Genomic DNA, 144,179 nt, shown 5'->3' with positions numbered 1-144,179 from the left:
CCTGTGAGTAGAAACCTTCCTTTGTCATGTAATCTGTCCCTTTTAATCTTTGCCTTCAAAAATAGACCTCCAGGCCGACCCCGGCTGTACACACCTTTAATCCCAGCAATCCGGAGGCAGAGGCAGGTCCCTGTGTTCCTAGCTGTCATCTTTAAAGCTCATAGAGTCCAGAGAAGATTGGGTGTGGTATTGTGAACATTTTTATGGCTTAGGAAATATTTTCTCAAGCTGCCTTCCAGAAAGATCTGCATCTCTATCTAGTGCACAAGGCTGTTTCCTGGCTGTAGTCTACGTGGGGATAAACTCGTTCATCCCTTAACAGCAACCAGGCAGGAAAAAGCTGTTTCTTTTACAACCTGTGACCAGAAGTGACACTTAATATTTTGCAATGTGTTCTTGGGAAATTTATATTCCTTCCTTATGGCTCGTCTGAGTGCCTTTGCCCCTTGGGTGACAGTTATTGTGGGTGCGTGGACCTTGTTGAATAGTAAGTACCCGGGGTCTGACATTAGACAGACTCAAGTTCTCATTGATAAGACCATCATTGTATTGGTATTGGAAGGATTTTAGATTTTTGTACTTTATACAGAACTCTCTGTTCTGTGAAAAGGGGAGCATATTTAAGGACCTCATCAGTGTGTCCTGGCTAGTCATCGAACACTTGAAACACCACCATATGGAAGACCCAGGCAGTTCCCATCCTCCAGAAGCCCACAGTGTGGGATAGGGCACTGTGCCATCCAGTGTGGCAGCCACCTGAAGCTGGCGAACCCCTGAAATATGGCTCTTCTGAACCGAAGTGGTCTGGAAGTATAAAGCGCAGCTATGAAAGTTTTGCCTTAAAAGGTGCAGGCTACTAGGGAATCTGAAGCAAGGCGATTGTGAGTTCAAGGCCTAGACTACAGCAAGAGGTCACGGCCAACACGGATGACTTAGTGAAGCCCTGTCTCATAACAAAAGTGACAACGGGGCTGGAGAGATGGCTCAGTGGTTAAGAGCACTGCCTGCTCTTCTAAAGGTCCTGAGTTCAATTCCCAGATAACCATCTGTAATGAGATCTGGTGCCCTCTTCTGGCCTGCAGGCATACAGACAGAATACTGAGAATACTGTATACATAATAAATAAATCTAAAAAAAAAAATACAATCACTGGGGAGACATCTCAGCGCTAGAGTGCATGCCTCATATGCATGTGTCATTTTTGAAAGCAATTTGTGATGTATAGTCAAAGCAATAAAACTGCAATGTTAGAGAGTAAAGTTCTCGAGTTCACGGAAGACTTTGAAGCTGGTCTGGCGAACAGGAAGCTCCTGCGACTGAGATGCAAGCTGAATGCTCACGGGGGCTTCAGAGTGGGACAGAGCTGGATGGGGATCCTTCGGAGTGACCTCAGCCTCGTTAGTAAACTCAGAGCTTGCGTGGTATGTCTGCAAGGAGGAAAACAGAAATTAATCTCATGGCATATGATAAAAACCCAATCAGTGGCCTCTCCGTACTGGGCCGGCCAGCAGTAGGCTGCAAATTACTTCTCCCCCAGATCCAGAGCCCCTGAACTCCGCTTTCAAACGCCATAGACAGCCTGTCTTTCTTCCCACCTCCACTGTGGCCACACTGACCCAAGTCACCATCTTCCTAGTTAGTCATCACCCCCCCCCCCACATACACCCATTCTTCCCCTCATTACAGGATCCCCTTAAAGCTCTAGGTAACACGGCTATCCACTGCTCAGAACCTCTCAGCAACTCCCAGCCTCCCTCAGTGTCCTGCTGAGGTTCTCAGAGTGTGCTTGTGTGGTCAGTTACCTGCTGGCTCACCTACCCCATGCTCCCTCTGCTCCCCCCGCCCCCCAGGTCTAGGAACACTCCCTCAGATGCTGCCATGGCTGCAGGCATCTCCGTCTCAGAGAGTCCTTGTTTGTCTCTGTTTTCTGGAATCACACACTACACGCGAGCCTCGTTACTCTTTCCCTGCTGTCTCTCTCTCTCTCTCTCTCTCTCTCTCTCTCTCAATATGAAGTCAGTTTGTCTGTATTATGGGTCCTTGTCAGTCACTAAGTTCCATAGGGCGCAGGTGCTTTCTGTTTAGATTAGTGCCTTCCCTTCGTTGCCAGGAACAGCACCTAGAGCACAGAAACCGTTGGCTAAATACTAGCTGCTCATGTGTACAGAGACTTTAAAAGCGTACTGTGTACCCATTAAACATGGTTGTGTTTGTAGACATTGCCAGTGTTCTCTCCGCCCTCCGGTTTCTCTTTACAGAAGCCGTTTATGAAGAGCTACCTATTCACTAGCAAGCAGGTGGAATGGTTCAGGTTTTATTTTAGGAAAACAATTGTAATATTTAATTCCTAAGCCTAAACTTCTTAAAAGGCTCCAAATGAGAGCTGGGAGATACAGAACAGAAAACGAAGACCTTGCAAAAACTGTGGTTGGGGGGAAAAAAAAAACCACAGTGATCCACCCCTTCATCAGTGAACACATGAACATGAAGAGAGGCCAAATCATGCAGGCAGATGTCACCCCAACTTCTGTTTCTTAGTTCACCCCTTAAGTGGGTTCTTTAAAATATATACTTGTGGGGCTGGAGCAGTGGCACAGTGGTTAGAGCACTCGTTATTCTTCCAGAGGACCTGGGTTCAATTCCCAGTACCCACATGGTGGTTCACAACCACATGTAACTCCCGTTCCAGGGAATCTGACGCCTCTTCTGGCCTCCACGGGCACCAAGCACACACATGGTGTACAGACAAACAAGCAGGTGAAACATGCACATATAATGCAATAAAAATCTTTTTAAAATATTTATTTTTAAGCCAGGCATAGTGGTACATGCTTTTCATCCCAACACTTGGGCAGCAGAGGCAAGCAGACCTCAGTGAGGTCGAGACCAGCCTGGTCTACACAGTGAGTTCCAGGACAGCCAGGCCTGTGCAGAGAGACTCTGTCTCAAAATCATCACCATTATCATCTTAGATGCATGAGTATTCTGCCTACAATGTGTGCCACATGCATGCAGTGTCCCAGAAGGCAAGGCGTGAGATGCCCTGGAAGTGGAGTTACAGTTGGAAACCTGTAGCATGGATTCTAATTGGTCTTAATAATAAAAACTTAGAGTCAGCTATCAGGTGTGAAAGCTGAAGGATCAGAGAAGCAGAGTGGCCAGGCACTAGAAAGTTCTTTTTACCTCTACCGAATCCTCAGACAGAAAGGGTGAGCCTATCTCTATAAATCCTTAGACTGCTATTGTTTCTGCAGAACCTCAGACTGCACCTGAGCTCCTGTCTCCTCCCGCCTCATATTCCTCTTCACCCATATCACTCCTATCTCCACCTCCCTAGTGCTGGGATTAAAGTTGTGTGACCCCAAGTGTTGAGATCACCTTTGTGTGAGCTCTGTTTCTCTTTTAGACAGATTCAATCTTGTTAGCCTAGGTGGCCTTGAACTCACAGAGATCCATCTGTCTCTGTCTCCCAAGTGCTGGGATTAAAGGTGTGAGCCTTCACTGCCTGTCCTCTATGGCTAACAAGTGTGGTTAGCTCTACACTCTGATCTTCAGGCAAGCTTTATTTGTTAGATTACAAGCAAAACATCACTACAAAAACCACCATGCGAGCGATAGGAGTTGAATTTGGTCCTCTGTAGCAAGTGCTCTTAACTGTTGGGCCACTCTCTAACCCTAGGAATGTTCTTTCAATATTACTTTTCTACATTGATTTATTGGGGGAGAGGCCACACTACATTGTTGTGTGGAGATGAGGGGAGAACCTTCAGAGATGACGCTCTCCTTCCACCAGGTGGACCCAGGGACCACACTCAGGCCATCAGTCCAGCCGCAAGCTCCGTTGCCCACTGAACAATGCATGCTCTGGCCCAAGAACGTTCTCTTAAAGATTAAAGTCAGCAATTATCTCCACCACCACCCCTTTGGTACTACTATAACAAATGTAGATTATCACGACCAAACTTCCTTCACGCTGGAGCGATAGAGAGGCAGAGACTGTCTAGAGAGGACAGCCACAGAGGTCAGCACTGGGGCCGGGAGCATTCAGCAGCACAGCTTGCTTTCAGCTTTCCTTATGTCTTCAAAGACAGAGAACAGAAAATGCTACCAAACTTGAATCCAGAGTCGGGCTGACAAGATGGCGTGCAGCAGGTAAAGGTGTTTGCTGTGCAGACCTGGTGGGGTCCCCAGAACCTATTCTCCAAAGTGGTCTTCCACACATGCACCGGCACACACATGCACCGGCACACACATGCACTGACACACACATGCATCGGCACACATATGCATCGGCACACACATGCACCAGCACACACATGCATCGGCACACACATGCACACTCACTCACACTTAGGCAAGTATGCTTCCACACAACTACTGATAATTTAGAAAACGTGTTTACCTACTAAGTGTGGAGGTGTGTATGTCTGTGTGTGGGTGTGCGCATGCGAGGCACAGGGCCTGCAGAGGCCAGTGGCACTGGATCCTCTAAAACTGAGGTTGCAAATGGTGGGGGCCCCCCTGATGTGGGTGCCGGAAACTGAACTCCGGTCCTCTGGAAGAACATGCAGCATGTGCTCCTAACCACTGAACCATCTCTGCAGTCCCAACAATAATATATATTTTTAAAGAATCCATAGCAAGTCCGTATCTCTGAGTCTATATCTCAAGCAAATCAACTCACAGATATGGGCGTTCTGAGCACATATTGGTACTAATGGAAAATGAAGACCTATGCTACATGAAAGAACGTGGGAGAGCCATACCCAGTTTTCCATTTTCCCCATCCACACATCCATGTTTCTGTCTCCATTCTGGTTTGACCGGTCTTCATGTGTGTGTTGATAAATGCTCCTGCAGAATCAAATGCTAACAGAAGCCATCCTATCCCCCTAGCCGGTCCAGGAAGAAGGAAGTGCAGCGCAGAAGCCTTGGGAGGGATGAACAGATAGTGATCAAGAAACAAAAAGGTCGTTCCTGGTCTTCGTGCCATTGTCCTTCACAGCGTCTGGCTGTAACAGATGACCGGGTGGTACGGGGTGCGGGGCGGCTGGAACTCTCCGGTATCACTAGTGGAAACACTCGCAGGGGTTGTCACCTGGAAAAGAGCTAGGTAGTTTCCTACACAGTTAGCTGTGCGACTCTGTGACCCTTGGCATCACTCCCAGGTACTCATCAGGGAGGAGGATGTAACTGGATATCAATGGTAGCTTGATTCACAATCGCCCCAAACTGGATAAGACAAATCTCCCAAGCCGATGAAAGAATAGGTAAGCCACATGCGTATACATGCAGACAAAATGGAAAGCTTTGCGACATTAAAAGAGAACGAACCGATGATAGAAGCAGCAATGTGCGTGACTCTCAAGTGCGTTGTGCTACAGTAAAATCAAAACAGCAGCATCGGGGCTGGGGAGACGAGGAGAGATGGCGCAAGGGCTGAAATTCAGTCCCCAGGATCCACGTTTTAGAAAACTGGACGTGGTGAAGCGCACTTGTGCCATCACGGCCGGTATGTGGGGTGGGGAGAAGGAAGGACAGGACAAGACGGGATGAAGCACCCGTGTATTTATGGTATTTTGTGGCAGGCCAGCCTGGCCTAATTGATGAGCCCCAGGTCCCAGTGAGAGACATTGTGCTGATCATACTAGGTTTGTTTTGTTTTAAATAAATTCACAGTGTGGTAGCATATATCTATAATCTCAGGACTCGCGGGCTGAGGCAGGAGGATGTCAAGTTTGAAGCCAGTCTAAGCCACACAGTGAGACCTTGTCTCCCTCTCTCTCTCTCTCTCTCTCTCTCTCTCTCTCTCTCTCTCCATATGGAGAGAGTAGATAGAGGTCACTTTCACCAGTTAGGTGAAAGTTACCAAAATGGAATAAAGCTGTCACTGAACTCTAACTTTGAGACTAAAATCCTCTTGCTTCTTTGTGTGCACATGAACTTGTGTTCCAGAAGAATAGCCCTTCTGAACCACAGTCCCATGCCACTCTGTGTCCACAGCCCTCCTAACGTGACACCTGGCTGGCAGGCGGAATCCTGGCCCATCTATCACCCGAGTTCTTCCCGCATCCTGGAGCAGCTGGCCATCCTTGCCTGCATGTTTCCTCTCCTGTCCTGACTGTGACTACTAAGCCAGCCTCGGTTCATATGTTATAGACAAGCAGGCCCCAGCACCCAGCAAACTTGTCCAGTGGCCCTCAACTCCATCGTCTCCAGGGTGTGAGTCTCAGCCCGACGGACTCTCCCCCACTTTCTCTTTCTCTGTGCACTTTCATTGCCCTCAGTATCCTTGAGTTTTCCTATCTCCTCCGGTCATTCCCTGAAAATCGTTAATAGTTCTTAACGTTAAATATTCCCTAGTCAAATTATGCCTGGACTCTGCTCGAGGACCCAAGTCTGACAGACAGAGAACTGGTATCTCTGATAACCTGATAACCTCTGAGTTGCTTGGAATGGGTTGTTCATTCTCCTTAAACCCCACCACACACACACACACACACACACACACACACACACAGTCTCTGCACCCATCCCTAGTGTCGTATCTCAGCATGCTTCAGAAGGCGGTTACACACTATAAAAAAAGTCTGCAGTTTTTAAGGGGAACAGAGAGTGGCTATGCAGATAAATTTAAGTCCAGGGGTCAGGAACTTCTTCGAAGCTGAACAGCTGTCTATAGAGCTTCTGCTCTTTAAAAAAAAAAAAAAATGCCTTTGTTTTCTCTCCTCCCTCCCCTTCTCTCTCCCTCCCCCTCCCGTTCTCTTTACTCTCTCATGTAGAAAACAGATAATTAGCTAAGGGATTAGAAAGCGGACAAACAATAAAGGCAAGAGAAAAGGAATCTTATTCAATGCTGGCATCACTGCTTACTCACACCAAGTTTTCAGACAATCCCTGGGACAGGGCAGTCCACACAAGCCATTTCCTTATAAGAAAAGAGGCAAAGATTCAAAGTCCCACAGGTTACAGACCGGGCAGGAGGGCCAGTGATAAGGCCGGCACCAGAGGAGCGCACAGCGAGTGCCAGAAGCTCATCTAGGCACCTTGCTCCTGTGGATTGGTCTTCAGGTGTGAGAACCGAAAGTCTGAGGGCCACCATCATCACACTGTCCTCTCGCCTGCAGATAACCTGCATCGCAGGAGTTGAGAAAGACCCAATAACCGAGGCCTCTGTGTTGAGCCAGGGCCAAGTGAAAGAGAAACTTCATGTGCCCTAGATACCTGCTGTAGGCCGTGGACACCCCACAGAGTGTGAGCAAGAGCTTTCCAAGACCCAAGGAAGGAGCGTCTCCCTGGAGCAGCTGCTTGCTGACTTCAAGTGCTAAGTCTGTCCCTTTTCTGAGTTACAACTCAAAAAAGCACAACTTTTCCTCTCCCTCCTCTGTATCTCTTCCTAAAGTCCTAAAGCAGCTTGCCCTGCCACTCCGGGTTTCTCAGTCTTCTCGACATCTCTACAGCTTCCTGTAGACCTTCACGTTAACGTACAAGGCTTGACTTTCTTCCTCTTCCGCCCTCACCGCTCACTCCCACCCCTCAACACCCCCACCCCATCCTGCAGCGGTCACCAGGATTCACAACTGGCTTTCCCTGTGGGTTTTCTTTCCAACTCTAGTATGGCGATCCTCAAGCTTCCTTCTGAGTCCGTTAGAAAATTCTTTTAGCAACAGGGCATGGTGGCGCATGCGCAAACCTTTCATCCCAGCACTCTGGGTGGACCTCTGTGAGTTCGCGGCCAGCCTGGTCTACTGCAAAGAGAGACCCTGTCTAAAACAAACAAACAAACATAAATAAGCAAATAAATACAATTCTTTTATCGGTGAGACCGAGAACCTGCAAGAGGGAACCCCAATTCCCCAACAATAGGATGCCTAGATTTGCTCTTTGGGTTTTCTGCCTTCTTGCCATCTGAACCACAATAACACATGCTGTATAGGTAATAAAAGGTCTAAGGTGGGGGGTAAAGGGTTGATAGAAGAATCCTGAGTCCTTGAGAGATTGCTCAACACATAGCTACCTGTCAGCTTGGCTACTATTTAAAATCAGTATGTTCACCTTGGACTATTATTTAAAGGCAATATATTCTTTTGTGGGGGAGGGGTTGAGGCAGAATTTCTCTGTGTAACAGTCTTGACTGTCCCGGAACTCCTTCTGCTGAAGGAGCAGACTGACCTCAAACTAACATATCTGTCTGCTTCTGCCCCACCCCCACTCCACCACTGGTATTAAATGCATTACCACACCTGGTAAAAGCGTGTATTCCTTCTTGTTGGGTGTCTGCCCTACAGCTACTAAGCCTTACCCTGACTGACAGGTGCCTGGTGGGCTGAACAAGTTCGTAAGCATAGGTTGCCCTCGTCCTCATCATGACAGTTATGGCAGGTTTGGATCTGAGACTGGACTAGACCCCGGAGTGGCTTAAGAACTTGGACTGGGGTGACACTAACAAATCCCCTCCGGCCCCTGACAGCCATTCTTCACTTTTTGTTACCCAGGTGCAGTGAGACCAACATGGGGCGGCTGCTGCTGACAAGCTTGTCCCTTGGCGTGAGGGATGCCTGCCTCTCACTTCCTCCATTCTGAGCTGCGTGTGGAGGCTGCAGGCCATCCAGGAGGCAGAGGTAAGAGTGGCAAGCAGGACATGAGCTGCCCGTTGTGGTTTGTAAAGGCAGAACCAAGTGAGCGGATCAAACAGGTTATGATTTGGCCAATTTGAGTCGGGTGTGGTGGCTCGTAACTCTGGAGGCTGAGACAGAAGGAACATCATGAATTCTCATCAACCGGGGCTCTGCTAGGAGAGTCCATCTCAGGAAAATACAAATGGGCTATTTTGACTAATCTTACCCTGCTTTTGGCCATGGGAAATGCTGTGGCTGACTGGTGCTTGGGCCAGGGTAACTAAGGGGTTAGGAGCCTGGGCCTGGACTGTGAGAGCCCAGCGAGAAAGAGCAAAATGCCACCTGCAACTGGATAACCAAGGTTCCAGTGTGGAGAGCTCGGTGACCACGAGATAGGAATTATCTTCCTGTAGGAAGTGAGGGCAAGGTCCTGTGGTAAATTATAAATTAGTTTTGCTTTCCAAGAACCAGAACCACAGAGCGACTAGATCCACAGCTTATAAAGGAAGCAAACCACACTGAGAGAGAGTGGAAAAAGATAGCCACCAAGTGACCTTGCTCCTGGTTAGCTGCTGCCCCCACCCACTCCCACCGTGGGTGGGTGAGGAAGGAGAGAGTCTGTGGGCCCCTCACTTGTTTCTTGAGAGGTTCCCCCGCCTCCTAGTAGTACCCACTACTGGAGAACAAACTTTTCTGGGAGCCTCTGGAGTCATTCCAGATCCAAACTATAATAAAAGTCTGGAAATTCAAAGAGAGATGATCATTTGAAGGAACAAGGTTTAGAGACCATCTTCATTGAAAGGACAGCCAAAGACAGGCCGTGGAGTGGAACGGTCCGAGAGCAGATGTTGCTGGGTCAGAGGAAGAAGAGCCTGTCTAGGAACTGGGATTGTTCTGGTCTCGGAAAGTAAACAGTACCATGAGTTCCTGGAAGCCAGAGAGGACGCTTGTGAGCACCAGGTGCCATAGAGAGGAGACAAGGGTGGAGAAGGGTCCTCTTGTGAGCACCAGGTGCCATAGGAGACAAGGGTGGAGAAGGGTCCTCTTGTGAGCACCAGGTGCCATAGAGAGGAAACAAGGGTGGAGAAGGGTCCTCTTGTGAGCACCAGGTGCCATAGAGAGGAGACAAGGGTGGAGAAGGGTTCTCTTGTGACCACCAGGTGTCATAGAGAGGAGACGAGGGTGGAGAAGGGTCCTCTTGTGAGCACCAGGTGCCATAGAGAGGAGACAAGGGTGGAGAAGGGTCCTCTTGTGAGCACCAGGTGCCATAGAAGACAAGGGTGGGGAAGGGTCCTCTGAGCTTGGGTGGCAGTCAGTAAGGGCTGAATCTAGTATGGCAGGATATGAGAACATGGAGGTACATTTCCAAGAACTTGAACTTTGTCTGAGGAAACAGGGGAAGTTGACAGTACAGACCCAGGGTGGGGCTTCCGCAGTTGAGTTCATATGAGAGACAGGTGAGCTTGTGGTACTACAGAGAGAGGAGACATGGGAGAGAAAACAGCGAGCCAACCCAAGTCTCTTGGAGAAAAGGAAGGGAAGAACTGCTTATGTGAAGGACTTGATCTTTCCAAATCAATAACCAGAAACCGAGCAAAGGGAATGGCTGGGTCTGTGAAGTTCTTGCCATACAAGCATGAGGGTCTGAGTTCCGTTGGTCAGAACCACGAGTTTTTAAAAACTGCTTTAGGCTAGAGAAAAGGCTCAGTGGTTAAGAAAGCACAGTGCCCTCGCCGAGGAAGGAGCCAGGCTCCATTCCCAGCACACACAGTGAGCGCCTGACAACCGCGTGGAACTCCAGCTCCAGGGGATCTGACAGCCTCTTCTGGCCTCCGTGGGCACCTGCACCCAATCACCTGTGCATTCCAACACACACGCGCATGCACGCGCGCGCGCGCGCACACACACACACACACACACACACACACACCCATTAGAACCAAGTGCAACCTCTAGATCCTCCTGAGCCTCGTATACATGGAATGTCGCTTTTTCGTTTTGTGCCAGCAATGACTCGGAAGTCGCCCCTTCTCGGCTTTCTAGGGGAAATAATGGAAACGCTAGTAAGTCAGGATTCCCAGAGAGGATTCTGTTGTGTAACAGGCCGGCCAACTGTCCTCTGACCCGGGGAAGGAGGGTCCTCTCTGTATGTTTAAGGGGTTTCATTTCATCCGCCCACACTCTTCCTGCTGAGGCAAGGAACCTGCAGCTGAAAGTCATGGTCTCATGGGCTCAGCACCGTTTTCTTCTGGGCCATGCTCTGGGTGCCTGAGGTCCCACACGTTTCTGCCTGCACAGACCCGAGCCATTCATAGGACCCAGATTCCTCTCTCCTTGTTCAGTCCCTCAAAGGCTGCCTGCACAGCTGATGAGCATGACCCTAGTCTCGGGATTTCTCAGCGACACAGGTTTGGGGGGTGGAGATGAGAGGGCGTGGGTTACTTACACGGTGCGCCCAGGGGCAGCTGCAGCATGGGAAGGGACAGTCTGTATCAGGACAGGCCCCCTGGCACACGTGGTAAGGGGTCAGCTGTTTCCGTGACCTGTGGAGGAGCTTCATGCTGTCTGAGACTTCCCACCTTGGCCCTGTCCTTCAGAGAAGGAAATGGGGGGGGGGGGGTGTAAGCACGGAAACGTGGAACATGTATTATTTAATCTTTAATTTTTTAAGGATTTAGACTTTCATCTATGATCTTGCCCTAGAGGTGTTCTGGAAAGCAAGGTCTCTGAGAGCTGCTTTGTGCCATAGATCCACTGTTGTGAAACCCGCAGTCTCCATGATGGTTTAAAGCCGTGTATGTGTTACAAATGAGTGTGTAGTTGTCTCAGTTGGCACATTTGACCCCCTTGAGCCAGGATCAGAAAGGCCAAAGCTCGGATATTAGAGGCCAGACTGCCTGCCCATCATGCCTCTCGCTTCCCTTTGTTTTTCTTTGCCTACTTTCCCCCCCCTAGGAATGGTGAAACATCTATTGACAGTTGGCCAGTCTGTGGTCATCTCAAGGCTTGACCAAGAACCAAGACCTACTTTTTCATTTTCTGTTTTTTTTTTTTTTTTTTGAGACAAGGTCTTGCTATGTAGCCCAGGCTGACCACAAACCTGCACAATTCTCCTGCCTCAGCCTCCCAAGGGTTTGGATTATAGGCCTTTGACACCACACCTGGATTGGCTTGTGATATCTCTTCAGGTTGACTGCTGGCATCCAGGACTCACCCCTATGATGCCCGTGGAAAGCCTCCACCCCTGGTGGCTTGCAGGCTGCCAGATTGTCCTGCAGCAGGTGTAGCTCAATCACTCCGGAGTATGCAGTTAAGGGAATGAGAGGGAAGTGGCCATGACCTAGCCTGTCCACTCACTGTCCTCTATAGGAAGGTGAATCCGGCCCCTCTGTTTAGATGGAAGAGTGCAAAGTGTCTGTGAACATATCATAAAGCTACCATAAACCCCTGTAAGAAAGTGTCACATAAAGGGCACTGCTTATACTTATGGATGGAAGGTCTTCATTTCATAGTGAATTAGTGGGTACTCAGATCTGGTAATGTTTAATATCAGTGTGATAATGTGGTATATAAGTGTAGGTGTTGTTGCTGTTTTCTTTGGTTGGGTGGGTGTTTTTTTGTTTGTTTGTTTGTTTTGTTGAGACAGGTTTTCTCTGTGTAGCGCTGGCTGTCCTGGAACTCACTCTGTAGACCAGGCTGGCCTCAAACTCACAGAGATTTGCCTGCCTCTTTAGTCCTGAGTGCTGGGACTAATGATGTGCTCCACCATGCCCGGAACATGCGTGTATTTGCCTGTAGTTGTGGACTGGGTGTTTCTATCCCTCCACACTTGCTACATTGGAATCCCAAGCCCCAGTATGACAGTGGAGAACAGCACAGCCCAGATCTCACAGAAGCAACTTCACATGGTGGTTTCGTGTGTTACATCGATACAACTGTGGGGTAAAATAGAAAACTGTGTCTTTTAAAATGAAGCGTGGGACTTCAAGGAACTTTTGAGTTTAGACAGTTCCAGCTAGGTGGCTCTGAACCACTTCCTCCCTCCCAGAAGTACTTTCTGTTCCCTCTCGGAGTCCCAGACCTCTATCTGCCCCCCACTGTGAGGAGCTAGTGAGGACATCTCCTTTGGAGTACCTAAAGGGGTCCCCCATTCTCTCGGAAGCCATTCCAACCCGCTCCTCCTCCCCCTGACCCTGTGTTTGTGAGGCGATCGTGGTGACCTGATCAGACACCCTGGCCTGGGTGTGCAGACACTGTACTGTTTCCACGCTGTTCTTGGCTCTTCTTAACGCACTGTCTGATGCCTCAGTACCATGTATCTGTTTCTTTTTTTTTAATATTTATTTATTGTGTATACAGTGTTCTGCCTGCATATATGCCTGCAGGCCAGAAGACGGCATTACAGATGGTTGCTGGGAACTGCACTCAGGACCTCTGGAAGAGCAGTTGGTGCTCTTAACCACTGTGTATGCAGTGTTCTGTCTGCATGTATGCCTGGAGACAAGAAGAGGGTACCAGATCTCATTACAGATGGTTGTGAGCTACCATGTGGTTGCCGGGAGTTGAACTCAGTACCTCCGGAGGAGCAGCCAGTGTTCTTAACCTCTGAGCCATCTCTCCAGCCATGTATCTGTTTCTTTAAGTTTCTTCTTTCCATTAGCTACTAGATAGTGCATGGAGGTAACCTGCTGTTCTTGTTACATCACAAACTGGTCCTTATTGTGGTACACACTGGTTCTGGGTCTGCTTCCCCACCCGATCCAGGATGAGCACACATCCCTGCTAGGTACCATCCTGAGGACCTCCTGTGCCTTCCAGCGGGGAGCGTGGATAGCCTCCAAGAGGAACATACATTTCTTTCACCATTTTTTTAAGGTTGATTTGTATTTGTCGTGTACGCGTGTTTTGCTTGCATGTCTATCTGTGCACCACCTGTCTGGCACCCACGGAAGCCAGAAGATGGTGTTGTGTCCCTGGGAACTGAAGTTACTGATGGTTGTGAGCTGTTATGTGGTTGTTGGGCATTGAACCCACATTCTCCGGAAGAGCGGCTGGTGCTCTAACCACTCATGACAAAGTTATCCGAGAGCCAGGCTGAGGCTGCACTGCTGACCACTTGCAAAGGTCCCATAGACTCAATAAAAATGTAAAGAGCCTTTTTTAGAAAGTAGCAGCCATTTGTATACCAGGGAGACCTAAGATGGCTTGGGGAGCCCTCCTGAGAGAACAGAGAGGAAGGCCCCTAGGGGATGAAGCTGCACGGGAAGCAAAGGAAATATGTGCCTGAGAACAGTTAGTTCTATGACGCTTCATCTATGCTGTCCTGCGGGGAGTTTCGAGTCAGTTGGCTGCGTGTAACTGGTAGGCTTTAAGTTTTGGTTTACTTCAAAGCAGACGTTTAAAAGAACTAGCTCAAGTTAAGTTTCGGTTTCATTTCTGCACCAAGCAGGGCAGAGGCAGGAGTGTATGGCGGGGTAACAGGTTTGGGAGGCCGCTTTCAAAACACTCGGCATGCTTGCTGTTTCTCAAGCATTGCCCTTCCTTCCTTTTCTTTCTTTGTTTCTTTGCACCTCTTCCTTCTTTTCTGTTTTGTTTTTATTTGATTTTGGAGTAGTTTGCATTTAAAAATTTTGTTCTGCTTCTGAGGACCTACCTCAGTGGCAGAGTACACACTGACTGGCACAGGGCCTGAGTAGGATCCCAAATAAAAAACCAAACCAACAACCAGGCAGTGGTGGCACACGCCTTTAATTCCAGCACTCGGGAGGCAGAGGCAGGTGGATCTCTGAGTTAGAAGCCAGACTGTACAGAGTGAGTTCCAGGACAGGCTCCAAAGCTACAAAGAAACCCTGTCTCATAAAAACATAAAACAAAAAACAAAAACAAAAAAAACCCCCAAAATCCCAACACCTGAACTCACAAACATTATTCTTGGGAGTCCAAAGGCTTCCCTCACTATATATAGCACAAATAAATAAAGACTCCACTAAGGGCAGACAGATATGGGTCCAGACTTGCCTGGCCCACCAGCCAGATGGACCTTGGAGAAGAACCACACCTTTAAAAGCGTCTGTTGTCCCCTCAATAAAAGGGAGATAACAGCCTGGACTATGGGGCTGCAAGGATTAGACGGCATCATTCATGTGAAACATTAACTTTCTGTGCAGATAACATTAATAAATGGCAGACGGAATACTACATGCCTAAATCTCACATGTGCTCTTGCTTTCTGTGTCCCAGACTACGGAGCCCTGGCTCGTGTTTCTGAATGGTTGGGCTCTATTCTCTCCCCTTGTCATAAGCCCAAAGTATCTCAGATCACTTGTGTGATGAAGCCCAACATGCTCGTTCCTACTCTGTCACCAAAGGCACCACATAAAATACAAGCACTAATGTATTTAGACTTGACTAGAACTGACATCAGCATTAGAACTATAGGAAAGGAACACAGGACCTGCTGGGCTCACAGAGGGCACTCACCAGTCACAGGGCGTCACTTCAGTCAGTGGACTCCTATAGGTAAGGGACGGCAGCTGGGGCGAGGGAAGACTAAATCCCTTCTCCACACATTTCTGGCCAGGTGTCCCGACAGGTGTCCCTTTCCGGTCACCTATGTTGCCTCACTACTGTGAGATCTGGGTTTGTGTAGCCCTCTCAGCTGGGATGTGCACTGTTGAGAAATCCAGACACAAGTGGGGGATAACTGGGAACCCCAGAGAGGCAGGAACCACGCCCTGCCCCCAGTCCCTTGTTTCTGAGAGTGGAGACCAGGGATATGGCATCTGGCATCTGGCTAGCACCCTGGGTGCATCTGACCTGAAAGCTCAGCACAGGCAAAAACTGTCCAATGTCACTCCAAAGAGTCCCTCCCCAGATGCTGTAGCTGTCCCGGTCTCCAGAGCATCAAAGATGTCGCCAAGGAGGCAGAACCTGTTTCCGCAGCTGGGACTGTGCCACCACTAGGGAGTACTTCGGTTTTGATTTCCCAGCAATTACAAGAGAAAACCGAAAGTGTATTCTTGCCCTGAGCGGCTCCCTTTCCCTCGGCAGCAGGACCCGGGTAGAGTGTTTCAAAATAGTACTAGCAAAGGCAGGGTAGAGGGACTAGGAAAATGAGGAGGCCGTGGGAAGTAAGCCCCTCACTCCACCGTCTGGTTATGGTTCCTGTTGGCTCCGAGTCAGAGACTTTCAACACAGCAAACATGTCTGCCTAGAGACAATGTTTCTTTTCCAAGAGATCTCAAACAGGAATGTTAAAAACCACCAATGAACCGTGCTGGGGCCAGAATGTTCACACTGTTCAGCTGAATCAGCTCTCTCCTCCCTTAAGCCTGAACGATGACCCCCATAAAATCACTTAATCATTCATTTACAAACAGACATTCTTTCAAATAAGAGAAATAAGTAAGCTGATTCATCTGAACTTTTTTTTTTTTAAGACAGAGTTTCTCTATGTAACCTAATTGTCCTAAAACCAGCTCTGTAACCCAGGCTGGCCTCAAACTCACAGAGATCCCCCTGATTCTGCTTCCCTAGTGCTGGAATTAAAGGTGTGCACCATCACACCCAGCTTCAACCTGCTTTCTTATAGAACCCAAGACCACCAGCCCAGGGATGGAACCAGCCACAATGTGCTGGACTATCTGTCCCCCATCAATAACTAAGAAAATGCCGTACAGCCAAGATCTTCTGGAAGCATTTTCTCAGCTGAGGTTCCCTCCTTCCAGATAACTCTAGTTGGGGTATCAAGTTGCTACAGACCAGCCAGCACACTGGCCTTTATCAGGTCAGGAAGGGAAGACAAGGCCAGAAGTTTGCCATCTTTCTATCTGTGGCCCCTTTCACTGTCTGTCTGTCTGTCTGACCTGTTTAGCTTTTAGTCCCTCGTCCTTATATGAAGTCTGCTCTTTCTCTCCACGTTAGCTTCAGCTCTGGCGTCTTGCTAGCTCTTTCTTGTTAATTTTTCCCATTGTGTCAATTTAGGGAAAAAGAACAAAGCCAGTCATTTCTCAGGATTTGCAGCAAATCATACAGCACCACTCTTGTTCTAGTTCACAAAGATAACAGTGTGCGTCCTGCCACTTTTCTAAAATTAGCACTAATGGGGCCCAGCTTGTTGACACACACCTGTGGCCCCAGTGCTCAGGAGGTGGAGGCGGGAGGGTCACCAGGAGTTGCAGTCTCTTTGACAGGTCAGGCTTTACCTATCTGCCAAGGTGTTGATTTGTGTTTAAGCAGAAAATTCACAGACTGTTTCATCAGCTGTACAAACACCAGAAGCGGTTTCAGCTGGTCTGCACAGGACTCAGACTGTCTACCCTCAGTTCAACTGAACCCACCTGTGACATAACCCAACCCCTCCTAGAGAATGAGACCAACAGTGAGTCTGGTTGCGGCCAGCAGCAAGGAAGGGCAGGGTTCCGAAACTTTGTTTTCAGAAGCCAAGTTGTTCTCCACCATCCCCACCCGCACTGCCCACCCCCCCCCAGGTTCCTGCATTTTAATGTCACAAAGCCTCCCTTTGCAGCCACGCCTGGCTTGCTGGCAGTCAGGGATGGGGGTGCTAGGATTGCTGCATTAGGCAGGTTTCTCTTCCATCTGTACAGCTTCCCTAGTGCTGAGCTCAGCCACGTGTGGCCTGTGAACAGAGTGCCTCCTGGGCACCAACCACGCCCCGTGCTTTTGGCCGCTGGGTTCCCGGGTTTGGGTTACTTGCTGGGACAATTCCCAGCCTTTTTCTCTTTGGCTCATGAATGGTTCAGTGGCAATGGACACAAAAGATGGATTCTTTAAAGAGTGCAGGTGGGTTTTAAATGTTTACAGTTACCCTCTTTAGGTCTTTAGAACCCTAGAGAATATTTTTATCTAACAGCATTGCCACTTAATTTAAACCATGGCTTTGGGCAGTGACTGGTTACACACAGTTCCTCTGGGGTGTTTTATAAGGCCTTGGCATTGCTAGACTTTTGTGAAAGTTGTCTACAGCTCTGTCTTCAGATGTGGTTTGGTTTTGTTCTGTTTCCTCCTCTTCGACAGTGCCCTGCCCAGGCCGGCTGTTCCCACTTGCTTATGCCGGGTGCCAGCTACCGACTTTCAACAGGGAGCCAAAGGGTCCCTTCCTTAGGGTGCGTAGTGGATACTCAGTGCACGTCTACCAAATTCACTTAGACTGTCAACAGCACTGATGCTGTCGATAACAGAATGGTGGAGAATGCACAATGGTTCAATGTGTGGCCACCTTCAAATGCTATCCAAAGTCAATTGATTTGAGGAAGAAAGGATATTCAACAGGCCATTAGGAGACATTAAATATCATGACAAGTAGACACGAGTGTGCGTGAATTACCTCCACAACACGCGTGAACTTGTAATGGCAGCCGCCTGTGCGGGGGAGCATGGCATAAGCAGCGTCTGGGCGGCAGGGAAGTCACGGAAGGACTGAGCTACGAGACGTGTTGAAATGACTGTTGGTAAGGTGAAGAGGCCAGGCCCTAACCCCAGTGTTCGATTCTCAGGCAGCTCCTTCCTTCATGAAAGTCCCTCACTGCCTAGAGCCTGCTGGCCACACATTTCCTCATGCAGACACCGCATGTGGCAACGACAGGCGTGTCATTAAAAGTCTTACAGAAAGTCACGTGGTCGGTAAGGAATGCCACTGCTGGACCTGTGTCCTAAGCCTCGGGAGTCTGTCTTGAGTGACTCACTCGCTTTCCCAACCTTAATTCTCTCTCCAGCAGGAAGTCCTGGTGTCCACCTCCCTGGACTCTTGGTAGTCTCTTCCCATCTACCTGGCCTTCTCAGTACTGTTATGGAAATAAAATGTCAGAAGCTCTGTCTTCTGCTAAAGCCAGTCCAGCTGTAAGCACGCTTTAGTTAGTCTAATGGTGGTGTTCCGGCAGCCAGCTGGGAGCACAGCCTTGAATTCCTCTCATTCCACCCTGGCTTCTTCTGGGGAGACACGAAGTCCGCTGTGTGTCTGTTCACAAAAGCTGTACATGCGACTGTCGCATTTCAGCTCCATCTTCTGTCTTATGACTCATGTCAGTGTTTATCACCCAGGTCAGACAGCACGTGTCTGTCACCCCCAACCATGTCTAAGATACTAGCTTCTTTCCGAAGGAAAACATGGCGTCCGTGTTTACTGTTGAGAAAAGCAGGCAGCTGGGCGTGTAAACCGCTAAAGGTAGGGGCTGCAGGCAGCTCTGGGCCCCTGATCTGTTTCCAGCCTGCAGAACAGCACTGACCCCACAGATTGGGATCTCTGATTTAATAAGTAGATACTTTTCCTTTTCCAAAGGAAGCTCATGCATTTAATAAAAATGTGTGAAATTTTCAAGCATTTCATAAACTTTAACTTTGTTATTAATATTATATTCTTTACACAAAAGGCTGAAATACTTTACGTTCCTTTCAATGTTTTCTATGAAAACATTTTCTCATGGCTTAGCAAGAGACACTATAACTTATTTCATCATCATCTTTATCCTCATCACCACCATTATCATCATCATCACCACCACCATCATCACCACCACCATCATCATCATCACCACCATCATCACCACCACACCATCATCATCACCATCATCATCACCACCACCATCATCATCACCACCATCATCACCACCACCATCATCACCACCACCATCATCATCATCACCACCATCATCACCACCATCATCACCACCACACCATCATCATCACCATCATCATCACCACCACCATCATCACCACCACCATCATCATCACCACCACCATCATCATCATCACCATCACCATTATCATCACCACCATCATCATCATCACCACCACCATTATCATCACCACCATCATCACCATCATCATCATCACCACCATCATCACCACCACACCATCATCATCATCATCATCATCACCACCACACCATCATCATCACCATCATCATCACCACCACCATCATCATCACCACCATCATCATCATCATCACCACCACCATCATCATCATCACCATCATCATCATCACCACCATCATCACCACCACACTATCATCATCACCACCACCACCATCATCATCACCACCATCATCATCATCATCACCATCATCATCATCACCACCATCATCATCATCATCATCATCACCACCATCATCATCATCATCACCACCATCATCATCACCACCATCATCACCATCATCATAACCACCACCACCATCATCATCACCACCATCATCACCATCATCATAACCACCACCACCATCATCATCACCACCACCACCATCATCATCATCATCACCATCATCATCACCACCACCATCATCATCACCACCATCATCACCATCATCATCACCACCATCATCACCACCATCATCATCATCATCATCACCACCACCATCATCATCATCACCATCATCATCATCACCACCATCATCACCATCATCATCATCACCACCATCATCACCACCATCATCACCATCATCATCATCACCACCATCATCACCACCATCATCATCATCATCACCACCACCATCATCATCATCACCATCACCATCATCACCATCATCATCACCACCACACTATCATTATCACCACCACCACCATCATCACCATCATCATAACCACCACCACCATCATCATCACCATCATCACCATCATCACCACCACCACCATCATCATCACCATCATCACCACCACCACCATCATCATCACCACCACCACCATCATCATCATCACCACCATCATCATCACCACCATCATCACCATCATCATAACCACCACCACCATCATCATCACCACCATCATCACCATCATCATAACCACCACCACCATCATCATCACCACCACCACCATCATCATCATCATCACCATCATCATCACCACCACCATCATCATCACCACCATCATCACCATCATCATCACCACCATCATCACCACCATCATCATCATCATCATCACCACCACCATCATCATCATCACCATCATCATCATCACCACCATCATCACCATCATCATCATCACCACCATCATCACCACCATCATCACCATCATCATCATCACCACCATCATCACCACCATCATCATCATCATCACCACCACCATCATCATCATCACCATCACCATCATCACCATCATCATCACCACCACACTATCATTATCACCACCACCACCATCATCACCATCATCATAACCACCACCACCATCATCATCACCATCATCACCATCATCACCACCACCACCATCATCATCACCATCAACACCACCACCACCATCATCATCACCACCACCACCATCATCATCATCATCACCATCTTTATCACCATCATCATCATTATTGCCATCAGCATATCTTTATTATCATCATTATTATTTGGTTTTAGAGAGAATCCTTTCCTTGTGACTTCACACGACAATAGGGGGCAAACTTAGGCCACCAGGCTTGTGCAGCAAGTGCTTGGCCCAGTGAGCCCTCCCAGCAGCAAGGGTTTTGGTTCTTTGAGAAGGCTTTACACTGATTTTCATAGTAGCTGCACCAGTTTGCACTCAGCAGTGCTGAATAAAGTCTCTTTTCTATATCCTTACCCGCTTTTATTGGTGGCAACCATCCTGACTGGGATGAGACAATCTCAGCGTAGTTTTAATTTTCATGTTTCCGAGGGCCAAAGACGGTGAACACCTTTGAAAACATCTCATGGTCATCTGTACTTTTTTTTGAGAATCGTTTATTTCATTGGCCCTTTTACTGATTGGCAGTGTAGGTTCTGGTGTTTGATTTTTATATTCTTTTATACATTCCAGGTATCAATTCATTTTCTGAAGTCTATCTGGCAAAGTTTTTCTCCCTCTCTGTAGGCTATGGAATACGTTGGGCCATCCCTTTTCCTCTGAATGAAAGTTTCCCATCTCAACGGCCTTGCTACAGCCTGCTCTGTCCACAGTGCGTTGATCTGCTAGCTGGAGTCTTTGTTTCTGACTGCGTGGCAGAGAGAGATCACCCCCACCACTTGTCATAGTCACCTGAGCTGGTACTGAGCGTCCCTTCTCCTCCGTGAATTCTGGGATCATTCTCGTCATCTCAGTGTAGGAAAAAAAAAAAAAAAGCAGAACTTCCTTTCATTGTCTTAGGAATTGCATGGCCCCAATTTTGAGAGATTGGCCTTTTTTATATAATGTAGGATTTCTCACCCTCAAACATGGCTTTCCTTGACAGACGCTAAGCCCTGTCTCCTAACAAAGTAAGTGTTTTGTTACTTTCTTAGTCCAACACTTCCTGTTTTTAGCTGGCTCTTATTAAAGATGAAAAGACTGTTGTTTTTGTGTATTTTCCTGGTGTCTCTCCTCCTTACCACACTCTCAGATGTGCCTGTTTGGTTTTCCTTCTGAATCATCTTGTTTTCTTGAATACATATCCCTATCAAAAGATACATATTTTTTTCTCTCCTAATCTTTATGCTTATTACTTCAAGTGTTATCATATTTCATTTACAAAATATCCTAAATAATACTAGATTATAATGGTGGCCCAATCATCCGATTCTTGACTAAAACTGGCATGCATCTCTACCTGTTTCTCTAATATAACATTCGTTATTGTTTTGAGAAAGTAGAGCTTTTGCCTATTTGAATCATTTCCTCCTATACCTCGTTATGCTTTTTATTAAGACTGGCCATTGTTCATAGCTTGCCTGTAACTCCAGTACCAGGGATCCTATGCCTCTGGCTTTTGCAGGCACCTGAGCTCATGTGTGCATATTCACACATAGACACACATGTTTACACATAATTAAAAATTATAAAAAACACTTAAAAAACAAGGACCATTGAGGGCCATCAGGATGGCTCCATGGGCAGAGGCACTTACTGCCTAGCTTGACCATCTGAGCTCAATCCCCATAACCCACACAATGAAAGGAAAAAAATCAATTCCTGCAAATTGTCTTCTGCCTGACAGGGTACCATGGTATCTACACACACACAAATAAACAATTTTGTTTGTCTGAGATAGGATTTATCCACTATGCAGCTCTAACTGTCCTGGAACTCCATCTGTAGACCACGCTGGCCTTGAACTCTGCCTCCTGAGTGCTGGGACTAAAGGTGTATGCCACTACCTCTGACCTGATAAATTTTTAAAGAGTTTTAAAAGAATGGCTGCTGAATTTAGCAATTTTTCTTCCATCTTACCTTGTGTTTGTGTGTGTGTGTGTGCACATGCGCACACGCTGTATATACGTGTGTGTGTGTGTGTGTGTGTGTGTGTGTGTGCGCGCGCACGCGCGCAGGTGCACAAGCCCAGGCACGCACTCAGAAACCAGAGCAGGACCTTGGCTGACCTTCTCTAGCACACTCTCCACTTGACTCCTCTGAGGCCAGAGTGAGGCTAATGGACGGGAATCCTCAGTGATGCTCTTATCTCTACCCTCCCACAGCACTGCTGTTGCAGGTACTCATGAGGGCGCCCGGATCCTCATTTGAGATCTGAATTCAGCTCCCCATGCTTGTGGAGCAAGCATTATTACCCGACGAGCCATGCCTCCAGTCCCTATTTGCTGCTTATTATTATTATCATTATTAATTATTTTACATTTGCAGTGCTGATGAATCAAACCCAAGGCCTTACACACGCTAAGCGAGCACTCTACCACTGGGATTTATTCTGGGTCCAACTGGCATTTTCTCTTCTTTAGTTTAATGGGAAGATGGCCTCAGTAATACCAAACCACCCTAACAATCCTCATATAAACCTTGCCTGTCCATTACCTTATAGTCTTTCACTAGAATAAAGACACTCATAAGATGGCAACTTTCTATTTGTGATTTTGATCATGAAATCACATGTGTGCTGGGGCTGTAGCTCCGTAGTAGAGTGTTCATTTAACATAGTCAAGGCCTGGAGCCTGATTCTCAGCCCCTGTGAGAGAGCAAAGCAAAACCATAAGGTGAGTTAGTTTCTTACTGGAATAATCATTTTGCACACTGTAAAGATGTGTCTCTGCCTAAGGCAGCTTCCCTTCTGATTGGTCTAATAAAGAGAGGAATTACCAATAGCTAAGCATGAGAGGTTAGATGGGACTTCCGGGCAGAGAGAGGAACTCAGAGGGTTGGGAAGTAGACCAAGAGGAGAGGCCAGTGAGACTCGGAGGGAGTTGGATGTCCAGAATGAAGGAAACATTAAAAAACAACTCACATGGCAGAATATGGATGAACAGAAACAGGGAAATTTAAGTCATTAACGCTAGTTGGGAACAAGCCTAAGCTAAAAGCCAAGCTTTCACAACCGATAATAAGTCTCCATGTTATTACCGGGGAACTGGTAGTGGTCCCGAAGAAAGGTCGACGAAAGACCTGCTACAGTTGTAATGAATGACTAACTCCCAACTACCAGTCCAGAGTTAGGTGCACGGTGTTAATCCCAAAGACCCCTGATTTGGCTGACATTTGTTTAGGGGTGCCCTGATGAGTGTGTCCTGGCAGGTGGTTCTATCTACAGTGGTTGGAACGTTAGGCATTTTATTTGGATGGTGTTTTGGGGTGGTGCTCAGGTAATCTTAGTTTATGCTACTTCCTGCAACCAGGTATTGCTTCAGGGTAAACTACTGAGACTCAGGCCTCTATTAAACTTATCAATGGCTGAGTCCTACTCTGGCAGGTGATAATGGTTGGAAGTAAAGAACTTCCTTTGGGTGATCTGTTCACATTGAGCTTATCATGGCTGGCTCCTGTATTTCCCCCTTCACAAGCACCGATGACAGGACCCAGTGTTGGGTCCTGCTTGTCCCTGGTTTTAAGGAGGTATGGAACTACTTAAATTAATAAATCTATTAATTGAGAACTCTGAACCTATTTTTTAGTATATCGACAGGCACTATAGGTAGTTATTTTGTCCCCCATGCCAGGGAGCTCCCCCTTGTCTCAGCCTTTCAACCTATTCTGAGCAGGGAGCATGGGACAACATGTTCCTTTCTGCAAATACTTCCAGCTGACACTGGGGCGTTGTTATCCGGGCCCAAGCAGGTTGAAAGGCCAGCCAAAGGTAAGGAGGAAATTCAGGCAATGGGGCACTCATCAGACTTTGTTGAAGGACCAGGGAGTGTTCATACCTGGACTGGTTCACATCAGCTTTCAGGAAGTTCAGAGTTCACTACCATTCCAAGTAGGTTATAGTCAGCAACTGATGCTTAGATAGCGTCTGCCAACTAAGTGGAAGCCTATTGAGATAAGTTTAAAGTAGGAACAGAAGTTAAACTTTATTTACTTAAAGAAAAACTCATACCGTAGAAAAAGAGCCAATAATGGGTATCTGTAAACAGAAGGAATAAACTCATACCTTTGAGTCCTAGCAAAAACTCCAGATTTTGGTGTATATTTTTCATGGTAGCTTCAGAAGGAGCTAACAAGTTGACTATAATTTTGTGGAAGGATCTGGATACATTTTGCTGCTAAAACTGACATTATAACTGCCCTAGCCATCAATACTATCAGAGATCCTAGAAGGATAAATAAAGTGTATCTGGGTACAGACCAAATAGTTTCTGAATCTAGTAAAAATGACAGGGACCAGAGTCCATATACAGTTAGTCATACCCAGGTCTCCATAGCATTGGAGGCAGAAATATCCAGAACAGCGGTCTTACTGTCAAAGGCCCATAAGGTGAATTTTTTTTTTTCTGTGGATGAAGGACATAGAAAAGACTGACCTTATTTTGTCTAGGCAAAAGTGGTGCAATCAATTCTCCAAGGTCCTGCTGTTTGTCCACAGTCTGGACCGGGTCCTGGCGCAGGTGTTGCACTGGGGCATCTCGCCTAGTGATCAGCATCTTCGTAACCCAGGTGGAGACATCATGATGTCCCATAATCTTTTTTGGAGACCTTGGGTTACTGCTAGGATCTTGGAGTCTCTGTCTAATATAATATGCTTTTTAATCATTATTTTAAATGCCACATTCTGTAGATCTCTGAAGTATGAGGGCTGCCTAGGTATGTCTGATTAGACAAACTTTGTTTCTCATTATTTGTTTTAAGTTTGACTTTGAAAACATATACAGGGAACTATATAAGGCTTATTCCTATAACTAATTATATCAGTACTTTAAGGATGACTAACTTGTATATCCTAACAGTCTATAATGGCTTAGCAGCTTTCACAAGACTAGAACACCACACTCTAATGATTTTGAATTACAGCTAATAAAGAAACTGAATTAGTCATTCCGAGGGTAAACACAGAACAAGTTTATATCTAGCTGTTAATGCTGTCTCTCCCAGGGTGAAATGGGAACAGGAAGGAGTCTAAGGGCTAGCAGTGCCCTAGGGCAAACTGAGACTCAGGTCTATCTTACTGCTTTGGCAGGTATGTACCAAGTTGCCCTGGGAAAGCTGCCCTAGGCCCTACATTTTTCCCCCTTCATAAATGTCCAGGGGTTCAAGGGGGCGATACTGGAACCTCAGTACCATCAGTAGAACAGTATTGACCCGTTCTCGAACAAAAGCCATCAGTCTGTTGATAAGAAGAAGGAAGATCATTAGGGCCCTGTTAGAGCTGAAAGTAAGGTTGTTAACCAAGGAGACCAACTGAGCAAGTTTTCATCCAGCTTCCCTGTGAGTGTTCTGTTCTCTATCATTAACAAGGCCATTGAATCTCTACCCCGGAGTAACTGACATAGAAACAACATTCTTCCCCAGAAGAGGAGGTCCAAACCTCTTAGTATCAATACGAAATTTATAACTCAGTTTATCCAAATAGCTTAAACCCAGCAAAGTTAGCAAAGATAAGGAGGCTAAACATACATTTGTAAGTCTGAATATACCTTGAACAAGGAAATATATTTTTAAACCATTAGTTAATATTTTAATACTTTTATCTTTTAATATAGTTTCCCATGTTGTAGTGATCCTCCCACTATAGATTTTTTTTCCTGTTGTTATTTTACAACTGCAGTTTTGATTTGTCCATTCATGATTCTTCCCACTTCTAGGGTCAATTTTAATCATATTTTGCTATGAAATTATCCTGTATTTCCTCTCTGCTTTCATAGCCATTGCCATCTAACTGTCTCTGGTGAGTGTCCTGATTCTTTAAATCTCCCAAATGCCCATACTTGTTCTTTTTCTCACTCTCCTTTACTTCCCTCTTTAAACTTGGAGTCTGTTCAGCAAGTTTTTAAGTTGTTTCAAGTCCGTCCTACTTCTCCTATTTTCCTTAGCTCTTTCTATCATTTCTCTGTTTCATTTATTCCAAGTTTTACTGGCATTGACGCCGACATCCCATCTTTCGATGGTTTGAAGTGATGACTTAGTTCCTCTGTCAATGGTTTTAGTTTTGAATCGGAAAGACTTTTGATGTTCTCAGTGGCTTCCTCTGGACAGTGAGAGTCCTTTTGTCTCCATGTAACCTATGATTCATACGAGTTTAGTTCGTTCCTTTTAACTATGAAAGATTTTAGGTCATGAATTTATAATTTTCAGATTGTGACCTAAGCATTTGTTGTTATTTTTGTTAAAGCTCTTGGAAGAACCAGGCTATTAAATATGAACACTTAAAGACAAATACTTATTTATTTATTTAAGTTTGAGACAGGGTCTTAGCTTATAGCCTAGGCTAGTGTTGAACTAACTGCATAGCCGAAGCTGGTCTCCAGCCAGCAAGCCTCCTTCCAGGTCTCCAGCATACTGCACTATAGGCAGTATCATGGTGCCCAGGCAACTTTTTCATTTCTGTAGAAAAAAAAAATGCTTCTCTTTATTTGTGGAAACATAAGAAGTACTTGTATTTTGTATATTAAATCATTTAGTTATATTATTCTGTTCGCGTGAGTGATTATTTTGACCAGCAAAATATATTATTTTGTTAGCCTGAGGGCTTTTCTTTCTTTTTTTTCTAACTACTAATTCTGACTACTCATTGGAAAGATATTTGAAACTTTTCAGTATAATTGTATGCTTATGAATTTCTTCTTGCCTTAAGTTTGTTTTAAGGGCTGGGATTACAGAATGATCTGAGGTATGTGTGCCTGCAGAGATCAGAGGCACTAAATTCCTCAGAGCTGGGGTTCCAGCAGTCGTGAGTGACCCAAAGTGACTGCTAGGACCCAAACTCGGGTCCTCTGGAAGAGCAGCTAGTGCTCACAGCCACCCCACGCAGCCCTGCAGTCTTTGAGGTGGTCTGCTGTGTCAGTCCAAACTTTCCCCCTTGCTCTGAAGCTGTCTCGCACACTGCGTTTGCACCTGACCTCACAAACGCTGCTGCCCTTGCTCTTGTCTGTTGTTCACCTAATATTGTCTGCCTGGCTTTCTATTTTCAGCTTTTTAGTAAAAGTATCTTATTTCGAGTATGAAGACTCATTGCTTCTGGTGAGGCAAATCTCTGCGTTAATCTTTTTCTAGCATGGCAAACTTACACATTGAACACTGAGCTTGTCATTCACTTCCCAAATTTTTGTTTCTTCTCAGTTGTGTGGGAAGTGGTTTTGTGGCAAAGAGGCCATCACCAGGCTCCGAACAGGGTGCCCTCCCTTCCTTCTCTCAGGCCAGACCTTTCCCACAGCTTCTGGCATTTTCTCATGCCCACCCCAAAGTCAGAGAGGTGACTCTGCCTGTTCAATCAGATGGCGCCTTTCTCTAAGGCTCTTTTTGGTTATCAACTTGACTATATCGTCATTAACTTAAACCCAAACAGCTGGGTACACCAGTGAGGGATGTTTCTTCTAATTTACATCATTTAAAGTAGGAATCTTCTGAGGTGGGAAGACCCACCTTTAATCCGGGCCACTCCTGCTGGCAGCCCAGATCAAGAACAGAGAAGGAGAAAGCTTTCCTTGTTGCCAGCTTACTCTCTTGATGGCAAGTCCATTCCTTCACTGGCATTAGAGCCTCCTTCTTTGGGATTCTGGCATATGCTGCTGGCCAGCTGAGACACCCAGCATCCTTGACTGAACAACTCCTGGACTCTCTATGAACTCTCCATTGGTAGAGAGCCACTGTTGGACGAGCTGAGCCGCAGCCTATCATCCATTCGCATAAAGCTCAAATATAGTCGTCCTATAAGTGTGCGTGTACGTGTGTGTGTGCATGTGTGCGCACCTATGTGCATGTGCGTGTATATGTGTGTGCGTGTGTGACACCTGTGTGCACTTGTGCATGTATGTGTGTCTTCTATTGTAGCAGGCTTCCTTTGGGGCTACCAACCAGCTCCCAAATCATTGACATGCAGACTTATTAGTTATGCATGCTCAGCCTTAGCTTAGGTTCATGTTTTGCTAGCTCCTTAACTTAAATGAGCCTGTTTCCCTTCATCTTCGTTTTGACTCAGGGCTCTTTGTCTTTCTTTCTTTCTTTTTTTTTTTTCTTTTTAATTTTTTTTTATTGCGAAAAGAAGAAAAAAAAAACATAAACAAAAAAACAAGTTTCCACCTCTTCCCAGCCTCCCATTTCCCTTCCCCTCCTCCCACCCTTCTCCCCCTCCTCCCACCCTTCTCCCCCTCCTCTCACCCTTCTCCCCCTCCCCCCACTCCTCTCCCCCCCCTCCCTCTCCAGTCCACAGAGCAGTCCGGGTTCCCTGCCCTGTGGTAAGTCCTAGGTCCTCCCCTCTCCGTCCATATCTAGGAAGGTGAACATCCAAACTGGCTAGGCTCCCACAAAGCCAGCACATTAAGTAGGATCAAAACCCCCTGCCATTGTCCTTGGTGTCTCATCAGCTCTTTGTCTTTCTTTCATTCTGTATGCCCTACTCCGTGTCTTGCTGCCTGGCAGTTGCCTTGCTGGCCCCACGTGTCTCCCTCTCTTTCTCCCTTGCTCTCTCCTTGTTCTCCTGGGGCCTAGATTCCTCCTCCTACCCATTCTCTCTGCCTGCCAGCTCCACCTATCCCTCTACTGCCTAGCTATTGGCCATTAAGCTTTTTATTAGACCAATCAGGTGCCTTAGGCAACAAATGCAGCATAAACAAATATAACACATCTTAGTTATATTTGTATAGTAATATTTCACAACATAAACAGGTGTAACACATCTTTAATATTCTACAACACCTTATCCATTCTGTTCTCCTGGAAACTCTGGCTAATACAGCCTGACTGAACCAAACTAGTGCCTGCAGTGTGCTAGCTCCCCAAAGGGGTGGACTCTTTCTTCTTCTTCCAGAAGAAGCATTTCAGCACAGAAGTGGTGGAAAGGCAGACTCCCTGGACCTAAATCCCAGCTCTGACTCTGACTTAATAAACCACGGGCTGGTGGACTAATGTGCTCAGTTTTGCTGTCTCCAAGGTAACGTCTACCATCAAGGATCCTAGCGAGACGAGCACATCAAAATACACGAGACATGAGAATCGCGCCTTGGGCACAGGATCTACGGGACGAGTATTGAGCTGTTGGCACTCCCTGAGCACAAGGAGTTGAGGGGGATAAGGTTCACACGAAGGAGAATAGGGGCCCCATGGCAGGGCTCTGGACCCTTCGCAGGGAGGGCTTAGGTCCTAGAAAAGCTGGGTGTGCCTGAAACTGTCCAGTTGCCTAACATCCTGTGACTTGCATCAGAAAATGTCCTAAATGCAGTGTCCCGGGCTGGGAAGTCTGCTCATAGCCTGTGTGTCAAGTCTGTACTTTCTACTTCCTAGGTTTCCTTTGCTCTGATTGCTCTTCATCCCGCACTAAAGAAAAGGCTGGGGTTGGCGAGTATGTTTTCTGAAGAACTTTTGTTGTTGTTGTTGTTTTATGAGACAGGGTTCCTCTGTGTAGCCTTGGCTGTCCTGGAACTCCCTTTATAGACCAGGACCAGGCTGACCTCAAACTCACAGAGATCCACCTGCCTCTGCCTCCCAAATGCTGGGATTAAAGGTGTGCACCACCACCGCCCGGTTTGCTGGCTACTTTTTAAATGTCTAGAGACTGTGCTTGGGCGTTTGAACTGTTTAATTTATTACCAACTCTATGAGGACCCTGAAGTGCACAGTCAGTGAGCCGATGGTGATGCAACCACCTGAGGCCACCTTTGCAGCCACTCTGGACATGGTCAAATTCTAGACAAGTGTTTACAGTGTAGCTAAATCTAATAGCCACACCTGCAGAACTTGTTCTCGTCAGTGCCCACATGGCAGGGACCTTTAAAGGAGTCCTTTTTCCAAATGGCACTGAGCACAGAGCCCTCCAGTCAATGCCTGGGGTCGCACACACTGGTCTCGATAATTTTTCTCAGAGATTCAGTCTTCACTGCTTAGCCTACTGATCCTTATTCTCAAAGCTTGCTGAGCCTGTTTCCAAAAAAAGAAAAAGAAAAAGGACCACACAGCTCCAAGGTATCCATCATCCTTCTCCCCATCCTTCCCCCCACATTGTTCCCTCCTCACAGCAGGCCCGAGAGTGGAGGTCTCCACCACCAGTGTGTGACGGGTGGGTGTGCAGTAGCATGGGCTTCTGGGCTTCTGGGTCAGAAAGGCCTCGCTGTCCCTGACTACCCCGGTGGAGCACAGGGGTGTAAGTTTTCCCCGCATTCTCTCTCCTCACTAGTTCACCAAGCACAGCACTCTGACGCCCCACAGGCGTCACACCAAGCAACCGGTCAGTGTTGACACCAGATTCCGCAGCAATCACCAGCTGGATAACCTCTAATCTAGCCTAATTCTGACGCTACTGACCCAGAGATGATATCAGATGCTGGGGGTCTCAGGTTCGTTCTCAAGCCTGCTCTAACTTTGGGGATCAATTGTGAGCACAAGGTTTGATCTATGCTCCTGACCAATCCTTCATGAATTAGAGCTCCCATGACCCGTTCCTTGAGTTTTGCTAATCTGCTAGGATGGAGCAGAGGACTCGTTTACTTATGGCCCACAATATATTGGCCTGTTGCTTTGTCATATCCCAAGGGTGTTTCCAAAGCAGGTCTGTGGTTTGTCTCATTTCCCAGGTTTCCAGGATACCTTCTTCATTTAACAGCCTTGATATAAAGTGATTATTATTTATGCCCTGAAATAAGATAATGTTTGTTATGCTGTTAGTTATTTTATAATCACTGTGCCAAAATATCTGATAAAATCTGTTGCAGGAATGGACTTTTTCGGCTCATTGATTAGGTGAGAATATAATCCTCATGGTCGAAACGTGAGCATGTGGCAGCAAGACCAAGAAGCTGAGCCAGGCATGGTGGCCCACACCATTAGCCCCAGCACTCGGGAGACAGCGTCAGGGGGATCTCTATGAGTTCAAGGCCAGCCCGGTCTGCAGAGCGAGTTCCAGAACAGCCAAGGCTTCATAGCGAGCCCTCATCTCAAAAACAAACAAAAAGAATGATTGGCAAGAAGCAGAGAGGGGTGAACACTGGTGTTCGGATGGCTTCTCCTTTTCCCCTCTTGATTCAACCCCAGAACCCAGCCCATGTCATGCTCACATTCGGTTAGGTTTTCCTAGGCAGTCCTCTCTAACAATGTGCTCAGACACACTCAGAGGTATCTCCTAGGTGACTCTAAATCACAACGAGTTAACAACCATGATGCAAAGTCCCACGCTGACGCTGAATTTTCCATTTAGTGGTATGTGCAGATGCTGACTACAGAAGGCAAATTCCTCCCTGAAATTAGCAAGCAGCGAGGGAACCTTCCTGTTTATCCGTTGCCTCTCTGTGTCAGTTCTGACTGGAGAGAACGTAGCGAGGATGATTTGCACTGGGTCATTCATATTTTATATTCAATCATAATAAAAGAATATATGACTAGGCAGAGCCATACCTAAATGAGTAAAGGACATTTGATCTCTACTAAATTAACAGACTTTAGTCAGTGATCCTGGAATAATTGTGTCTATGTTCATTATAGCATGTCCATGTATCTACCAAATGATCCATTAGATGAGTCACTTCCTCTTTGGCCTCCACCTAAGAACTATGTTCCTAAGACCTGCCTTTTCCACCTGTGATTTTCTGTTCCATCTGTCCTCTTACCTTCCAAACCTGTTCAGGTCCTCAGGGACAGTGACCCTCTGATATCAATCTCACCTTCAGGACCAGTCCAGTGGGACAAAGCACCATTGACCGCATCCTTACTCACCCCCAATCTTTCAAGGTCTCCCCTTGGCTACACCTTAGAACTCTTCAGCCAAGAACGCAAGACCCAGTAACCTGGTGTCAGGCTTCACAGTGTGATATTCAAAAGTATGACAGGTTAGTGTCCTGAGTATTTCAGGGTGAAGGGGTTGGAAGGCCTCAGAAGTAAGGTCTCCTAGATCTCTCCTGTCTTCCTGTCCCATGTTCTCTGTGTCTCCTGAAGCAAGTCACAGAATTGCTAAGGTGGGAAGGCCCTCTTCATGTTCCTTGCCATTGTTATTTTTAAAGAAACACTTCCCTCAGTCACAACCAAGCAACGTTTTCAGTTGTTTAACTGACTGCTCACCGAAAAAGCAAAAACACCCAGGTCAAATCTCTTCAGATTTATCTGTCTGTCTGTCTGTCTGTCTGTTTATTTGAGATAGGGTTTCTCTGTGTAGCCTTGCCTTGGCTGTCCTGGAACTCACTTTGTAGACTAGGCTGCCCTTGAACTTAGAAATCCACCTAAGGCATGCGCCATCACCGCCCAGATCTTCAGATGTTTTATAACAAAATGGATAAACTATTTCTGATATCATGGACCAAATGAGTGAGCTCAATCCCATAGGGCCTGACAGACAAGTTGACAAACCATTTCAGTTCAAACGTGAGTCCTGACAAGATTCGGTGTGCATAAGATCTGGTTCCTCTAGCCCAGAAGATACACTGGAAACTCATAAAGGACTGACCTCCTGGAACCATAAATACAGAGGAGGCATGCTGAGTGTGATTTGGGCCTCTGTAAATGTAAGAAGGCGGGTACCCCTTTGTTTTAGGCATGCATCTCTGTCAAGCGCCTACAGGAGACAAATACCTCCAAAGAGACATGAAGAAAGAAATCGAATACGGGCCACATCTGTGTCTGGGGAAAATAGATTATTGCCTGAATAGGAATCTGTTTTGAGCAGAGAGCTTTGGGATGACTTGCAGACTAACCAAGACTCTGGAAAGGACTTGAACTCTGGTTCAATCAACCAATAGGGTTTCAACCCTTCAGTCTGTAGCCCAGAGCCAGCCACGGGAAGGTCTGTATGAACACAAACTAGACCATTGGCTTCTTGGATAGGCTCTGCCATCGAGAATGTTGGAAGCAGCATCTGGACCAGTAGGTGCTAATTTCAAACAAGAGCATAGTAACCAGTACTGCTTCCAAACAAGATGAGCACTCATTCCCCAGGCATAAAAACAAGAAAGGGAGCTGGTGTAGGAGTTCCTTCTGTTTGTGTGTTGCTTTCATTGGTTAATGAATAAAGAAACTGCCTTGGCCTAATTGACAGGGCAGAACTTAGGTAGGCGGAGAAGACAGAACTGAATTCGGGGAGAAAGAAAGTAGAGTGAGAGAACCGCCATGGAGCCGCCAGGTCAGACATGCTGAATCTTTCCCAGTAAGCCACGACCTCGTGGTGATACACAGACTAATTGAAATGGGTTAAATCAAGATGTGAGAGTTAGCCAATAAGAGGCTAGAACTAATGGGCCAGGCAGTGATTTAATTAATACAATTTCTGTGTGATTATTTCGGGTGTAAGCTAGCCGGGTGGCTGGAAGAAACAAAGGGCCACCCTCCTCGTGCAACAGGGAGTTGCATCACATCATGGGAGAAATTGGTTTCCTTCACAACTGGGGGTCTCCTCATTAAAAATTGACCCTAATTTAAAAAAATAATTTATTCTTTTTATTTTATGTGCATTGGTGTTTTTGCCTGCATATATGTCTGTGTGAGGGTGTCAGATCCCCTGGAACTGGACTTGCAGACAGCTGTGAGCCACCATGTAGGTGCTGGGAATCGAACCCAGGTAAGTAGGGAAGAACAGCCAGTGCTCTTCATGGCTGAACCATGACCGGCTTAGAGAAGTTTCTCTGAGTCAGGATTTTAGCCAGGTGTAGTGGTTGGTGCATACCTTTAATCCCAGCATTTCAAAGGCAGAGGTAGGCAGATCTCTGTGGGTTTGAGGCCAACCTGGTCTACATAGTGAGTTCTAGGATAGCTAGAGTTACATAGTAAGACCCAGTCTTGAAAAAAAGCAAAATAAAAAAAAAAAACAACAACAAAAGGCAGAATTTTGCTATGTTGCCTAAACTTGCCTTGGATTCCAGGGTTTCAGTCTTCCTCAGCTCCAGCCACTAGAGTAACTGGGCCCACAGGAGCACATTGCCCTCTCTGATCACATTCTAGTGACTTCATGCTCTTTACTCTTTTTTTTTCTTAATTTAATCCTCTTTTTAAATTAAATTATAATCTTTTCATATGCATTAGTGTTTTTGCCTGTGTGTATATCTGTGTCCCATGGAGGCCAGATATCGGATCCCCTAGAACTAGAGTTCCAAATGGATGGAAGACACGAGGCTGGGACTTGAGTTCAGATCGTCTGGAAGAGCATCCGGTACTCTATTGCTGAGCCATTTGTCCGGGCCCTCTTCACTCCTTTATTAATAAATGCCTGTTTGCTGGGCAGTGCACCTTTAGTCCCAGCACTCAGGAGACAGAAGCAGGTATATCTCCTTGAGTTCAAGGCCAGTCTGGTCTACAGAGTGAGTTCTAGGACAGCCAGGGCTACACAGAGAAACTCTTTCTCAAAAAAAAAAAAAAAAAAAGAAAGAAAGAAACAAAAAGAAAAAAGCAAGCAAGGAAAGAAGGAAAAAGAAAGGAAGAAAAGGAAGGAAGAAAAGGGAGGAAGGAAGGAAAGGAAGGAAGAAAAGGAAGGAAGGAAAGGAGGGAAGGAAGGAAAGGAGGGAAGGGAAGAAGGAAGAAAAGGAAGGAAGGAAGGAAGGAAGGAAGGAAAAGAAGGAATGTCTGCTCTAGCTAATGTAAATCCTTCCTTTTCCTGGCCAGTCTGTTACACATTGTCTGCCTTTAAACAAGAGATTTCCATAGGTAACAATTTGTATTCTGTGCACGTGATCAAATTTCTGACTTGCATTTCCTGGTGAAAAGCTTGGGTTCATTTTGTTGTTTTGTTTTTTTTGGGGGGTACTGTGTAGGCAGGCATGGTGCTGGAGAAGTAGCTGAGAGTCCTATATCTGGCAGGCAACAGGAAGTGGTCTCAGTGTCACCCTGAGGGGAGCTTGAGCAAAAGAGATCTCAAAAACCCACCCCCACAGTGACATACTTCCTCCAACAAGGCCACACCTCCTAATAGTGCATTCTGATAGGGTACCACACTATCTGGAAGGAGGGGACTTCATTTGAGAGATGACCTCCATAAGATCCAGCTGTTAGGCATTTTCTTAATTAAAGATTGATGGGAGAGGGTGGGTGGTGCCATCCCTAAACTGGTGGTGTTGGGTTCTATAAGAAAGCAGGCTGAGCAAACCATGTAGAGCAAGCCAGCAAACAGCACCCCTCCATGGCTTCTCCATCAGCTCCTGCCTGCAGGTTCTTACCCTGCTTGAGTGCCTGTCCTGACTTCCTTTGAATGCTTCATCACAGCCGTAGTGACCCTAACTAAGACAAGGTATAATTCTGAGTTTCTCTGCCTTGACACCACTGGGACAAATCACGCCTTGCTGGGAACTGGGGGTGCGGGGCTGCCCTCTGCACTGTGGGCTGTTCAGCTGCATCCCAGTCTCCACTCACTAGGTTCTATCTCACCAAACACCCCCCACTGCCGCAGGCTGTGAGGATGAGGGGTTACATGGATTGGGGGAGCTTGTGGGCTGCTGGATACCTCAGTTCGGCACTAGTCATGTCTGCAAGAAGAAGAAAATCCCGCCATCGTATGACTTCAGCGCTTTGTGTTTGTCCACTGTGCTTCAATTCAAAGTGTACTGAAAACTAACAGCAGTGAGCCGCTGGCCGCACAGAGGAGCAAAGACTGAACGAAGAGAGGGGAAGGCGGGGGGGGGGGGGGGGGGGGGGGGGGGGGGGGGGCATGGGCATGGTGGTGTAGCCTGTGGCTGTAAGAATTCCGGACAGGAAGTCCAAACAGGATGTGAACAAATCTACAGGAGGTCAGGGTCACCTAAGGAGTTCTGCGACCCAGGATCTGCGTGTTCGTCTCCAGGCTAAAAGGAAGAGCAAACCACTGAGGCAAAAGTTACCAAGGTGACTCATGAGTGAGTCGGGCCATGAGTGACGAAGTTGATGGGAAACTTCTGCTCCCAGCGAGACTTACTGGGGCCTTCTCATCCAGCTGTTTAGGCTCCATCTCGGATTGATATCAGAAGGCCCTGTTCTCAAAAGTTACGCATGTGGAGGTAGGTGAGCGAGATGGCTCAGTGGGAAAGCACTGGTTGCCAACTCGAGGGCCTGACTTAGCACCCTGGACCCACAGGCTGGGATGAGAGTCCCGATAGCAGAAGGTTGTCTCTTCCACACACGAATTGCAACATCCTCACCCCACAATGCACATAAATAAATAAATAGATAAACAAATAATAAAGAGCATTTTAAGCCGGGTGGTGGTGGCACACGTCTTTAATCCCAGCACTTGGGAGGCAGAGGCAGGCAGATCTCTGTGAGTTCGAGGCCAGCCTGGTCTACAGACTGAGTTTAAAAGATAATGCTTTCAAAGCACCTTGAGGCCGGAGGTCTATCCCTATGTTGGTTAATCTTGACTGGTACCTTGACTGGATTGAGAGACACCTAGGAGATTAATAGAATGCACCCCAGGTGTGTCTGTAAGGTGTTTCCAGAGAGGAACCACCAAGGAAGTGTCTTGGTTACTGTTCTTTTGCTGTGATGACCAAGGCAACTTATCAGAAGCATCTTGTTGGGTGTTTGCTAGCAGCTCAAAGGGAGAGTCCATAGCCATCATGATGGGGAGCGTGGGGGCAGACAGGCAGTCACGGTCCTGGAGCAGTAGCAGCGACAGAGAGAGAGAGAGAGAAAGAGAGAGAGAGAGAGAGAGAGAGAGAATGAATGAGAGAGAGGCAGACCTGGTGTTGGCTTTTAAAGACCCACCCCATGACACACCTCCTCCAGCAGGACAGCACCTCCTAATCCGTCCTAAACAATCTACCAACTGGGTACCAAGCATTCAAATATATGAACCTATGGGGGCCATTCTCATTCAAACCACCACTGGGCAAAAGCCCACCCTGAATGTGGGAGGCACCGGCCCATAGTCTAGGGACCTGGATGGAATAATGCAGGAGAACTAGGAGAAAGCACACCAATGCCAGCGTTTGCTCTAGCTACCAGCTCTGTCCCCACCGTGGGGTAAGCTGATTTGCTCTACCAGGTGCTTCCCGCCGTCATGGATGAAACTTCTGAAACCCAGAGCCGAAGTGAATCCTCCTTGCCTTCAATCGTTTCCTCGGGTATCTCCACAGCTCTGGAAACCGCTCCCTGGTGCCATCCAGACAGAACAGCACTCTCTCTACAATTTGGTCTTGCTCCTAAGTGTTTCTCATGCAGTAGATTAAGCTCATGTCATTTGCCAGCTGCAATCCAATGGTAATAGCATAGTGTACACTGTCTTCTGAACGATCCTTAGGCGTACACAGCAGGAACATTCTGGAATCAATTACCAAAGCTTGCTCTACGTGGCAAAGTATGTCGCCACCCTTGTATCTGACCCTGCTTCCCACTCCAAAAAGTTGCCATCTTGTTTGTTTTTGAGACAGGGTCTACTTATGTAGTACAGGATGGCCTGGAACTTGCTATGTAGCCTAGGTTGGACTTAAATTCACAGCAATTCCCCTTCCTCAGTATCTCACGTGTTGAGATCACAGGCCCGAGCTATCACATTCAGCAAAAAGCCGACATCTTTCTTGCTTCCCATGGCTCCAGTAAACTGTCCCCTTGACGTTATCTCAAACTCCTTTTACTGCCTAGACTGTTCTACTTCCAAGTCTGGACAGTGCCCTCCTGTCTTCTCCAGAACAGGAGTAAGTCTGTCTCTGCTGCTAAGAAAATAAATGCATAAAAACAGATTGTGCCCAGATTGGGGGTGCAGGCTTCTTCAGCTCTGAGCCCCAGGTGTGATGCTGATCTTCTGTTGCAGTCAGACCAACAATATTCCTGTCTGTGTTTGTTCTGATTGAAAGGAAAAACCATCACTTCTCTGCAGCCTATGTTTGTCATATGCAGGAACCTCTGGTTTACAGATCTTTAGTTTCACCCCTGAAGAGGCCCAGTAAGCAGGATTCCTCTTCTCTTCTTTCTTTTCCTCCTCCTCTTCCTCTTCTGCGAGTTCTGCTTTTAGCTGCTTTTTCCTCCTTATACAAATCCCAGGTCAACTCACTCCTGCTTCTTTATTATGTGCAATACCCAGGTGAAGCTTAGCTACTGGATGGAGGATGCTGAGTGGATTATACTTTTTTTGTCCTGCAGCACAATTAATTAAAACCCAGAGACAGAAACGGGGTTCAACCTGAAGGTTAGAAAAGCAAAGCAGCCAGCCACCGACTCTTACCTCTACCTCCTTCCGAAATGGCGATCCTGCCTCCAGGAATCTCAGAATGAGTCTGTGTGAGAGCTGTCTCTTCCCATTTTATAATTCTCTCTAGGAGCTGGGATTAAAGGCATGCACCACTACCACCCAGTTTCTATGGCAAACCAGTGTGGCTACTGGGATTAAAGGTGTGTGTTACCACTTTTAAAAGTGTGGTCTGTAAGTCAGGTCAGTGAGGCTGTTTTAGTCTCTGAACTTCAAGCAAGGTGTATTTATTAAAATACAAATGAAAATCACTACATTGTCCTTTTTCGGTTTGATTTTCAGAGGTCGCTGTTGGCAAGAGGAGCTGGATTTAGATTTAAAAGCAATTATGCCAGACGATAAGGCCGAGGGAGCCTTCTCTTCTTACCTTTTCACAGCACTAGTTAAGGGGTTTTCGGGGTACTCGTTAAGCATACATGTTCCTCGATCCATTCTCAGAAAAACTGAATCCAGATTTATAAACAAACCCTTCAGATCAGTGGTTCTCAACCTTCCTCTTGCTGCGACACTTTAATCCAGGTCCTCGTGTTGTGGTGGCCCCAGCCATAAAACTATCTCATCACCAGTTCATAACTGTCATTTTGCAACTATGATGAATTGTAATGTATGTGTTTTGGAGACAGAAGTTTGTTGGGTTGAGAACCCCAGGTCTACAAATTTAGTAAGGGGTTTAACAGCCTTAACTACCGGAGCTTTTCAGGAAGTAAGTGAAAGAGAAGATGCCACCTTCCTCTTTCTGTTCCCTTAAAGGAGACTGGTGCCTCAGGCGAGTGCCAGCTGTTAAAAAAGAGATCTTGTTAGAATCATATCCATAGCTCGTGGCTACGGTGGGGGGATGAGTGGATCGTGGGCCTGGATTAGTACACCTATCAGCAAGCTTGTTTAATATCTTCCAAGGGTAATTACTACATTATACCATCCCAGACCTAGAAGTGACCTCAGGGCTAGGAATGGTGGCAAATGCCTGTAATTGCGGCATTAAAGAGGCTGAAGTAGGAAGGTTGTGCATTCAATGCAAGCCTAGGCTACAGAGCAAGCCACTGATTCAAAAACCAAAAAGACAAAAAGTGACTGTAACTATCACTATCATTTGGCAGGACTTCTCACGGAAACTGTGAAAGCTTTAACCAGACCCCAACTCACCGCTCAGAAGGTTACAAAATCAGTATGCTCCTGGGTTGTTTCCCCAAACCTCATCACAGATCTAGATATTCACCGCTCTCTGCACCCCTTTGGGCTCCAGGAACCTCTCCATCACAAACATGCATATCCCTACACACACATGACATTTTCACGCAGTTTCAGGAGGTCAGTGGTCCAGGCACAGAATTGAGAAGCCCTGTGAGTTCTGTTGGGTGAGCAAACACACAGAAGGAATGAAGCTAGGAGTCCTAGATACAGTCCTACCTGGAAAAAAACGGGTGGGTTATGTTCTGGAGCTAAAAACAAAAACAGTAGCAGTCACTTACTACTTGCTAAACCCTTGTATAATGCTTACCTCAGCACCATGTGTATAACACATACCTCAACACCATGCGTGTAATGCTTACCTCACCTCAATACCATGTGTGTAACACATACCTCAACACCATGCGTGTAATGCTTACCTCACCTCAATACCATGTGTGTAACACTTACTTCAACACCATGCGTGTAACACCTCAATACCATGTGAATAATGCTTACCTCAGCACCATGCGTGTAATGATTACCTCAATGCCATGCAAATGATGCTTACCCCAACAGCATGCATGTAATATGACACCATGCGTGTGATACTTACCTCAATGCCATACAGGAGGCACCATTATTTCCAGTTCATCAGGAAGGGACCTGAAGCAGAGAAAGGTTAATAACTTGCCATCTATCACGTGGAAACAGAGTCAGGCAGAGGCTTGGGTTTCAGATGCAAGACTCCTTTCTTCAGACATTTACTGTTTTTAGATCACTCTGAGTATAGCTAAGACGTCCCCAGATGGCTGGCACCTCTGGCTTTCTGGAATGTTCCACACAACCTTAGCCCTAGCCCTTTGCTCTGCTGGTTTTTCCACAGACAAGACAGCAGCTGGTTCTCTTAGCTCTTCTTTCTCATTGAGGTCTTCCCTTTCAACTCCAGTTAAAACTAGAAGCCATCGACTCCCTGCTCCTCCCCCTGCCTTGTTTTCCTCTCCAGCACTTCTCCATCTCCATATCGTACTGTATGGTGTCCGCATTCTCTACGATGCAAACTCGACATTAATGTCACGTTATTAGCTGATTTATGCAGGAACCTTCAACAGATGCTAAGTTTGATGAAGATTATAATATTGACAAGTCTCCTCAAGAACTATGATCCTAGCCAGTGTGATGCCATCTGTCCGTAAAATCAGAACTATGGGCTTGAAGTGGGAGGATCATGAATTTGAGGTCAGCTTGGATTTCAAAAAGAGGCACCATCTAAAAAATCACTACCATCACCACCCCGGAGGACAATAAAATAACAAACAAAAGATGGACATGACAGCTCAGGCCTGCAATCACAACAAAACAATGTTCCTTTTGCACTTGAGGTATAGTTACACTGACTGGGGATTATAGTAAACTTTCCTGAGCAATTCTGTAGACATTGTAGCAATAGCTCCTCATTGCGGCTGAGATAGGGAGGACCACCCGGGTGAAGATGCTTGTTTCACAGTTAGTAAACACCCAGGAGAGGATGTGTGATTGGCAGCTAGTAAACACCACAGGTGAGGATGCTTGTTTGACAGAGAGTAAACCGAACCTTAAGAGTTTTCCATTCAATGTAAGAAAAGAAAGTCCCTTTTACTGTAAGGACTGAACTTCAAAGTTAGTAAGTGCAGAAGAGTCCTTTAGGGCTTGAGCTGAAATCAGCAGCCGGGTCCTCTGACACCAAACCCCACTCCTGCCCTCAATTCCAGAGAAGGATAAGCTTTTAAGGAAAATTCCAGCAGTAATGATGACCCTTCTTCTCCCTACACTGTCCGCATAACAAGGGCTTCTCCCTAATTGTCAGTGTCCCTGGCATTGTTAGTGACCTCCAAGCCGCTGACACTTTAAAGAGGACCTGGAACAGAATGACTGTCAAGTGCCAGGCCAGAATCTAAACAGAAGTGGAGGCTTCAAGGACTGGGTGGAAGCCAAGTCCTGGCCAACATCGGGCAAACACCATGTCTCCGAGGGACACCTGTAGAATTCCTGTGTTACCTATCAAGTCTTGTGAGTGGTCGCTCAGTTGTGTTTGGATCCAGATTAATGCTAAATGGGCTTCTTTGCTGTCTATACTCGAGCCACAGTGTTGGGCTCGTGATCTTGCTTCCTGCGCTCTTTATATTATTTGCTTTTCATTTTGTGTGTATGTGGGGTGTGCTCATCTGTGTGTGTGCACATGAAAGTCTGAAGCTGACACTGAGTGCAGTGTGCTCATCCGTGTACATGCATGTGAGGGTCCGCTAGCCTGGTTAACTCAACGCTGAGTGTCTTCCTTAGACCTTGCTGTGAGAACAGGATCTCTTCACCAAGCTTGGAGCGCATCAGTTCGTCTAGACTGGCTGGCCATCAAGCCTCAGTCTGCCTTAGTGATTGTAGACACACACAACTACACCTGGCTTTTACAGGGGTGCTGGGGATCTCAACTCTCATCCTCATGGTTGAGCAGCGAGCACTTTACATACTGATACATCTCCTATTTGTAACACTTCCCCTGACCGGTGACAGGAAGGGCCCTACCCTGTTTTACTGCCTGCTGTCTTTCTCCATGCCGTCGGGAACGAGCGGTACTCAGATTCTGTCTCGGTGTTTTCCACACCTGACTGTGGTGCTTGCTTAGCCTTCCTGATTCAGTAGCCTGGGGGAGTGGACTCTGGGCAGGTGCTCTTTCTCAGAGGCGATGCTGATGAGGCCAGTGCCAGCAATGACTATTTGATTTGCCAGTCACTCTTTCTCAGTCCGTCCCCAGGAGACTTCTGCAGCCTCACCTTGCCCTGCTCTTCTTGCTGAGGAAACTTGTCCTCCCAGCCATCTGTGCTGTGCGCGGTTGAGCCTCACCAACAACCTTAGACACTCTGTGGCAAACGGAAGCAGAAGTTCTGTGGGAAATTGAACTGCCTTCAAAAATACCTCCAATATTCATTATCAAGGACTTACTTCATGACACAAGGAGGAACAACCCAAGCTTCAAAGGTTATCTAATGGCATAGTTTTAGATAAAACAATAATTTTCGAAACTGCCCAGCACAGATAAATATTTATAATCTAGAGGACTTTCTCCTCTCTGATTATCTGAGAGGAGATCTTACTAGTATCACAGGTATATAAAGTGAGGAAATGGCCACGCCAAGATGGGGAGGTTCAAGAGAAGGATTTTATTGTAGATGTGAGGGAGAGTCCAGCCAGAGACATCTGGAAGAGTCCAGAGCAGGGAGAGAAAATAGTGGACTGAGTATGACCAGCAGAATGCAAGTCATGAGATGTCGGGGTCCTGTGCTAGCCTGGACCGCAAATTATCTCTCTAGACCAGACCCCAGCATAGACTATCTCTCTCTGGACCAGTGTGGAGGCACAGGAATAAATGCACAGCTCACGTGGCTTTAGCAGGAGGGAGATTCTCAGAGATCACATCCCGAGAAATTCCTCTCTCTTTGTTTTCCAAACAGCCTTACATATCAAAACACAAACTGAGGGGGAATTTATTAGCATTCTGTTTCCTAGGTAACCAGGTGAATCACTTTTAGTCACATCCACATCTACCTGTGTCTCCTCTCCACGTCTTCCTGGTCAGTATGCTAGCCCATGAGATGGAGAAGTTTAGGGTAGGAGTGGGGTGAGAAGAGCCACAGGTATCTGTTATACTGAGACAGCCTCTAGGCCAGCATGGCCTTTGGTGTGCTAATAGACACCAGGGATAGTAGGGAAACCTCTGACTACCTAGAGTGGTTACTAACTGATTGGCCAAGCTTGTGAACACCGCAGGTCCTCTGGTGTACTGTGGAATATTGTTGAAAGGGTGGATCAGCAGGGAAGCAATGGCTAGAAGTCATTCTACAAGGGGATTTCGATTTGTGGTTGTGCAAGGACACCTTTTTTGTTTCGTATGGTAAAATTAAGTTGTAATTCTAGCTACAAGGACTTAAATATTCGATAAAATAATGAATATTTTCTGTTTGTGTCTGTCTATAGAGATTGCTTTAGAGAATATATTGGCTTTTTGCCATTGTGACCAAGGCACCTGACCTAAACAATGTGAGAGAAGAAGGGCTTGCATTGGCTCACAGTTTCAGAAGGCTAAGTCCATGGTCACAGTTATGATACCATGCAAGTTGGGACGTTTGCGGCATCCCATAGCCGTTAGCTCCAAACCATGGCAGGTGACAGGTTACGCCATGCAGACAGTTTGGATGTGGAGTTTATTGAGATATGGGAGAGAGAAGGGAAGGGAGAGAGACAGACAGACGGAAAGCTGTCCCCTCAGAGAGAATAGCAGAAAGGAAGAGAGAAGGGTGTGGGTGGAGCTTGTCTCTTAAAGGGACCTTTGCACCTTCCTACAGTCAGGGAACAGCTTGCCATGCTTAAAGGTGAGGTGCCAGTTCCCAAGGGGCATGGCCAAGGTGTGCCTGGATACTAACAGTCACGAGTTCTTGATTCTGGGCCTGAGGTAAGGCAGAATAGCACAATGGCAGAAGGGTGGTGTGCACCTCACACCCGACAGGAAGCAGAAAGAGAGAAACACAAGATGATACCAGGCAAGAGATGGTCCCTAGGGAAAGACTCTGTGATCTGTCATCTCCTGAGGGTTCCAGAGTCTGTGGAAGACTCTCTGTTAGTACTCAGACATCTGTACTGGCCTGTCCTTGGGGTCCTGACAGGATGCGTCCTTAGTTGCAGCCGTTAATAACACCTCCTGTGCACGCTTGCTATGTTCCCTTTTAAAAGGCGGGCCTTGCCCACCTCCCATCTCCCTCTCCCTCTCCCTCTCTCTCTCTCTCTCTCTCTCTCTTTCTTGTTCTCTTTCTCTTCTGCTACTCGTACCCAGGAACCATTCTCTACCTACCTCTCTGCCCCTTCTCTCTCCTCTTCCAATAAATCTATGGGAGCCTTGTTGCATGGCATGACTTCTCTTTGCAGTGGTTTAAAATAAATTACAATACACACTCTTTCTACTCTCTCTCTCCCCTTCCTTCATTCTTTTCTTCCTTTCTCTCTCTCACTTTCTTCCTTCCTTCTTTTTCTTCCTTTCTGTCTTCCTCCCTTCCTTCTTTTTCTTCCTTTCTCTCTCTTTTCTTTCCTTCTTTCCCTTCCCCTTTCCTCCCCTCCCCTCTTCCTTCCTCTAAATCCTCATGCCCATGGAAGGCAATCCCACAGTCAAACCACAGCTTCCCACCTGGTCCTCAAAGGCACATGCTCATGTGAGAATGAAAGCTTCATCCAGCCCACCTCCGTAATCCTCAGAGTCTTAGTTTCAATGCTGCTAAAAAGCAAATATCAATTCTCCCCTGAGACACAGGCAATTTCTGACTGCATTCCTACAAAGCAGAAATGTTAAATTCTTCCAGCCTACAGTGGCACTGTATAAACAGTCCATTTTCACAGGGAGGAGCTTGAGAAGAGCTGGAAGGATCAGAATGGAACTCGGTGGAGAAAGAGAAGATCCTGGAGCCCTGCGGCTAGCATCCCACACTGACAATGACATAATAAGAGCTCCAAAGGGCTTGGAGATAAACCTAAAGAGGAGGGAAACTTCCGAAGTCCCAGCAAGGCTACATGGAAACACACACTTCCGCATAGTTGCTAACAGTTTCTTCCGGCACTTCATGCTTAGAGCCAATAAAACTGTAGGCATCTACGTGGTTGATATAGCTGTTCACACTTCCTACTTAGAGCGCCCCAGTGGGGAGGGGGGGCGGGTGCTGAGCCTGAGGGGCACAAATGTCAGCCCACAGAGGGGTTCCGTACACTGCAGCTTCTGGGTCTGACCTAGGTCTGCTGACATCTGTCAATGATTTAATGTCTACCTGATACATTAATTCCAATGAATCCGTTGTTTAAGTTAGAGTAGAACCAGTTTCTGTTGCTCGTAGTCAGAGGACGGTGATTAAGACTGACCTCCATGACAGCTCACACTGAAGGCCTTTTGAAAACCCGTATGGAAACCTACTACTCTAGAAGCTTCCTAAAATATATACATATATGAAATGAGTTTAAACAGAATAATATGAAACAAAATGTCCCAAATAGACATCTTATGCCACCGAGTAAAATCCCCAGTGCCCAGAATGGGTTATGTCTTGTGGAGTCGTTGGTCAAAAGGTTCCTATGGAAACCGCCAAACATCAGGCCATGGTCGTGCTCTACAACCTGATGCTAAGGCTCTCTTGTTTATCTCATCTAACATAAAAAAGTCAAACTGGTGCCCAACTAAACGATTCACTCCTACTGATTCATGGTACCGGAAGGTGCTCTGCAAGTTATCAAAAGAGAAAGGTAGTCAACATCACCCAGCCACAAACATGGAGACCTACAACAAAGACCTGCCTGCAGGATATACTTGCGCAATCATGGCACCAATGTTACAGGAGGAACTAACCACATTTTGATGTGATTTAAGGCCCATTCCTTAAGATGGAACCCACACCTGACACCGTTAAGTGGCAAAGCAGTGGAGACTAGGCAGGTCGTTGGCCTAGGGAAAAAAACAAATACTATTGCTTTACTAAATGCACATAGCAGTAAAATGACTCCTAATGGCACACTGCTATACACACAGATCATTGCCTCATCAGGGAAGACCACCACAATGAGAACAACAGAGACCCACAACCAGACAAAGTGCAGAGAGTGAGAGACCGTGGAGCACCCAGTCGTAAGTGGGGCATCTTCGTAAAATCTCTCTCCTCGAGGCTCACGGATCCACACGGAAGAGGAAGCAGAAAGATCCAAGAGCCAGAGGGAACGGATGACTCCAAGAAACAGCATCTTCCTGTTGCGAAATTTGTGCAACAGGACTGTTGCAGATATGAACTCACAGAGACTGTAACAGCACGCACAGGCCCATGGACCCAAGCCAGATTGAGTCCCAGCCCTGAGAGGGAGAAGTGGACACTGAGTCCCACCTAACCAAGAAGCTATCTGCAATGGATGCCCATTGGCAAAGGAAAATTCAGGTCCCTCTTTAGAGTATCACTGCCCCACGACCAGGAATAGCTAGTTAACACAAAATGAACTCAATTAAAAAAATAAAAAAAGATAAAATAAAAAGGACCTGAGGGAAGTAAAGAAAAATCATTGCTTGTGCAGCCCAGGGAGAAAAAAACCCAAGACTTCCTTTCCCACCTCCAAGGCAGCTGAGAGCTCTGCTCCCACAGTAACAGAGAAATTTCTGAACGCAAATGCCTGCTTTAAGACCCTGTGCTAGACGCCAGTGGAGCCGCGTTTCCAATGCCGTTCTCCAAGGTGGCTGTCATTAAAATTATCTTCCTGCTGGGTGGCCGTGGTGGCGCAAGCCTTTCATCCCAGCACTCAGGAAGCAGAGGCGGGTGGATCTCTGTGAGTTTGAGGCCAGCCTGGCCTCTATAGAGCAAGTCCCAGGACTTGCTACACAGCCAAGGCTACACAGAAATACTGTCTCGAAAGACAAAACAAAGTAAAAAATTATCTTCCTGGAGGCTGGGGAAGAGATAATAGTAGGATAGTTAAAAAGAAACCCATATGAAAACCCACTATTGTATAAACGTCATATATTTATACGAATATGTAATTATTCACGTGATGTTTAATTGGAGTTGTCCTAGACAGGACTGTGCTTGCCCCAGAGGCCACAGCTATGAAACCAAATCCTCCAGTGCTAGGTGTGGGATTCCTGCTCTCAGGGTGTTGGTCAGAGGTATCCTGGAGACTCCTAAACAATGCAGGCCGTTGCTGATGGTCTTGGTTTCCTGCCCGTACTTGATGGACAGCCCTCCTGCTGAAGTGACCACACACATTGGCACTGGGCATGTAGAAATCGAGTTAGTACTGACCAGGAAGTTTGATCCTCAATGGCCAGCTTTCGTAGCTCAAGAGTTCATGACCTAAAACTAAGGGCCTCAAAGAAACTGGAAAAACTCCTGGCTCAGCAAAACTATAAGAATTCCTGCTGACGAGAAAAAGCTGGTCCAATCTGCAGTCGGTCAAAAGCTGGGAACTCCCGACAGCATGGTCAATAGATGAAAAGCCATCTGGCATGTCTGTGCCCCGAAACTACAAACAAGTCTGCAGATAGAATTTTCCACTCCCAAAGTTCCCTTTTCTACCCTATAAAACCTTCAAGTCCCCTGTGCCTTCTCCTGGAGAGAAACCACGCCCTTCATTGGTCTAGCAGAGGACGATCTGCTTCTGTTGAAACCAGCCTCTTCTTTCTTTTATTGTTGGGTTGTTCTGTTGAAACCAGCCTCTTCTTTCTTTTATTGTTGGGTTGCCTCCATCAATCCTAATCTAACGATAATACTGGAAGGTTCTATACAGACTACAGGAAGAAAACAGTCATCAACAGTTTTACCTGGCTGTGAACCCTGTGAATCATAGTGATAACGTGGTAAGAGATGCCCATGGGTGTAATCGTGACACAGGTCACTGTAGGGTAACCAACGCTTTCTGACTGACCCTGACGACTGTTCTGAAACCCTCAGGCTTCTCTCCCACCCACCAGTTCCCAAATAACCACTGGCATCTTATTCCTCCAGCGGCTGCTGGCGTCTCTCTGATCCCGCCTTCTTTTTCCCTTTATCTTTTCTTGGATTTCCTACCTGTCTCTATTCTGCCTGGCTATTGGCCAAATCAGTGTCTTTATTAATCGATGGTAATACACCATAGTCACAGCATACAGAAGGGCATCCCACATCACTGTTCCACAGGAGGAAACATGTCTGGGACTGCTAATCTGGTATTGCCAAGAACTAGCTTGCTAAATAGGCATAGTATCAAACTATCCCCGAAATTGTTTTCTGGGAGAAGGAGAGTCAGTTTCTTTAAGGCTGTGAATTATTAAAACAAACAAAAAGAACACAAAGTTGGGGCATAGGGATGTGGGGGGAATCTTGGAAGAGTTGGGGATCTTGGAAGAATAGGGGTGAATTTAATCACATTGCAGAAATTTTCAAAAAAATTAAGAAAAATGTTATTTTAAAAAATTATACTCCTAGCCGGGCGGTGGTGGTGCACGCCTTTAATCCCAGCACTCGGGAGGCAGAGGCAGGCGGATCTCTGTGAGTTCGAGGCCAGCCTGGTCTACAAGAGCTAGTTCCAGGACAGGAACCAAAAAGCTACAGAGAAACCCTGTCTCGAAAAATCAAAAAAAAAAATTATACTCCTTAACAAATTTTATATTTTTAAATATTACTTCATAAAAGTTAAAAAAATGTCAAGAAGTAATAGCACACACCATTAATCCCAGAATTCGGGAGGCAGAGGCAGGTGGATCTCTGAGTTCGAGGCCAGCCTGGTCTACAGAGAGAGTTCCAGGACAACCAGGGATACAAAAGAAAACTCCATCTCAAACAAACAAACAAGCTATAAAATGCTTAAGAAAATGTATACAAGGGCCAGCAAGATGTCTCAGCAGGTGAAAGCTCTTGCTGAGAGGCCTGAGACCCTGAGTTCGACCCCTGTGACCGACATAGTGGGAAGAGGAGACCAACTCTGTAAATTGTCTCCTGATCCCCTTATGCACACTACGGCAGACACATACACACACAAGTTCACACACACAGACACACACGCACACACACACACAATTTTAAAAGGATACAATGAACTTGAGACTAACAAAATGCTGTCAAAGTAGAACCAAAAGGCAAGGAATCTCTTTCTTCTACTTTTCTAACGTAGGTGTTCTTGAAACGTCCCTAAAGAGTACTGCCCATCTCTATCCAGAGGTGGGCAGTCCTTGGGCTTCCCACAGGTCAGGGAACCCTGATTGCTCTTCGAGCAGATGAGGGAGGGGGACTTGATCGGGGGAGGGGGAGGGAAATGGGAAGCGGTTGCAGGGAGGAGGCAGAAATCCTTAATAAATAAATAAATTAAAAAAAAAGAGTACTGCCCATTTGTCAAACAAAAGACACTGTATTGTTGAGTTTATTTCTCAGGAAAGCCCTGCAGTGCCTGGTGACCTGAGAAGGCAGTGGATTAGCGTATAAACAGACAAACGGTCAACCCTGCACTCCTTCTTCATCCAGCAGACTTTTAGGGCAGGCAGCAAAACAACCATTCTGGAGCTTGGAGCTGCCCCTCTGGTCAGGTGAAATTTGCAACGCCTCGATCGCCCCCATGTTCACCTCCTACACTTTCCTCATTCCCTGGGTATCTGGGCTCAGGCCCATCTTGAAATGCTAAATCTGGTTAATGTCTCCCAGTACCGACCTTGTACTCCCCCAGGACCGTCTGGGCTGGGGGACAGGGGTTAATTCAGAACTGACAACCCATTAATACTATGTACGTGCTAAACTACTAAGGGCATGCATGTTTAGAATCTGTCCTAGGATATAAAGTGGTTTTATAACAGAATACAAAAGTCCTTCTCTCCATCCCCCTTGCCCCTATCATTTCCCACCGCCAGTAGCAACTGTCTGTGAAGGTCTGCTATCATTTCCCACCGCCAGTAGCAACTGTCTGTGAAGGTCTGCATCAATGGCGTCCTGCGGCCGTTTACCTGGTGGATTGCCAGCAAAGCTCCTGCCCAGCAGGAAAATTCTCTGGAATATCATTGCGCACATTGGAATATATTGATACATGTAATATAGTACGTAGTTATGACTTGCTTGAAAATGTTTGCTATATGTCTGTGTCTGCAACAGCTATCATAAGTAGTACCAGTAGAAGCCAAGGTTCAGAGATGCTTAGCTTGTATCACACATAAGAACCATTTTTCTGGAACCTCTTGTCTCGGTTACGTTTGGAACAGCTGGCACAGGGGACCTCCATTTTTGTGGTTGGTTTTGAGACAGATTCTTAGTGTAACTCAGGCAAGCATTAAGCTCATGATTCTCTTTATTTTCTTACTTCAGCTTCCCCAGTGCTGAGATCACAAATACGTAACTCCAGAGTTTCCCCCTTGTATTTAAACAGTTTTTTAAAAATACTCTTAATTATCAGGGAGCTGGAGAGGTGACTCAGCACTGGCTGCTTTTCCAGAGGACCCAGTTCAATTCCCAGCACCCGCATGGTGACTCAGAACTGTCTGTAACTCACTCAGGTGGTGCACAGACATATGCAGGTATAGCATAAATATGTGTAAATAAATATTTTTAAATTATTGCTAATTTACTTAATCATTGCTGATATTCTTTAAGTTATCTGGTATTTGTTTTTGAGTTCCTGTGTCTCTGGGATGAGACCTGTGTAGTGATCTAATCTGACCCTACCTTTGGAAGTAGGGCAAGTGGCAGATCTTAAGGAATTAGTGTCAGTGAAACTCTTCCATCGATCAAGCAGCAAAGGAGTATGAGAGGAGTGGCTGTCAGGCCAAGGGCACTGAAAGTCCATTTTGTTTTCAACTTAATTTTGTCTATAACCTGGGTAATGTCATAGCATTTTAAAGCAGTCGTTTAGGAGCTGTGCTTTTGTATAATGTCAACAAACAATAGTTACAAAATATCAAGGCTCAAGACCATAACTCTCCAGAGAAGGATGAAACCCGCACATGACAAAGGGCTAAGAAGACCGCGGTTAGGATTCTATAGAGAGCTATGTGGACATTAATATAAATAGACACATGAACCATGGCTTTATTTATAGAGGAAGCCTGACAAACTTTGCTGAAATAAACATATCTTCTAGGCCAGTTTTGTAAGCATCACTGAGCAGTGTCTTAAGAGAGTCCCATTGTTTCAAACAGAAGACTAGATTTGAGTTTTCAATCCACGTGCTGAATTTTTACCTTGGAAATTTTCAACTTTCAGTCTATATATCACCTTGAGAATAATGTGTGTGTGTGTGTATATACATACATATATATATATATATATATATATATATATATATATATCAAGGTGATACCCCCTCCCCCAACCCCAGCAAATGTGTGCAAGTTACTTGGGCCTCTTGAGCTCCATTTAGGAGACTAGTTTTACCCTTATCATTCCTTTTCCAATTTGGGAAAGTCCAGTCACTTTGTCATAGGATAAAATCTTATTTTATCATGCAAGTCTCTGATTTTATAGAAAAAAAAAAGGTTGTCTTTTTAAACTTCCCTTCCTATGGTGGTTTGAGTGGAAATGGCCCATGAGCTCATATGGTGGAATACTAGGTTGCAGGGGTGTGGGAAGGCTTAGGAGGTAAGACTTTGTTGGAGGAGGTGAGTCACTGGAGCCTGGTTTCCAAAGTTCAAAAGACTGAGGTCATTCCTAGGTCTCCGTCTACCTTCTGCTTGTGGTTTGACATGAGCTCTTATCTGTCCCTGCCATCATTGCCTCTACTCCACCATCATGGATTCTAACCCTCTGAAAAAGTAAATACAATTAATTTTTTTTTTTTGGTTTTCTGTAGTAACAGGCTGCTTATTTGTTTCCCAGCCACCATGACCTGAAATAACCACACAAAAACTATATTATTTGCAACATTGTTTGGCCAATAGCTTGAGCATATTACTAGTTAGCCCTTATATCTAGAATTAACCCATTTCCATTATTTCATATTTTACCACAAGGTTCTTGGCCTACCAGCAAGGTTCCACCTGGCAGCTTGATTCTTTCTTCTCTGGCAGCTCCATGGCTTCTCCTTGACTCCACCTTCTTTCTCCCAGCATTTACTTTAGTTGTCCCCACCTAGCTCTGTTTCCCTATAGCTCTGCTGTAGGCCCAAAGCAGTCCTTTATTTACCAATGATATTCACAGCATACAGAGGGGAATCCCACATCACCTCCCCTTTTTTGTCTAAATAAAAAGGAAGGTTTTAACTTTAACATAGTAAAATTACACATACAAAACATGTATCAAGCAAGAATTACAGTTACAATATTTATATCTATTTTCTCTTTTATCACTAAGGAAAGCAATAATTATAAGTATCTATTCTTCAACTCCATCAAAGACTCCAGAAGGATATAATATTACCTAAGGAAGTTCATTGTAAGCAACTTCCAAAACTCTAGAATTGACAGAGACATCTCGCTGCCTGAACAGTCACCCAAAGTTCTTCTGTATCAATGGGGCGTCCATCTTCAGTCCACAGGCCCATAATATCTAGCATACTTTTTCTTGAAGCAGGAAATTTGCAGATCAGTTCTGCCTTGTAATGGTAAAGTCCATCAGTTGCTTTCTCCTGTGTCTTGCAGAATGTCTGGCAGACTCTTTAATGATGCAGGAACCTCAAAGGACTCTCTCACCTTCTTTAAGTAACTTTAGCAGTCATTTCTTTCTGGGTCCTGCATGTCCAGTTTATCAAGCAGTCCAGGCAAAAGCAGTTTCTTGCCTAAGTGGCTAACAAACTCCATAAGAAGCCTCTTCAATGCTTATCTTCCTCTTGAAGTAATTGGTGCTGCCAGGAGCAGATGTGCCTCATTGTCATGAAAAGTCCTAAGTTCTTAAAACATTTTAAATGCCAAATTCTGAAGGTCTCTGAAAGTTTTGAGGAATACCTATCTAACTGAAATATATCTCTATATATCTAGAAAACCCAACTAACATAACTACAAGTTTGACTATTATAGATGATTATCTATTAACCTATATTTCTTAATTATACATTACATTTTTTTTTTTGGATTTTCAAGACAGGGTTTCTCTGTAGCTTTGGAACCTGTCCTGGAACTAGTTCTTGTAGACCAGGCTGATCTTGAACACACAGAGATGCCTGCCTCTTCCTCCCAACTGCTGGGATTAAAGGCGTGCGCTACCACCACCCGGCTTATACATTACATATTTAAATGAGCTGCACAAACACAATACCTTAATCAAGGGCAGAAATATATATCAAACAAAATTTATCTTAAATGTGTATCAATAAACTTAAATTCATACCAATGCAAAGTATTCATATCTATAGCATATCCCCCTTTAAATATAAACAAATATTTATAAATAATATTTGGGAATTTGGGTATAATTCAAAGCGAGTTCCAGGACAGCCAAGGCTACATAGAGAAACCTTGTCTTGAAAAACAAAACAGACAAAAAAAAGTTTATAAGGAACAGCTAAAGGACTCTGCCTGGCCTTCAAGCCATAGAATGACTGTATACATACCCACAGTGCTTCTCCAGGACTGTATATATGTACCCTGTCTCCATGGTGTTTCTACAGGACTGTGTATATACCCTGTCCATGGTGTTTCTCCAGGACTGTATATATACCCTGTCCATGGTGTTTCTCCAGAACTGTGTATATACCCTGTCCATGGTGTTTCTCCAGAACTGTGTATATACCCTGTCCATGGTGTTTCTCCAGAACTGTGTATGTACCCTGTCCATGGTGCTTCTCCAGGACTGTGTATGTACCCTGTCCATGGTGTTTCTCCAAGACTGTATATATACCCTGTCCATGGTGTTTCTCCAGGACTGTATATATACCCTGTCCATAGTGTTTCTCCAAGACTGTATATATACCCTGTCCATGGTGTTTCTCCAGAACTGTGTATATACCCTGACTCCATGGTGTTTCTCCAGGACTGTATATATACCCTGTCTCCACGGTGTTTCTCCAGGACTGTATATATACCCTGTCTCCACGGTGTTTCTCCAGGACTGTATATATACCCTGTCCATGGTGTTTCTCCAGAACTGTGTATATACCCTGTCTCCACGGTGCTTCTACAGGACTGTGTATATACCCTGTCTCCATGGTGTTTCTCCAGGACTGTGTATATACCCTGTCCATGGTGTTTCTCCAGGACTGTGTATATACCCTGTCCATGGTGTTTCTCCAGGACTGTTTATATACCCTGTCTCCACGGTGTTTCACTGTATATATTCCCTGTGTCCACCAGTACTTCTTGGCTTAAAGAATGGTAACCATCTTTTTTTAAAAGATACTTTATTGATTTATTTGTATGTATGTATTTATGTGTGTTGCATGAGTTTATGTGTATCATGTGTGTGTAAGTGGCCACAGATGGGAACTGGAGTTACAGTTGATTGTAAACTGCCGTTTACAATCTAACCCAGATCTCAGCAAGAGCAGGAGGTGCTCTACTGACTGAGCCATCTCTCCAGCCCTGGAATCATCCCTCCCCCCCTGTCCTTTCTCCCCTTCCCTCCCTGCCCTTCCCTCCCCCGCCCCCACAATACCCTGTGATGTACAGAACCTCTTGACTCTGCTCGAAGAATTAAATGTGGCTGGGGCTTCTAAGAACTGTTCATTCCTCCAGGCATACTGATTCCTGTCTATAGTAGGAGCCAGGAAGTCTAGCCCAATCACTACCACACAGATGACACCAACAATACTGTGGATAAGCCATGGAATCAATGAAAGGTCTTGAAATTCTGGAATACTCTGTTTTTCACGCCTTCATTCTTTCTCCTCTACCCCCACGCCCATTTTGCATCTGGAAACACCAGCTTTCCTCTATAGGAACATGGGCTGTAACAAATCCTCTCTCCTATAGCCGGCTCCTCAGAGCACTCTCCTTTCTTCACGACACACAAATGTCAATATTTCCATAGCTCATTTCTGCTACAGTAGCTGCTTTCTGCTCCAAAATTTCCAGCCTTCTCCTGAGAAGGTGTGGATGCAGTGTGCTCTGGCCTGGATAAACTGTTGCCATAATCTTAAAGTCGGGATAATCTTCCCCCAAATTGTGTCTCAATATCTATTCTGAGGTGTCATCAACATTCTCTCGGCCGTCGAGCTTCTACATAGCGGGGGGGGGGGGGGGGCTGTCCCCAGAAGTGGAAAACCATTGGGCTTCGCTGCCTTGGTGTTAATAAGAGATCATGGAATGGAGGAAAGGAGGGAAGGGGATGAGCTGGCAGCCTGGTTTTCATTCTAAGGCTTGGTCACATCCTCTGTCTGGTTTCTCAGGAAGGAGTAGTCCTTCAGGGGAAAGAGATAAACAAACCATATCGCTTGACACCCCCAGCCTCTGGCTACAGAAAACCAGACACGCTTTTGGGTTAGGCACTTCTGGTGTCTCTGGCCTCTAGCACAAGCAATGCTATCCGCATTTTAAAGGACATGTCCAACTTTTAGCCAAGAAAGAAACTAGTTACTTCTTCCTTTTTACCCTAGCCCACCTCACCTCCTGTTCACATCGCCGTTTTAATTGCCAAAGCGTGATGATCCTATACTCCTCCCTGCTCATTAACGGCATTTACCCACCACCGTGGGTTCCCTAGCCTTCGAGTTCCCAGAGCCTGTGATCATCATGAAATATAAATATAAAGAAGATGAGATCAAGGCTGATGAGATGACTTAGCAGGTACGAGCACCAAGTCAGGGGACCCAAGTCCGAACCCCAGAACGGACACTGTGAAAAGAGAAACCAACTCTTTGCGAGTTGTCCTGTGACTTCCACACACATACCATGGCGAGTGCATGTGTGTGCACATGTGCCCCGACACACAAACAAACAAACAATGTTACCCCAAAAAGGTGATGGTGACACCAATAAATCCCGAGTCGCAGACATGCCAAGCGGGACTCTGGGATTCTAGGACAGCTTTCTGTTTTCTCTCTAGGACAGCACTGTCGTTTTTTCCTCTGGGTCCCCATTCCCTGGCTCAACACTCTTAGTTCCTATAACTGTGGTGCTTCCTAGTCATACTGACCAGCTTGTGGCTTTGAGTCCCACCCTAACTAGACCCTGTTTCAGTGTAGCTCTCTCTCCCTGATCCAGACAGTACAGTCTTTAATCCCAGCACTCAGGAGGCAGAGGCAGGCAGATCTCTATGGGTTCGCGGCCAGCCTGGTCTACAGAATGAGTTCCAGGACAGCCAGGGCTACACAGAGAAACCCTGCCTCAGAAAACCAACAACAACAAAAGTAAATGTCAGGAAACATAAGACCCCAAGAACAAAAGGAGTTCTTGAGAAGAATGATGTGAAAAGCGAAGACGGATGAAATTCCCTCCAAACAAAGGAACATTCTCCCCGGAATCTCAGGATGAGAAGAGAGACCATGCCGCCGTGATGAAGCACCACGTGGTCACTTCCCCGTGTCTGAACATGACATTCTGTGTTCTACAGGCAGAATGTGATCTCCACAGCTGACTTACTTCCTGGTGTGCGTTTTCAGGCCTGTAACACAGTCTTTACAGTTTGGATTTTTTTTTTCAACCTGATGTTTCTACTTCCTACCACTTCAAAGGGAGAAAGTACATGGTCTCTGGTATATTAAAGTCCTGAAATAGACACCGAGAAAAGTAAAAGAACACGGAAATGGGAATTCTCAGAAAGGAAGTGTCACCCTAAAATAACTCCCAAGAAAGAGAGTCTCAGAAGGACCTGCACACCCTGGGGAATGGGCGTCGCCATAGAAACATGCATGCAGACAGGCTTAGCTTTTTTTGTTTGTTTTTTTTTTTGGTTTTATGGTTTTTGTTTCTCTGTGTAACAGCCCTGGCTGTCCTAGAAGGCACTTATCAATCAGGCTAGCTCAACCTCAGGTTTTTTGCTTGTTTGTTTGTTTTGTTTTTATGTCATGTTTGCGTGTGTATTTGGATAGGAAACACATGCTGTAGTGTGTGTGTAAGTCATAGGACAACTTACAGGAAGTTGTTTTTCTCCTTCCACCATATGGGTCCCTCCCTAAAATCAATTCGATGTGACAGCAGGCAGTGTCCCCCATCTTAGCGGCCTGGGAGACAAGACTTAAAGGTGAAATGAGGAGGGGTCCGGAACTCATTTGGCAGCAAGTGCCCTTGACCACAAAGAGCGGCAGCCAGGGTGGTGTCAGCCCAGATTTGGAGAAGAGCAGGTGTTCTCAGAGGGAACCCTCCGTGTGAGGGCTGGAGAGGGGCCTCCGTGGTTAAGAGCACTTGCTGTTCTGGTGGAGGTTCTGGGTTTGACTTCCAGCACCCATGTGGTGGTTCTCAACCGTCCATAACCCCAGGTCCAGAGGATCCAATATGGGTAGCCATGTGGTACACCTACATGCAAAAGGAAAAACATGCATAAAGAAAAATAAACAAACCTTTTTTCATAAAAGAAAATAGCCTGTGTAAGCTTGGGTTCTGGCTGTTTCTTGTAATGGCTGGTATCATGCCGGTCCCTCCTCTTGACCTCCTTGCTTTATTTATTATTTGGTTAGGGTTTAGCAAGGATGATTCCATTTCAATTCTAATAACTTTCACTAAAGAAAAGATAAGAGAGCGGGAGAGATGGCTCAGTGGTTATGAGCACTGGCTGCTCTTCCCCAGAGGACCTAGATTCAATTCCCAGCACCCACACAGCAGCTCACGCTTCTGTATCTCCAGTTCCAGGGGATCTGGCAACCTCACACAGGCACACATGCAGGTAAAGCACCAACGCACATAAAATAAAAAAAAAAAATCGTCTCTAAAACAAAAAGAGAAGTAAAGAGAAACTGAAGATTTTAGGAAGAGGGGGAGTGGCCTACAGCGGGACTGAGGTTGCAGGGCATATTCCAGTCAGGAAAGGAGAGGGACCTGGTGGCAGAAGACACTGTGTTAGCAGGAGGGCGGTGACAGACTGATGCGCGCTGCAGAGCTGGCAGGAGTACGACTGACCTGACCAAAGTGTGGGCAAGTTTTCTGGGGTTTGCCTGAAGCCGGGGGACCACTAGGAATTAACCGGCAGGAAGGGTGGGGAGGGTGGTACAGGTACGGAATGGAAATGTGTGCAAATGCGCAAAGAGGAAATGTACGCCCTGAAACTGCTCCCCCAGGAAGCAGCATGAGCAACGCTAGGCCCTCGAACACTTCATGGCATCGAGGTTTTTCGTATCAGCGTGCCCAGGCAAGTCCCAGAAAGGAATGGAGAAGTCCTTCCCCTGGAGGGAATACCTCACCCTCTCAAATCCCTACAATCAAGCTCCACCCTGGAGAACAAACTTTAGACAGACTGAGGAAATTCACCCCCTGCTTTGCCCCAACAAACGACCTCAGTGTTGTGTTGTTTGTTCAACCAAGCCCAAAACCAAACAGTAAAACTAATTTCTCTGCTGGGATCTCCAAGTACTGACTCACAGAAGACTCTAAGTGCACAGTGGCACCCTGCCTCTGCCAGGTCCAGGAACAGGACACTAGATGGAAGGAGTCTTGGGTGTTTTTTATCTTGTTCCTGGTTACCCAACATTATTGCCTCCATCGTACAGGAATCTGAAACACGATGGAAGTGTCAGCCTACGGAACTTTATGGTGTCTGGGATGACACAGAATCGGGAATAGTTTGGTATGTCACACACTCAGATGCACAGACCTGTGCTAAAGCCTCTGTCTGACTCTGGGTGCCTGGCCATGCTTCGTCCTCCCCACCCTCTTCCTTCTTGATGTGTCAGGAAAACAAGTGGAGATGGTTCCATCTGAAGAGCCAGGAGATGGGAAGTATGGATATTTGCATTTTGATACATTCTTAGAGGCTGTCTTAGTCATGGTTCTGTGGAAGTATGGATATTTGCATTTTGATACATTCTTAGAGGCTGTCTTAGTCATGGTTCTGTGGCTGTCGAGAGGCACCATGACCAAGGCAACTCTTATAAAAGAAAGCACTTAACTGGGGCTTGCTTACAGTTTCAGAGGATGAGTCCATCATCATCATGGCAGGGAGTCAGACAGGCATGGTGTTGGAGCGGTACCTAATAATCACATCCTTATCCATCCTCGGGCCAGGAGAGAGACACTGGCCTGGTGTGAGCTTTGGAAACCTCAGTGCTCACCCTCAAAGACACACGTCCTCCAACAAGGCCACACTTTCTCACACGGTGCCACATTAAAACACGTAAGCCTATGAGGAGGGCCTTTCTTACTCAAACCACCGCAGAGGCATCCGGTTCAACCCCCAAAACCAAGAGAGGAAAGTTGCCACCAAACAGAAAAGATCTTGCTTCATTTCAGGAGGACATAAAGTAATTGAAAGAATGGCAGCCAAAAGGAAAAACCAGAAAGCAAGGATGAGAAGTGGGCACACTCCGTCTCTCCCTGTTTCTTTTGTATTTCCCTGTGTGACCCTGGCTGTCCTGCCGCTCTCTCTTGTAGACCAGGTTGGCCTTAAACTCAGAGATCTTATCTCTGCCTCCCTAGTCCTGGGATTAAAGGTGGCAGCCACCACCTTCTGCTCTCCTACAGCCTGATCATACGAAGGTAGTTTCTTAATTGAGGTTCCCTCCTCTCAGATGACTTTAGCTTGTGTCAGACTGACATAAAACGATCCAGCACAAAAAAACAGAGGCAATAAGTAAAGACATAGATTTTCCCTTACGTTGAAGGTTGTGAGTCTGAGTGCAAAGGTCCGTAAGGGACCCAGCACAATGAAAGAGGGAGTGGTGGAATTAATTTACAAGTGGATATCTCAGAAACATCTAGGTCATATGTGAGGCCCTTGGGTTTGATCCCAGGACTGGAGCGAAAAAAAAAAATAGATCATCAGTCCCATCAGATGGTAGGGCGATGCCCTCAAAAGTCTAGAGAAAATTTACTGACAAGAACACGTAACAGAGAAGTTTTCTCTCTTCACATGGCTGATGCTCACTACGGCACCACGGAAAGATGTGAACCCCAAGAAGTTGGCCTGGAGGCTTTATTTGGAATTTACTCATCCAGTAGAAGATGAAATTCTTGATTCTGGAAATTTCCGACAGTTTCTTTGGGAGAAAATAAGTCAGTGGAGAAAGTGAAAAGCATGGGAATGAATGGTGGTCACACTGAACACTTGGAGAATAAAACCACAGCTGTTTCTAGAAACGGTTCTCTAAGAGGCACTTGAAATATCTTACCAAGAAATTCCTTAAGAAGAATAATCGATTGGCTTCAGGTGGTTGCATCCGGCAAGAATACTTACAAACTTCATTATTTCCAACATTAATTGAGATGAAGATGAGTCGAGTCTGGCCTTTGCATTTAATGAAATGGAAGTATACTGAAGACATTTAAAATTTGACTTTATCAGCAAATAAAAATTATTGTACTCACATTGCTGGGTAGTGGTGGCACCGTCTTTAATCCCATTACTCGGGAGGCAGAGGCAGGAGAATCTCTGTGAGTTGGAGGTCAGCCTGTTCTACAGAACGAGTTCCAGGACAGGACCCAAAGCCACAGAGAAGCTGTCTCAAAAAAAAAAAAGTATACATAACATACAAGCATAGGTTTACAATGATAATAAAGTGAACATCCACAAAACCAGCACTCTACTAAAGACATTTACCACCTCAGACACTCATGACATGCCAGAGGACCCTGTCTGTCCTGCCACTCACAAAACCAGCACGCTACTAAAGACATTTACCACCTCAGACACTCATGACATGCCAGAGGACCCTGTCTGTCCTGCCACCCACAAAACCAGCACTCTACTAAAGACATTTACCGTCTCAGACTCTCATGACACACAGAGGACCCTGTCCTGCATTCTTCCTTTGGCCCAGGCTACAGTAATCTGAATTTTGTGCTAGTAATTTCCTTTCAGCTTTGCTACCTATTTATGTATTGCTGGCCAATGTAATTCTGGTTTGAAAAAATACACAATATCACATAAAATGTATCTGCTATCCTTTTGATGACATGTTTTCCTTGGATACTATCACTAATGTATTCTTTAGTGCAACCATGTTGCTATAAGCACCTGGGTCCTTTGCGACAATCTTCTTCACCTCATGGTAATACAGCCATACCGGCTTTGCTCTGCCTAGACCCTAGCAAACTATGTCTCTCCGATGGCTTATACAGGCTCTGTGCACCACGCTGACAAACCCTGATACTAACATATAGCTCGCTTTGATCTGAGAGCTGTTATGCTTTCGCTGGCTTATTTAATGTGCTCCCTGACTACAAATCTGCGATCTTATCTCCCGCTTCATACTTCTCATAGCTCTGGTTTTCACCCTTTTTCCTTGCTTTCTTTAGAACCACTCGAGTGCCCCTTCCATGTCACCACTCCCGTACAGAAAACTGTTCAAACATGGAATTTCTAATCAAATTATAAAAGTATGAAGGAAGAATAAAAATCTTTTCAGACATAGAGGGACTCAAAATTGTCTTAATCTGGTCTTATAGAATCTCATCTGAACGTGGTAACAGTTACATGTGGGGATGAGCTGGGGAAACACATGAACTACAGAGAGAAATAAGGAAAGACTTCCTGAGCAGGGGGGAGGGGCACTCTGTTAATCCCAGAGGCAGAGGCAGGTGGACGTCTGTGGGTTCAAGGCCAGCCTGGTGTACAAGAGCTAGTTCCAGGACAGCTAGAGCTGCTACACAGAGAAACCCTGTCTCAAAAAACCAAAGAAAAAAAAGAGAGACAGAGAGACAGACAACAGACAGACAAACACTTCCTGGGAGCAAAAGGCTGGTAGCTCCAGACAACAATAGCCTGGCTACAGGTAAAACTCAGAGGTGGAGCACAGTAGCAACCCAAAGAGAAGTCAAGGGCAAAGATTTAAGGAAGGAGCCGTCCAGGGAAAACAGGATTCCAAAGATTGGAGGCGAACTTCCAACAACTGACCAAGGTCCACTCAAGAAGATGTTAAAGAGACAGCTCAGAAACTCTCAAGGGGAAAAAAATCCTGACCTCAGCAGTTAGAGTTACTATTAATTATCAACCTCATAACCTATTATGAAGATTAAGTTAGTTAATAATTGTAGCATGATTGGAAAGGGCAAAATAAACAGATAAAAGAAAATAAAACTTGGCTGAGCCCTTGGTGATAGCCCACGACCCCCGCACCCCAGGGGGGATCACTCCTTTACTTAGATGCAAACCCTAGTGCTGAGCGATGGCTAAAGACAAGTTTTATCAGTTTAGAAAACATACCAGCTTGGCAGTGGTGGCACACACCTTTAACCCCAGCACTCGGAAGGCAGAGGCAGGTGGATTTCAGTGAGTTTGAGGCCAGCCTGGTCTACAAAGCAAGTTCCAAGACAACAAGGACTGTTACACAGAGAAACCCTATCTCAAAAAAAAAAGAAAGAAAGAAAGAAAGAAAGAAAAGCATACAAAAGCTTTACCACTTTTGTACATAAAACATTAAAAATATAGATGGGGCATAGGAATAAAAAGAATATGAAAAACATACTGTCCTCATCTTCCACAAAGAACGGAGGGTTGGAGAGGTGACTCAGCAGTTAAGAGCACTGACTGTTCTTACAGAGAACCGGGTTTGGGTACCAGAACCCACATGTCAGCTCACAGTCATCTGTAACTCCAGTTCTAGACCTACACACAGGCAGAACACCCCTGCACATAAAATAATAACCAGGATGTGGTGGTTTGAATGACAGCAGCTCCCACAGGCTCGGAATGTTTGACCCAGCGGGTGGACTGTTTAGTAGGGGTTAGGAGGTGTGACCTTGTTGAGATGTGTCACTGGGTCTCTCTTGGCCTACAGTCCAAAGATCAGGATGTAAGCTCTCAGCTACTGCTCCTGTACCCGACCTGGTTGCCTGCCTCCATGCTCCCTGCCATGACAGCCATGGAACTGTAAGCAAGTCCCTAATTAAATGCTTTCTTTTATTGGTTGCCTTGGTCATGGTATTTTTTCACAGTGTTAGAAAGGAAAACATAAATGGGAAGAGAAAAACTGTTATTTCTTTTTAAAAATTTTACTTATTTATTATGTATACAGTGTTGACATCAGATCTCATTATAGATGGTTGTAAGCCACCACATGGTTGCTGGGAACTGAACTCAGGACCTCTGAAAGAACAGTCAGTGCTCTTAACCTCTGAGCCATCTCTCCAGCCCAACAGACTATTATTTCTAAGCTGTTCAGATCCTGGTTCTGGCTTCGATCAGAGGGATGATGGCTAAAGCAGACAGAACTGAAAGAGGACTAAGATTAGTATTTTCTTAAGAAGTCATTGGCTACGATGAGGCTCTCAGGAGTTACCATAGCTCCACTGAAAGGAGAGAGTCATATATCGGATGTAAATTCTCCTTGATCGTGGGGTAATGGTGCCTAAAATGACTAGGCAGTTATATAAGCAGCAGTGAACACATTATTCACAGATGAGAAGATAAAGCCCCGACAGAGCATGAACAGAAACACAGTCCATCCCAAGGGCTCACCCGGTTCTTTGGGGCAGGAATGTGACAGAAAGCACAACAGGAGGCTGAAGCTCTTCCTGGAAAACCTTCTGGAGTTTCTGAAAGTTTCAGTCATTTCCATGTATTACTCTGAAGAAAAATAAAAGCACTTGACTATACGTTTACAACTTTCATGAAGGAAATCTTGCAATTGCTATGTTTTAAATAAATTAGCGAAATTTTCCATTATTAACATATTGCACTATCTTCAAATCCCAATACGAAGATCAGATGTCTTCATGATACAAGCTTGCAATATTGAACAAATATTTAAAGTCCCCCATCCTATTCCCCTCCTCCACCCATCTGACCACACACACACACACACACACACACACACACACACACACACGGCTTCTCTGTTAGCCCTGGCTGACCTTACTATAGACCAGGCTGGACTTGAACTCAGAGAGATCACCTGCCTCTGCCTCCCCAGTGCTAGGATTAAAGGTGTGCGTCACCATACCCGGCTTCAAATATTTTAAAGTTTTGGGTATACCAAATTATTAATTTTCCTAGAAGGCCCTCAAGCCTTTATCTATTTTGAAATCAAGTCAAGAACTGGATGATTGGTGATTGTGATAGCCTTTAATCCTAGTGCTTGGGAGGCAAAGGTAAGCAGATCTCTGAGAGTTCAAGGCCAGCCTGGTCTGCACGGTGAGTTCCAGCACAGCCAGGGTTACATAGTGAGACCCTGTCTCAAGAAAAACAAAGGAGGAGGAAAGAAAGTTGTTTTCTAGAGCCCTGGTAAGCTCCCACCCTCACTGAGTGTCCTAGCACACGCCAGAATTTTGTTCTGCAGTTGGGGAAGAGTGGAAGCGAAGGAGTCCAGAGGCTTCCTTTACATTAAGGAGGAAATTCAAGCCTTTTGGGAGACACGTGGGTCTCCAATGGTCACCAATGCCAGAGGTGATTCCAACAGAACAGGGGCATGATGCCAGTGAAGTCAGAAGCACACGCCTTCCCACTGAGCCGATGAACAAGGAACTGTACGAGGGAAAATGGCCAAGCGCACGACTTCCTCATTCTGCCCAGTTCCAGTGCGCTGGCACCTTCACAGATGACGGCTTTGCAGTTTTGGTTCCAGCCTAAAAAAGGAGTGTCACTTCCTGTGACCCATGTCCATCCAGAATTTACTGGCTCCCCTTAATTTCAGAAGAGGCCTTCTTGCATTAAAAAGAACAGAAACGGGAAACAGAAAGTCCTAGTGCTCCAGTTTCCGGTTCTGGTTTCAAGAGCTTCTTAGATCCCTGCCCTCAGGGTCTTTTTTCTTCTGCCTGTTTTGTTCACTGAGAGGAAGGACCTAGCATAGGGTCGGGGTACTCGGGTTTCTGTTTGTCGGTCTCTGTAACGAGAGTTTTCAGATTGACAAAGGAAGCTCTGCCCACCTGTGACCTCATAGCTTCCGGGAATGGAGCCAGTACACCCCCAAGAAATGGGGTCTCCAATCTAGCTGCTAAAGGTTAAGAATAAATACAATAAGAAGAGTCCATAATAAAAATATTATCCAGGGAAATGCGTCATAAACCACTTCCATGGCCATATCCTTTATCACTATAACCTGGGAATGTATTTCCGCTAAGCACAACCCCATAATCTTTAAGGAGCCAAAGATCTAACAGAAAATTGGCACCCACTTTTGTCTGTTTCCTTTTCCTTGAGGGACAGCTTGATTAGGGAGCCAGCTGGGGTGAGACATCCTCCTCAAAATCGCCTGTTCTGTCCCTTTGAAGGATCCAGGCTCCTTGGTCTTTTGTTCCTATTAGGTTTAATGATCCATATTGACTTTATCTAATTAAGAAACAAAGAACAACCAAAGCAACCTTTGGCGTCATGGTTGTTTAAGAAAGGATATTACATCATCTGGGGAGGCCCTGGACCCAGCATGTTTCCAGATTGAGATAACAAGCAGAAAGAAATTAAATTATTTTACTCATGACCTGATATGAGCCTGGCAGGAACGTGAATGGTCCTCGCTCATATCAAGAAATACTGAACTTTTATCAGTTTTCTGGTTGGAAGAATATGGATGATAATTTCACAAGAACCGTCCCTTGGCTCAGAGAGAAAGTAGTTCTATTCAATTCATTTGCCGACTAGAGAATGTATTGGACATACAGAGTTTCGCTCAAGCTGCTATTTTTTACTGATGAAAAGGGTTTCTAACTCACTGCATCTTTAAAAAAACACTAAGATAGAATGCAAAAATGATAAAACTCATCCCTCTCGGGCATAACTGGGCTGTGCGTCCCCAGAGCTGTGCGCGGGGGTTGTGCAGTCAGCACCATGCACCTAATTCCAAACATTTCCTCTAGAGAAAGGCCATGATGATTGGCTTTGTTTCCCGTCTTCCCGCTCTCTGATCCTTTCTAACCACCAATCCGCTTCAGTCTACAGCTTTTTGTGTGTGAATTTTCTCTTGATCCATAAGCACCACCGAATTAAACATTTTATGCCTACATGTAGGAATAGAGACAGTAGAAAGGAAAGTGAAATGTGACAAAGTTGCTATTATTTTTGGCAAGTGTTTCTTTTGCAAATCTATCCACCATCACTTACTGAGCACATTTAATTAAGATAGAAAGGAAAAGGTGAATTCATAGCCATGTAGAAAAGGCTTTTTGTAAATATAGATTATAGATTAAGGATGATGGAAAGAAAAGATATCCCTATTTCTTCAGAAATGAACGGAAAGTACAAGGTGGCTTTACCGTCTGTTTTCACGTTAGTTCTTAAGACTGTCGATCATGAACCTAGTGCAGGACACTCACTCAGCATCAGGAGGTTGTTCTATGTGAGTTTGAGCTTAGCCAAGTCTACATAGAGAGTTCCAGGCCAGACAAAGCTCCACAGTGAGACTCTGTCTCAAAAATTAAAAGACTATTAGTTATTCTTGAGGAACTAGAGCCAGCAGAAAGAAATATATTCAAATGTCAGGTTCCTCTCTTATAGTGAAAGTTTGGAAACTGTATCCACTTTATATTGTTTACCCTCAGCTCCTACTAGTTATCTACTTTGGAAAACAAAACAGAAACCTCCTGACTTCATGGATGAACCCAGAAACCACTGGTTTTGCTCACAGCTGTGTAACTTACAGAGTTCAGAGGAGACTGGGGCTTGGTTTGCTTGGTTTGCCACATGGTTTTGTGTAGAAGGCTTTAATATGACCGGCACGTTGGTTCTTACCATTGCCTGTTAAAGCCTCTCTCTCTCTCTCTCTCTCTCTCTCTCTCTCTCTCTCTCCCTCTCTCTCTCAAACACATACACACCACTTTGCATATACACTAAAATCATGTAGTATATTCAGAAAATCTAATACAAAGCATGCACACACACCCAGATGATATATGCAATTTCATATCTATAAAGTGATGTTAGATTTAAGGATTAATGAGCAGTTAATGGAAGAATGCTAATGGGGCAGGGGAAAGAGATGAAGAGGAGAAAAAGAAAGGGAAGTTAAGAGGTAGTTTTAAATATTAGGTTCAAAATCAAAAAGTTGATAGTAAAAATTGTCACTGGGGCTGGGTGGTGGTGACACACACCTTCAATCCCAGCAGTCGGGAGGCAAAGACTGGCAGATCTCTGAGTTTAGGGCTAGCCTACAGAGTAAGTTTCAGGACAGCCAGGGCTGCACAGAGAAACTCTATCTCAGAAAGAAAGAAAGAAAGAAAGAAAGAAAGAAAGAAAGAAAGAAGGAAGGAAGTTGTCATCAGGGCTTATTTCTCTTCTACTCTTCCAGTGTGTGCTTATCGAATTTGGGCACTTGTTATAAACAGAAATGTAATGTGTCCTAAAAAGGACATAATATCATATATGCCAATCCTAAATCCTCCAGCAAAAATAGACAGTTCAAGAAACACTCCGAAAATAATGAAACCTGATGAATAATTAAGAGAATGACCTTATCTGTACCAATGAATTGTCTTTTTGCTACATCAAAAGGCCCCCCAAAAACAACCTCAGGAAGGTTGGCTTCTGACTCTGAGGGACACAGCCCACCACAGAAGGGGAGGCTAAAAGGGCAGGAGAGGATGGTTGACCACACCAGGACCCAGACGAATGGATATTTATGTTCAGCTGGCTTTCTCCTTTCTATTTAGTCCCATGGTTTGGATTGGCTTTGGAGGTGTTGGCATGCAACTATGACCTAAGTAGATTGTAGATACATGTGCACCCATGAACAGTACCTATATAAATATGCACATGTGAGCCAGGCGGTGGTGGCGCACGCCTTTAATCCCAGCACTCGGGAGGCAGAGGCGGGCAGATCTCTGTGAGTTTGAGACCACCCTGGTCTACAAAGTGAATTCCAGGACAGCCAGAGTGGTTACACAGAGAAGCCCTGTTTCAAAAAAGCCAAAAAGAAAGAAAGAAAGAAAGAAAGAAAGAAAGAAGCATATGTGTTTATATATATATATATGTAACCATGTATCCGATCTATACTAAAGGGGCCTAAAAGCAATGTTAACCCAACAGGAATGAGCACCTCTAGGAACCTTGTCTTGGTTTCTAAATATCCTTCTTATGAAAGGCATGCTTATATCCCAGAGAAGAGGTCATTCTGCAGTGAGAACAGGGAAACACAAAATGAATCTGGGATATTTTTGGTACTAGAAAACAAAATAAAACAAAATGTTTGCGCATGTGTAAGAGGGACCAGCCTGGAGAATCTGGAATCTCTAAGGCTAGAGCTGGACAAACTGGGACAAAAAAATAAATGATAGTGCTGGGTTACAATTTATAGAGTAAAATAAATATCTATGCCTATATTAATATAAACCATTTAATTATAAGTTAATGGGGTACAAGAGAAGTCTAATTAATGAAAGAACAAAGAAAGAGGAAATAGAAAATCTCCATCGGACGTAAGATGCACCAGTGGATACTGATTTAGCTGCCAAGAGGAGAGCCGAGACATTCTCCTTGTCTGAAGCATCTCCTGTAAGAGCCTTAGTGATTCTAGGGGACAGTCGCACAGAAAAGACAGCACACACCACTTCGCCAAGGGTCAAGGTCAGAATTAGCAGTGAGAAGACGTGTTGATGTCATTGGTGCTCCGACAGCATCACTGAGAAGAGGTCAGAGGAAACCAACAGGAAGATGTTCTGCAGAGTAACCCAGGACAGCGGTCTTCACATGTGTCAGCCCCAAGGTAAACGGGAAAACCACACAGCCCTCAGCTGGTGGAAAGAGTGGTCAGAGACAGCAATGAAATGCTCTGAGCCATCCAAGGGCAGCTACTCAAACACAGGAAAGGACAAACTCTTAAGAGTCAGCTAAGGTCTGTAGTCTAGTTTATATTATTGAAATATGCTAATTTCTGAGATTTTTTTTTATTGAGGACTCAGTAGAGTTGTCTGAAGAAAAAAAAACAAAAACTACAAAGAATATATATTACTTGAGTTTATTTCCTGGACAATAAAAAGTTAGATATCAAAACTTTAGTCTGGATCAAATTATCATGATATTGATTATTAATATTATTTAAAACTGTTTATCTTCACAACCATTTATAAACAACCATTGAACACAAATCATTTCTCTTTGGAGCATCTGCCTACCATTCTGCATATTTCTGGTGGATTAGTGAGCTATGTTATTGGAGAAGACTGTGGTCCCATGTCTGTTCTCAGGAAAAGACACACTCAGAGGAAGTCAGGCTTGTGAACATTCACTGGTGAGTGATATCCGTAAAAAGAGAAGAAGAAGGGCTGGCAGGGAGCCATGAGAACACGAGCACCTAAAACCTAGCTGTTGGCTGTAGAGATGGCTTGGTGGTTAAGAGTATTGGTTGAAGAAGAATCTAAAATGGCTGAAAGACACTTAAGGAAATGTTCAACATCCTTAGTCATCAGAGAAATGCAAATCAAAACAACTCTGAGATTCCATCTTACACCTATAAGAATGGCCAAGATCAAAAACACTGATGACAACTTATGCTGGAGAGGATGTGGGGAAAAGGGAACACTCCTGCATTGCTGGTGGGAGTGCAAGCTAGTACAGCCCCTTTAGATGTCAGTGTGGCGATTTCTCAGAGAATTAGGAAACAACCTTCCTCAAGACCCAGCAATACCACTTTTGGGTATATATCCAAAGGATGCTCAATCGTGCCACAAGGACATGTGCTCAACTATGTTCATAGCATAAATGCCCCTCGACCGACAAATGGATAAGGAAAATGTGGTACATTTACACAATGGAGTGCTACACAGCAGAAAAAAATAACACCACCTTGAATTTTGCAGGATAAATGGATGGAGCTAGAAAACATTATTTTGAGTGAGGTAACCCAGACACAGAAAGACAATTATCACATGTACTCACTCATAGGTGGTTTTTAAACATAAAGCAAAGAAAGCCAGCCTACAAACCACAATCCCAGAGAACTTAGACAATAACAAGGGCACTGAGAGAGACGTACATAGATCTAATCTACATGGAAAATGGAAAAGGACAAGATCTCCTGACTAAATTGGAAGCATGGGGACCATGGGGGAGGCTTGAAAGAGGGAGGGGAGCAGAGAAAAATGTAGAGCTCAATAAATATCAATAAAAAAAATCTTCAAACAAAAAAGAGTACTGGTTGAGATTCCCAGCACCCACAAGGCAGTCATGGGTGCTGTCTACAATGTCACAACTGTCTACACCTCCAATTCCAGGAGATCCAATGTCCTCTTCTATTTTTCTTGAGCACTAGGCACCCAAGGGGTACACAGCCATACATGCAGGCAAAACACCCATACCCATACAATAAAAATAAACAATTTTTAAAACAACAATGACAACAAAAATGAGCTGTTGACCACAGCCATCACAGATGTCCAGTCGCTCTTTTCTGAAGGAGAGGCCTGGCAGTGCCATCAGCATTATGTGACCAAGGTTCAGCCAGGTCCCCTCTCTGAAGCCTGCCTGAGACTGACTCAGTGTGGCCTGAATCACGCCAGTACGAATGATATCTGAAAGTCATGGAGGTTGAAAGGAAAAGTGACCTTCTACGGTACTTTTTACCTGGAGTGAGAGCCTGGTGTGGCTGGGGCGGTCTCTACGCAGGTCTCTTGAAGGAAGTCTTGACTGTGGAGAGTTCCTACAGCAGACACTAGTGTGAGGAGAGGAGACCCCTGTGGGCTGCCCTGGTTCTCCTTGGGTAACTCTACTGCGGGTTGAATTCTGGGAGCAACCTGCAAATCCACACAGCTGTCCAAGCCAACAGTTACTCACCAGAAAACTCTTTCTCCCTTTTTTAGAGAAGCTTAAAATGAATGTCATTCCTGCCACTTGGCAGGGTAAACTCTTGGGCAACAGTGCACTTAAGAATATACTATCCTGGCAGCAGAAAACGGCTCTTGGAGAGAAGAAAGATTGGTTTCTTTATCTGATTTTGAACTTTCAAGTAAACAATACAATGTCACCACTTCCCACATTTTGCGTACAAGATCACTGTGACCCAAACATGTATTGGGGACTTCAAATGTTTTAACTGGGGGGGGGGGGTGTTCCTAAGGACCTAACTGCCTTGCTCTCAGTAGGCAAGAAATCTATCCCTAAGACACACTTCTGCTCCCTCCAATATTTCTTTCTTTTTTAGTTTTTATTTATTTTTTTATTTATTTATCTTTTTGTTTTTTGAGGCAGGGTTTCTCTGTAGTTTTGGAACCTGTCCTGGAACTAACTCTTGTAGACCAGGCTGGTTTCGAACCCATAAAGATCCATCTGCCTCTGCCTCTGAGTGCTGGGATTAAAGATATGTGCCACCACTGCCTGGTTCTTTTTTAGTTTTTAAAATTTTTTTCTGTGTGTGAATATTTTGCTCACGTGTATGTCTGTGTCCATGTGCATGCCTGCTGCCTTCAGAAGCCAAAAGAGACCGTCAAACCCCTGGAAGTGGAGTTATGGGTGGTTGTGAACCATAAACCATGTGGGTGTTGGGAAGAACAAGCGCTCCTAACTGCTGAGGCATCTCTCTAGACTCCTCGGCTCTTAAATATTTCTTAAAACGTGAAACAGCTGTAGCCATAACAGAAAAGTTGCAAAAATGGGGATATAGTTTCTGGATGTCCTTCAACAAGTTTCCCCTGAAGTTAACTTCACATGTGACCATAGTGATGATTAAAAACAGGCGTATGTAATAAGGGAGGTATCATGTACCAATCAGGAAAAAAATAAACTTTTGATATGTGACGTTGATATAACTGGGACGCCCTAATAAGCACAAGATTGTCTCTCACCTTCTTACTGCACAAAAAAATAAGTTCCAAGCCCGTCAACAGTGGAGTATGCTTTTAATCCCAGCACGGGGCAGGCAAAGACTGGCGGGTCTCTGAGTTTGGGGCCAGCCTGGTCCACAGACCAAGTTCCAGAACAGCCAGAGTTATGCAGAGAAACCTTGTCTTGAAAAACAAAAGAAGAAATTCCAAATAGAATTTAAACATAAACAAGCAACAACCCTGGGAAAGCTGGAAGACCATGCGGATGGCGTCTCAGTAACAAAGTGACAGAAACTTCCTGTGACTCCGATTGTTGATAAATGAGAGGAAAAGCTAACTGGAATTTCCAAATACACGCCCCAGGTAGCTTGATCTTATGTGCTTCTCAAAGGCCCATCTGATGTCTTCTTGGTCCCTGGCTGAGTGCCATTAGGAGCTGTTGGGAAGTCTTATGTGGAGAGTGTGCCCTGGGAAGGGATGTGGGGCCCTAGGCTCTTCTTTCTCTGAGGCCTGAGGGGAGGCGTAATGGCGTGCTGTACCGTGGGCGGAAGAGCATCGAGGCCAACCACTTACAGACTGATGCTGAGTCGGAATAAACTCTTCTCGTTTGTTATTTATTATTTCGCTGTTTTTTAGACAGAGTCTAGCGTAGCTCAGGCTGGCCTTGGGCTCCCTATGGCTGAGGATGACCGTAAACTCCTGGTCCTTCTACTTCCTGCTTCAGAGTTCTGGCCAGTGCAAGCACTCTGACTGCTCTTTTAAGTTGGCCAACTCGTGTAGAGTAGGGGTGTTGGGTCATCTTCTGAGTTTTAAACAGCTGAGCCAGGTGTCACCTCGAAGTGTGTGTGTGTGTGTGTGTGTGTGTGTGTGTGTGTGTGTGTATAAATGATTTATTTATTTTTATTTTATGTGAATTGCTGTTTTGCCTGCATGTGTGTCTGTGTGAGGGTGTCAGATCACTTGGAGCTAGATTACAGACAGTTGTGAGCTGCCATGTGGACCCCAAGAACTGAATCCTGGCCCTCAGAAGAGCAGCCGGTGCTCTTAACTGCTGAGTCATCTTGTAGTAGCAAGGCAGCATGTTTGTTCCCGGCTGCCCAGATTCCCAAAATAACCACACAGAAACTGTATTCTACTACTAAGTTTTAAGTCTTCTGCTTCTTAAGCCACGGCAGGGGTATGAACCAAAAAATGCCCCTGCTCTCAGATGGATCCTCCTCTCTTTTCTGGCGGCGGGGACTCCTTGGGCTTTCAACTGCAGGCCTGGCTGGGGACCTTTCTCCTCCTCTGGCTCAGAGAGCTGATTCTGCTCATTTTCTGTGACTTCTTTAGCGTTCTCCTGAGGTGCATCTGCTCCTACCTGGTCAGAGACCTTTTTACTTCATAGGCAGATCCAACTTTAGTAGTCACGGTTACAGCTTACACGCAAGGTCCCATTCGGTGCCATCTAGGAGGTCACTTTGACCAGGATAGCCTTGGTCTTCTTGGCAGCTTTCTGAGAAGCCACCTCTACTTTCAACTCACTGGTCTGCACTTCCTCAGTCTCCCTTTTTGCTGCCTCTCCTTCCAGTTTGTCTTCCTGGGTTTCCTTTATCTTTTCTTCTTCTCAGTCCTTCCTCACTTCTTCAGCAGGCTGGGTCTCAGCACTGCTTTTCAAGGAAGACTTTTCTTCCTTGACCTCCACCTTAACCTCAAGGTCTTTCCTCTGAGCCATTTCTTCTGCATTGCCCTTGGCCCAACTCTCTTCTTCAGGAAGGGAATCCTCTTTATTCAAGATCTGTTCTTCCATATCAGCTTGGGTAGGCTCTTTTTTATCTCCTCCATCTTTGGAAAGAAGTCACGGCATTAAGCCTTGTTTAACTCTTTTTTTTTTTCCTAGAATTCCTTCCCAAACTCTCACAGGTTTTAAGTGGATATTGTTGACCACGTTGGCGCACCAATTTGTAGTAGGAGGCTTCAGTACACTAACTCATAATTGAATATAATAAAGGGTTATTTATTTAGGGGTAGAATCATAGATCACAGTCTTCTGCTCTAATGGGGAATCCAGCAGCCAGAAGAGAGAGCGCTTTACGTTGGCATTTATGGAATAAGAGACCTCGCCCAAGTGGGCGGGTAACTCAAAGGCTACTGGCTGAAAGATTTTCCTACAGCACCATCATATACATATATATGTCTACATATGTGTGTATGTATATAGTTTTTTGAGACAGGGTTTCTCTGTATAACAACTCTGGCTGTCTTGGAATTCACTGTGTAGACCAGGCTAGCCTCAGACTCCTCACAGAGATCCACCTGCCTCTGCCTCCCCAGTGCTGGGATTAAAGGCGTGTGCCACCACTGCCCGGTCACCTCATCTATTTTTAAATGTCATCTCTACTATAAATCTCATGCTAGTCTTTCTTTGGCCTCAGCCTCCTACGTGCTGGCCCAACGGTTGTACGTCGACACACCCAGCTGAATTTTGTCTTTAAAATACGTACTTGTTTACCTGCTCCTATTCCTCCAAACCCCACAGCAATGAGTACCTGTGGTACCCAACAGTGGCCTCTAAATGATGCTTCACACTAACAGAAACCGAGAGTCCTTACAGAAGTGACCAGTTTCAGTAAAGAGGCTGAAATATGTCAAAGACCTGGGGGCGGGGTGAGAAATGAGATGGCTCAGTTGGTAAAGGCAGTTGCCACCAAGGTTGAGTTCAGTCCCAACATTCACATGGTACAAGGAGAGACCTGACTTCCACGAGCTGTCCTCTGACCTCCACACATGTTCCATTGCATACACACACAAAACAAATGACTGAATGAATGTGAAAAATATGTAGGAACTCAAGAAATCAGTAATATATTCAACACACACAACCATAGCATCAATAACAAGCAATAAGAGAGATGGGACATCTTTTCTTCTAATCTTGTGAGGACAGCTACTAGGCAGACTAGAAACAAACACCGATCTGAGACTAAGTCCTTTCCCAAACCCACCAGAATAAGTCACAGCTAAGTGGGGAGCTGCTCCCTGCTGGGCTGTAGTAGCTCAGTGTGAGCTCTTACATGTGAAACATGAACTTGAGCTAGAACGCTGAGGAGAGGCATGTGCATGAGGACGAGCTTCATCTCCACAGCAGAAAGCCTGCAGAAATGAGCAGCCGGGCGATCGAATTTGAATTGTACCCAAAGTGCCATGGACAGCAGCTGGAGTGGTTTTCCCAGGAAGTAACCAGATGGGATTTGCATTTTTAAAAAGAAGGTTCTGGCTGCTGTGAAGAAGGGATGACTTAAAAGCTTGAAGGCAAATAAGGAGGTGTTTGTAGCCGTCCCCGAAGAACAGGATAACGGTGGAGGTGGAGGAAATCGGGCAGGCTGGACGGAAAACTTCCGAGATAAAACCAGCAGCCCTTGCAGTGTAACGGAGGGCCCACAAGGGATGACCCAGGCTTTTTTCCTGAAGCAATGAGTAGATTGTGGGGTTATTTGCTGCCAGGCAGAAGGTGAGAAGGTATTCATGAGAGAGGAAGTAAATCAAAGGTTGAAACAGGAACATAGTAGCCTTGGTGAGCTGATTTGAATATTTACATATTGAAAGATATGGAAAGCAGAAAGGTTTCAGGGATCTCAGATCCTAAGTCAAGGTTTTGTGGTCATCGCTGTGGTCATTTTGCCTTCTGTTGGTCTTTATCCCTTCTTCTCATCTGCTTATATCCTCAGCTCTGCATCATCTCCAGTCAAGTCCGAGCTCCCAAGGGTACCCTCAGGCAGAAAAATTCAGCTACTTCCCTATCCTTAGGTAAATTTACCAAAAATGGCCATTTCCCATTGCATTGCCCTCTGTCCGCATTTCCTGGCAGTCTCAGCTCATCATCCTGCGCTGTTCGCCAGTTGCTCCTGGCATCCCTCGAGAGCGCGGACCAGGTAGCGAAGCACTTTGGTCCCCCACTCTGGGTAGCATGATGCTATGTATAAGTTAGAGCATGGTACATGCGGGCCTTGCCTCAGGGACTCAGTCATTCAGGACCGAATAGAGGCAAAGAAGGTGCATACAGGCACAGCGTGTAACATGTGGCTCACTAGAAAAATCACAGGGTCAAAAAATAAGTATTTTTATCCTTCTATGTACTCTAATAGCCAACATTGCCTTCTTAAAAGACAGTAACAATTTATAATGCTGCCACAAATCAGTCAATCTATAACATGTGAAAATTTTGTCAAAATTGGGTATTTACTTGCATACGTGTGTGTCTGTGTATGTGTGTGTGATCATTATTGTTTCAGGTTATAGCTGAGATTTAAAACATTCTTTAATGATATGGTTTTACACATTTAGCAACAGATCAAGCACAGTCAACACCAGCATGACATGGGATCTGTAGGACATGCTAAGAACCAACTTAGGTGGGGCATGGCTATACACACCTTTAATGCTAGCACTCAGAGGCAGAGGTGGATAGATCTCTGAGTTTGAGGCCAGCGTGATCTACACAGTGAGTGACAGGACTGTGTAGGAGATCTTGTCTCAAAAACAATAGCAACAAAAAAGAACCAACTTGGGGCTTACATTGTGAAAGGAAAATTCAATGCACCTCTTTTCTTTCGTTTTTTCTTCCTTTTTTCCTTCCCTTTTTCTCACAGTCTAGTTTGTGCTGGACTCAAATTCGTGATGTTCCTGGCTCAACCTCCCCACTCTTGGAATCGTTCATTCAGAACTAAGACCAGGTCAAGGTAACAAGACGAGAGAGCTCCCCTGGAGAAGCAAGCACAGGAGCTTCCAGCGTGACCTCGCTGGTAGCAGCATGACTACCAATGTCCTGAACCACTGACTGTGGGAAGCAGTGGTCTCTACATGTCTATGTTTTCATCCAAGTTAATCAAGTGTGGCCAGAACCTCTCTGCTAACCAAGGTTCGTGCAAAATTTGCAGGATTCCTAACAAAGGCTGTAGTGTACTCCATAAGGAAAAGGGAAAAAAATTAAACTAGTGACTACATCATGACAAAGATTATGGAGAGAAAATATAACTCTGGGGTCAAATTGAGCTTAATCAGTTTGTCTGGGATTGTCGTTCCTATGAAACTGCTTTTCCAGATGGATCCCTGGAACCCACGTGGTAAAGTAAAACATGGATTCCAGAAAAGCTGTCTTCTGACCCCAACCTTAGCACTGTGACTTGCATGCACAAACACACACACAGCTCACGTACAATAGATAGATAGATAGATAGATGATTGATAGATAGATAGATAGATAGATAGAAACATAGATCAGTCATTTCAAAATTACTTTCCCAATAGGGTTGAAACCAAGTGTGTATTATTAGTTTATTTTTCCACCAAGCTGACAGTTAGCAAGTTCCTCAGGAACTTATGAAACTGGGTGGGTGTGGGCGCCTGCCAGAAGGAACCACTTCTCTTGTATACCTGAGGTAACATATTAAAGCCCACGCGAGCATCCTAGCCCTTCTCACTTCCCCCTCTACCCAAACACCCAGGTTGCCTCAGCTCACAGGCTTCCCTCCCCTGGGCTTGTGCCCCTTGTCGGGGGTCCCCAACCCCACCCCCGCCCACGATTTTTACTCCCACTTCTCTAGCCCCGCCCACTTTTCCATGGCCCCTCTGCTTCTTTCTCTCTCTGCTGTGGACTCTTGTAGATGCCTCTGGCGCTTTTCTCTCTCTGGCCCACAACAAGAACCTTCTCCCCAATGATGGAGCAGTCTTTCAGTGGTTTATTTACTGTGCCCTCCCTTACAGCGACGTCTGAGAGAACTAACTCGGAGGAGGAAGGAGTCGGAGCCCATGGTTGGCTGGCTCTGCTGTATCGCAGCTGGGGTGAGGCAGGACATTTGGGCAATGGAAGTACTGAAGGATGGAGATGTCGACGTCCAAGGAGAGCCTCCAGCGGCACACTTTCTTCAAGTAGGTCTTAACCCCTCCTTTCCACCACCTCTTAATAATCACATTAAAAATCCATCAGTGAGTTAATCCATTGATTAAGTCACAGCCTCAGGAGCCAATCACTCTCCAACAACCCAACTTCATTGGAGACCAAGTGAGCACTGGCGGTTGGATGCTCTATATCTTAAATACAGAAGAGTTTCCTTTTGTTTTTGCTTCAGGTTGACTAGAGTCTCCTGTGTTGGGAAAACTGGGCTCCTTCAAAGTTCACTTTGGTTATGTGGCACTTAGCATGGATGACTGCATTCTGGTTAGATCTGGTCTGCTGAAGAGTCTCCTTGTGTATGAGGCTAGAAAAAAAAAAAACCCTCCAATAAATCTTACTACTTAATAAAACTTCTCAGAAAATGGCAAGTGTCCGGTCTGCCTGTCACTCACTCCGAGGTTATCTGGACCAGGAATCCTTGCAATGATCAAGGCTCTTGTGTTAGATTGTAAGGTAAGGATGTGTGCCGAAATGCAGTATGGAGCCCCATTTCAACCATCCCTAGCTGCCACCTGCTAACCAATTAACATTTCTCTGTCTCGGTTTCTTTATCAATCAGGTAGAAGCAAGAACAGTGCCAGTGCCACCCTTCCAGATCATAAGGAGAATCTCACGTAGATATTGCTATCCCACCAGCCAGAAATGAGACAATCACGATTTCAAGACTAATTTGAAGCAAGCTTTAATTAAACATTGCCCAGGATGATGGACTCTGAACTCTGGCCAGGCCCATCTTTGGGATCCCAGAAAAATGGCCACAAGTCATGATTTGTAGAGCCTAAAAAATGCAGCCCCATGCCAGGATGGTGGTGGGACGTGACTTTGCCTCTGAGTTCAAGGCCAGCCTGGTCTAGTCTACAGAGTGAGTTTCAGGACAGTGAAGGCTACAAAGAGAAACCCTGTCTTGAAAGACCAAAAAAAAAAAAAGAAGAAGAAGAGGAGGAGGAAGAGGAGAAGAAGGAGAAGGAGAAGGAGAAGGAGAAGAAGAAGAAGAAGAAGAAGAAGAAGAAGAAGAAGAAGAAGAAAGGAGGAGAAGGAAGAAGGAGGAGGAGGAAGCCAGGAAGTGGCCCAGCACTCAAGAGGCAGAGGCAGGCGGATCTCTATGAGTTCGAGGCCAACCTGGTCTACAGAGAGTGTTCCAGGACAGGCTCCAAAACAACACAGAGAAACCCTGTCTAAAATAACAAAATAAAACAAAGCAAGCAAACAAACAAAAATAGGCAATCCCATCTGGGCTGCCACCTGAGGCCATGTTAATGTCCATGGATGAGGGTCCCATGCCTCACAGAAGAGTTGGCCCTGCCCTTCACCAGCCCACAGTGTGGGCATAGGAGAGCTAGCCCCATCCTGCTGTGGCCACTGCAAGGTTCTCCTCAACAGGTGGCTTCTGGAAGCTGCAGGTGAGAAGGGCCCCTTCTTCTTTGGGGACTGACTGCCCACGAGGAATCTGACCATGCGCCAACGAATATATGGAACTCACAGAATGGACTTGGTTTTTGTTGTTGTTGTTGTTGTTTCGTTTTGATGGTTTTGGGGTTTTTTTGGCAGGGGGCAGTCACTGGTGAAAAGGGTGTACATGGGAAGACTGGGAGGTGAGCCTGATTGGGGTGCATGATGTGAGATTCCCAAATAATCAATAAAATAATAATAATCATAATAAAAAGGCAACCCCATAAGGCCATGGTTTCTCCCACCAGGTCTAATGGGGCATGCATACACACCAGCATACTTCTGCCTTTGGACCTCCCATCTACATCCAATCAGGGGCAACTGTCCTTCTTGACGTATTTCCCGCCCATATGTCCAACCTACATGTAATCAACCCCACCTGTGAAGATGAGGCATAATAAATCAGACAAGCTTGTTGAGAGTAGTGAAGATCGTGTGGCTTATTATCTCCCATAAACAATAGCCTCCAGCATTTCAGGAAACATCTGTCCTTGGGCAAGGGGCTTACAGGTTAGAGGCATTTTAATTTTGTGGATCTCTTAGGTACAGTAATTAAAACATAAAGCATAGCTTTGGCTCTCACAATATGCCACCAAAAGCATTAAGAACCATGCCTGCAAGTCCAGTGAGATAACCCAGCAGTTAAAGGCATTTGCAGTAAGCCGAGCGGTGGTGGCGCACGCCTGTAATCCCAGCACTCGGGAGGCAGAGGCAGGCCGATCTCTGTGAGTTCGAGGCCAGCCTGGTCTACAAAGGGAGTTCCAGGACAGGCTCCAAAGCTACAGAGAAACCCTGTCTCGAAAAACCAAAAAAAAAAAAAAAAGGCATTTGCAGTTAAACCTAAGGATTGAACTAGAGAGATGGTCCAGCAGTTACTAGCACTGGATGCTCTGTCAGAAGACCTAGGTTTGATTCCCAGCACCCACCTAGTGGTTCATAGCCATCTGTAACTTCAGTTCCAGGGGGTCCAACATCCTCTTTTGGCCTCTGTGGGCACCAGGCACACATGTACATGGTGTGTGCGCACACACACACACACACACAAAACACACACACAAAAATAAATTTAGAATGTTTTTAAAAAGTTGAAGGGGAAAAAAAAACCTGACAATCTTATTTTGATTCTGGAATACACATGCATGCACACACACCTGAACAGTGGCTCATAGCTGTAATCCCAGAATTCCTCCGAGAGATAAGAGACAGGGGAATTGCTTGAAAGCTCACAGCTATGCAGAACATCTGGACCAAGAGACAAGGCTTTTTCAGCAGATGGAAGGAGAGGACAGACTTCTGAAAGCTGTCTTCTGACCTCCACGCGCGGGCTGTGGTGCCTGCATACGTGGGGAGTTACATACCAGAGAGAGAGGGTGGCGGGGAATAGTAACAACAACCACACATTTAAAAAAAAAAACACACACACACACATAGCAAGTGCTCAGTCAATTACGGGAAACAAAGCCACAGAGGGCTAAGTGTGTGGGTGATCAGGAGAGCCCTTACCTAGCATGTGGTAGTTATGGGTTTAGCCCCCAGCACTTCAGGGAGGAAGAGGGAGGGAGGGAAGAAGACGGAAGAAAAAGACAAAGAGAAATGTCAGATCAGAAGCCCGGCATGGTGGAGCACATCTTTAATCCCGGTGCTCACAAGACGAAGGCAGACAGATCTCTGAGTTCCAGACCATCCTACAGTGTGAGTTCCAAGGCAGTCGAGACTACGTACAGTAGTCTCAAGAAACAAGCAAAATAAAGAGCAGTGTGATCGGGTCTGTAATTCCAGGTCGCCTAATGCTTCCCTATTTATTATATTAGAAGAGGAAATTAAGGTGTGAGAATCAGTAAGTTTTGCCAGCAGGTAATACCGATCAACTGTTGAATGATTCACATCTGTTCCTCCCCCATAAAGGTGTACGTTGTAGTTAGTCCACTGTAAGGACAAGAACAGGCCCTATTTGGTAAGAGATAGCTTTTGGCGACTTTGCCTGGATTACCACAGCCAATCAGGACACAGGACTCTGCTCTTTGGACTACAGGCTGCTCCTGAAAACCGATCACCTCGCCCCCCAGAGCTCACTTCTAGTAAGATTCTACTCCAGCCTGCAAGACACTTCCTGCTCCCAGCCCTCTAGACCGTGAGTACTATTGTGAACATATTTAGAGATGAGGAAGTTTCCTTTACAAGTGATTTCATTGCTTTCTTTTGCTTGAAATTCTGGTGAAAGATTAGATTTTCTTTTCTTACCTAATTGCTTTAAATTTAGTGAATTTAGCAAAACTCAGCGACTTTGCTAAGCATCCTGCTCGGAAACAACTCAGCTGGAAACCTCTGGGAGCTCTGCGTCCAGAGGGAATGCATTTTATGTGCTTTATTTACTGATTTGAGACTTGATCCTTCCTCTCTTTATTCACCGGAGCTGGTTTAGTTTCTTTGTGAATGAAAGATGTTTATCCGTTTAAACTACCTGGCAGAAGGAGATGGGATGTTTGTAGGTTTAGCTGATGAAGTTTGAGAATCCTTAGGCATTCTTGTGAACACAAAAATCTAACTACTATAGAAGTTTAAGTCCGGTACTCGCTGATGTGCAAAACGAGAAAAGCCACCTTTCGCGTCTCACATTTGATAACTCATGAGAGGAGAGGTCATTGTGTGATGGGATTGTTTCAGTCAAAACAGAAAAAAAAAGAAATTATAATACCAATATACAGTAGAAGAAGAAAATCTAAGTCTGTGTTTAGAACCTGGGTTAATCAATATTAACAAGATTTATTAATATAATCGGTGCTATATAGCATAATTTTATTAAGCCAGTGTACTGTCCTTCTAAAGAGTGGGGTGCTCTGAGGCAGAAATAGAGGTGCAGAATGAATCCAAGACTAATAGATAAATTTAAGATGTTGCATGTGAGCCAAACACCACAAGATTTCCTGGCAGCGACCACTCCTTACAAAGAGACTTCTGAAGGAAGTTCTGTTCACTTACTTTTCAGAGCTTGGCCCCACAGATTCCCGTTTCAACCTCCTCATCTCCATTTTTTCTTCGTTTTTTTTCCGGAGCTTTATCACTCTGTCCCGTTGTGCATTCAGAGCCGTGGACCGCAGAGCAGAGCTCCGAGCGGGATTGTCCCGATAGACAAGGAATTGCAGGCTTCTCCTTGATCCACAAGACTTTTCACACAGGCGGGTGGTCAGTACATGTCTTGTAAGTGTTGGGGGGGGGGGGGGTGATTATGAGTAACAGAGGGAAGTGGACAAACTAAAAGGCAGAGGGCACCAGGTGCACAAGGATCTCCACCCCAGTCAAGGGTCCCGTGAGCTGATTCTGCACGAGCTCTTCAAACGTGGGTGGGGGGAGAGGGGCTGGCAGGGGCTGTGTCTGCCTGGGGAAAGAAACACCCTTTTTATAATTGTCATCAAAGCAGCCAAATGCCCTGTGGCACAGGGGCCGCAGCCACGAAGACGCTAATTACAAAACTCCCAGACCCTAGCCAGGAATCTGCATGGCCCACAAGCCTTCCGAGTGCTTTGAGACAGGTCTGGCAGAAACGAAGATATTCTAAAGAGACACTCCTGTCTCTCAGACTTATCAGTCAATTAAAACCACAGACCTCCAAGACGGACTTTCCCCCAGGAATCTCATGCTGGGAGTAGGAAAAGGCTTTTAGCCAGTGGGAAGCGTCCCTTGGAAAGGGATTCTGCGCAGTTCCGGCAGTCAGTCAGGCCACCTTCCAGGATGCCGCTGACGCCCACGTGGGGCTTCGATAAGCGGCAGCCTTCCCTTCAAACTTCAGTCGGGATCCAGAGGACAGATTTGTGGACGGGGGATGGACTGGTAGGGGTGTTGCTGGATTCCTCTTCTTCTTCTTCTTCTTTTTTTTTTTCTTTCCTCTATTTATTTGACTCCCAATTGGCTTATTGAGGGTGGGTGGACAACATGGTTTGGTGCACAGCTTCATAAACTCTGAGGCATAAACATAAGGTCACAGAACACTCAGAAACACAGAATTAGGGTGATGTAACAAGAGGCAGATGCCGGGCAGATAATTTTTTCTTCACTTCCTGATGACCTTTCATTAGAGTTGACTAAGGTTAAAGGCTGCCACATCTCGATGGTTGAAGCCAAAAAAAAAAAAAAAAAAAAAAAAAGTCGGGTCTCTGAGACAGTCTGCTTTGGTTTTCCACTTTGTTGTAACTTCCAAGGGATGCAGAATTGTGACAGGCTCGCAAGCGTAAGAGCGCCCTGAGCGAGTCTGCTGGCCGACTTCTCTCAGTGCTTTGTGGCTAGTTCTGTTGGAGCGGTCACGGGCAGGGCAAGAGAGATGAGCTTTGCGCGTGGTCAGGGAGCACTTCTCTGAGCTTCACTCTGGCTCCGCCTCTCGGCTCTTTAACTGTGGAGGAGGCATTTCTTCTAAAAGACACCGTGGGCTAGACGGCGGAAAACCCTCCTCAGAATGGGGGGGGGGGGGGGGGGGGGGCAAATGGCTATCCCAGCTGGCTAGTTCCCTCTAGGGCTGATCTTCTAGACAGTACGGAGGAGCTTCCTCCATCACAGCTGTCGGCAACCTTCTCGGTCAGGAGGGTATCTTGGTTGCAAAACCACCCCGTCCACCCCTCACCCTTGCTTGGCTTCAGTTCCGCACCTCACAGTTTCCCACCTCCAAAAGAGGAAGTTAGCTGGGCATGGAGTGCCATGATAGAACACCTGCCTAACACGCAAGAAGCCCTCGGTTCAAGAGAGAAAAAGAAAAAGAAATTCATGAAAGAAGCATGCAACATTTTGATTTATTATTTTATTTGTAATTTGATTTTGTCTGTATTAGAAATAAGAAAAAATTAGAATACCAAAGAGACTGAAAATAATTTCCATATGTGTAAGGCACATTAATATGTTTTCAAATTTCTCCTGGGTGTAAAAAAAAAAAATGAAAAGAGGGAGGCGCTGGAGAGATGGTTCCATGATTAAGAGCACTGGCTGCTCTTCCAGAGGTCCTGAGTTCAATTCCCAGCAAGCACACGGTGGCTCACAACCATCTAAAATGGGATCCAGTGCCCTCTTATGGTATGCAAACTTACCATAAGAACACTTATACATTAAATAAATAAATAAATAAATGCATACATACATAAAGTTTTTAAAAAATGAAAAAGATATGAGATTTTGTTATAGTTATCGTTACAATTTTTTTCCTCCTGCCTCCACCTCCTAGGTGCTATGATTACAGGCACCACCACCCTGGCTAGTAACACACATCTTAGATTGACTGAGGACTGTTTAGACCACTAGCAGAGAAAAGAAAACATATTTACCAATGATCTGGCAATAAGCAGATAGATGCTCATGTACAACGCTCTACCTTGGGACAGATTGTGTGCACTTTAGAAGCCCTTTGCTCAAAAAGTCTACCTAACCCAGTGTAAATCCACAGACACCCGCAACGGGCCGAGTGAGGCTTGCCAGGAAGGGAGTGATTACAAAACCACAGGACCGTAGTTTTCTCTGGGAACCCTCCAGATGCCCACTGCTCTGTTTACAGTCACAGCGCAGGCTTTTTGGAAAAGAAGTGAGTTCGCGGATTATCACTTTCCTCCGGGAGGATGGCAGAAAGATGCTCCTTCACTCGCTCAACTGACGTCTACCAAACGCCAGCGATGTGCTGCATGTGGGCTTGAGCCCAGGAGAACTACAGCTATAGCTGAGGTGGGGGGGGGGGGGGTGGCGCACGCCTGTAATCCCAGCATTCGGGAGGCAGAGGCAGGCGGATCTCTGTGAGTTCGAGGCCAGCTTGGTCTACAGAGAGAGTTCCAGGACAGGCTCCAAAGCCACAGAGAAACCCTGTCCAGAAACAAACAAGTAAACGAAAACAACCTGCAGCTGTCGATGAGGCTTACTCCCCTTAAAGATGTTAGTTGCCAGTGTTTATAAAAGATATGAACGCTAATTCTAACTTTTTGTTGTTGCTATTGCTATTGTTGGGCTCCAGCTGGGCAGCTCACATGTTAAACAAGTACTCCAGCACAGCTCTATGTCCCCCAGTCCTAACAGTCTTTCCAGCACTTCGCAAAAATAATCAATTATAAAGATAAAAGTGAAAAACTATTATCACCTGAGGTAACCACCCAGCATTATCAGCTACTCTTTCATATTCTTTCTGGCATTTGAATATTCAAAGGCAATGAAAAGTAAATTTGAATACACATGCTTTTCTATTTTCTAAAATGCTTTGTTCTTCAAGGCATTGTGGTAAGTAATCGCTCAGAATATGATTTCTGGCGTCATAGTGTTGGACTTTGGGATGAAGGGAAGCTCTGGGGACTTCTGTGGGGAGGTCTGGACAGTCGGGGAAACTTGACTTCACCCATTGCTGAGGGGCTTAGGGTCTGCTCACTCACCAGTGGGTGAAACACGCCCTCTGTGAGGGCGCCAAGCACAGCCCCAGTCGATGGGGAAGTCGAGAACATCCTAGCTGGAGCCAGGGAAACCCCCTCCAGGGACAGGTGCCTGCTGTGTTTTCCAAGTCTTCGTCTGTAAACACAGCTCACTGAACACCTGCCCACGTTACCTGTGAAAAAGGTCAGCTACGAAATGAACTATTGCCATGTCTTTACTTTCTTTTCCTGGAACTGATGAAAAAAAATAAGTTTGGGGCGCAGCTGTTGCATCCTGTAAAGATATTTCAAAAAAACTGGAAGATGGACACTCTAGTCCAAAAAGGGGGGGCAAGTTTTGGGGATGAGTTGTTGTAGTCCTTGCATGCAGGAAGCCCTGGATTCAATCCCCAGAATTGGGTGGGGCAAGAGGTCCAGAGTCCAAGATTATCCTTGGCTACAAACAATTTGAAGGGACCTTAAGCTATATGAGACCCTACTTCAAAAGAAAAAAGAAAAAGCTGTATTGCATCCGAGCTGCCGAGACAAGGTCTATGTAGAGATTTCTCGGGCGGGACACCAGGTGTGGCCCATGGCAGTCATAAATTTCAGATGGACTGCTTTTCTGGTCAACCATCTGCTGCTATTCATGGTCATCAGACCTTCTGGGTTCCACAAACACAAACAAAGTTTAGATTAGCCTGTCTTATGATGTAGTGTCAGCCCCTTTCCTGGAATAGCAAGCTTTTCGGCCAGTCACTAGGGTACAAGAGGCATTGTTCAGGTTGCTGGGAGACAAACATTTTTCTTGACTGGAGTGGTCACTGGCTAGTTGCCCATGCTCCTGTGAATAACACTAATTAAACTCTCTCTCTCTCTCTCTCTCTCTCTCTCTCTCTCTCCCTCTTTCCCTCTTTCCCTCTCTCTCTCTCTCACACACACACTCTCACACACACACTCACTCACACACACACTCACACACACACACACACACATACATATGAGAAAGAGATGAACGCATACAAACATAAACTAAAGAAATTACAGAAGAAACAAAGAAAAGAAAGGAAGAAAGGAAACAGAAGAAAATGCTTTTAGAGAAGGTACCCCAAAGGCAAAAGTCCCAGGACAAGCTAGTAAAATGTAGCCTCTCACCAGCTTGAAGCTGTGGGGTGGCTTGAGTCAGAACTGTCATCAACAGAAGAATAGTGAGGAACAATAATACATAGTCCCGCTGTGTGTCCTCTACAATTAGTGAATTTCTAGATGAACTGAAAGCAAGAGGAAGACGTTCACTCAACCTTCCTGTCAGGAAAGCTGCTGCAGGGAGGCCCTACAAATGAGCATGTGTCTCAGGAAACAGTCCTTCACCTTCTGCTAGCATGTCTATTTCATGGTTCCTCTTCCAAACCATTCAGTTGCAGCCTGCACTCTCTAAGAAGGCTTTCCAGTAACTTCCTGACAGGCCACACTTTTCTACTGTGGGCCTTCTCCCTTGAACAAGGAGATTTAACTACCTGTAGACTTTTGTGGAATTGTTTTTCTTGCTGCTTAGTTGCGTTTGCTTTGGATTTACATAGTCTCCCTAGATAGCACTGCCTGGCTTCAAAGTCACAATCCTCCTGCCTCAAACTGGATACATGTGTGTACTACCTACCACTCCAGACTATACTAGACTTTTCTGTTGTTATGAAGCAGGGTCTCCTGTAGTCCAGGTGTCCTTAAACTCACTACACGCTACAGAGCTGACGGCTCTGAACTCCTGCCTCTGTCCCCCGAGTCCTGGGATGACTGGAATGTGTGCCATGCCTAGTTTTATACAGTGCTGGGGATGGAACCCAGGACTTCTTGCATGCTAAGCAAGTACTCTACCTATGGAACTACATTTCCAGCCATCTTTAACTCTGTCCTTTGGGCATTTGTAGGATGTCGCTGTGTGGCCACCAAGGCCTCACAGACTAGGTGGGAAAGCATCACGTCCCATCTAGCCAGATTCTTCAGTGTTCTTCCTCACGGGCCAGATCATCCAGTGGGCATGCGTGACTGGCCGTCTGACGAAGGAGATAGGAAACTGTCCATATGGCCAACTCCAAGACAGAAAGATGGGAAAGATTAGTTTCTTTGACTCTGGGGAAGTGAAATTCCAGTCTCTATGGCTTGCTTAGGAGAAGGAATAATAAACCAGGAGCCCTAGGTAAAAATGAAAAATACCTTCATAATATCACAGACTCCACCCACTGGCCTTGCCTACATTAGTATGTATTATGGTGTATGCCAAGTGCTGGTCTTATATTTCTGTTCTTCCTTCTACACTCGCTAACCAGAAGGAGGAAAGTACCATTCTTCCTCTCCATTTAAAATTCTGTTTATTTATCTAAACTATTATTATATAGATATAACACATATAATATATAGAGTGTTGCAGATAATTTATTTTATGAGTTATAATCTAACCATAGCATTACTTTTTACTCAAACTCTTCTAAATCTGGCCCTCAAGTTGCCTCAGAAGTCTCCCCATCCCCCATTCAGCAGTGGTTCTGTTGATTAGATCTCCCTTGAGGCCTCTTTGCTTGCTGCCGTCACACTCCTCAGGTTCATCTTCGGCCTTCCCTTTCCCTGCCTTGGAGCTCCCACCAGTGAACCCTGCTCTTTTATTGAACAATGACATTTAGTAATCAAGGTTTGGGCAGTGGGTGTATCCTCTCTGTGGATGTAATCAGAACGTCTCTTTATATACCTCTATCATATCTACCTAACATAATCAGAACATTTTCTTTATGTCCCTCTATCCTCTTTATCTATGTGTCTGTGTGCTCACGAACCTGCTTGCCTCATGGATTCTGAGTCCTGGCACACGCCCTGATGATTTTTACTTTTTTTGGTTTTGTTTTTTAGACACGATCTTGCTACGCTGCTCAGGTTGGTGTAGAACTAGGTCCTAATGTCGTTCCCGCTTCGGCTCTGCAGGTGCTGGGACTATCGGCGGCTTGCGCTGCCTGGTTTGAAGTTTTGCTCATCTTTGGGCCCTCCACCGTGGTGTTCATAAGCCTCATAGGGACCTCACCATTTGCATTTCCCAAGTTAACCCAGTTACAGCCATATTGCTTAACCAAGTGCCTCCTGAGTAAGCAAGCTATTCTCACTGAGGCACTTGCCCGCCAGCAGACAGCATTCAGCTGCTCCCTCCTGATTGCTCGGACCAAGGTTTAGTGCTAAAGATCAACCCTGGGACTCTGCCAATGCCAAACAATGCCCAAGACCCCCAGGTTTTCAACTTTGCCTAACAGATGGCATTTGTTGGGACAGTTCAATCATCTTTTCATACATTTAAACTTTTTTCCCTTTTCATTTCTTTTGTAAGTTATTTGGTCTTTTCATTATTTCCTAACCTTGGGACTTCTGAATCTCTCTTGCTTTGATTTTTTTTTAAAAAAAACATTCTCAGTGTCAAATTTTGTGCCCATTCTACTTATCCTCATTTTGCTAAACCTTTAAAGACACACACTATTTGCAGAATACACTCAGTCATGGGAAGAGAAGCGTTTAGAATTGTTTACTGATTATGACTATGGTCAACAGATGTAGACATTTAAGAGGTCATTGTAAGCCTCTGTCCTTCTCCCACCCCCTCTGCGCTCCACCCCTCTCTTATAGATAGGACCTCACAATGTAGGGTCTCACAGATAGCGTCTCACAATGTAGCCCTCGCTTGAGCCTGGATAGAAGGAATGCTGGGGCTAAAGGTGTGCATCACCATGCCTAGCCTGCCTCTTTTAAAATTAAACCAATTTTACCTTCCTCTGTAATAACCAGGAGGCCTGTTTTATTTATGATTAACTGTACTGGTGTGTGCCAAGATTTAGGCATATTTAAAGCATCCTTTAACCCTCCCAGTTATGTGGAGAAATATGTGAACACACCCATCATTTGAGGCTTGGATTCATTTGCTGCTTTCTTTTTCCATTCAAGGGAAACACTAAACTATCAGATGTTGCAGGTGATGGAATCTAGGAAAGCAAAGGTGACTGGAGGAATAAGAGGACCTAAGCTTCTAGCCGACGCTAGGAGACAGACCGAATCCCCCGTTTTGAAAAGCATTCTTTCTATTTAGGAGGTGATCTCTTTATGCCATCGTGGAACGCACTCTGTAGACCAGGCTAGCCCTGCCTTTGTCTCCCAAGTGCTGGGAATAACGGTGTTTGCCACCATTCTCGGCCCTTTTGTGCTTTGAAAAATATGTACTGAATTCCTAAATAGAAATGCCCCAGCACTGTTAGTGCTTAACTCAGCAAGACAGTTAAAATCCGTACTGTGACAGGGCTGGAGAGCACTGGCTGTTCTTCCAGAGGTCCTGAGTTCAATTCCCGGCAACCACACAGTGGCTCACAACCATCTGTAATGGGATCTGATGTACCTTCTGGTGTGCAGATTGAGCACTCATACACACGAAATAAATCTTTTTTTAAAAAAAGCCTACTGTGAGTCTAGCAAGACAATTAAAATACCTACTGTGAGCCTAACACTTCTCAAGAAAGTGAGAAAAGAGGAAAGAGGCTGAGAAGCGGCTCAACAGGTAAGTGTGCCTGAAGCACAAACGGGAGAGTCTGAGCGTGATCCCCTGCAGCTGGGGAAGAAGCTGGGCGTGGCTTTACACACCTGTCACCCCATCTATGGTAGGTAGGGCGTGCAGGAGGGAATGCTGAGGCTTGTGGGTCAGGCCCAGGGAATGAGGCAGAGGGGTGGAGCAGGACACCTGGCCCCATCAGGCCTTCACAGGGCACACACATCTGTTACACACTGTATGTACAACATACACACACTTTTCTAACTAAGAAACAGGTTTCCTTTTTTCTTTTCTCTTCCTTCCTTTCTTTCTTTCTTTCTTTCTTTCTTTTTGGTATATTGAGACAGGGTTTCTCTGTAGCTTTGGTGCCTGTCTTGGAACTAGCTTTTGTAGACCAGGCTGGCCTTGAACTCACAAAGACAGTTTCCTGTTTTCTAAGAGACCTTCACAGACCAGGGACAGTCCTGTGTTCAGCCAGACAGAGAGACTAAAAGAGGATTCGAATTTCACAGTTTACTTACCCCCGCCCCCACATTCCCTATTTTCTTATCAACTCAATGGAAATAACCATTTTCAGTGTCAGAGCTGAGCAGATGGATAAGCAAGGTCTAATACCAGACCTGATCAGTTGGAACCTCAATGAACTAGTTGGCAGTATCACCAACAAGGTGTGTATGGAAACCATCAGAAGCAATGTCCTTACCGAATCTGTTTGTGTTATGGCCACTCTCCACTGGATTTTTACGAATTTTTTAAAACATTAAACTTGTCGGGAAACTATACTTGGTGCTCTCAATGCGTGAGTGAGGTGGGCAGGCCAGTGGCCACTTTGGTTTTACAGATGAATAAATGGAAAATGAAGTGGTTGGTTAAATGGCTCCTCTGAGCTCACGAGGCTTTAGAGATGAGGGCTTTAGCAAAGATCCTGCCCTTCCAAATATCAGGTACGTCCCTGGACCCCAACACTCTCTTGTAACGAAGAGAAATTAGGAGTCACCTAACAAAATAAATTTTATAGGCTTTGCTGAGCTGGGAATGGTGACACACACCTAGAATTCCAGCATTTGGAAGGCTCGAAGCTAGCTAGCCTGGGCTACAGGATGAGAGCCTGTCTCAGGTAAACAAATAAGCATCACCACCCAGAAAACACCATAGAAACCTGGTGGGATGATTATTATGGCTTGCTGGTCCCTGCCTGGTGTCAGGGGCTGACAAAGGGACCGGTTCTGGAGCAGCTTGGATGCAGGAGAAGCTGTCAAAACCGGAAGAGGCAGAGCAAGGGGGAGGAGGGTGAGGTGCACTAAGCTCAGGCTTAAGAAAAGGTGGTTTTCCGTGGTTCCCTGACTTTACCTCTGTCACAGGCCAGTTTGTTTCCTAGCTCTCGGACAGCAGGTACCTGTTTAGACATAGCTCCAGATCAGCCCTCTTTCGTTTCTTTTGCCCATGAGAAGCATCTGCTCGCCTTCAGTTCAGTGAACTCTGGTCTCCTGGGGCCTCTGTGCCCTCAGAGGTGGAGACTGCAATGCTCTTAGCGACCAACAAGTTGATTTCTCCAACCACATCCCTAGCCGGTGGAGCACAGCGGTTAGTTCCAGCACCTTCTTCCCCACGGCAGCTCCAGGCAGCTAATACCAGCATTTTCTTTTTCAGACCAGGGCATCTGAGACCGCGCACTGAAGATGGCTCAGCCACAAACAGTAATTGTGACTCAACCTGGATTTATTCGTGCTCCCCAGAATTCCAACTGGCAGACCAGCCTGTGCGATTGCTTCAATGACTGCGGAGTCTGTAAGTGCAGGGAAGGTGTCCCCCCAACCTATTCGGGGTCCGTTCCTCCCTTACTGTGTTGAAAACTGCTAACTTATTTAGATGTCTGGACAACCTGGAACGGTACAGTCAGCATCAAAGACAGACTACTGATTATAGCTCACTCTTCTCCTGTCCCCCCAAAATAATGATGTTACCCCTAAAATAAATCCTAGAGTTAAGGTGTTGGAAGCTTTAAGTGATTCTCAAACTGAACAGGCTTGGCCTAATTTTATAAACAGATTATACATAATTGAAACATTTTTTACTTGAACCTGACTTTTTTTGGTTTTGGTTTTTTTCGTTTGTTTTGTTTTTTGAGACAGAGTTTCTCTGTGTAGCTGTGGCTGTCCTGGAACTCATATGTAGACCAGGCTGGCCTTAAACTCACAGAAATGCCTCTGCCTCCTGAGTGCTGGGATTAAGAAAAAAAAAAAAGCAATAGTCACGAAATCTCTTCTTGGTTATACAATACTAAAATGCCGTTTTATAGTAACACCACAGGACATCTCTCTAAGTGAACTTGGAAGAAAGTCAGGTGGGGTGGCAAAGTGAACCAGAGACTTTGTCCTTAGCAAATCAGGAACCAAAGGTTTGCTTTGAGGCCTGTTCCTCAGAATGGTAGGGAAATAAATACACCAGCTTTAACTTGCAATGGAACAGACCTTGGAACAGAATGAAGCTAATAATTACACGGTGAGCACAGACAGAAGGAATTACACCCATGACCCTTCACCAGCTCCCCTTGACTTCCTAGCTAACACGGCTGATTGACTAACATGTCTCATGACATTGTTTTGATATCTGAAAATCAAAGTTATAATAAAGACTTACGATAGTCAAATTCCCTAAACATTGAATTTGAATCCTCCAACCCCAAGTTATTGCTCAATTATTTGAGTTTTCAATTCCTTGGCTATGCGACTTTTGAGCAGGGGCTGTCAGGATGACTCAGTGGAAGTGCCTGTGGCCAGACTTGACCCACATGGTAGAAAAAGAGGGCGTACTCCTGGAAATTATCCTCTGACCTTCACGGTTTCATGCCTCCACACACAAACACACTAAAATGTAATTTTTAAAGGGACTGGGCAGCCTTCATTGCTTTGTGGCAGATTTTTTTTTTCTTCTGGTTTTTCAAGACAGAGTTTCTCTGTGTAGCCCTGGTTGTCCTGGAACTCACGCTGTAGACCAAGCTGGCCTTGAACTCAGAACTCAGAAATCTGCCTACCTCTGATCCTACCTCTTGAGTACTGGAATTAAAAGTGTGCACCACCACCACCACCCGGTTTATGAAGATTTTCTTAAAGCAGATCTGGCCAAATCATTCTCCCTGTACAAATACTTGGTGCTTCTTCCTGGCCTTGACGCACACGTAAACACCATCTAATTTGTCAGCATGACTTCTGTACATGTACACACACACACACACACACACACACACACACACACGCTGCCTTAAGCCTATGTCAACCTCTAACTTCATCCCCATCCTATCCCAGGACACTGGCCACCGTGAATGAGTATGACAAATTGTCTCCAGGAGGCGTTATTCCCTTCGGTTCCTTTTAACAGTTTCTAACCCTGCTTCCCTTTCCAGCTCAGGCAGCACTTTCTGCTCAGGGCCTCAAGGGCTGCGCTCCAAAGTGAGCCTGGCTCTCCCCTGCACATCCTTTCCTATTAGGTCCCTATTGGATCTCAGCTGGGAGTATCGTCAGTACCTAGGGTTTGACCTGGAACACGGGTGGGTTTCAGTAGTTAGCATATGAGCGGCACTCCAGCAGAAAGAGCTAGGTCTTTTCCCTGGCAGTCGCTCTGGAAATGATGGGGGTGCTCACGTAACAAAGCTCCACCCAAACAACGAAGACGGACTTGGCTGCAGAGAGGGGAAGGTCCCCCACGATGTGATCGCTCTTGGCCATAGCTGACGTGGGCAAACCAGAGTAACTTCTACCCCTGTTTTCATGTTTCCAGGCCTCTGCGGAACATTTTGCTTCACATGCCTTGGGTGTCAAGTGGCATCCGACATGAATGAATGCTGTTTGTGTGGGACAACTGTGGCAATGAGGACGCTCTACCGAACCCGATATGGCATTCCCGTGAGTCTCTCACCTTTTATTATCCAGGCTGCAACAGAATTTACCATCGCTGTTGTAGGAGTGGCTGGAGTTTGATGGTATCAGGGCTCTGAATTTGTTTGGCTGGAGTTTTGTAGCGTGTACAACCTTAAATTCAGTTGACTTGGCAGTAGCCCCTCTTCTTGTGTGCCCTCTGAACATCCTAGAAGGCAAACAATTCGCATTTGCAAGCAAGGTGTAGACTACAATAGAGGATTATCTAGAGCCTAGTGAGCTTCAGGGGCCTGAACTCGCCACCGACCTTGTAATGCCTGTGTGTGTTGTGGGGTAGGGTCCGCCATGTCTTATCAATGAAGACTTCAAAGTCTGTAAGAGGCAGCGAGTCTTTGGCCCAGAGGTGTGCCCCAGTGTCAGTGTCCCGTCCAAACTGTCTGTGAACACCTTTTCCCTTACTCCTGTGTCACTGTATGAAATGGGGTAGTGTTTTAATTAGAGTTACACAAGAAGCGGTCCATAGGGTACGTAGATGTACATGTGTGTACACATATCTCTATATATCATATAGGAATGTACACACACATATATATTTGCCTCCCTCTGTGTGTGTATAGAGAAAGAAAGGGACAGAGATAGAGGTAAAGAAAAAAATCGCATAGTGGTGGCACACCCCTTAATTCCAGCACACAGGACGCAGGAGGATCTCTGTATTTATTTATTGATTGATTGTTTTTTGAGACAGGGTTTCTCTGGGTAACCATCCTAGCCTCTCTAAGTAGACCAGACTGGCTGCGAACTCACAGAGATCAGCCTTCCCAAGTGCTGGGATTTAAAGTGTGTGCCGCCACCACCTGGCTGAGAAATCCTGTCTAAAAAAAAGAAAAGAAAGGAAAAAGAAAGTCAGAACAAGAGAGACAGACAGACATTTGTTTTAAAGTCATGCAGTGATGGAAGCCAGTAAGTCCAAAACTTGAAGTGTAGGCTGTCAAGCTAGGTCCTCGTGGATGAGCTGAAGATCAAGTCAACAGGCAGTTTACAAGTGGAGTCTTCCTTATTCAAAAGCCATCCATCTCCTCTTTCTTCTCCTCCTCCTTCTCCAAGGTCTTCAACTAGCTGAGCATGGTAGTACACACATGAGCACGGTCGCACACACACACAAACATGGTAGCACACACACCTGAGCATGTAGCATACACACACACAAACATGGTAGCACACACACCTTAGTATGTAGCACACACACACAAACATGGTAGCACACACACGAGCACAGTAGCACACACACACAAACATGGTAGCACACACAGCTGAGCATATAGCGCACACACACACACAAACATGGTAGCACACACACCTGAGCATGTAGCACACACACACACAAACATGGTAGTACACACACGAGCACAGTAGCACACACACACAAACATGGTAGCACACACAACTGAGCATATAGCACACACACACACACAAACATGGTAGCACACACACCTGAGCATGTAGCACACACACACACAAACATGGTAGCACACACACCTTAGTATGTAGCACACACACACACACACAAACATGGTAGTACACACATGAGCACGGTAGCACACACACACACCTGTAATCTTAGGACTTGGGAGGCTGAAGTAGAAAGATTGGGAGTTTGGCACCAGCCTGAGCACTGTGACCCTGTTGAAAAGAAGGGAAGGAAGGAGGAACCGGCGAAAGGCTACAGCCTGAGTTCAGTCCCAGCACTGGAAGGTGGAGACAGATGGACCCTGTGGCTCGCTGGCCCCGCTGGCCCCGCTGGCCCCAGTCTGATCAGTTAGCCTCAGGTCCTATTACAAACTGGTCTGCAGCTGACTGGAAGAGAGGCCATCTGCATTATATGAAGTGATCTGCTCTATTCCAAGTCTGAAGATTTAAATGTTAATTTTGTCTCAAATATATCATCAAAAAAACATCTAGAATAATGTTGAGCCAAATGTCTATGCTCGGCTGTGACCTAGACTGGGTAACACACAAACTTAACCATCACAGGAAACACACACACATGCAACATTTTCTAGGAACCTAGTTTATTTCATTGAAATTATTTTTTTAATTGAGAAATTTAGTTAGTCTTCTTTTATTACAAAGCAATGTTAAAATATCTAACAAATTTTAACAGAAATACATGGAGTAAAAAGTGAAAATTAATAACCAAGTCTTCTGCTTGGAAATTAGTAATAGCTTGTGTGCACCCTCTGTAGACATGTTTCTGTCCGATAACTCACAGACATACATTTGTGTCAACGCAGGTTTGTGAACTGATAGTCTTGGAGGAATATTTGGCAGTATCCCTCAGAGTGTTTGTACCCTGTGAGCTCGCAACCTACTCTCTGGGACACTACCCATTGTTTTCTACCCTGCCTCTCCTGGAGCCCTGAGACCCACGTGAGGGGCCTTGGCTTTGATTATCCTGGGAGAACTGCGCTGCCTGCTCCCCTCCTCCCCTCACTGCCTGATTCCCTCCTCCTCCCCTGCACTGCCTCCTTCCCTCCTCCTCCCCTGCACTGCCTGCTCCTCTCCTCCTCCCCTCACTGCCTGATTCCCTCCTCCCCTGCACTGCCTGATTCCCTCCTCCCCTGCACTGCCTCCTCCCCTCCTCCTCCCCTCGCTGCCTGCTCCCCTCCTCCTCCCCTCGCTGCCTGATTCCCTCCTCCTCCCCTGCACTGCCTGCTCCCCTCCTCCTCCCCTGCACTGCCTGCTCCCCTCCTCCCCTCACTGCCTGCTTCCCTCCTCCCCTACACTGCCTGCTCCCCTCCTCCTCCCCTCACTGCCTCCTCCCTCCTCCTCCCCCCACTGCCTCCTCCCCTCCTCCTCTCCTCACTGTCTGCTCCCCTCCTCCTCCCCTGCACTGCCTGCTTCCCTCCTCCTTCCCTGCACTGCCTGCTTCCCTCCTCCTCCCCTACACTGCTCCTTCCCTCCTCCTCCCCTGCCCCTTGCTGCTGAGCTTGGGATTTACCTAGAGTAGAGTCCCCACTCCTTCCCCCATGGCTGCTGCTTCAGGTTACCCGTTTTGTTTGACTTTGTTTGACTTTCTCCTCCACCATCGTCTGTACTTAAATTGCTCAGGATTTCTGGCCTTTATAAAGGCCACCAGTCCCTGTTTTCTAGTGTGGCTTTCTTTTTTAATGGATGAAAACTCTGAAGCTTTAAATGATCTCATTTTATAGATTGTCAAGAAAAACAACCCTCCCCTAATTTTCTTCACCTACTTTGCCCTCTACAGAAACACTTTTTTTGCTTTTCCTTTGAATATTTTCTTCTCAATGTGGGCTTTACCTATGGACTTCGCAGAGGCCTGGACTTTAGTCCTCTGTCCACCCCACTCTCTCCCACATGGTTCTCTGTATTTTTGGCCAATTCCATGTCCAGGTTTTATATATGACCCCAGCACATCTTCATTCAACATGCCGTCAGTGTCTTATAGTGAATGTGGTTACATTTCCTGCCAAACTTTCACTTTTTTATTACTTAGTACTTGGGAGTGCTTTGACCCCAAATTGTCTGCCACTTCCCTAATTCTCTTCCCCAAATGTCCAGCGCATCGCGTGTCCGTGTTTTTCTCCTGCTGTAACGGTGTTGAGCCAGAAGCTTCCTGGCTATGAGAGCTGACTTCCTGAGTTCCCTTATTGCACTCTTGGACTTGGTAGTTTGATTAAATCTTATATTCTCAGAACTATAAAGTACTGGAACGGGGAGGCAAGTGTTGCATGGAAAAGTCAGCTAAAGTTTTCCTGGAAGTATCCCTCTAGACCAAATCCGGGGCCAGTGAGATGGCTCCGTGGATAAAGGCACTTCCAATCACACTGGAAGACCAGGACCCACATGGTGGGAGAGAGAAGTGAAGGTTTCCCTCTGACCTCTGTGAGCACACATGTGTGCACACACATGTACAATACACACACGTATATATACATGCACACACATGCACACACACGTACATACACATGCACACACACGTACATGCACATGCACACACATACACACATGCACACACACGTACACACATGCACACACAAACACATATTCACATACACACACAAAAATAAACATAAAAAGAGATGAAGTAAACTGAAGCCAAAGAGTCAGGACTTTCGGTTCTCTAAATATATCCCCAGCACAGGCCGTTCGCTCATGTCTCTTCACATCTTTCGCAGGGATCCATTTGTGATGACTATTTGGTTACTCTCTTCTGTCCTGTTTGCTCTGTGTGCCAAATCAAGAGAGACATTAACCGGAGGAGAGCCATGAATGCTTTCTAAGAGCCGGATGGTGAGTCAATGTGGGACTTGAGAAACAGAGCTGGGGGCTGGGCAATTTATTCATCGTTGGGAATAACAACTCAAAATAGCAATTCTGTAAGTCTCCCAAAGAGCGATCTCATTGTAATAATATGATATGATTGGTTTTGCTTTCTTCTTTCTTTGAGGCATATTTTAGTAATGATGAATTTTTATAAACCTACCGGGATGGCTTTGGTCTATTAATGAAGCATCTTATTGTAACTTATTAGCTACCAGAGTAGAGTAAACAAAAAAGAAGTTGAAGTTAGGTATAGTGGTCTATCCTTTAACCCCAAAACTCAGGAGGCGGAAGAAGGGTTACCCTCAAGCCCAGCCTTGTCTCATAAGTTCCAGACTAGTCAGGACTATGATGGCTATGACAGTCTAAGGGCCTCTCTCACAAAATAAAATGAGGGGTGGTGTTATAGTTCACCGTGTCAAATACTTGCTGTGTAAGTACAAGAGCCAGGGTTTAGATGCCCAAAACCAGTGCGTGTGTGTGTATGTCTGTCTGTCTGTGTCTGTGTATCTGGGGGGAGGGGGGGAGAGCGTGTGTGAAAGCTGGGCATAGCACAGGGGGCAGAAACAGAGAATCCCCGGGACTCACTGGCTAGCAAGCCCAGGTGAAAGAGCAAGTTTCAGGTTAGTGAGACCCTGTCTGAAAAACAAAAGTGGAGAAGTGATGGAGGAAAGATACTTCAATATCAGTCTGACCTCTTGCATAGGTGAACATACCTGCAGGGGGAGGGGGAGTAGGTGTTTTTAAAAACTTTCAGTTTTTAAAACAAATAAATTGTTTTCAAGATAAATAAATTAAAAAAGCAAAAGATATACTTCATACTAAGACAATGTGGTGAAGCCGGGAGGTGGTGGCCCACGCCTTTAATTCCAGCACTCGGGAGGCAGAGGCAGGCGGATCTCTGTGAGTTCCAGCGCAGCCTGATCTACAAGAGCTAGTTCCAGGACAGGCACCAAAGCTACAGAGAAACCCTGTCTTGAAAACAAATGAGCAAGCAAACAAAACAAACAATGTGGTGAAACAGGTAAACAGTTGTAAGGTGAGAATTTAAAAATATATACTATGTTAAAAAGCAGAATGACAGAGTCTGCAACATTTATGTTATCTGTGGTATACAGATTCATTTGCTGAGATGAGGTTTAACAGATAAGGTTCTCAGCTGCGCCAGAGAGGCATAGATGTCCCTTGGCCAATGCTAGACTGAAATCCGTATGAGCTCCTTAGTAAATCCAGCTTTGTCCAGTAAACATTTACATATACAGTCACATGGGAATATATTTCTTGATAAGTAACTAAGATCGCACATCTAGTTGTGCAAGAGTGTTTATAAAGTCTTACTGATTTCTGAGATTGCATTTTAAAGGACACATACATGTGTGTCTGCACGTACATCTGCACAAAGCCACCTAAGAGGGTGCTGGGAACCAAACACGGGTCCTTTTTAAGAGCAGCGGGCACACTTAGCTGTTGAGCCACCTCTGCGGCCCCCTAGACTCAGACACACACGGAGCTCTACCTGCCCCGTCACTCAGCACCTCACCACATCTACCAGAATAGAAGTCGTGGGTGGAGGTACTTAGTGCAAATGTCTACAAAAGCTCTACCTGCCTGGTTCACTCAGCACCTCACCACATCTACCAGAATAGAAGTCGTGGGTGGAAGTACTTAGTGCAAATGTCTACAACAAACGCAAATAAAGGCAACTGTGCATTAAATAAGTGACTGTATATCTTATTAAGAGATCTCAAATTAGAATAAAAATGTATAAATACTCCAAAACAAAATACATTAATAAACAAAATGAACACAAATGTCCTTTGCAAGGGCTAGAGAAGGAGCTGATGATATTTGGAAACGCTGGATAACATTTCTTCCTCTGTAACTCCCCATGCAGCTGACTATTCCCAGACTTAGCTGCTGAGAACGCAGGTTAACCCGGAATTGTCTCTTCTCTCTGTACAAGACAAGATAAGCAGCAAACATTAATTTCCCCGTTTTTTACAATACCCCACTTCCTGTCTGAAATGGATAATTACATAGGTTAGCAAACATTATTTCTAAAGGTATATTTTGTTTTTAGTATGCATGTGTCCATGCATGCATGTCTTTGTGCATGCATGTGCACAAGTATGTCTGTGTGCATGCGTGCACATGTGTGCAGGTACCTGCAGAGCCCAGAAGAGGGCAGCAGATTTCCTGGAGCTGGATGGAGTTAAAGGTACCTGTGAGTCACCTGATGTGGGTACTGGGGACAACTCTGCCCTCTGGAAGAGCAGCAAGTGCTTTCAACCCTGAAGCCATCTCTCAAGTCCCTGCCCCTGACCTGGGTTTTTTTTTTTAAGTTTTATCTATTTTATGTGTGAGAATGTTTTGTCTTTCTGTGTGTGTGTGTGTGTGTGTGTGTGTGTGTGTGTGTGTGTGTGACCCACGGAGGTTAGAAGAGAAAGTTAGATCCCCTGGAACTATAGTTACAGTGGCTGTAAGCACCACACGGTGTTGGGAACCCAACCAATCCAGGTTCTCTGCAAGAACAAATACTATTAACTGCTGAGCTCTCTCTTCAGCATCCCCCAAACAATTCTTGAAAAATGTATAAAACACTATCCATTTGCTTAGCAATTAACGTGTGAAATATCTAGTAATGCATGAAAAATCAGCTACGGGCGGGAGCTGGTAGCCACACCTTTAATCCCAAGCGTAGGGGAAGCAGAGGACTGTGAGTTCCAGAAGAAGAAACTCCCGTGTCACTAGTTACCCATCCTTACAGCCCCTGAGTAGAGCGTCGTGTTAAATGGGTGCCGTTAGACAGAGCGCTGCAGGGAGGTGACATCATGAGATGAGTAAAGAATGTTTCTTGAAAGAAGTGGGTTTGGGGTCTAGAGAAGTTGTCAGTAGCTCACCGGAAGTAGTAGAGCTGAATGTAACAGGCTGGTGACGGAGATGTGGGTGGCGACAGGTGACACAGGGCAGTTAGCTGCTCAGCAACAGCGCCTCAGCTGTTACTTCCTCTAAGTCCCAGGAGAAAGTGGGATGGTTCCCAGAACCCCTCAGGGACCAAGGCTCCCTGAAGAACAACAGAAACCTCTCAGTAAAGGGAACAAACATCCCAAGGCAATCCTGAGCACTGGGCTAAGTTAAAAACCTCTGACCTCAGCTGATGCCCTCTTGGGCTTCCCCTGGGCAGAGCCAATGAAATGGATGGGGAGGGAAGGACTGCTCTACGTCACAGGCCAGCCTCGGGACATACAGTAGGGTGGATATGGGACTGCTACGGATAAAATATAACGCAGCTTCTAGTCAAGAACTTCAAACTATGAAGGTAAAACTCTTTTTTAGGGAAAAAAAATCACCCACCTTTATGGGACTAGGGTCAATTTGACTAGAGCATATTGTGTATGCAGAAAAACAATGAAACAACAGATTCCCTTTTTAAAGTGAAATTGTGCCCCGGCATGCTGTGGGTGGGTAGCGTGGGTGGTTAGTGGGCTAATGACTGGCATTGCCGTGGGTGGGTAGTGGGCTAATGACTGGCATTGCCATGGGTGGGTAGTGGGCTAATGACTGGCATTGCCATGGGTGGGTAGTGGGCTGATTGCCTCGGCATTGTCGTGGGTGGGTAGTGGGCTAATGACTGGCAAGCATTGAGGAAGAATCAGAGATTTTAAGTGAGCAGAGCTGTTTTTGAGAGAAACAATAATAGTATATAATACAGTGGACAGGATGAAGGCCAGAAGCAAGAAGTTAAATAAACACATTGTCCATGTAAAAACCAATTTTCGTCCTAAAGGGGATAAGAGATAGTTTATTTTGGAGTCGTTGTGAGTAACCACTGCCCAGGAGCACAGATTTGTTACCTCGGATTCCACGTTCCAACATGGAAGCAGTTTTATGGCGTTTTTATGGTTTTACAGGACAAAGAGAGTCATAAATCAAGGCAACTTTAAGCTACATCGGTGGGTGCACCAGACAGGGGGTTATGAGGAGATGGATGGAGCTATTTTAAGCGCTCAAGATGCTATTGGATGATGTTCTTAGCTCCTGGATTAGTCGAATGGTGTTCTACTAAGTTAGTAGCTTCTTAGAGGTTTTGTTTGATTGTATGTTTTCATATCACAAGGCGTTACAGAATGGGGCAAGGACGAGCTGTCCCCAAAGCTAACACTAACCCAAGATAAAGTAATTAGCCTCCGAACCTACAAAATTCCAATCTCTGTGGCCAGCCTGGGCTGCATGAGACCCAGTCTCCAAACAAAACATATCCACAGGGCTAGAAAGAAAGGTCCCATGTTCGATTCCCAGCACCCACATGATGGCTCACACTGTCTGTAAGTCCAGTTCCAGGGAATGTGATGCTGTCCTCTGGCCTCACACACACGTGCACAGACAGGCATGTAGGCAAAAATACACATAAAATAATTGAAAAATTGAAAAAACAGACAAAAGGACTCGGATACACTATTATACACGATTAGTGAGAGGAACCTACGGATTCTAACAACCCCGTACACTTCGGTGCTTGGACAGGATCCCAGAACAGAAAGGGCAGCTTGGTAAAGCTGTGAGGAATCTGGATCAAGTCCACGCTGGTTAACCGTGTGCCAGTGTTGGCTCTCAGCTGTGGTAAATCTCCCACGGTAACACCTGGTGGTTGCCCACAAGGGAAGGGAGCACAGGATGTGGGAAGACGGTCCTGTCTGTGTGGGTCTAACTTCTCAGTGGGTCTAAGATGGTTCTGCAAATTCATGTTGGTTAAAACCAAAAACATCGACTGAGAAATTCAGAAACGATTCTGTGCTTCCCTCACAGGGGAGAGCTCTCTCTGAAGCAGCTGACCTCAGAACACACACCTCTTCAGCCCAAGTCTTTCCAAATCTTTCGCAACGGAGATACGATGGGGATAATTACAAGATGGTGGTGTTTTAAAAATTCGACTTTTTGATTTATTTGAAATGGATGTTGCTCTTTGACTTGGCTTCCCCTTCCTTCCATGTCATCAAATATTCCAGCTTATAATTTTTTTACACTTTAAACATAAACCAAATAAAAGATTTTACTAAGAGGATTGTTCTGTTTTGTGTGTGGTGCTGGGGGCTCAAGTTACGGCCTCGTAGGTGCTAAGTAATTTCTATCCCCACACACCTTCTGCCCCAGCGACATTCTTTACGCCTCTCTGCCTTCTCTTGAATGCTTTCGTCACCAGCTGATTTGAATGGTTCAGGCTCATCATCCCACTCCCGCCTGGTTGCTCAGTCTCTGGGCTTTGATCGGCGCAGTTCAGCGCCTCCATGAAGCTTGAGGTGGGGTGTGGAAGCCACAGGCTACAGCTAACAGACTACCCTGAGACACTTTCCTTCCCTGGAACTAACTGATCAGCGTGTTTACTGACCAAGTGAGACTTTATTGCAGTGAACATTCCAGGACTTTCCTTTTGGCTGCCAGCACACAAAAAAATGATATGGACATCTTTTACTAATTATGAAAGCTTGGCCTATAGCTTGGGCTTGTCCCTCTAGCTCTTTTTTTTGTTTGTTTTTGTTTTTGTTTTTGTTTTTCGAGACAGAGTTTCTCTGTAGCTTTGGTGCCCATCCCAGAACTAGCTCTTGTAGACCAGGCTGGCTTCGAACTCCCAGAGATCTGCCTGCCTCTGCCTCCCGAGTGCTGGGATTAAAGGCGTGGGCCACCATCGCCCGGACCCTCTAGCTCTTCTAACTTAAATTAACCCACTTATATTCATCTACATTTTGCCTCCTGGCTTTTTCCTCCCTTCCATCTCGCTCCTCCTGTTTTCCTCTCCATGGCCTCTGGTGTCTCTCTAGCACCTAGATTCATCTCCTCTTCCTCTCTCTCTCCATGCCTAACCTCTTCCTGCCTAGCTATTGGCCATTCGGCTCTCTATTAAACCAATCAAAAGGCACCTTGGCAAAGACACATCTTTACATTGTATAAAAAGATTATTCGACAACACCCAGGCAGGTCTGGCTTCCAGCTGAATGCTTGAGAGGTTTGTGGTATTTTATCTTATTTTTTGTCTTTTTAAATATGAGGTAGTAATGCCAAAGGAATTCAAGGTAATAGAAAGGATTTACCAATAGATTTGCTTAGAAGACATTAAATCATGCAAAGTAGACTTTAGTAAGGGACAGAGCTGCCCTAAAATGCCTGAGTCACCGGTATGCTAGCCAGGCCTGTCGGAGACAAAGAAGATTTATGATGCAAGGACACAAATATTTGTTCATCAGGATTTATCAGCCATTAGGCCCATCCCCAGTGAACCTGTCTCTAAATGGCAGCTTAGGGGGCAACACAGGGTCACAACCACCATCGTGTCCTGATCAGTCATTAATTCCCCTGTGCTCTTATCAGGAAAACAGAAGCCTGCCGGGTGGGCAAACTGAACCTGGGTGACCACTGTTGGAAAGGGACACGACTGGTAACTTAAGAAAGCAGTGGTTCTGGTGACATTTATGCTATGCAAATTTCCCACCTGCCCAAGTGACCAGATTTGCATTCTCCTGTCCCCATTTAAATTGCTCAAAGCATAGCCCAGGATTAGGGCAGGAAAGAGAGGTTAGGACAACAGCCTGTAAGCGCACAGGCCTAGGGTGTAGAACAGTAAAGTCTTCCACTGAGGCCAGCTCTTACTTGGGTGTCAGCTGCAGTCAGCCATGCGCGTTCATAAAGGGCTTTCTCCTTGCCATGCCGAGAGCATGGCTCACTGGGAAGGCATATAACCTCTACAATACAGTGATAAAATCGGCATTGTCAAAGTTGATGGCTCAGTTTAGGTTAAATATTAATGGATAAATGTGTAAGACAATTTTAAAGAACATTTTTAGCCTACTTAATTCTGCCCTGAATCTTACTTGCAAATCTCCACAAGCCATTCAATGCTCCTGAGGTCACTTCATCTGTCAGGGTCAGGGAGGAAGACCAAGCCATTATACCTAGTAGACTGATTATAAAATTTCAGTGAAATAAAATCAATACACCAGCATTTCTTTTCTTTAAATTAATTTTTTTTTCATGTGCATTGCTGCTTTGTCGGCATTTATATCTGTGTGGGGGCGTCAGACCTCCTGGAACTGGAGTCACAGACAGCTGTGAACTGCCATGCGCCAGGAATGGAACCCAGGTCCTCTGGAAGAGCAGCCAGTGCTCTTAACTGATGAGCCGTCTCTCCGACCCCTGCACCGACATTTCATAGACATGGGTACTCTGACCCTTCCTTCCCTCTCACGGAACAGAGTCCTGGTGCGGCTCCGCTCTCCTCTTTCCCACCCGTGTCCCTGCATAAAGTCATCCCTCAGCTTTCGCTGCCTCCTGAATAACACAGCTTCTACAACGTGAGCCCAAGGAGGAAGACCTGCCGATAGCCACACACCTCACCGCTGCCCTGCCCTCTGAGTCTTCAGAACTTTAAGTATTAGTGCTGGCTGGATTTTCTGCAATATCATTGGTACCTACCTGTTTGTATAAATGACTCTACTTCTGACCAACTGTTCAGAACTCACCTCTGCATCCACAGGAATGGCAGTGCAGTCCAAGACCCCCCTGACCACCACATGGTCTCCGATGTGAGTGATAAAACCTGCAATATTGAACTGGAATATCCTATGAGTGTACAGTTTCGGTAATCCTTTGGAGATTCTGACCAAACAATCATGTCAACTGCAAAAAAAATAAAAATAAAAATAAGATAAAATAAAAACTATTTTTTTCTTCGTTTACAATCTGTGTAATTCTTTTTCTCTTTCTGGTCATCTGACATAGCTAGGGATTATGGAATGAATGTTCAATAGGGGTGTTGAGAGTAGGCAGCTTGCTGGGCAGTGGTGGTACGCACCTTTAATCCCAGCACTCTGGAGGCAGAGGGAGGTGGATCTCTGAGTTGAGGCCAGCCTGGGCTACAAAGAGTTCCCCAAACAGCCATGGCTACACAGAGCAATCCTGTCTTAAAAAACAAAACAAAGTTAAAAAACAAACAAACAAAAAATAACAAAATAAAAGAGTAGACATTGACCATATAAACAAACTGAAAAATAGAAACCACATGGCCATCTCATTAGATGTTGAAAAAGCTTTTAACAAAATACAACTTCCTTTCATGATAAAGGTCTTGGAAAGAGCATGAATTGAATACAAGGAACATACCTAAGCATAATAAAGGCAATATACAGCAAGCCGACAGCCAACATCAAACTAAATGCAAAGAAACTCAAAGCGATTCCACAGAAATCAGGAACAAGGCAAGGTTGTCCCCTTTCTCCATACCTATTCAATATAGTTTTTGAGGTCCTAGCTAGAGCAAAAAGACAATAAAAGGAGATTAAGGGGATACAAATTGAAAAAGAAGAAGTCAAACTCTCACTATTTGTTGATGATATGATTGTTTACATAAGCAATTCCAAAAATTCTACCAAGGAACTTCTACAACTCATAAACACTTTCAGTAATGTAGCAGGACACAAGATTAACTCAAAAAAATCGGTAGCCCTCATTTACACAGAATGATAAATGGACTGAGAAAGAAATCAGAGAAACATCACCCTTCATAATAGCCACAAATAGTATAAACTATCTCAGAGTAACTCTAACCAAACAAGTGGAAGACTTGTATGACAAGAATTTTAAATCTTTGAAGAAAGAAATAGAAGAAAACACCAGGAAGTGGAAAGACCTCCCACTACTGCTTAGGTAGATAAAATTAACATAGTAAAAATGGCAATCTTACAAAAAACAATCTACATATTCAATGCAATGCCCATTAAAATCCCAGCAAAATTCTTCACAGACCTCGAAAGACTCAATTTCATATGGAAAAACAAAAAAACCCAGGATAGCCAAAACAATCCTGAACAATAAAGGAACTTCTGGAGGCTTCACAATCCCTGACTTCACACTCTACTACAGAGCTACAGTACTGATAACAAACTGGTACTGGCATAAAAACAGACAGGAGAACCAATGAAGCTGAATCAAAGACCCGGATATCAATCCACACACCTGATTTTTGACAAAGAAGCAAAAAATATAAAATGGAAAAAAGAAAGCATATTTAACAAATGGTGCTGGCATAACTGAATATCAACATGTAGAAGAATGAAAATAGATCCATATCTATCACCATGAACAAAACTCACATCCAAATGGATCAAAGACCTCAACATAAAGCCAGCTACACTGAACCTTGTAGAAAAGAAAGTAGGAATTATACTCGAACACATTGGCACAGGAGACCACTTCTTAAATACAACCCCAGTAGCACAGACACCGAAGAAAACAATTAATAAATGGGACGTCCTGAAACTGAAAAGCTTCTGTAAAGCAAAGGACGGTCAACAAGACAAAATGACAGGAGCTGGAGAGATGACTCAGTGGTTAAGAGCACTGCCTGCTCTTCCAGAGGTCCTGAGTTCAATTTCCAGCAACTACATGGTGGCTCACAACCATCTGTAATGAGATCTGGTGCCCTCTTCTGGCCTGCAGACAGAATACCAAGAATACTGTATATGTGTACATAATAAATAAATAAATATTAAAAAAAAAAAAGACAAACGGCAGCCTACAGAAGGGGAAAAGATCTTTACCAATCCCACATCAGACAGAGGTCTGATCTCCAAAATATACAAAAAACTCAAGAAATTGGTCATCATAAGAACAAATAATCCAATAAAAAAAATGGAATACCAACCTAAACAGAAAACTCTCAACACAGGAATCTAAAACAGCTGAAAGACACTTAAGGAAATGCTCAACATTCTTTGCAATCAGAGAAATGCAAATAAAAACAACTCTGAGATTCCATCTTACACCTGTAAGAATGGCCAAGATCAAAATCGCTGATGACAACTTATGCTGGAGAGGTTGTGGGGAAAAGGGAACACTTCTGCATTGCTCGTGGGAATGCAAGCTGGTACAGCCCTTTTGGACATCAGTATGGTGATTTCTCAGAAAATTAGAAAACAACCTTCCTCAAGACCCAGTAATACCACTTTTGGGTATATATCCAAAGGATGCTCAATCGTGCCACAAGGACATGTGCTCAACCATGTTCATAGCAGCTTTGTTTGTCATAGCCAGAACCTGGAAACAACCTAAATGCCCATTGACTGAAGAATGGATAAGGAAAATGTGGTACATTTGCACAATAGAGTACTACACAGCAGAAAAAATAACGATATCTTGAAATTTGCAGGCAAATGGATGAATCTAGAAAACATCATTTTGAGTGAGAAAACCCAGACCCAGAAAGACAAATATCATATGTACTCACTCATAAGTGGTTTTTAAACATAAGGCAAAGGAAACCAGCCTACAAGTCACAACCCAGAGAACCTAGACAACAATGAGGACCCTAAGAGAGACATACATGGATCTAATCTACATGGGAAGTAGAAAAAGACAAAATCTCCTGAGTAAATTGGGAGCATGGGGATCACTGGAGAAGGTTAAAGGGGAGGGGAGAGGAAAGGAGGGGGAGCAGAAAAAAATGTATAGCTCAATAAAACCAATGGAAAAAAATTTTAAAAAGAGTAGACATGTTTGCCTAGTTCCCAGTCATGTGTGGAGATGGATAGTCTCTTGCTACTAAATATGCAATCAGCTATTTATTTGTTATCAATGTATTACCAAGTTGAGGTGGTCCACCTCTCTTCCTGACTCTTACCCATCAATGAGTTAGAGTATATCAGTTGCTTTTTCTGCACCCGCTGATTGGAGCCATGCATCCCTGGGTTAATGCCACTTGGTTTAGTAGCTGTTATATTTCTGGTGTTGGGTCTGACTCACTACTTGATCTGATAGGTATCTCTGTCCTACATGACATTTTAAGGAAAAGAACACTTTTTGATACTGGTTGTCATGTAGCCTAGCTGGCCTCCTCCTCACTAAACAGCTGAGAATGATCTTGAACTCTGACCTTAAGGCTCCCAGGTGCAGGAGTTACAGGAGTGTGTCACCATATCCCATGTTTATGTGGTGCTGAGAATTGAACCCAGGGCTTTGGATGATCTAGGCAAGAGTTCCATTGAGTTCCATCCCCAGAGTCTTTTTTTTTTTAAATGAATGATTTGGGCGTATGGTCTAACAAGCTAACCCCAAACTTTTGATCCTCCTGCCTCGGTTTTCCTAGTGTTGGGGTTTCTGACATGTGCCTGAAAGACACTTAAAAGAAATCCTACACTGGCTCAGAACTGAGTATGATAGAGGGTTATTTATTTAGGGGTAGATTCACAGATCACAGTCCTCTGCTGGAACGGGGAACAGCCACCGAATCCCGCAGCCGGGAAAGAAACAGGATGTGCGCTTTAAGTCGGCATAGATAGTATAAGAAGCCACGCCCAAGTGGGCGGGTAACTTAAAGGCTACTGGCTGTAGAAATTCCTACAACACGTGCCCAGGTAACCTTTTCAGCGTACAGGGACTCACTCTGATCTCCTTCCTTTTTTATGTAGATCTGAGGATTTGGATTGCTTTTTTAAACCCATACCATGTCTTTTTATTTCTCTTAGAAGAATTTCTTTGGATATTTCTGATATGACAGATCCCCTGCCCCTTCCTCCCCCCCCCCAAAAAAAGTCTTGACTCTTCATTTATAAAGTATAATTTTGTTGCATAAAAGTCTATGTTGGGTTTTTAATACCTTAAATATTTCTTCTGTTCTTGAGTGATTTCTGAAAAGAAAGCCCATGTGGTTCTTATTCCTGTTTCCTCTACAGGTGAGGTGTTTTGTCTTTTTCAATATTCCCTGTCTTTGGTTGCTGTCATTCAAATGTGATATATCCCGGTGTTAAAAACAGGTAATACTTTCCCCAGTTTGTAATCAGGAGTTGTTTTGTTTGAGACAGCATCTTTGGAACCTATTCCCTATGATGGGATGACTTGCACAATCTTGGTTCAAGTGGGAGGAGCTTGGTACTGCCTCAACTTGATATGCCAGGCTTTGGTGATTCCAATAGGAGGTCTTACCTATTGGAGGTCAAACTCGCAGAGACCCCCTGCCTCCGGAGTGCCGGGTTAAAGGTATTAGCCACGACATAGGATATTTTTTTCTTTCCTTTTTTTTTTTTTTTTTTTTGGTTTTTTGAGACAGGGTTTTTTCTCTGTGGCTTTGGAGCCTGTCCTGGAACTAGCTCTGTAGACCAGGCTGGTCTCGAACTCACAGAGATCCGCCTGCCTCTGCCTCCCGAGTGCTGGGATTAAAGGCATGCGCCATTTGTTTTGGAACTGAAGAGTGAACCCAGGCCACATGTGTGCTCTGCATGGCTTTACCACTGAGCTATCCCCGCAACACCTACTTAATGCTTCTGTTGTTTTGTCTTTTGAGGCAAGAGCTAGCCTCAAACTTGAAACCCTCCCATGACCGGCTCCCAAGTGCTGAGACAGGCATGTTTCCACACCTGACGCTTCCATTTCTGAACTTCCTGCATCACTTTGGAACACTGTTAGGCATTCTCCTCCTTTCTTCTGGTATTCTTTACGTGTGAACTTTCGTAATTTCCCCACCGTTCTTAGATATGCTAGTTCTACTTTGCCCCTTTACATTTTGAGTTTGGGAAGCTTTTTACCACGGGTGGCTTCAGTTTCTATGGTTTGGGGCTCTCTTTTCCTTCTCTTGGCCGTCTCCAGCCTAACTCAACAGTGGGTATTCATTTCCTTCTCTGTGCTTATTTCTTGCACTTCAATCATCAGTTCAACCTGTTTACCTACCCTCTCTCCTTGTGTTGTCAACTTTTCCTATTAGAGCCCTTAGCAGGTTAATCATGATTGCTGTCAATTCTGAGTCTGGCAATTCCAACCCCCCCTCATCATATATCAGTCTTGTTCTGATGCCTGCCGTGTCTCTCACAGTGGCTCGGGTCTTTTAGCAAGTTTGCTGATGTTTTGGCTGAAAGCCAGACGTGATGCCTGAGGGGCCAAGCTGTTGGTAAGAGGTTTCATGCCCATCTGAGCAGGAAATGGACCTCCTATTCCCTATAGCTGTGACTGGAAGAGGCTGCCATTTCCTTGACTGCCTCATTTTTTTTTTTTTTTTGAGAAGGATCCCTCCTGATTCCTTCTCTTGGTCTGTCTTGCACTCTCGTCAATGGATCCTTGACAATATGGGAATATTTGGGAAGCACTCTGTATTATGCCTGTTTATGTATGATGTATGTGTGAACAGGGTCACATACGTGCCATGATTCACATGTGGAAAACAACTTTACAGTTTTTAGAATTTTTTATGTGTATGAGTGTTTTGCTTGCATGTCTGTGCCTCACCTACATATCCAGTACCTTCAGAGGCCTGAAGAGGAGGATGGAATCCCCATAACTGGAGTTACAGATGGTTGTGAACCTCCAGGAAGGTGCCAGGATTTGAACCTGGGTCCTCTGGAAGAGTACCCAGTAAGTGCTCTTAGCCACTGAGTTCTCCAGCCTAGAAGATAAAACTTCTGAGCTGGTTCTTGACTTCCACCCTATGCCGCAGGGTCTCCCTTGGGGTGTTACACTGCATACCCCAGGCTAGCTGGCTTTTCAGATTTGGGCCAATTCTCCCATCTCCTCATAGTGTTTGGACTAGAGAAGCACACTATCATCTTTCCATGTGGGCTCCAGGGGTTGAACTCAGGTCAGCAGGCCTGTATGGCAACTGCTTTTCCTGGCCGAGCCATCTTTCTGGCCCCATGCCTGGGTCCCTGGGCCTTGACCTGCGGAAATACCTGTTTCTACAATTGCAGGAAACAGAAGACTGAAAGGAGTGTGGACTTGTGCATCAGTTCTCTAGGTCAAACAAAGCCCTGCAAAGTAACTTCCCTTAATGGTCAAGGGTGCCTTATGGAAATGAATTTGGGTATTATTTAAAAATAAGCTACTGTTGTTCCCCAGGATGTTTCAAAGCAAAGAGAGTATTTCAATAAGACACCAATTTCTAATGACCTGGATGGTTTTTGTTCTGTAAGTGGTGGGTTGCCTTTAAGGTCTTTAATTGTTGGGGTTAAGTAAGAAGTCATGTACAGATGTGGGATGCCCTTCTGTATGTAAATATGAGCTACTTTTACTGGTTGATGAATATTACCCTGCTCTGGCCTACGGCAGGGTAAAATACAGCTAGGCAGGAAAGTCAATCTGAATAGAGGAGGAAGGTGGAACCTGGGAGATGCTGGCAGCAGCCGCAGATACAAGATGTGAGGTAACGAGTCAACGTGGTTCATGGTAAAATACAGACAAACAGAAATGAGTTCAACTGTAAGAGTTAGTTAATGATAAGTCTGAGCTAATAGACCAAATAGTTTGTAATTAATATTAAGCCTCTAGGTAGTTATTTTAAAAGCAGCTGTAGGACCAAGTGGGATGAGAAACCTCCAGTCACGATCCACACCCTTTTAAAGCCCTGCCTGCCTTCTCCAGTCACCACAGATGACATGACCCCAGCTCCTCCCGTGTGCAGCTCCAAGCACTCGCCTTACTCCCTCAACTTCGTGACTCAGGAGGCTTGGGGCAGGCACTATACATAACTAATTATTGTACTTATAGCATAAGATATAAGCTAACATTTTCTAAATTCAAGGAAAAGGAATAAAACACTTTTCAACTAATTAAAAACAAAGTACTACCTTTATTTGGTTCATTGCTCTGTTTATTAGAATAGCCACATTTGGAGAGGCACAAAGCATTTCAGTTTTACATAACTACAAAGATCACAAATTCCAAACTTCTTCATCACAGCGCTTCCACTTCTGTTTAGAGAACAAGTTTTCAAAATATCTGAGTTGGCTTAATACACAGACTCAGCGTATGAGAACTACTATGTTTTAGTGCTGCCCTTCCTGCTCTAGCATCTTCTGTAAATGGGACCCAGCATAAAAGGACTGAAATGTGAAGGTCATGATGCGAATGCTCTGGAGGGGCAGGGGAGTCACCGCACAGTGGCAGCGAGGCGGCGTGCACAGAGCTCCGCAAGGCCTCACTGGGCCATCTGGGCCTCCATGGCCTGAGCCGTCCACTCCGGGGCTGTCTGACTGATCTTCTCCAGAAGGTTGTTTACTTGGAAACAAAGCGACTGGATCTGTTTGTCCCATGTTGGCAGGGCTTCTCGTGCTAAAAACAGATAACAATGGGGAAAAAAATAGCAATTACGTACAAATCCAAGTTAAAAGATAAATTACAACAGTTCTAATTTTAAAAAAAGTTTATTCCAAAAATATTAATTATGCAATAGTTAAGAACCCAAATTAGGCCAAGCATGGCGGCACATTTTTAACCCCAGCACTCAGAAGGCAGAAGTAGGCTCTCCATGAGTTTAAGGCTGGCCTGGTCTACAAAGTGACACTGTCTCAAAAAACAAAACAAAACTCAAATCACTAATAACAAATATAAAACATAATAAAATGCCCTTTAGAACAAACTTCCCCACTGAACAGTCATCAAGACGACCACAGCCACAAAACAGCCTCAGAACATTACTGAGAAGAGTTCACCGGAGTTTACAGGTGGGAGATGCCGCCCTCTACTGGGAAAGCACTGGATTTACATACAAGAATGTGCCTACCTCACCTAAAACACAAGGGAAAAGGAACATAAAAGTAAAATCTACACAAAACACTATCTTGAATCTACAACTTCTTTTAAAAATGAATAATATATACTCAGAAATGAGAGCCAGGAAGAAGTCTCATTTAAAAGAGCATTTTAAAGGCACAGCCTGGGGACTGGAGATGGCTCTGCTGTTAAGAGGCTGCTCTTCCAGAACTCACATGGTGCTTCCCAACTCCAGTTCTAGGGGATCAGCACCCTCTTCTGGCATATATACATGCAGGATATATATATATATAAAGCTGGCATAAGCCAGGTGGATCCGTTTAATTCAAGGCAAGCCTGATCAACATAGTGAGTTCCGAGATAGGTAGACAGAGATAAAGAGAGCCTTTCTTAAAATAATAATAATAATTAGGCTGGGTATAGTGGCACACACTTTAATCCCAGCAATCGCGAGGCAGACACAGGCAGATCTGTGTTCAGGGCCAGCCTTGTCTACAGAATGAGTGGTAAAAAGTGAACTCCATTTTTTATTTGGCCATAAACAAATCAGACTGCTGCTTACTGATTTGAAAGTGTGTCTACAGTACAATGAATTAAAAGGCAACTGCAGTTTAAAATACGGTCCCATACTCCTATCTTCTAGAAAACTGTATTTCTTACTAATCTGCACTGACATCTATAAAGACACACAGCCTGGCAGAGATGATCAGCTACCTCAGGCCCAAGGGATGGGGTGGTAATGCAGAGACTTGAGCTTCCCCTTGTCATTCTAGGTTTAGTCTGTTCTGAACATGTGGGTTTGTTTTTGTTTTTTGTATTTTTTTTTTCCCAAGACAGGGTTTTTCTGTGGCTTTGAAGCCTGTCCAAGAACTAGCTCTTTTAGACCAGGCTGACCTTGAACACACAGAGATCCACCTGTCTCTTCCTCCTGAGTGCTGGGATTAAAGGCGTGCACCACCGTCGCCCAGCTCATATCTTTATCATTTTTATCTGAACAACTAAAAAACTCCCTATTTTATTAGCTTTATTTAGATTTTGTTTGTGTGTGAGGCATGAATGAGGACATGTTCACAGGCATGTTCGCATGGAGGATGTCATCTATTGCTCTCTATTCCAATCTTTAAGTTTATGTGGGGCCATGGAGATGGCTCAGTGGTTAAGAGCATTAGCTGCTCTTCCAGAGAGCCTGGGTTTGAATCCTAGCACTCAGGCTGCAGCTCACGTTCCAAGGGCTGCCCTCTTCTGGCCTCCACTGACAGCAGACACACAGGGTACAAAGGCAAACACCCATTCACATGAAAAAATAAAATAAAATAAAAACCAAATCTTAAAAGAAAGATTCTCTGCTCAATTTAAGAAAATTGTGTGTGTGTATGCACGCTCTCACACACAGGTGTATGATGTCTGGGGGCAGGGCAGATGGTACAGAGGTTACACTTTGTGGAGCTGTTCTCCAGACTTTCACAGCAAACTCCTTACACCCAACAATCTCACTAGTGTCTCTACCTTTGTGATACGGGAGCTGATGTAGCTAGATTGCTGTGTCTAGCCATCAAGACTCCAGGGTCCTCCCACCTCTGACCCCTGCCCCTGCCAGCACTGGATTACAGGTGCACAGCTGCCATGCTTCTCTCTATCTGGGTGCTGGGGCTCACTGTAAGCACTTACCTACAGCCGTCTCTCTGGTTCCAACCTGATATAAACATGACGCCTTTGCCCTAGTACTCATGACATGTATTTATCCCTTATTCCCCAGGAGCAGGACACTGCAGCTAGGTATGCCATGGAAAGTAAGATAGACCTACTAACTACCCAGGGAGCCTAGTTTATGAGCACATGCAGATATTCAGATAGTGCCATAGTTTAAAATAAGATTTTCTACAGAGAAACTCAGAGTGACACAGGAGCACATGATTTAAAATTGTACCTTATGTGCAGGGATTGGAAAATCACCTATCAACCCTGTTGATTCAAACTGAGACATGGGGACAAAGATGGCAACTAGGGAGGGGGGAGTTTTTTGAGGTGGGGAGCAGGGTTTCTCTATGTGGGAAGTCAAGACGTCCACTTACCTGCCTGCCTCTACATTAGTTCTCATTGTCATTCCATGTGCCCTACCCATGCTTTGAGTTCAACAAAGGTCAGGGGACTGACTAAACTGGTAACAATATCAGTTCATCTTTTTCTTAGCTTAGAAACGTTGAGATAAATAATTCATAAATATAACCTTTAAAACTTTTAAATTATTTCTGTTGGAAATACGCTCATAATAATACAATTCTAGGTCAAAAGAAACAATTCAACATTATCTTAATCATAAACATACAACAGTTCACTATGATGAGAATGCATAAAACTTCTTACTTTCAAAATGAACTATCCCATCAATCTGGTCAATAAATCCATTCATCCGTCCTTCTGTTATCATTTGTGATGCTATCTTTTCTGCCTATTAAAAACAAAAACAAAACAATCTCTCAGTTTATCATATTTAACAACCATTCACATATAATCAAGTGAAAGCCTTACCTGTCATTTGCTGAGGAACATGTATTTCTAGTTTCTTACCCCACTGCATGGGTCCTATTTCACTTTGCTGGGAGTTGTCTCTTTTGGAAACAAGGTCTCACTATATATATAGCCTGGCTGACTAGAACTCCGGATCCTCTGGCCTCTCAAGTGGTGAGAATAGACTTGTCAGACTTTTGTTGGGCAAGAATATAGCCATTTTTTACCAACTTTTTCCCTCTACTTAAAATCAAAATAACCAATTTTCTTTTCTTCTTTTTCTTTTTTTGGATGAAGAGTCACAAGTCCCAGGCTGACCTCAAGTTGTTATGCAGCTGAGGAAGAACTTGGGCTTCTGATCCTCCTGCCTCCACTACCCAAGCGCTAGGAGTACAGGAGGCTACATCAGTCCAGTTTTGCAGGTGAGGACTAACTCCAGAGCCTTGTGTAGGCTAAGCAGACACTCTACGCACAGAATACAAAATAAGTCTCAAAATTACACTGAGATTCAAATCTTAAAAGAATTTAAAAGCTGCAGGTGTGTAGTTCTGCTACCGCCTTTGCCCACTGGCTGCCCTGCAATGCCTGGCATGAGCCGAGTGGTGGAGCGCACTGGCTGCCTCCCCAGAGCACACGGCAGTCACAGCAGTCCCAACCCCAGTCCCGGGGACCCAACACCCTCTTCTGGTGTCTACAAGCACCAGCACACATGTGCTGCAGACACACATGCAGATAAACACTCACATACCGGGGGCTGGGGAGAGGGCTCAATGGTGAAGAGCGTACACCCTCTTACAGAGGACCTGAGTTCGGTTCCTAGCACTCACATTAGGTGGCTCACAACTGACTATAATTCTAACTCCAGGGTATCTGAAGTCCTCTTCTGGCTTTCTTGGGCACACACACACACAGAGCATACTCTCACATGGACACACACACAGACATATAAATAAAAATAGTAATTTTTACAAAAAATCATACACATAAGATAACTAAATATCTTAAAGTAAATGTATAAATAGTAACAACATTGCCTTCAATTCTGGGGGAACACAAAAACTTTTTTTCCTATATCAATTTCAGTGTATCTACTACAAAACATTTTGTTGTTTCCTTTCTGAGACCGCATCTCCATTTTGTTGTTTCCTTTCTGAGACCGCGTCTCCCTATGTAGCCAGGAAAAGCTACTGCCTTCTTGCCCTATCCTCCTGAGTCCTCTGATCACAAGATGTCCCACACCCAGCCCCAAACTGAAGAAAACACTATTCTTTAAAAAGCCCAAAAACCAAAGAAACAGATGTCCATATTCAAAAAGGAAATGAAGAAAATTTTAAAAGATAATTAGAGGGGCAAAAGCAAAACGTTCTAAATCCAACTCCTACTGCCACAGCTAATGTTTAGTACACATGAGCAAACTAGATTGTGACCGGTCATTTTGTTTAAAGGTGTATGGTTGTCTTGCCTGCAAGAATGTCTGTGCACCACAGGCATGCCTGCTGCAGGAAGCCAGGACAGGACCCTGGAACTGGAGTTACAGATGCTTGTGAGCCTCTGTATAGGTTCTGGGAATCAAACCCAGGTCCTCTGCAAGATAAGGTAGTGCTCTTAACTTCTGTGCCATCTCTTCAGGCCCAGATTTGCTCATCTTTTACAATGACATCCTCACGACCAATACTACATCATCATATTGACGGATTATAATCTATTACTAACAAGGTATCCACTTCCCTTAGTCTCCACAAGCAACTGTACCACCAACCCTGAGAAGAAAGCATCTTTGTTTGTCTTACTCTGCAGCCATCTGCTACCTCAGTCTCTAAAGTGCTGAGATTATAGGTGTGAGCTACCATTCTTGGCTAAGAAAACATTTTTTAATTGGCAACTGTGGTCTCAGTTCCTACATGAATGTAATTAATTAAACTTGTCCAAGCAAAGAATTCTTAGAAAATCCTAAATGAAGCCTGATATACACACACCTGTAATCTCAGTACTTGGGAGGAAGAGGCAGGAGGATCCAGAGTCTAAGGTCATCCTTAGCTTCAGCCTCCTATTGAGTCTGAGACCAGTCTAGGCTGCATGAGATCCTGTCTCAAAAGAAAAAGAAAAAAGAAAATCAAAACCTCACAATCAGATAAACTGCATGACTTTACTCTCAGTATTATTTGAAATTAAGATGGTATTTCATTAACAGTAACACTCTAATTACAATTATCACTGTGCAGGAATTTGTGTATGACCAACCAAATCTAAAAAATGAAATAAGATTCCCTCGTAGGTCAGTCAACTCCTTAAATTAAGTCAAATTCAGAAAATAGAACATCTTGGGGTCAAAGTCAATCTAGGGCAGAGAAACAAAGATGCACCAATCTCCATCTAACACTTCAGAGACCTAAGACACCAAACAAAGAAACCCTATGGAAAGAGTACAACTTAGGACTTCTCTGAGACGTCCATTCCTATCATAAAACACAGTCTGTCTTTAAACACGTAGCTTCTGCTGTGCTGGCGAGCACTATCAATTATGTATTTTTCTATTACTTCAATAGTTTTGGGTTTCAATGTCCTGTTATAAAGTACTGAATTAATAAAATACCTTAGCTGCAGGGATCTCTAAAAGAGCTCCAAGTTCTTCAAAGGTGATATTGTTATATAATTTGCTTGCTGACAACAAATTATGCTCAATAACAGCTCTGTCCAAGATGCTGGAACCTTAAATAAAAAACATAAACTCATTAAATGTTTGAAACTAGTTTTATACTTTAAAAAAAGATATACCTTTATTTATTTTTTATTTCTAGGCATGTAATAAATCACTAAAATCAGTGTTACTCCTCTGAACAATACATTATTAAACCTTACATTTGATAAAATATTATTGTTGTTGTTATTATTATTATTATTATTACAGTTTTTCATGACAGGGTTTCTGTGTAATCCTCGCTATCCGGGAACTCACTCTGTAGACCAGGATAGTTTCAAACTCTGAGATCTGCCTGCCTCTACCTCCAAAGTGATAAGATTAACGGCAATCACCAATATGCCAGGGAACATTTGCCATTTTAGTTTATATACAATAAATTACAGTACTTAGAAAGTCAGTGTGATGGCTAATCTTCAACAGCCAATCACATATGAAAAAACATCTCTGGCTGTGTCTGTAAGAGTGTTTCTATTGTGCCAGAGAGAGACCACCAGAGAGGCCCAGATGTAATAAGCAAGATTTAATCAGCATTAAGACAAACATGTTTGGAACTCATCTCCATCCCCGTTACAAGGTAGAGAGGAGTTGTATCTCCTCTGTGGGGTAAGCTTTTAAAGGCATAACTACAAAGAGAATCTTTGAAGATGCTTTGGCATGGGTACAAGGGCTCTTGCTCCCTCCCATTTTGTTAAGTCAGCTTTTTCCTTGTTTTTAGAGTAAGGCCACTGTTCTTGAGTTAGGCCATCTTTATCAGCCTGTACCAGGTGGCTGGCTGGGCTGAGCTAAGTGACCTTGTGCTCGGAATCTCCTGGGTGGGAGAGGGGAAGGCCACTATCCCTCCTGGGAAAACATTCTGCTAGGAAATTTCTTCTTGCCCCTTTGAGAATAAGAGGTGAGGGTCCCACAGTTTCCAGACAGATTTAACTGAGGAGCTAAGGACCCGGGGAGTCCTGAACTGAATGAAAGGGGGAAGCCAGCAGGAGCACCTGTGTGTTCTCTGCATCTTTACTGTAGACACAATGTGACTAGCCACCTCGCATGCTGTGGTGGTCTGTATTCCCACACTGGGTCAGAGTAAATCCCTCCTGTCTTCAGCTGCTTCTGTCGGGTGCTATGTCAAGAGAAGTAATAGTACAGCGAGCAGCTGTGGATAATTACCAGGAACGGATTCAGCCCTTTGCACTGGGGTTCCATCACCTTTCCCTTCCCTGCTTCAAGCACACACTCTTATCAAACAGCAGCACAACAATCATGCAGCGTGCTCCGAGAGCCTCTTAAAATCCCTCATCTTAATTTTCTAATGTTTATTTTTATCTTTAAATGTGTGTATTCGGGGGCATCATATTCTTTGTGGCAGAATTACGGGGCAGCGTGAGATGTGGGTGCTAGGAACTACTGCAGGTCCTGGGAAGGACAATGCATCCTCTTTTTTTGTTAGTTTGTTTGGTTTTTCGAGACAGGGTGCAGCTCCCAGCAGGTAGACCGGATCAATGTCACCTTTCAGCTAGCCCCAGGACAAATGACCCCTGCAACTCATTTCTCTTCAGTACAGGGCAACCGTGAGTCCAGGGCAGTGGATCTAGCTCACAGGCAGGCTGAAACTAATTCAGCTGAAACATGTTTGAATGTTTCTCCATGTTTACATCTGTATATTTACTATCGTGGTAACTATAGCAAGTACTTTAAAACATCTGTAGACAAACATACAAAAAACTATTTTATGAAGAAAATATTTTTAAAAATTCCTGGCAAAGACATTCTGATTTAAACAAACACATCATTTAACCAAAAACTACAAAAGGAAATCTATTCTGATTAGCAAATTCTGATGGACCTTAGGCAAGCACTGAGCTAAATTTTGCCCTTAATCAATACATAATTACGCTCTACTACAATTCTGTTACTTAATGTTGTTCACCAGTGGCTTAAGATTTTTAAAATCCAGGGGCCACAGGTATTTTCTATAATTTTTCAGTTTTCACAAGTTTCAAAAAAAAAAAAAAAGATAGAAAAGAAAAAGCATTATTTCACAAAATGCTTTCTAACGGGGACTGTTTCAGAATACACCACAAACTTATGTCCATGTTCAACAGTCACCATTTGTCAACAGTCCTCTTTTTATTTATCAGGAAGTATTACTTGAAAATACTAATCTAACGTACTTTCTAGTCTACACCTAACATTCACCACCACATACACGTGAACTGTGATCATTACCATCGGCTGTAGTTGCTTTTTGGTGAGGCATCAGCATTGCAGCAAACTCTTGAAGCTGGTTCCCTCTGATGATTCTATCCAGGTACATTTTCTCTAGGATTCCATATGCAGCAAGTTGCTGGCACCGTTCATCCTTAAAAAGAGTAGCCAGCATCCGAGAACGCTGCTGTCCTAGAGGAAACATAGGTGTGTCAAATAGTCTCTGTTTCTTCAATGACAAAAAGATCACATTCTATGATCCCATTTTTGCCCACTAAAATGCAATCCCCACTAATATATATGTGTATAATCTATGGAATGTTCTAGAAAGACAGATAATACTCAGCTGCAGTGTGTACGGGAAATACAGAATTGGAATCTTCTAAGCCCCTACTCAATTTTTTGTCAACCTTCATCAATTTGCAACTTTGTTTCAAATGCTTCTGCTTAGAATCTTACTTAACATATACTGTTAGTTAACTCATCAGCCTTGAACTCAGAGCTGACACTGTATTCTACCAAAATGAAGTTTACACAACATGATTTTGTCACACAAATCTTCACATCAGACTGCTGGATACATCTATGAGCACGAGAGGACATGGTAGTGCATGCCTGTAGTCCCAACCCTTGGGAGGCTGAGGTAAGAAGATTGCTGGGAGTCAGGTCACCTCCAGTTCCCACCAATACACACACACACACAGTCCAAAACACTAGAGAACATTCAGCGGTATGTTAGGGTGATGGAGGAAGGTCATTGGCTAATAAAGGCACTGCCCTGGCCCATTTTATTGGTTAGAGGATAGGTGGGAGGAGTAAACAGAACAGAACGCTGGGAGGAAGAGGAAGTGAGCTCAGAGACTCCACAGCTCTCTTGGGAGCAGACGCCTCAGAGAGAGACGCCATGCTCCTGGCTCCTGGGTCGGAGCTTCATAGCGTGCATCGGCCAGGGCAGTGCCTTTATTAGCCAATGACCTTCCTCCATCATTAGGGGACCATTTTAAATAGCAAAATCATCAAATCATCACTAAAGGGCACAAAACCACAGAGAATGAAACACCAGGTAGTCCACAAGAAGTTGCTTGCTTACAGTTTAGAAGCTAAGCTATAAAAAGATCACTCTCAGCTAGGAACTGGAATTGGACAACTCAGATTTTGCTACTTACTCTGCACATATCTGGAAATAATTTAAAAAAAAAGAGCTGAGAGTTTGGGTTAAAAATAAATTTTAATAAATAGGTATGTTCACTAACAAAGAACCACAGATAAATGAGGATAACTAAATATTCACATAATAGACCAGGATAAAGATCTAAGTGTTCCAAGGGGTTATAAGCCCAAGTGACTTCTATTTTTTCTTGCATATTTATACTTATATAACAAACATGCATTATTTAGTTAATAAAAAAAATGTATATGCCCAGCATGGAACACCCTTCTGTAAACCCAGAACCAGCTTGAACTACACAGCAAATCCTGGGCCAGCCAAGCTGAACACTAAAATCTTGTCTCAAAAACAACAGCAACAACTAATACTTCTCTGCTAAGAAACAATACAGTTTCAATGTACACATTTAAGAACCTTTATATGACTGATGACCAAACCACCAAATGAACAGAAATACAAGGACACCTAGCGGCAGTGGGTACATCCAGTGCCTAAATCTTGGTATTGTCCTAGCTAGTTTTATGCCACAGCACACAAATGTGGAGGTCGAAGAATGAACATCATTAGTTGGTTCCTTCCACTAGGTGGGAATTGAACTTAGTCATAGGTTTGCAGTTTGGGGCCATCTTGCTAGACCTTGGCCCTTTTAAAAAAATGAACATATAGGACTAGGGGTAGGGAGTGGGGCGGGGGAACACAGCTCAGTAAGAGCACTTGTCTACCATGTGGAAGGCCCTAGGCTGAATCCCAGCACCACAAAATACTTCCCAAAACAAAAATGAGCAAAGAGAACCTATAACTATAATAAAACAAGCAGTGGTATCTGAAAATTTGAGTTTCTGATTGCAATTTAAAACCTATCCTTGTTTCTGTGAGTTTGATACCTTATTATAGTTGAAAGTTTTTCTGATAAGATCAATAACAATATATTAAAATGTAATTTTTATAATGTTCACTAAAGTGTGTCAATACTTGGAAGTTTTATATAATTCAGGGAGCCAGTATTTTACAAATCTAGTAAATGATAATAGAAAATTCTGCCAAGATAAGCGCTTTCAAGGTGTGAGACAAAAAGGGTGGGTGAGGCTCATGCCTGCAATGCCTGCAATCTCCACACTCAGGAGCTAGAAGAAGATGGGGCAAGTTTAAGGTCCCTGGTCTAAGTAGGGAGACGCTTTCTCAAAACAAAGGAAACAAAAAAGAAAAAAGAAAGTGCAAGGCAGACCAAAATTTAACAAAGCCGGACAAAAGCTCACTGGTGCTGTTTCAGACTCCACACAGTAATAATATTACAGCCCTTACCAGGTTAAATGTAGTATCAAAAGAGAATACCCACAATTTCCTTAAAAAGTCATTAAAATGTGCCTCCCTGTTAGATGACATACCTGTTAACCTAAGTTTTCTTCACGCACTTCATCTAAAATGGCTACCAAACTGTGACTGCAGCAGTAAGGAGTACCTACAACAATCTAGCTGTGCTCTACTAACCTAGACATTTGACAACTGCAGGGCAATTGCAGAATAATTCTGTGAGATTAGCAGGTGTGAGGCACTAGGGTTCCTTCGCAGTGTGTCTCTCTCTGTATGTATACACACATACATACAAATAATAATAAACTTTATACATGGCAAAGTTCCACAAAGTCCAATATAGGCAATAAATTGGGGAAAAAACTATCAATTTTCTTTCATATGTTAAGAGTTTTTACAACTCAAAAAACAAAAAAAGGCCAATGCACATGCAGAGAGCTGGGTGTGCTGGTACACACCTTTGACCAGGCAGATCCCCCAACAAACAAGGCCAGCCTGGTCTACAAAGGGAGTTATATGACAGCGAGGGCTACCCAGAGAAACCCTATCTCAAAATTTAAAAAAGAGAGTGAGAGAGAATGAGAGAATGCAAGGTTACCAAAAATGACTTTTTCTTGCTGTCCTAGAACACCAGGTTGGCCTTGAATTCAGAGCTCCACCTGCCTCTGCCTCCTGAGTGCTGAGATTACAGGCAGGCTCCACCACTGCCCAGCTCAACAATGGCTTCATAAATACATGTGAAAAGATGCTTAGACATTCATTATAAATAAAGTATGAATTAATGCCAAATTGCAATGTCATTTTTCATCTACTAGATGGGCAAATAGTGAAAACAATTGTTAATACCTGTGGACAGTCAGGTACTCATGAGAATCTGTTTGTAGTGTGTTATCTGGCACAACGCACACTTTCTGTCAAAAGGCTAAAATGTGTACCTTTGAACTTAGGAGTTTAACCTAGCCATAAACTGTCCTCTGTACACAATCACTGCTGCATACAGGTGTGTTCCACCTTCTGACACTGTGAAATGATGTTATCAACTACAAAGTTCACACTGGAGAATCATGCAATTGAGTTTCAAACAACAACAAGAAACCCTCATATTTTAGGTTAGTTCATAATTTCATGCTGGATCACAGTCACAGCTATCCTTGGCTGCATACAGCCTATGGGCTACGGCTTGGATATGTCTGAATGATAAAGTAAAACAATAGAAAATCATGGTAAATCTATATAATAACGTAATAATCACCGATACTTAGTTGCAAGAAAAAGTAAGTGGTAGCATAACCCTTAATCCTATTACTCTGGATGTCAGTGAGTTCAAGGCTAGCCTGGTCTTTATAGGGAGTTCTAGGATAACCAGAACTAAATAAAGAGACCCTGTGTCAAAACCAAAGAGAATATTAAATGGTAGTTCTAAATATGTCACAGGCTCTCAACTTATTACAGTCCTTGGAAGATTTCAGAATGATTAGAAAAGCCATGGCTTAGAATTAGCATTCACAAACCGGGCGATGGTGGCGTACGCCTTTAATCCCAGCACTCGGGAGGCAGAGGCAGGCGGATCTCTGTGAGTTTGAGGCCAGCCTGGTCTACAGAGCTAGTTCCAGGACAGGCTCCAAAGCCACAGAGAAACCCTGTCTCGAAAAATCAAAAAAAAAAAAAAAAAAGAATTAGCATTCACAACGGTCTTTTCTATTTAAAAGCTGTACTAAATTTACATACTACAATTTAGTAAAAGTCTTGTATGTACTGAGGAAAGGAATGATTGCTAGGTCTAAACCTGAAGCTCAGAGGTTGAAAAAAAGAACAGTAGAACACTTTAGATCTTTTTAAAGACTGCATCACACTTACTTATTTTGTGGACACAGAGAAGACACACGCCATGGTACACCAGTGGAGAGCAGAGGACAGTGTCCTCTCCTTCCACCATGTGATTGTAGTAAGGAGCGGCAGGCTGCGTTCCTGCCGCCCCAGCTCCCGGCAGTCTGGCTAGCTTATGTCCTGAAATAATTACACGGAAACTGTATTCTTTTAAACACTGCTTGGCCCATTAGCTCTCGCCTCTTATTGGCTAATTTTCACATCTTGATTAACCCATTTCTAATAATCTGTGTAGCACTATGAGCTGGTGGCTTACCAGGGAGATTCTTAACCTGCGTCTGTCTGGAATGGGAGAATCATGGCGACTGCCTGAATCGGCTTCTTTCTCCCAGCATTCTGTTCTGTTTACTCCGCCTACCTAATTTTCTGTCCTATTGAAGGGCCAAGGCAATTTCTTTATTTAACCAATGAAATTAAGACAAAACAGAAGACTCTCCATCATTTCCCCTTTTTCTGTTTAAACAAAAAAGAAAGGCTTTCACTTTAACATAGTAAGATTACATATAACAAAACAGTTATCAAGCAAGAATTAGTTACAATATTTTATCTTTTATCATAATTAAGGAAAACTATAACTATAACTAACCATTGACTCTCCATCATGTCGTCATCAGGCAACAAGCACCTCTATCTAATGGAGGAGTCACCTTAGCCAATCTCTAGACTTTAATCTTTGTTTCCTCCTCTGTAGTTCTCATTTAATTCAGGAATCTTTTTTTTTCTTCGGTGAAATTTTAGAAATAAACTCTGTTACCTCTTAACTATTCTTAGCATGTAGTTAACAGGCTGATCACATTCACTTTAGATTTTTTTAAGATAAATAATTTTATTTCTATTTTTGTTTACGTGTTTAAACTCACCTTAATTGTACAAAGACACCCCCCAGAAGACAGTCCCTTGTTAACTATTCCAACAGTTACCTCATAACATTACTGCAGAGTACAAACAATGTCACACAAGCACCAATCACAGCTTACCTGCTGATGCTAAGATGGTGCAGTGCAAAGCATGCTTCAAGGCCTCTAGTCTTTCACTCTCATGGACTATTGTCTTATAAGAGAGTTCATTGTACCTTTGGGCAGCTTCAATAAATTTTCTTCTATAATCAAGGACACGTGCATAACATACCTGCACAGGGGAAACACTCCAATTAGGGTAAACTGGAAAGACAAAATATCATAGTCAGGCTTTCTACTGCTGTGACAAAACACCATGACCAAAAAACAAGCTGGGGAGGAAAGGGTTTACTTGGCTTCCACTTCCACATCAACATTCATCACTGTAGGAAGTCAGAACAGGAACTAAACAGGGCAGGGACCTGGAGGCAGGAGCTGAAGCAGAGGCCATGGAGGGTGCTGCAGGGTGCTGCTTACTGACATGCTTCCCCGTGGCCTGCTCAGCCTGCTTTCTAATAGAACCCAGGTCCACCAGCCTAGGGATGGCACCACCCACAACGGGATGGATCCTTCCCCATTGATCACTAATTGAGAAAATGCTCTACAGCTGGATCTTATGGAGGCATTTCCTTAGCTGAGGCTCCTTCCTCTCTGATGACTCAAGTTGACACAAAACCAGCCAGTACACACAGAGAAAAGAAGCAAAGAGAAGTTCCAAAATATATAAACATCAACAGATGTTATGAAACATCTTGGTATGTAATTCATCGATATAAAATTAATTCCAAACTACTCATTTGTTACCTTATAATGTATTTGTAACTGTTCATTCGTGGATTCGTTCTGAAGCAGAGATGCTCGATTTATGTAAGCCTCAGCCTGAACAGGATCATCATCCTCCAGGTACAGTCTAGCAATCTTCAGGTAAGTCTCCAGCTTGTAGTCTACATTGTACTGTCTAGGATAAATAAAACAAACAGACTGAGTATTTTGTCAAGAAAACTTTAACAATAATAAAATTCTTAGTATATTTTGTTATAGAAAAAAGCTAAGATTCCCTGATCTTTTAAAATTTTATTCTCACTGGTCATATTACAGCTGCTTCTGATCCTCAGGTATCTCATAACACGAAGATCACAAAGACGCAAGTGCCGAGTTTCAGCTTATCAGATACCACTAGCGGAACTATATCCAGGCACAGCCTGCCTAGAGAACAATCTAGCAATTATCCTTTGAACTCTTTAAATTTATATGCCCTTAATCCACTACACTTTACTTCCAGATACCAAAGCCTAAAAAGACAATAAGGGATGTGCCTATGTATTTATTATAAGGAAACTAATTTGTAAAGTTACTCATAATTACTTACGTTAGGAAAAAATGGAAATCCCTGTATAGTATTTATAGGAATGAAGTGTGGTGTGTAAAAAGGTAGAAAATGTAATGATAATCATTAAGAGGGGCTTACAGACACCATCTATTTTTTTTTTTTAAGTTAAAAAGTGAGCTATGGCTGGGCATGGTGACGCACACCTTCCACCCCAGCACTCGGGAAGCAGAGGCAGGGAGAATTCTGTGAGTTCAAGGCCAGCCTGGTCTACATACCAAGGCAAAGCTATATAGCAAGACCCTATGTCAAAAATTCAAACTGTGGAATTCAATAGTATATTAAACATCATTAAAATATGAAATACACTTTCATACATACAACAACATGTAATCTCACTTAGAATAGTGCGAAGAAAAGACTTTCAGTTTCTTTCTTCCTCATTGTTTATATTCTATTCCAGGAATGAAGAACTGGAAACCTCACATAATTCAAAACTCATAATTAAAGATTAATTCTCATAGAAAAGTAACCTTTTCTATTTGCAGCCAAAGAAGCAGTAATACCTTGTGACAAGGAAAAAAAAACTTAGAATTGACTTGGCTCCCCTCTGAAATTAATTCTTTACTTGGTTTGTTATGGGGGAGGAATAGCTCATGGGAAGGATGACTATGAATTAAAATTGCTTGTTTAGCTTATTTATTATCAATAGTTTGTTTTCCCACTCACAACTCAAATTTATATGAATTGCTTGGTATAACACGTTAAGCTTCTTGAATTTTTCAATTTTCTATCAGGTGGTCTATTCATTACTTTAGAAGTCAGACTGAGTAACTCTTTAAAGAAAGAAGCTCCCATTTATCCAGTTATATTCCTGTCGTCACCCCCCCCCCCCCCCCGGCCTCTCTCTCACACAGCTCCATTTATCCAGTTCTATTCCCATCCTCTCCCCCTCTCCCCCCCCTCTCCTCACAGCTCCATTTATCCAGTTATATTCCCGTCTCTCTCTCTCTCCTCACAGCTCCATTTATCCAGTTATATTCCCGTCCCCCCTCTCTCTCTCTCTCTCCTCCATTTATCCAGTTATATTCCCGTCCTCTCCCTCTCTCTCTCTCTCCTCCATTTATCCAGCTATATTCCCATCCTCTCTCTCACAGCTCCATTTATCCAGCTATATTCCCGTCCTCCCTCCCTCCCCCCCCCCTCTCTCTCTCCTCCATTTATCCAGTTATATTCCCGTCCTCTCCCTCTCTCTCTCTCTCCTCCATTTATCCAGTTATATTCCCGTCCTCTCTCTCACAGCTCCATTTATCCAGCTATATTCCGGTCCCCCCCTCCCTCCCTCCTCCATTTATCCAGTTATATTCCCGTCCTCTCTCTCACAGCTCCATTTATCCAGCTATATTCCGGTCCCCCCCTCCCTCCCTCCTCCATTTATCCAGTTATATTCCCGTCCTCCCTCCCTCCCTCCGTCTCTCTCTCTCTCTCTCTCTCTCTCTCTCTCTCCTACATTTATCCAGTTATATTCCCATCCTCTCCCCCCCTCCCTCTCTCCTCCATTTATCCAGCTATATTCCCATCCTCTCCCCCCCCTCCTCCATTTATCCAGCTATATTCCCGTCCTCTCTCTCACAGCTCCCACTATTACATTCAGCTTTCTGAGAGAAGCAATCAGAGTACTTGCACGAACTCCACCCTATCCCCAGAACACACAGCCTGTGTGTTATATGTTCCTCACATCCCTGGAACACGTCTGCCCACCAGGGGACAGCTGGCATTTCTGATTGTTACAAAGAGGCACGGCAGTGTTGATGCCCCGAGAAAGAGCCAGATGTTGCTAACCTTGCCCAGGACAGCTCCTAGACAAAATGCCCCCTCCTACTAGATTCCTTTCTTTTGAACACTACTGTGAGAATCTTTTGCCAAATCCTCAATGTCTTTGTTTTTTGAGACAAGGTCTCTCTGTGTATCCCTCCCTGGCTGTCCTGGAACTCAGAGAGACCTGCTTGCCTCTACGTCTGGAGTGCTGGGATTAAAGGCGTGTGCCACCAAAGTTAATATCAAATCTTTGCTTTCCAATGGCTCATAACATACAAAGGGAGTTCCAGGACAGGCTCCAAAGCTACAGAGAAACCCTGTCTCGAAAAACCAAAAAAAAAAAAAAAACAAAACAAAAAAACCTCTAACTTTCACTGTGGTCTCCTACAGGAATTATTGTCGGGTTGAAAAGCCTACCAAAGAGTTGTCTACATTCCCTTTTCCAGCCAGGCTCCGGCTCTCATAGGTTTCACAATGCCTGGTGTCACCCACACCTGCAGAGTGCTGACCACCAGCCACTGGTCCGTCCACTCAGCAGCAGCATGTGTCTGAATCCTGCTCTTTCCCTCATACGGCTTCTAGGGAGGAGCACACCCTCAATGGACAATCCTTCCCACTTGCTGCAATGCCCTCCAGCCAACTGCCTCTTGAGATGGGAGTGCTCCAGGCCTCAGTACTCACGGTCCTCTCCCTCCCTTGGAAAGGCATCAAACCAGACCAGTAGGCACTGGCTCCCAAACATCTACTTGTATCCAAGCGTACTCTACTACCTCCAGACTAAAATATTCTACTCACTACTAGATGTCTTAACCTGATTATCACAATGCAAAATGTACACTTGAAATCTCCTTAAAATATACTCTCTAGAGCGCATGGCAACTCCATATTTCCAACTGCTCAGGTCAAAACAAAATCAGGACTTGACTGTTTTGTATACGCCACATGGGAAATTAAGCGAAGTCACAGGAAATCTCCAGACTACAGCATTTCTTAGGGCCTCCTCCTCAGCTGTGGGCATGCATAAGCTTCCTAATTAACAGTGCTACTTCTACTACCGCTGCCAACAGTTTATTCTCCACCCAGCAGTCAGTGGGTCACATGTCAGATTATGTCACTTTTTGGCTCAAAATCATCCAATGGCTCACTCTCTTCTTTTTTTATTTATTTATTTATTTTTTGGAGGGAGGGTCTTACAATGAAGCCCTGGCTAGTCTGTAACTCACTGAGTAGACCAGGGTGGCCTCAAACTCACAGAGATCTGCCTGCCTATGCCTCTTGAGTGCTAGGGTTAAAGGTGTGAGCCACCATACCTGTCCCTATCATTTTTCTTTCAAAGTCCTTACAAGGGCTTCAAGAACCCCTCGGATCTGATCCCTAGTACTGACTTCATTCTCTTGTCTTTCTCCATGTTCACTCTACCCACGCTGGCATTCTTATTCTAAAGAAAACACTACAAGTATGCTGATATCTTAAGGCCTTTGTGTCAACGACACAAGGTAACTTGTCATCCTCTGCCCTCAGACAGCTCGCAGTCACTCTCTGAGAAGCACTTACTATCATCTACCATGCTATACATATTGTATCTCCTACAGCAGGAGTAGGAAAGAGTGTTAGTGAGCGCTTATACATGTCTATCCAAATCCACTATTTACTATACTTTTGTCCTGTCTCCAGAGGAATCCCCACCAACACTTGGGCTGCATTTCTCCAATCTTCTTCTTTCTCATAAATAGACGCAAGATGCTGTCTTATGGAAGCAACCTAGAATGACAGAGACAGATGTTACTCTAACAGTGCTCTCACCAATGGGTTAAGCTGGTAAGAAAATCACGGGTTTATGTAAATCATCACTTTTTTTTATAAGGCTTCCATTCATAGAATATCAAAACACTGAACTGAAATGACACATTTCTATAATGTGTATTTTTGGCAACATTTTGTTTCCAGTATTAAATTTTGCTTTTGTGTTTCTGAATACATGATATTGGAGTTTCCCTATGTTTTTAATCTTAACTTATAAGTAATCTTACTAAGGAACAATGCAATAAACTTATAAATAATCTTACTAAGGAACAATGCAATAAAAGCCTGTAATCTGAGTTCGCTCCTCAGAATGCACATGCAGGCCGAAGATCAGAACTAACTCTACAGAGCTGTCCTCTGACCCCAGCTGTGCCCAGCGGCATATTTACACACCCACACACCACATCATAACAGAGAAACAAAAACCTTATTTGATTTTACATTGTAAATGCTGTTTTATATAAAATATGAAACTGAGGAATTATCTCCTTTAAGGAGTTAATAACATCAAATCATAAAAATTATTGAGATCAAAATCTGCTGTTCTAACTCAACACGTCTGGTGCACATATGAAGTCACAGAGACCGAGGCAATGGCACAGCCTGCACAGGTTCAAACCAGACAGGACTCCAGCACCAAGAGGTGGAGCAGACACGTGGTCCTACACTAATGCCCTGCGGCAAAGGGAAAACTCAGGGTCTATCAGGCCCCATACCCCACTCAGTGGTATGTCTGTGGACTTTCTGTTTCAATTTTGCTTTTTCTTGGAGCATTTAGTTTATCTTTATCTTATGTGCATTTGGTGTTTTGCCTGCATGTGGGTCTAGGTAAGGGTATTGGATCCTGGAATTACAGACAGTTGTGAGCTGCCATGTGGATGCTGAGAATTGACCCCAAAGCCCTTTGGAAGAACAGTTAGCTCTTAACTGCTGAGCCATCTCTCCAGCACCTGGCATTTTTTGTCTTATTGATATTTTGCTTGTTTGTTTTGATTTTTGTTTCTGTGGCTTTATAGATTTTTGTTTGTTTCTTGTTTCAGTTTCTTGGAGGCTTTTACATTTTGTTTTGTTTTAAGACAAAAAGAACAAAAAGTTGGGTGGGTAGGGAAGTGGGGCACATCTGGGAGCAATTGGACAAAAAGAAAACATAATCCTTATATATTGTATAAATTTTTTTTCGAAAAAAATTACTGGAAATTAGGAACTTTAAAACAAAACAACAAAATCTACAAGTCTAGACTTTTACCTGTTCCTCAAAGGAAATGACTCGAGGCTGGATCTTCTCCAAGGTGAAATGATAGATCTCCTTTGCTGTGCTATCTGGCAGGTTAGGGAGGTGTGTGCAGAAATCTGTCAGCAGTTGCCGTGAGATCACAAGACTGACATTCTCATTCACCACTTGTTAAAAAATAAGATGAGAAATATGAAACATAAATAATCATAAGTTTCCATTAAGCAATTAAATTTTACTTAAAATTACCATTTAAAAACTCCATGAGGAACCAGGTGGTGGTGGTGGTCCATGCCCTTAATCCTGGCACTTGGAAGGCAGAGACAGGGTTCTCTGTGAGTTCAAAGCCAGACTGGTCTACAAGAGCTAGTGCCAGGACAGGCTCCAAAGCTACAGAGAAATCCTGTCTCGAAAAACCAAAACTAAAACCAAAACTCCACAAAGGGCAGTTTTCAATATATTACTCAGAGATTCCTCATCTCATGCTACATAATTAGCTTCTTTATGCTGGATTTTACTGATTATATATCTACTACAAGAAGGCAGAAAAAAACACAGTAACTTTTCTAAGAAACGGAAAAGACTGAGGAAAATTTATTTCTTGAAAACTTTACACTTTTCCTTCTCCTCTTTATTCTGTACAAAGGGAAAGCACAGAACCCTGTACAAAACCTTAACTGGGGTTTCAATTTTGAAGACAATTCATTTGAAAAATCACCCATCTGTAAGTGGTTGAAGTCTGGAATAAGACACCTCAAAGCTCATTTACTACTGGTTGTTAGAGCAGGCTGACAAAGCTCTGGAGACCCACTCACAATACAGGGCGGGCAGGACAGTCCATTCTACTCACTCGCTTCCACAAACGCTTTCAAAGCTTCTAGTTGTTCTGTCCCAGATAACTGAATGGCTTTTTCCAGAATCTGACGATATCTAAAACGGTATCAAATACAAATAATGAATGTTTAGTTCTAATGATCTAGCATTACTAAGGAAGAGTCTCGATGAGTCTAGGATGGGCCTATGGACACTCCTGCTGGAGATGGACTATATTAATTAAAGGGTGAAGACCTGCTCACTGTTGGCGGCACTATTCCCTAAGTATGGAATCCTGAACTACAGGAACTGGGAAAGCAGGCTGAGCACAATCTCCAAACACTTAATCTCTCTCACTCTAGGCTGTAATGTGCAGCAGCTTCAAGCTCCTGCTGCCTTGGACATGTCACCAGGAACTGGGAGCTGAGATAAACCCTTTCTCTGAAGTTGTTTCCGGGTACTTTATAGCAGCAACAAAAATGAAACAGACATATATTGTCAAGTAATTAAATTCTTAAGTTTATTTATCCCTCTTATTGTCTGTTTCTGATTTTTTTGAGTCAGAGTTTCACTGTAATGTGGGTCCAAGCCATCCTTGAATTCTCTATGTAGCCCAGATAACTAGGAACCCTTGATCCTCCTGTTTCTACCTCCCAAATGCTAGGATTCTGGGTGTGCCAACATTGCCTGGCCTATTTATTCATTTCTACCACTACTTATGACATTTACTCAGTCTTCTCAATTTGCCCTACTTTCTTCCATTAATCTCTAGTTGGCAGTTTTCTTTACAGCACACTGAAAAAAACACCTCTATGTTTTAGCTTCCAGCCCATCACGAGAAACACTAAGCCTTGGAACTGGTGAAACAGCTCAATGGATAAAGGTGCTGTCTACCACCTCTACATGACACCTGAGTTCCACCCCTGAGACCCACACTGGAAGGAGAGAACTGACTGCCAGAATTTGTTCTCAGACCACACGTACACATAAGGTAATAAACAAATGTGATCATAACAGTTAGGAGGGGGGTTCAAGACAGAGTTAGTTCTTTTAGCCCTGGCTGTCCTGAAACTCACTCTTCTGCCTGGCTCTGCCTCCCAAGTGTTGGAGGCACTACAACCCGACCAAAATCCTAACAATTTTTAAACACTAAACCCATAGTTCTCGGTGCTACTTATAGTTTTTAATACTGGGTACCAAACTTTTTTTTTTAATTTTCAAACTCATCAGAAGAGAAGTAAACTCATATAACTCTATGTTACTAACTCCATACAACTGAATCTAACGTACATTTTTCTTGAAAAGTTCTAACTGGAATTAGAACTAAAATGCTAATTTTGGGGGCTGGAGAGATAGTTCAGCTATTAAAGGCTAGGCTCACTGCCAAAATTAAGTACCAATTTTCTTTCAAGTATCTTTTTTTTTTTTTTTTGAAACAGGGTTTCCTCCGTATAGCCCTGGCTGTACTGGAAATCTCTTTGTAGATCAGGCTGGCCTCAAACTCACAGATCCACCTGCCTCTGCCCCGAGTGCTGGGATTAAAGGCATGTGCCAAACTGCCTGGCATCTTACACATTACTTTTAAAAAGTATTAGTTAAAAACATTTTATTTTTGTTTTCTGAGCTAGGATCTCCTTTTATAGTCCAAGTTGGCCAGGGACTCAGTATTGCGCTGGCTAACCTCAGAGAAATCCTCCTTTCTCAGTTTTCCCCGCGTTTGAACTGTAGACATACCTGGCTAGTCAAATGTATTTACAAACCTAGGAACATTTTAAGTACAGAGGTGGTTCAGAATAAATCTTAGAAGAAAAACTTGCATAAAAAGGACATGATCCAGGTCGCGTAAGGTGAGCATCTAAACTGCCTAGGCTCCCCCAAAGCCAGTACGTGCAGTAGGATCAAAAACCCACTGCGATTGTTCTTGAGTTCTCAATATTCAGAGGTGGGCGGTCCTTGGGCTTCCCACAGGTCAGGGAACCCTGATTGCTCTTTAAGTAGATGAGGGAGGGGGGACTTGATGGGGGAGGGGGAGGGAAATGGGAAGCGGTTGCAGGGAGGAGGCAGAAATCCTTAATAAATAAATAAATTTAAAAAAAAAGGACACGATCTCATTCAGACTGGTGACATATTGATGGGGGAGGGGGAGGGAAATGGGAAGCGGTTGCAGGGAGGAGGCAGAAATCCTTAATAAATAAATAAATTAAAAAAAAAAAGGACACGATCTCATTCAGACTGGTGACATATTTTGTGGGGACCATTTTCAAAGCTACCATCCAGTTTTGTTCCCAACTCATCTAAAATCCCCAGCCCTGGTCATGCAATGTTGCAAAGTTACAACACTGGAAGCAGATGTGTTAGCAGTGTACGAAGGATGGACAACAGTAAGCCTTTAGAGACAAGTGCTACTTTACAGATTACCAAACCCGACTCCGGAAGGGACTGGACTGGTGTTAGAAACAATGAAGTATTTCATTCTAGGTTCACACACTCACACACACATACAATTTAAAATTTTTCTATGCCTACATTTAAATATTTATTGATCTGGACACATTTTCAGATAGGTAATGCTTAATGATTTATCACTTAGTTTTTGATTGATTTATTTTCAAATTTAATTATATTTTATTAAATCAAGGTTATAGCTAAGTCTGTCTTACATTTACATTCTTCTAGAGTATTTTATACCAGCTAATATTCATAGATGAATACTTAAAGATAAATTTGAAGCCTAACCTAAAGTTAAATTTTTTTTTTTTTGATGCCAGGTGTGGTAGCTCACGCCTTTAGTTCTAGTACTTGGGGGGCAAAGCCAGGCAGATCTACATGAGGTCAAGGCCAGCTTGGTCTAAAAAGTCAAGTTCCAGGACAACCAGGGCTACACTGAGAAATCCTGTCTCCAAAAAACCAACCAACAAACAAAATTAAGATTTATTTACTTTTACTTTGTGTATGGGTGTTTTGCCTATATAGATGTTTGTGCACAGCAAGCATGCAGTACCCGCAGAAGCCAGAAGAGGGAATCAGACCTGGAACCGGAGTTACAGATGGTTGCTAGTCACCCAGTAGACAGGTACTGGGAAATGAACCTGGGTCTTCAGAAAGAGCAATCAGTGTTCTTAACTACTGAGCCATCTCTCTGGCCAATTACTAGCAATAGGAAAAGCATCCAAAAGCAAATAGAAGTTTATTTTTAATGTACTTAATTGCACTGAACAAAGGTGTTAGAACCCCTGGAACTGGAGTTACAGGTAACTGTAAACTGCCATGTGGGCGCTGGGTGCTCTGGAAGAACATCCAGTGCTCTTATCCCCTGAGCCATCTCTCCATGCCTACAAATAAAAGTTTTAAACTGACTGAATTACATTAGAAATGTCCTGCTTAAACTAGGTGTGATGGCATGCCTATAACCCCAGCACTTGGAGGCAGGAGCAGCGGTAGAATTGTGAGTTCAAGGCCTCCATGGGTACTGCATCTTCACCATGCACAGGAACCCTGTTGTCACACAATAGCCAACCAACGCACAAAAGCAGAGCAGTCACCCGGCCCGCGGCTCACTGTAGATGCAGTGAACCAAGCCCGCAGCTCACTGTAGACCTGGCCTGCAGCTCACTGTAGACGCGGTGCACCCAGCCTGCCACTCACTGTAGACCTGGCCCGCATCTCACTGTATATGCAGTGCACCTGAGACGTGGGATATCCTTCTGTGTATGTGCTGCTTTTATTGATTAATGAATAAAGCTGTTTCAGCCAATGGCTTAGCAGAGTAAAGCTAGGCAGGAAATCTGAACAGAGATATAGAGAAAGAGTAGGTGGAGTCAAAGAGAAGCCATATAGCTGCTGAAGGAGAAAGAGGCCAGAACAGAATCTTACCCAGTAAGCCACAGTCTCATGGCGATACACAAATGAGTAGAAATGGCTTAAGATGTAAGAGCTAGTTAATAAGAAGCCTGAGCTAATAGGTCAAACAGTGCTGTAATTAATATAGTTTCTGTGTGATTATTTGGGTCTGGGCAGCCCAGAAACAAACAAGTAGTCTCTGCCTACACACCTGGCCTGCAGCTCACTGTAGAGACATGCAAATGACTGTTTTAAGTCACTAGGTGACTGACTATATTTGAGTTAGGAGTTCATAAACATGGGCTAAATACTGGTCTGACAACATGTGACTTCAGAGTTCCTTTTTGTATGAGTATTCCTCCCCTTGGAGTCCCTCCCATTCTCAGAAGTTCTCTCCCATTTTTTCTAAACTAAGCTTTTTACTTTGAAAAAAATAAAAAGTATATTTTCTGGGATTTTTCCTCCATATATAATGCTAATAACATTATCTATTTGCTACGTAGTGTTTGCACACAAACAACATTTATTCTGGACATGGGAATCAGTAAAACTGTCCTGGACGAGTAGCGGAGAAGCAGAAACCTTGAGTTAGAAGAGGCCTTTGAGGTTACTGTCCCTCTGCCCCTGCAGACACTCGTGCATATGCTCTGTCTTTCCACTCTGATACAGAGTCTACCGTGCAATCTTATTTTTCTCTTCTGAAAGTCTTCTCAGTAAGCAAAGGCAACTAAGAGGTCTTCTGTTACTAACAACTTCTTATAAATGTTAGCTGGTCCTGGCAGGGCACATTTGTAAACCCAGCTTTGGGGAGCCTGAGGCAAAAGAATCAGGAAGGAGTTCGAGGTCAGCCTGAGCTAAAAGAAACCCTGTCTCAAAAGAACGAACAAACAAGACTGGAGAGATGGCTCAGAGGTTAAGGACACTGACTGCTCTTCCAGAGGTCCTGAGTTCAATTCCAGCAACCACATGGTGGCTCACAACCATCTGTAATGAGGTCTGGTGCCCTCTTCTGGCAAGCAGTCATACATGGAGGCAGAACACTGTATTGTATACATAATAAATAAAATCTTAAAACAAACAAACAAAAATGTTTAATTTGCAAATAGCTCCCAGCCTCCTCTGGATACCTCCGGCACTCTAGTAGGTAAGTTGTAAAGGTCATATTTTCATACGTTTGACTCAATCAAGATCTATAACCCATGTCCTGATATTTGACCTCAAAAAAATAATAATAATAATAACACTTTTAAAAAAACTATATTCTTGTTAGGGCACAGAACAAATGAACAGATAAACAATCTAATCTATGCCCAAATAAAAGTAAGCTATTGCTGGGCACTAGCAGACCAACTAAACCAGGTCTGGCGTGGGCATGGGCGTGAGTATGTAAGCAAGAGTCTTGGAAGTCACATCTAAATCAAATGTTGAAGGCCAAGTAGGTTAGCCAACTGAGTTAAGACAGGTTATCACAACACTTACCTTCATACACTCCCTCTCCAGTCCTTCTCTCTCCTCTATTTTTGACTTTTGGATGTTTTGAGATAGGGTCTCTTGATATAGCCCTGACTGTCCTAGAACTCGCAGAGATCAGCTTGCTTCCAGCCCCCAGGCACTGGAACCAAAGGAGTGCACCACTACCTGTGGCTTCTAAAGTTTTTCTTGCAAAGCAATTAATTTACTTTCATGCATGTTTTTGCCTACATATATGTCTGGGCACCACATGCGTGACTGGTGCCCTTTAGAAGTTGGAAAAGGGCCGGGCGATGGTGGTACATGCCTTTAATCCCAGCACTCGGAAGGCAGAGGCAGGTGGATCTCTGCGAGTTCGAGGCCAGCCTGGTCTACAAGAGCTAGTTCGCTAGTTCCAGGACAGCTCCAAAGCTACAGAGAAACCCTGTCTCAAACAAACAAACAAACAAAAAAAAGTCGGAAAAGGATCCCCTGGAACTGGAGTTATAAAGGGTTGTGAGACAACATGTGGATACTGGGAACTGAACCCAGGTCCTCTGCAAGAACAGTAAGTGCACTTAACAGGTGAGCCATTGTTCCAGTCCCCTCTTCTAAAGCTTTGTAAGAGGTAATAAAAATGTATTTATATGAAAAGAAAAAGCAGCCTATATCTGTAACAACAAAAAAAATGCTTTTTAGACGGCCAGTTTCTTATACTAAATTTGAATAACTGCTAATTCAATTGTCAGAAAGCATTGCTAATTAACAAGAAAAGCAATATAGTCTGATTGGTTAAAAGTGAGCTTTTGAGACACACCTGGGTTCACATAGAAGTTATGTCCCCTTCTGGCTATTTACTGATGTAATCAACATTTCTTAAACAACATACTGTATGAGAACAGAGGGTATCAGTATTAGAAATCTTGTATTTCATACTTCCTTAATGTAGAAGCTTTTGTTTCTCAGTTCCCAATATAAAATCCTGAAATGAACAGACGACATGTGTTTCCTAAGTTCTGTGCCTGGCAGAGCTGTTTTGTTATGAGGGCAAACATCCTAACATTCTTACCCAGATAGTACTGGGTAAATACCCAGGGGCAAGGCCAAGAATATTCTCAGAAAGCAGCACTGAGGGCTGGAGAGACGGCTCAACTGTTTACTGTTCCTCCAGTGGACCCGAATTCAATTCCCAGCACCCACGTCAGGTGGCTCATGACCACCTGTGACTCCAAGTCCAGGGGATGACTCCCTCTTCGGCACCCATGGGCACCTGCACTCAGATGGCATTCACTCTAACATACTCATAAATAAAAATAAACTAAATCGTAAGACAAGAAGGAAAGCAATACTGAGGGAGGGGCTAACTAGTAGTGTGTGAGTTATCACTTATCAAGTCAATTATTTCATTTCCTCTGAACAATAAACTCATGTAGTAAACTGCCACAGTAACAGCTTCCAGGATTCCCAGCACCCTTGTCCATTCCCTTACGGATCACCTTGCTGCTAACGAGTTGGTGGTGCATTCCACTTCCTTCCCTTGAATCTGGGCTGGTTTTGTTACTTGCTTTCATCAGGATCACACAGTTGATGGGAGACTTCTCAGACCAGCCTGAAGCCCTGCAGCTTCCATTCTCAGCCAGTTACAACACTGAGTGGAAGCCAATGCTAAGCTATGGAATGAGAAGACCCGGCCAATAGCCACACATCTACACCAGTCCAGTCCTAACCCAACTGTTAGCCGAGTTAATCTGCGTAACTGAACCAGGCAAGCAACACTCAGAATCCTGAGGGGGAAAGCACTTTTACACCACTAACCACGGATCTATTAAGCAGCAACAGACAAAAGAAACAACCCATCGGAGACATACTACTTTTCATCTCCAATTCGGAGCTAGAGGAAAATAGTAAGCCGAAGTTCCAGAATTCTTTCCAGTTCAAAGAACTATACCTTATCTGATAACTAATAGCCTTACATTTTCTGAAATATAGTAAAAATGCAAAGGAAATATGAGAGAATACACACGCTAGTTTTACTTTCATCTAAATCTAATATTAATACATGCAGAAAAAACAAACAAACAAGGAAGACATAGCCCACTATTTCCAACTCCTGGAATAAGACCAACTGCTTACCGATAGCAATTCTATGACGTTTTGTATATTTCAAGACTGAATTCAGCTATTTAAGTGTGATAAGGACATAGACACTCACTCATTATGAAATCAGATGAGACTAAGTCTCACCATTAAACTGCCATTTTTTAAAAGCAGAAAAATGAAGCATAAAGTAGTTAAGACCAGGGTATAACTAAATTTAGCAGCATTTTAAAAGGCAGCACAATCGCCACGCAGCACGCATATATACACCGTTTCAAGGTGCAGGCCTGAACAAGAGTATTCCATTAATTAGATCAACGTGCTTTCATGCATGAGTTTTGCCTACATATATGTCTGGGCACCACATGCGTGACTGGTGCCCTTTAGAAGTCGGAAAAGGGCCGGGCAGTGGTGGTACATGCCTTTAATCCTAGCACTCGGAAGGCAGAGGCAACGTGTAAATATTAAGACCAATCGGAGACATACTTTCAGCAGAAAGAGCCGGGCGTGAGAAGGACTCGGGAGGCAGAGGCAGGAGGATCTCTGAGTTTGGAGCCACCATGGTCTACAGAGCGAGTTCCAGGACAGCCAGGGCCACACAGAAAAACCAAACAAACAAAAGGCTCAGCAAAAAGCTGTGAAATCTACAAAAAAAAAAGAACGACTAAAACTGTTCAACTCCTTGGGGGAAGCGACACGTCTCAAATGGTGACTTCGAGTGGACCTAAGCATTCTACGGTTTCCACAAAATCCCTCAGCGGCATGTGGAAACATCACTGTTCTAGACATCCTAGGCCGGGGACATTCGGTCTGTGTTCTACAGAGCTGGTGACAGCTGAGAGCATCCAGAACACTAAGGACCCACACAAGCTATGAACTTGAGAAGTTCTGGACGGCGTGACAGCAGCCATACCTCCTTGGTCCCTATCCTCCTGGAAAGTCTTCTCTTAAAATCAAATCAAAACAAGACAAAAGCAAAAAGTAACTCTGCCATCAAAGCCCAGGATAGAAATTTATCTCCACCAAGGCGAGGGCGGAGGAGGCAGCAAACCCAAGTAAACCCGGTGTGTTGGGCTCGCCAGACACACACTAAGGAAGGAGGCCACCGCCAAGGGAGCCGTCATCTTTCCAGCCACGCTTCCAGAAGCCGAAGGAGCCCATAGAGGACGGTATGAAGGACGTAAGAAGCTGGCAGTCAGCCGGGTCTTGGCGGTCAGGACCCCAGCACCCTGTCCCTTCCACGGTCTGCAGCTCCCAGCATTTACCGCCACGGCCGACTGCAGGCCCGCCCCCCTGAGCCCTCGGGCCTAACACCTCGCCCCACGCCGGAGAGCCTCCGTCACCCCGAGGCAGGTCAGTTTGTGGCTTCCCTCCTGCCTCTGAATTCCTAGGAAATACTCACTTGCCCGCCAAATCTTTATGAGAGCCACTCGAATTCATGAGCTGGGCCAAATCCTGCCGCACGGCAGCCGCCATCTTTCTTCCAGCTCAGCCCCAGGCAGGCGGGACCTTGCGCAGCCGAAAAGAAAACGAGTGTGGTCCTCCAGAGAGCGGCAGAGGGAACCCGAGGGGCCATAGAGTCGCGCCTTTCCGGGCCAGAGCGCCGGGTTCGGGAGACGGAACTAGCTCCTCCCACGAGGTTGAGTGACACGAAATTCCCGCCCAGGCCTCTCGAGAGACCGGGCTCTCACGCTCCGACCTGGGATTGGCTGTAGGACTTGAAGGCGTGTACCTGGTGCAACCTCAGTAAGGGCCCGGCTTGTCGTTTTCCGTCAGTTCCAGGCAAGGATTTGTTCGCCCCGTCTTCAAGACCTCTCTGAAACTACCTGTAGCAAATAATGGGCTATTTTTAGTTTTTATTTGCAGTTCGCTATAGTCCAACACTGAAAAAAAAAAAAAACACAACCCCTCACCTCCAACACACACACACACACACACACACACACACACACACACACACGGAGGGAAAGAGAGAATGAGAGAGAATTTACCTGGAAGAGACTATACCATGATCAAGAAAATGATCCTCTCAAGTCCAAATGATCAAAGATCTCAACATAAAGCCAGCCACACTGAACCTTATAGAAGAGAAAGTGGGAAGTACATTTGAACGCATTGGCACAGGAGACCACTTCCTAAATAGAACCCCAGCAGCACAGACACTGAGAGAAACAATTAATAAATGGGACCTCATGAAACTGAAAAGCTTCTGTAAAACAAAGGACAAGGTCAACAAGACAAAACGACAGCCTACAGAATGGGAAAAGATCTCTACCAATCCCACATCAGACAGAGGTCTGATCTCCAAAATATACAAAGAACTCAAATTGGACACATAATCCAATAAAAAAAAAAATGGAGTACCGACCTAAACAGAGAACTCTCAACAGAGGAATTTAAAATGGCTGAAAGACACTTAAGGAAATGTTCAGCATCCTTAGTCGTCAGAAAAATGCAAATAAAAACAACTCTGAGATTCCATCTTACACCTCTAAGAATGGCCAAAATCAAAATCACTGATGACAACTTATGCTGGAGAGGTTGTGGGGAAAAGGGAACACTTCTGTGTTGCTGGTGGGAATGCAAGCTAGTACAACCCCTTTGGATGTCAGTGTGGTGATTTCTCAGAAAATTGGGAAACAACCTTCCTCAAGACCCAGTAATACCACTTTTGGGTATATATCCAAAGG

At 44.6% G+C, this 144,179-nt stretch overlaps 2 protein-coding genes and 1 pseudogene across 4 annotated transcripts; 2 read left to right on the top strand and 1 right to left on the bottom strand.

Annotated features, from left to right (window-relative positions):
* The first annotated feature begins 60,635 nt into the window (after positions 1-60,635).
* LOC121440934 lies at positions 60,636-61,034 on the top strand (annotated as a pseudogene).
* Positions 61,035-81,811: 20,777 nt separating this feature from the next.
* Plac8 (placenta associated 8) lies at positions 81,812-103,984 on the top strand. The gene is made up of 5 exons (XM_041642092.1): positions 81,812-81,911; positions 92,360-92,497; positions 94,487-94,611; positions 98,781-98,895; positions 103,732-103,984. The coding sequence occupies exons 2-4, from the start codon at positions 92,389-92,391 to the stop codon at positions 98,883-98,885; spliced, it is 339 nt and encodes a 112-aa protein (XP_041498026.1). The 5' UTR covers positions 81,812-81,911; positions 92,360-92,388; the 3' UTR covers positions 98,886-98,895; positions 103,732-103,984.
* A 9,546-nt stretch (positions 103,985-113,530) lies between these two features.
* Positions 113,531-143,002, bottom strand: Cops4 (COP9 signalosome subunit 4). Of its 3 annotated transcripts, XM_041642040.1 has the most exons (10): positions 142,892-143,002; positions 134,141-134,220; positions 133,306-133,457; positions 131,914-132,017; positions 127,916-128,069; positions 127,193-127,343; positions 121,871-122,041; positions 119,546-119,661; positions 116,809-116,893; positions 113,531-114,003 (listed from the first exon to the last, which is right to left on the bottom strand). In XM_041642040.1, the coding sequence occupies exons 1-10, from the start codon at positions 142,963-142,965 to the stop codon at positions 113,870-113,872; spliced, it is 1,221 nt and encodes a 406-aa protein (XP_041497974.1). In that variant the 5' UTR covers positions 142,966-143,002; the 3' UTR covers positions 113,531-113,869. The 3 variants fall into 3 exon arrangements, with proteins under 3 accessions (XP_041497974.1, XP_041497976.1, XP_041497975.1); XM_041642042.1 differs by lacking the exon at positions 116,809-116,893; XM_041642041.1 differs by lacking the exon at positions 134,141-134,220 and having other exon boundaries at positions 142,892-142,989.
* Positions 143,003-144,179: the final 1,177 nt, after the last annotated feature.

The sequence above is a fragment of the Microtus oregoni genome, unplaced genomic scaffold (genome assembly GCF_018167655.1).
Source record: "Microtus oregoni isolate MIOR12 unplaced genomic scaffold, Mior012 000072F_ref0000427, whole genome shotgun sequence".
NCBI lineage: Eukaryota > Metazoa > Chordata > Mammalia > Rodentia > Cricetidae > Microtus > Microtus oregoni.
The sequence above is the reverse complement of the archived record's forward strand: the minus strand, read 5'-3'. Positions and strand labels throughout refer to the sequence as shown.

Coding starts and splice junctions, on each gene's coding strand:
- Plac8 (XM_041642092.1), top strand. CDS start 92,389: ATGGCTCAGCCACAAACAGTAATTGTGACTCAACCTGGATTTATTCGT. Junction 92,498..94,486: donor CTTCAATGACTGCGGAGTCT/GTAAGTGCAGGG, acceptor TCATGTTTCCAG/GCCTCTGCGGAACATTTTGC. Junction 94,612..98,780: donor GAACCCGATATGGCATTCCC/GTGAGTCTCTCA, acceptor CATCTTTCGCAG/GGATCCATTTGTGATGACTA.
- Cops4 (XM_041642040.1), bottom strand. CDS start 142,965: ATGGCGGCTGCCGTGCGGCAGGATTTGGCCCAGCTCATGAATTCGAGT. Junction 134,221..142,891: donor CATAAAGATTTGGCGGGCAA/GTGAGTATTTCC, acceptor ATACCGTTTTAG/ATATCGTCAGATTCTGGAAA. Junction 119,662..121,870: donor AAAAGCAACTACAGCCGATG/GTAATGATCACA, acceptor TTTTTATTTAAG/GTTCCAGCATCTTGGACAGA.